The following is a 144179-nucleotide window of genomic DNA, read 5'->3' as shown; positions in this document are numbered from 1 at the left end:
GGCTGAAATGATGATGATGACGATGATGATGTAGATAATGAAAATGATTAAAAAATTCAAAAAATACTAATGATACGACAAGTTCATCCAGTGTCTAAGTAGCTCAGTGGGAAGAGAGGTCGCCCGGCAAGCGGAAGGTCGTTGGTTTGAGTCCCGCCTTGGGCAGTTCGATTTTTTCAAGTTTATTTTAAAAATACTTATGATTTTTTTTTATTTCCTGAAGAGAAGAGTCGTATTTTGGACAACAATATTTAGTTTTTCAATTTCAAACATGCTTTAGAACCTCAAAACTTATTTTACAAGGAACTCTATTAACCCCACGACCGGTTGGCCGTATTTTGTTCAACTTATAATGGAAAAACTAACTCTGAGTTCCTTCGGTCATTACTTCTTGTCGATACCGCGTCCGATAGCATTTGTTTTGTTTACGGCTTATTTGCTAGCTGTACTAACTAGAGTTTTTGTGTAGTTCTGTTAAAGTCCGCGATAAAAGGAGAATCCTCGTTAATTTGCAACCTTTTCGATTGTGTTTTGTTTTGGCTCTATAAACTGGAAGTTTTTTTTTTGTTTTCGACTTTTTTGCTGGCCGTACTCACCAGAGTATTCCGGAGAATCCCCATTAATTGGTAATATTTGGCGTTTCTTTTTTGTTTTTTATTGGTAACTACTTTGGTCCTTTTATATGGAAGCTTTTTTTATATTCGACTGTTTTGCTGGCTGTACTAACCAGAATCCATACAACCGAATACAAATACCAGAAAGGCAAAATTATATTCTCGGTCATTTTGCTGAATCCATAACGCAGTCCAATAATTCCGAAAGATCTTAATTAAACCGTTAAGCCATAAGGCTAGTATGGGCAGGGTTCCATTATAGCATGAGTTACGACCAACGCCTCCCGAATCGATACCCGTTTACCCTGGATTTTTAGGTCAGTGTGGAAACGTATGGAATGTTACTCAGATTGTAGGATTTGTTTGGGAAAATTTAGGAAAGGTTATACACGCCCGTATTCACAAACGATGCTTGCTTAAGTGAAGCAGCAAATAGAACGCACAGCGTTGAATAGAGCTCTGTGATTGGTTCGTGTATTACCCTGTGCGTCCACGCGCACTTAAGACCTCATAGTAATGTTTGTGACTACGGGCGACATACTCCTAATTATGCGAAGAGTGGAGCAGGCTTAATGCATTGTCCACATGGAATTAATTTAATTTCAAGTGGATTTTTTCAAACTACGAGGTAAGAAACCAATTTTATCATTTTTGAGTTTCGAGTCATTTGGGCTTATACCAGGGATGCACGAGTTACTAGGAGCAGGGGCCACTCGAGCAGATGATAAAAGCCAGCCACAGAAAATAAAAACAACTGAATACAGATTTCGTTCGTTCGTCCGTTCGTTCGTTCGTTCGTTTCAGCTGAAAGACGTCCACTGCTGGACAAAGGCCTAACCAAGGATTTCCTCAAAGACAGGTCCTCCCACCTCCTGCGACCCTCACCAGATCGTCAGTCCACCTAGTGGGAGGCCTGCCCACGCTACGTCTTCCGGCTCGTGGTCGCCACTCAAGCACATTCCTGCCCAAACAGCCATCAGTTCTGCGAGCTGTGTGCCGCGCCCATTGCCACTTGATTTTAGCGGTTCTGTGGGCTATGTCAATCACTCTGGTTCTCCTACGAATCTCCTCATTTCTGAATAAAGATTTAGATTGTTTTAATTTCGCTATTTTTATTAGGCCGTTGCAGCGCTGGCGGGCCGCACTTACTGTTCTGGAGCCGCAATTTCTGCATCCATGAGTTATACGTTTTTTTTTAATTTTTGTTGTAAAATACTAACAAATCGTCAAAGAGTTGAGAAGAATAATAATTTACTAAATAAACGTACTTTGTGTTACATAAATCTACTTAACTAGGTATATCTACCGTTGTCAACCTACATACATAATGTATACATACGAGTCTCATACATAAACATGTTAACGCAGGATATTTGACCTATCGAATAGGTACTTAGGCGAATTACCTTCTTGCCGCCGTCCTTTCTTCATTTTTGCACGGTATTGCGCTGATAGGGTTGCCATTTGATTGTATAAAGAAAATAAATAAATAACATTTTGTAATGGTCAGTTTTCCAGCGGTATGGAATCAAAAATGAGGAGATCCATAAAAGAAGCAAAGAAACCGACATGGGCTATGTCGGTTACCTTGCTTCTTTGCTTTGCAGAATTGTCAAAATCATATGGAAGTGACCAGGACACATAGCTCGTAGGACTCCTCAACTGACACGGCCGTAGGCCATTGGGACAGAAAAGTTCTCGAGTGGCGACTACGTGCTGGAAAACGTAATGTAGGCGGGCCTAACATTCAGAAAACCGACGATTTGGTCGTTCACGGGAAACACCTGAATGCGATCAGGGTAGATAAGAACCGGGCGTTATGGAAATCCTTGAGAAGGGCCTTTGTTCAGCAGTGAACGTACTTTGGCTTAGATTGATGTACTCCTAGCATTATGTTGTGAGTAGTGTGAGGTAGGGAATAAAGATAAATGACATTTAAAAGCTTCTTGATAGCAACTTTTAACTTTTTTGAGATTTGATGATTTGTTAGAAAAAAAATAAACAAATTATTGACATTGACTGTGACAACCCTACAGTCTCAAACGAGCCGTTCAATAGAATAGAGAGGAAAGTGAAACAGCCCAATATATTAAGCGACCGGGGGTTTGTATAAAACAAGACATAATGTAATTAGGTGGGCTTATGCCGAAACCTTCTACGAATTCTATTAATTCGTAAATAAATGAAGCACTGAGTGAATAAAATATTAACGCCCGTATTCACAAACATTACTATGGTCTCACAGTGCGCGTGGACGCACAGGGTGACACATGAACCAATCACAGAGCTCTATTCAACGCTGTGCGTTCGATTTGCTGTTTCACTTAAGCAGGTATCGTTTGTGAATACAGGCGTGTGCATCAACAATAATATTCTTCTGTCTTCATGTGGCCTCTCTCTCGTTCTCGTGTGGTCTTCATTTTGGCTTAAACGAACGAAGATAAAAAACTAGTACCAATACAAGTATGGCGAAGTATTTAAAGTGCATCCACGTACGTAGAATTTCATATCCGGCGTGGAAATTCGGGAGCACCCGTGTGGTGTTGAAACGTTTTCATAAAATAGCTGCATTTCTGTATACGGCTAATTAGAATTTTTGGACTAACTTCTAGGTGTTATTTAATTGTTGTGATTTTATAGACGTTCTTAATAATTATACTCGGATAAATGTGTATAGTTAACAAACACAAAGGTTATTCCTACAGTTTGATCGATAAAAAATTCTAATAAATCCAATTTTCCGGTAACATAATTACAAAGATTTATTATTCTGAGCTTTCAATTCTGTCATTTTATTAATATTTAAAGCTGGCTGAAAATATTTTATATTACGAGTATAAGAAAATTACTTTTTAGATATTGGGTGCGAGGTCAAGAAAGATGTTTTCACGAAGCTCACTACTATTTCCTACGTCATGCTTTACCCTTGAACCAAGAGGATCGCTAAATGAAAACCTGGGTAGTAACAAGGAGCAGAATAACAGTTCCTCGATATTACACAATCATCATCACAGCACAGAAATTGGAAAACTTCTTTTTATACCAGTTGCAGTCTAAGAGTGTTTAGCTTAGCTCACAGAGCTAACACAGTTTCCCATATTATTAGTCTTTGTTTAGGCTGAGTTTCACCACCTAACTTCGACCGTAACTTTGACGATGACCGATGTTTTTTGTACTATGGAGTTTGACACATTTTTGACGTTTGTCAAAGTTAAAGTAAAATGGTGTAACTCAGCCTTAGTTTGCACTCGAATTCATACGCAACTATGGAAAACCGCGTCAGCTATGAGAGCTAAACTACATAGCTTAGATCTTGCTCTGCAAACGGCAAAATAGTTTGACGAGAACATTGCATCTCCATTAGGTTTCCATTAGGATTTTATGACCTAAGGACAGAACCTTAAAAAAACAATTCGATTCGGTTCGATTAAGGTATATAAGATGCCTTTGGCGAATCATAGTCATAAAATCAAGGTCGTGACCTCAGATGTGACCTAAACAATCACGTACTAGAAGAAAACAGAAGAAAAAGCTCAACTCAACTGGCTCGTGACCAAACCACACATCAACTCATCGCTCCAACAGTAAATAACAAGCAAACGTCCTGAAAAACGACCAAAACTAAGCCCCAAAACAATTAAACCCAACAAAACAACGAGAAAACGTACAAAAGAATCAGAAATCAGGTTTTATCGGGATCATTTCACCTGCACGGTACTTAGGAGGAATCCGATACGATGGCCGACATTTGTCTTCTTAATGGCTGTTCTTACTAACCTTTTGCCTTAGAAAAATAACTTGTTTTATACGCCCGTGATTTCGGGAAGGCCCTTTTTTATTTTGCGGGTACGAATCAGTGAACCGCTGTAATCAACGTCGCGGATCGAGAATTTTGCTTGAACAAATAAAGCGGTGACAGAAAGATGTACTTATTCTTCCTATTCGTTACGCTCTTGGCAGAGCGGTCGTGGTCACTTTGAGGCGTTGTTCACATCGGTTGTAGAGGTGGATACAACTCTCCGCACGATCTCCCGCCATCTCTCTCTGTTGGCACACTGTCTGGTGCAGTCACATACGCTGTCTCGTATGTGACTTGCCGATTTCACTTGGTCGGTCCAGCACATTGGTGACCTTCCACGCCACGAAAGATGTACGTTTGATTGGATCCAGTTTGGATTGGGCAGAATAGTTCTCGAGTGGCGACCACGGGCCGGAAGACGTAGCGTGGGAAAACCTCCCACTAGGTGGACCGACGATCTGGTGACAGTCGCGGGAGGAACTCGTCATGGAAATCCTTGGGAGATGCCTTTGACCAGCAGCGGACGTCATTTGGCTGAAACCACGACAACGACAGATTGGATCCGTTTTTGACCTATTATTTCAAGTGTTCTAAATGGTCTATTTATGTATCTATATTATAAATATCCTAGAAGGTAAGTACATATAACGTTATGTGCACACAAATAAATAAGCAAGGTAAAAAAATTACAAAATATACGTTTCGTATTGATGCGTTCTGCCCGTGCGGGTACGAGCAAGGAACGCAAACCGCAACGCTGACAGATTGCCTTGTCACGACCGCTAACAGTCGATTGTTTTGCCCGGACCGCAGACCGTTGCCCTGATCGAGAATGTTGTTTATACATCTTGCGGGCTGCGTTCACTTTGTCCTGGCCGTAGACACAGGACACATACAAAGTGGCAAATCCTTAAGACTAAGTATCAGTTTACCACACAATAAAATCACAAACAGCTACCAGCATTCAGCAAACGTTAAACGATACGGTTGAAATTGCTATAAAGTCTTACGTAAGTGAATAACTGCATACGAATGCCGTGTAAATTCTGTGTACAAACTTTGACAGTTGGAAAACTGCAGTAGCTGAATTATGGCCCACAGGGGCCGTATATTACGCTTAGGCCGAGCCTGTTTCGCTAAGGAGATTTGGGCCTTATACAACCAATGTACGGTAACTTGTGAACTGAGGTGTTTATTTGCATCCAGTGTAGACTTTTAGGATAAAGTCATAAGCTTGGATGCGAAATGGGCTTAAAATGGGAAAAGAATAACGTTTTACTTTTACTTGACTTGAGTTGATTTATAAAGTGGATAAATGAAAAGATCTTAGGCTGGGTTGCACCATCTTATTTTAACTTTTACAAACGTCAAAAATCTGTTAAACTCCATACAAAAAGCTCCGGTTATCGTTATAGTTACAGTCAAAGTTAGGTGGTGCAACTCAGCCTAAGACTCCAAAGTTAAGCTGGATTTATATTTGTTTGACGTACTTATTGTGTCTAGACGCATCAGAACGGAATCAGAGCCTCTGAAGTCAACGATTTATAGCTAAAGGAGCTAAAAATCAATCACATCATAAATTTTTCGAAAAAAAAAATACTGTTAATTTTTTTTTAAAATACATGACTAAGGCTGGGTTGCACCATCTTACTTTAACTTTGACAAACGTCAAAAATCTGTCAAACTTCATACAAAAAGCACCGGTTATCGTCAAAGTTAGGTGGTGCAAATCAGCCTAAGATTTTTTTGTATTTTTAAATACTGTTGTCCTAGCACCCGATTCCAGCTTGACGTTGACTTCTAGGACACCCTGTATATTTTTATGTTCCTACTACTCTCTATGTACAGACCAAGAGTTTAGCTTAGCTTACATAACTGACACATTTTTCCAGTGGTTGCATAATTATTAACAAACACAACAGGATAGTTCATAATATCTAAGTTTTCCCCTATTTAAGGGGTCGCCCTCGCGCATTTGATACAGTATTTTATTTTCTATACGGATCAATTCCATGCGGGCGAAGTGGCGGGCAAAAGCTAGTTTTAAGAAGAAATACCTTGATTAGGCTATTGAAAACTCTTACATTCAACTTGCCTAGAGTTTGTTGGTTTGTATGATGCAACTTGTATGATTATTGATTACCCGTTCAGAAAATGCAGCAATTTTAAATTCAGTACGTTACACTCCGCGAGTCGGTGCAAACTACAAAAATTCTCCCAATACCCGCTCTGCTGATGTCGGATCAAATAATAGTGAGTATTAGGGCGAAAAATATCACGTCAAATATATTTGTGCCGGTCCGGCCCGCGTTGCAGCGATACCGGGTGGTGTAAGTGTTGAGAAATGGGTTAGGAAATAGGATTACATACATTTTGAGAGTTCTAACTTGGACAGCAGTGCTAGTCTTAAATCAGCAACTTTGTAGATGACGTCATGCTTTTTGGTGTAACGCCACAATTTTTAGACAAGAAGAATATATTATTTTCAGCTCATAAACCATGATTAGAAGCGGGCTTTAGCTATTGAAAGGAGACCAAAGTCTCACATGTTGTAATAGCTTATTTTGGTTTTACTGCAGTTTAGTACTCTATACACCAAGACCGCCGTCAGCCTGAATATAACAAGCTGGCTTCTTGGAACTACATTTTAATCCCATTTTGTAACTGTCTTTGTAATCATCATCATCATCATCATCATCATCATCATCATCTTCATCATTTCAGCCACATGCCGTCCACTGCTGAACATAGCCTCCTTCACCAAATGAATTCCACATCGCCTAGTTCGCAGCGGCCTGCATCCAGCGCCTTTATGAAGTCGTGACCTCCACTCCAGAACCCCCTGTTGCTGGTCTCAAAATGGGATTTGTTTCCCATATTAAATCCAGTAACAAAATCTAGCAATACTTCTGCTTTTGGCTTCGTAATGGGATTTTTCCCCATATTTAATCAGTCCCCAAAATATAGCTAAAAAGTGGTCCAAAGGGCCCAAAGTTGCCTTCCGCTCGTCGCACACGCACAACCACATTACAGATTCCTCTCACACACAAGTTCGATACAGAAAATTGAGTTGCACACTCAAAGCCGCCGGGTAAAATATTTCTCGGCCACTCCTGGAGGGCACAAATTATAAATGAGCACAAGTTTCTGGGGTTGAAAACGTTAAAGTCAATGATAAGGGGAGGATTGGTAGAATCATCTTGTTTATGTCACGCATTATACTCGAACATAACACCGTAAAATTGCGAATTCCGTCAGATTATAATCTGACGTAGTTAGATTACAATGTACAAGTAACCCAACCCAACACGTTACACTGTTAGTTTACAATCTCACGTGATAATTTATTTATATACTGACGGGGTTCACAATTTCACGGTGACACATATTATACCTTAGGTACATCTAAATCAGTTCAATGGCGTGAAAAGGAATTTATTTATAAGTATGGAAAAGACCTAATTGATTCGTGATTTTTTTTATTTTTGTTTGTAATAATGATTTTATCAGTGACATTTTTTTCACTCTTAATTAGACTGGAAATACAGCAGTTAATATTTCCATCTATAATTATTTTACATACAATAGAGCTCAAAAATTGGTGAAAATAACTAAGATGGCTGAATGAAAAACAACTTTCCACAAACCGAAACCGCACAGTATTTATACACAACGTTGAAGAATTCCCGACAGCATAAGTCTACGTATGTCAGAGATATTTGAAGAATGTAAGTTATGTCTGCAATCCAGTTGGTACTACATTTTTCATTTCATCTAGAGCCACGGTGCAAGTCCGAGCATGAAGGTACAAAAATGTATAAAATTCTAGGCTTCTAGCTTTTGCCCATGACTTCGCCCGCGTGAAATTTTTTCAGTCACAGAAAAACTTTATCGCGCGAGGTTCTGTGTCAAAAACTGGGATAAAAACTATGCTATGTCTTTTCACGGGACTCAAACTATCACTATGACAAACATCAAAATCGGTTCAGTGGTTTAGGCGTGAAAGTGTGACAGACAGAATTACTTGCACATTTATAATATTATTAGTAGGAATTTCCACAAATTCTTGTATTCTGTAACTTGATACTGTGGGGAGTAAATAAAATACTTCGCTGAATTTAAAGATTACGTTTCTCTCAATTGGAATTTATTTTCATTTGCTGTTATTTCATGATTTATCTGAAGCTCAGTGTTGGTTGTTATTTTTATTTTTGAAGCTGGCAATTCGTGTTTCAGACTCTTAAATAGATTTTTACTGTTATAGGCATTCTTTGGTAAAAAAAGCACTGCATAGTAACATATTTGCGTAGCATTTTTATACTAACGAGAACATAAATTATTTATATTGAAATTGGAAGAGAACTAAACATATTTTTTTCTCTCATTTTAATTGTTTTGTTGATCAAAAGTAATTAAAAGTTTAAAACACATCAGCGAAGTTTTGATATTTAAACAATTTGTTTTAAACAATTTTTTTGTTCGGTCCAGTATGTAATTAACACTTTTTCTTTACGATGAAGCCTAGACTGTAAACTGTTTGTATACCTATTACAAATAAATAAATTTGATAAAATTAAATATGTAATACAATTATTATTTGAAATTATGATTACAATGATTGAATTCGTCATAAAACCATCCCATAACACAATTATGGTACAAATTTAACCCTCAAATTCGGCCCCTCGTTCAAATGGTCCGTGCGAAAATCTAATATTCCATTTTCTTATAAAATATAGCGTCCGCTAGACAAATACTGTAGCTACAATTTGTTAATTAAATTCAACGCTTCGTCTGTCCAGCGAAAAGTAACTCTAACAATTACGTACAGAGTACACTTTTCTTTGTTCACCGTGACATAAATGATCCCCTCAAGTTAGACTAAGGCAATCACAAGGAATTAGGGGACGCTGTGACAAGCTAGCTCATAAATTGATAGGAGGAAAACGTGTTTGTTAAGAGATATCATTATACTTTACTTGATACTGCAGATAAATGGGGCTAAAAATAATTGATGCAGAAATAGCAGTTCTTGTTTTTATTTTCGACAACATCAGGTTATACATTTTTGTCGTCCCGGTGGTGGTAGGGCTAGCTATATTTGGGACGTGTATTTAAATGCCCTGGAAATTTGAATTTAAGTTGCAAAATAGGACTCATTACAACTATACAAGATAACTATTCTATAACGTGTTTTAGCTTAAAGTGCTGTGTTTTTCTATGTGCCTAGTGATCCTCACAATAGGAAATAAACAGTGAGGTGAAGTCAAAGTTTATTCCAATGCTTCTGCACTTTTTCACAAAAAACTATGCATAATATAAAATATAAATTATAAACAAATTACTGCTATCAAAAACCTTGAAATACTTTGTACATTTTCTATGTATTGATGCTATTATAATACGCTTTTAATGTGTTCGCTTCAAGTACTGATTATTATCACATTGTAATTGTAGTGATAATCACGTAGCACGCACAGGGTTAAAGTTTTGTTCGGTACCAAATGTTTTGTCCAAACAATACGCACGCATTATTTTGCAATTACGTAAACAGTAATATACGAATGTGAAAGTTGATGTAGTTTTTTGTTGACACGTAACTTCGATTTGACAAATTTACACGAGCGCTTTCACATTTAGGCGGGACAGACGCGCTGCTGAAAATTTCATACTATGTGACAGCGAATATATGCCTTCACATTATAAAAACGCCGCTGCCGCGCTGCTATCGCTTCTAACGTCCTAATATGAAATCGCTCTTGAAAATTATAGACTTCTTATAGGTCGATAGTTTGGTCGGGCTGTTAATCAGTATGAACATTAAGGAAGTACGCACATTACACCGATTTGGTATCAGCTGATTCCTTATATAAATTGCAAGCTGTGCAAACTATAGGCCGACTAAAAACTATTCCCACATCTCGTTCACATCGCTGCAACTCCTGTGTAGCTCGGATATCTACAGCTTGACCGCCAATGAAGGTCAAGTTTGTCAGTATCCAAGGATATAATATTACGTAGCTGAGCCGATCTTGGGGGGGGAATTGCCTATACTCGCCACGCTTGGCAGGCGGGTTGGCGAGCGCAGTTTTTTTAAGGTTTCGCACGTAGACGCTGCTGCCCATCTCGTGCTACAGGATTTAGTCGCCTCTTACGACACGCCTCCTGTTGGCGGTGGGGAATGGTATTCTTTACGGCCGTCCCCACAGGCACCTTTGGGGGAGGCCTATGTTCAGCAGTGGGCGTCCTATGGCTGAAATGATGAGCCGAACCTACTATTCCTACCTCGTGTATGCTACGAGCTTCCATCTCAACTCGGCCAGTTGACGGGAGCCCCAATTATTGAGATAAATCGCACCTATGGGGCCGCACTGACGGGCTATTTGCCTAGAGGATACCTAGTGGATTCCTCTTTGTTTTATTGTTTCCAAGAATAGCTTTTACCTTTAGAATGATGCACGTGTAAGGTATTTGTTGGGTGGAAAATGTAAAACTTTTTTTACCCACAACGGGAATGAACTTTACCTGATTAATATTGATGATTGAGCCAAGAACGAAGCGAGGTTCACCAGGAACCCTCAACCATATACGAACTGGAACTTACCTCCAAACTGCCGAAACAATAATGCTAACATTGTTGTTATGGCGACCGAGTTGGATAAAATGGTGGCAGCTAACCAGGCGGACTTAGAACAAGCTGTGATACCTAACCAAACCGAGCTGAAGATTTTCTCTCAAGGACCTCTGGGTTTAAAACTGATAATAATGTCACTAATCTGTAGACTCTTATTAGGTACTTGTAGGAGAAACAAATAATGTTTTGCCTTTCATTATAACGATACCTTTTGCTTTACCTGTATTTATCATAATTTTATTTCAAAGTCCCATTGCTTAATTTATCAGAGTAGGTAAATAGAATATTTCATCCCAAATTATCCTGATGATTTAAAGTTGTCAATGAGCCTACGAGTACATTAATGAACGGACGAAAGCACATCAATCTAAACACTGTAGCATTTTATTTAACAGTAATAAGTGCTATTTTCCAACAAAAATGTCAAGTCTTATGTGCACTCGATTCATATTTCCTGTGATGCTGTTTGTGAAATATTTATATCGAAAAATGTTTGCAAGAATTTCGGCCTCCCAACGCACCCAACTCTAATTAACTTTTAAAAATAAACCCCCATAATTACATTTCAAATCGTCGACTAGGGAGGGAGTAATCCACGGAATCCTTAAGATAAAAATTTCTAAAAGGAAAAGCAAAAGAAAAATTTCACGATTCTGGTAAAAGTTACAAAAGGCAGCGAGTTTTGATGTGCTGAAAGAATACGGTTATCTTGTTTATTTTTTGCAATAAATATTTTTCTTATAAAGCAACAGGGTCTGGACACAATCTCACTCAAAATGTACTCTCACGAAACCGTATCATTATCAAAAATACATGTTTGTAAAGCTTCCAAGTAACGCCCACTTCGAGTGGCGACCACAAGCTGGAAGACGTAGCGTGGTGGGCAGGCCTCCTACTAGGTGGAACGACGATCTAGTAATTGTCGCGGAGAGCCTGGATGCGGGCAACGCAGGACCGTTCATTGTGGAAAACCTTGGGGGAGGCCTTTGTCCAGCAGTGGACGTCATTTCACCGTTCTGTCTCCGGTCATCATAATATCCTTGAGTATTTTTTTACTATTGGCTAGAATGGCTTTGACAACAAATTAATGTCAATCTGTCAAAAGGTCTGGTGAAGATCGCGCATCGGGATGCGGGCAGCGCAGGACCGGTCGTTGTAAAAATCCTTGGGGACGCCTTTGTCCAGTAATTTATTTATTTATTTATTTACTAATGGACGTTATTTGGCTAAAACGAACAAACCATGCAAAAATCCTTCGTTAAATTCGTTACGCACCTGAAAACTGTTCCAGTATCTCAAGTACAGTCTTGACATGACTAGCGGGTGAGTCCTCAAGTACGCATATTTGGAATTCAGACGACACGGAGAGCTAAACAAACAAGCAAACGTTAAGCAATTAAGGCCTGAATGCCGTGGGTAAAAGGTGCATATTTTATGAGCACCAGCTGTCGTATTTATTTCTGTGTCAGTTTGTTCCCCAACTCGATGAAAAAGTAAAAAGTCAAACAGTGAACTTTGGAGTTTTTAGACGATAAAATCTCAATGTATTTTTAGTTTTCTTTTTCAGTCTATTAATGTTAATGTAAACTTCAGAACTCAATTATTCAAATAATTTACTTAAGATGTTTTATGTAAGGTAAATAGAATTAAAAAAGCTTGTGTTATTATGGATTGTAGATAGCTTAGTACTAGTATACCTACCTAGGTATGTTCTACTCTTAGTTAATGATAATGATGAAATAACGCAGTGGCTAGGAACCCAGTGACTAAGCTAGATGTCACTCTTAGATATTTTCTTGTAATCAGGGTGGCGAGACTTACAGCACCTATTTTAATACAGTCCGATATTTTTATTTTACTAATATTTGTTAGGATCAAAAAATAAGCATAATCTGCTTGTATTACTTTACGCGTTAAAAGTGTTAAAATTTGTTCTCTGATGCCCACGGTACAAGCTTTAAACTCAATATGGGTCAATTTCCCAAACACATTTTTTGAGCGGCGTAGCTGAAAATCATATGTTTTTTATGACATAGAACTTTGATTTTTTTTTAAACGAAAATATACAGAGGTTCCATTTTGAGGACAACATTATTAATGAGTATTTTCTTTTACAAATTCGACAAAAAATAATTGAACTAAGCGTTTCTAATTTTGGTGCAGTGTCCACATCCTTAATTTCTTACAATATGTATTTTTTTAGCTGAAGATCAAAACAGAACTTAGGGAAAAAGTATATTTTTGGATTATACAATCTATCTATTATCTAAGATTACCAAATTAAGCAAGTTTCCCAAATAACTGTGATTAAGTCACGTCCTTAAGTTTTGTCCGCGAAAAATTTATGATTTTGGTGTCAATAATGAAATAGCTCGTCAGTTTCTTTAAAGATCAAACAGGATTTAAACACTCCCATCATTCGTTAGGTTTAGTACCGCCCCCGCGAGCAGTGACGGCAGACGGGTGCAAGACCTCTGCGTCTTCCCGCCAAAAAAGTAAATGTGTTGTTTTTTTTTAAACGGACAACAATTCTGCAATTTTGGTGTCTTTTTGTATAAGATTTCTAAGCTATTCTTTTTAGTTGAATTCCTCGTATAATGTAAAGGAACTGTTTTCATACCATGTGTTAAAATGTTATTGTTATATTTAAAACAGATTTCATATAATTTAGCTTTTTCAACGAGAATCTAATTTTGGTGAGTCAATTTTGGTGTTTTTGGTGGTGCACCAAAGCATTTTTAACCGACTTAACTCCGTCAATTGTGAACCGATTTTCAAAATTCTTTTTTTGTTCTATAGGGTACACTTATGTGGTGGTCCCATTGTCACCAAGTCAGGATCTAATGATGGGATCCTAGGGAAATCGAGAGTAAACCTCAAATTTTGTAGGAATGCAGTACGTTTTCTAAAGTTATTCAAGTAGTCATCATCTAATGTTGATGAGATGATGATGGAAGGTAAAACTCCTTAACGCTTAGGAGTTGGAGGATAATTCTTTAAATATTTTAGGTAGGTATGTACATACAGTTGTATTATTTCAGGTATTTAAGATGAGCTGATGACGAAAGGTCAAACAACATAAGTTAGGAGTTAGATGATACTCAATACTCATTTGTTGATACATACATTGACACATGATACATTGATACTTTTTAGTTGCCGATATTTAAAGTAGGGAGCCTGTATTTTGCTAGGAAGATTATTTACACTTGGATTGTAATTAAGACTATAATTTTCCATTACAAAATGGATAATTATAGTCTTAATCACATTAAACATAGGTACTGTCCCTCTTCAGTGACAATAACAAGGACTAATCAACTAAAAAGAATGAAAAAAAATAATTTTAACAAAAAAATTAAAACCGACGCCAAAAATCACTTAAAAGTAGAAAATAAGTACGTCGTTATTTATTTATTAGGACAATATACCATGATTAATATTTTTGGAGTCGGTGCTGGTAAATTTAAAACCATTTCTTGAGCTTGGCACTAAGATATGACCGACTGATAGCATATTTTCTAATTTTGGTGCTTTAATATAAATTTTGGTGTTCTCTTAATTTTGGTGTAAGGAAAATCTAAAAAACTACTGGACAAAATTTAATGTCTTAATCATTTTAGAAACAGTATAAGTTTCCAATAAATTTGATCTATAATAATTAAAGAATAAAAATACACAAATAACAATTTCCACCAAAATTAGGCAAAAATATGCACTTGTTGAAATTCACCCATATCTTAAAATGGCCAAGAATAAACCAATCTAAATAAATTCTACTCCAATTTCACAGCGAGTTCACCTTGCACCATTTACAAACAAAAGCATCTGTCGAAAGGAAAACGATCCGCACTTCTCAGATTGCTTGAGATGTCGTTAAGTCTGGGTCAGACTACGTTCCATCTACGTTCCATTTACATTCCAGTGAAATCGTCCAATGAAAATGTAATTATTAAAAATTATACCCTTAATCGTCGTGGTCCAATGTCAGACGTTATTGACATAGCCGTTCGGTAAAGTCTGAAAATGTTTTAATTTAAAGATTAGGATTTGCTTTCGATAATTTATTGAATTTTATAGATAGGTAACTAGAATCTTTCGTTGGCTAGAGGTGAATGAAATGAAAAGTTAGGCATGATATAAATTTTGTAGAATTAAATCTTAAGAGAAAATGCTTTAATTGAAAACAATTCCGAGTATTGTATACCTAAATAATAAGATTTTAAAATGTTTTGAGTACCTATTTGTATTCATTGCGTATTTTAATTTTCATAGCTATTCCAAGTAATAAAAAGGTCGTTGAAGCACAACCAAATCAAGATTGAAGATTAAAACCTCGCCCATAAAATCTATACAAAAGAAATTCCAGGCATCGCTCTCATGCCGTTTGGTAAATTCCATGAAAGATTGCATTCCCGAAAAATGCATTGGAACACCTCTGCTGGGGCGATACAATAGTTTAGTACATTCCCCCCGATTCCACGAAAGGGGCGATGGCAATACTTAAAATACGAGTACAGAATTCCACCCACAAATTGCGTTCCGCGCGTTCCAGCGATGTTCGGACATGATTTATAATTTGGGGCCTTTTTTGTGCAATTTTCTGGGACTGGACCTTTTAGGTAAATGGAGGTTCTAGAATCCTAATGACGAGTTCTGAACACTCGGGTAATGTCTAACAGCCGATCGCGTCATTAGTCTATAGTACTTGGGTATCAGCCAACTCAAAACGAGTAGGCCCAAATATTTAGTTACATAGGTCCAGCATATTAAGCTTTACACTGTGGGATCTTCATCATTTCAGCCATAGGACGTCCACTGCTGAAATTGGGCTTGATTGATTTCCACAATGGCCGGTTGGTAGGCGTCTTCCTGCTACCTTTATGAGGTCGTCGGTTCATGTCCTACGTTGCGCTTTCCAGTACGTGGCCTGATGGCCTCCACTCCAGAACCGTTCTCCAATCGGCCGTCAGTTCTGCGTACTATGTGCCCTGCCCATTGCCACTTCAGCTTGCTAACCCGTTGAGCTGTGGGATTTTATGTAGTGGACCTATTACTATATTGCAACAGAAATGTACAGTCTGATGTGAAGTCGACTGAACAAAATGGCAGTAAATTATACTCAGTTAAAGCGCGGTTACTACGAGTATAATATTTAGGTACAGCTTTGGTCATTGTTTTCATTACTGAGAGTTCTCATGGTTTTAGTAGTAAGATTAAATTGAAACATGCATAACATTCCTTTGAAAGGTTGATGCTATGATTAGAAATAACCTTAATAATGCTTGTTTTTGAGATTATTTTTGATTAAACTTTTAAGTTATACAAAACATCACAAAAGTACATGCTATGATTTACTGAAATCCATAAGGGTGAAGCTGCGGTTAGAAGGTAGTGAATATAAGCCACACACAAAACTTACAAATACAACAAAAGTTTTTGTATTTTACGTAACCAAATTATTAATAATAGTTTTTGGTAGGGACTCTTCTACCAACACCCTGAGGGCCAAAGCACACGATGCGTTGCGGCGCCGCACCGCATAGATTTCGCCGTATCGTGCCACGCGACACCGCACCACTCGTGTGCCCGCCACAGACATATTTCTATGTAAGACGAAGCAGCGCCACCGCTTCGGCGTCGCACCACCACCGCAACGCATCGTGTGCCGGGTTGCACCATCATCTTACTTTAACTTTGACTAACGTCAAAAATCTGTCAAACTCCGTACAAAAAACACCGGTCATCGTTATAGTTACGGTCAAAGTTACGTGGTGCAACTCAGCCTAACGCCCGTATTCACGATGCTTGCTTAAGTGAATCAGCAAATCGAACGCACAGCGCTCTATTCAAGAGCTCTGTGATTGGTTCGTTTGTCGCCCTGTCAGTGCGTCCACGCGCACTGTGAGACCTCATAATCATGTTTGTGAATACGGCCGTTAATCTCTTAAAGCTTTATGATGAAACAAGGAGTTAACTGGTTGTACTTCTCAGCCTATGCCGTTATTAGCTGGACAAGTCCTGACAAGACTTAATGATGGCCATACGTTTCGAGAACTTGGGCCAGAACCGTTCACATAAATTCAGTTTCAGTGATAAGAAATTTGTGACGGTATTTGTCCTGAACTTTACGGATTTGAAAGTTTTGGGATGAGCTTACAAGTTCTTTCGGATTTGTTTTTTACTTGGTGACTACCCGGATAAGGTAAGAGATAGTCTAATTGAGTATGTCTTTAGGCATAGGGAAATAGTTTTCATATTATAGGTAGGTACCTATAGCGCCTAAGGTACGGGAACTTTGCGGGCGGGATTTTTGTCAGACGTCAGCGAGACTTCAAATTTGCTTCAAAGTATACTCTGCACGTCATAAAATATGTCAATGTCACCCCTCCCGTGCCGCATATCTTAGGACTGACTGAGTTAAACGCAAAACCTATAAAATTGTTCTTACTTTTAACTGTATGCATTTTCCAGAACCCAAGACAGGATTAGTAGGTACAAACCACGGTCCCTCAATCACAGTAGAATCAGGTTCCACAGGCTTGGTGTACACAAAATATAGATAAATAACTTCGGTCTTCTGTAGAATGCTTTCGTTCTCGATTGTATCCGCAAGCTAATCATCATCATCATTAAATTATTCAGTCTCTATTGCAGGAGCACGGCTCTCTCTGATTTAACAGAGGCAAATGGTGGCTTTAGCCTATATCTCCACTTTGGCCAGACGGGTGGTAAGCTAATAAATCTTGTGTTACGAGTGGGCTCACAATTGTTCACCACAGTTCGATCTCGATTTTGCCGGCCCGACACCGATGCCATTAGGGCAGACACTGCGTTAAGCGGACGCCCGCGCGGTTTCATACGAAAGTCCCCCGTGCGGTTTCATACGAAAGTCCCCCGCGCGGGTGCCCGCGACGGGGGACTTTGTATGAAACCGCGCCGGTGCCCGCTTAACGCAGTTTTGGGCCTTGGGCTATTTTCGCAATCGAGCTTATTACGGGTTAGCGGAATTAAGGCTGCGTTTTCACCAGAGATGTGCGAGGATCCGTAGCGAGGGATGTGTGTGCAAAGAACCAATAGAATCGCTTCATTTACCTCGCCTCGGTCAGCACAGCTCTGGTGGAAACGGCTCAGTGGAGTTAGATTTTTGCTCATACAAAACAATCCATAGACGGAGTTTGTTGGAAGTGGCAACGCATCCTCGCACCAGATACTAATGCGCATTTTCACAGCACCGCTACACATCCTCGTACGATACATTTTCCCCGCACAGCTTTGGTGGGAACCCCCACACATTTTCACAGCACAGCTAGACATCCTCGCACGACACATTTCTCTCGCACATCTCTAGTGGAAACGCAGGCTAATATTCTTTAAAAACGTGCAGCTTTCATAACGAGAGCCCTTTGCATCTACTCCGATTATGCCCCGTTGTCTAATAGCTTGAAACAGGCCTCTAAGTGGCGCGACCACATTTTATTTACGGGTCATGAGCCAAACGTGAACCCCATTTTTCTCGTGAGGGGTTCGCGTAATCGGGGGTTCAAGAAACGACTCTACCCTGTTGTGAACATAAATGTTAATGTTAATAACGTTACACAACTCAGTGAAGCGGTCTGGATAGTTCAAGGTACGGTTAATAATAAAAGGTCTTCTTTACGATTAATAAATTAAAAAGGTATCATCCTTTATAATACTATTAAAATTTAAATTCACTTTTCTTCGTAATTATTGGACTTTCGTTAATTTAAGGCCTTACTCTGAAAAATATTTAATCGTTAAAGCATCTGATGCCTGACATTCTTATATCTTTTAGAAAATGAGGTTGATTTTAGCCTGCTATGTCTTCATTGAACTGCCATAGAGTGATAATCTGGGAAACAAGGACTAAAAAGAAATTAATCAGTAAGTAGGTACAGAATGACAAAATGTTGCGAGCCAAAGACAGTCATCAATAGTTCATTATTTATTTAATGTTATCCCATAAAGATGCTGCACAAGAAATCCTGGTTGAAATCTATACTAGTCTATACTAATATATATTATACATGCGAAAGTAACTCTGTCTGTTTGTCTTGCTTTCACGCCTAAACCACTCAACCAATTTTGATGAAATTTGGCATAGAGATAGTTTGAGTCCCGGGAAAGGACATAGAATAGTTTTTATCCCGGTTTTTGAAACAGAGACGCGCGCGTTAAAGTTTTTCTGTGACAGACAAAATTCCACGCGGGCGAAGCCGCGGGCGGAAAGCTAGTCTACTATAAAGTTAAACTTCTGACCACTAAACCATGACTGTATTTGGCGAATGTAAAAGTATTAACATTAATAACTTCTGTTATACCATGTACCTAAGGGAGAAAATAAAAAAGTTTTTATTATTATTATTCATCAAAGGTAAAGGTATAAGGAAACTCTGGAAAAAAAATTTTTTGGTATCGAATTAAAGATGAAAGAGCCTTAACACCGATTAACATTGTTCCTTTTATCCATAATATTTTGTTGTTATTATAATAATCCTCTTGTAATAAATATTTGATCCGTCAATAAAAACATCGAAACTGCTCTTGGCTTTGAATATTATTAACGAACGAACTTTCATCCTTAAGTAAAACAATATTACATTTTTGGGCCAAAACAAAGTCGAAAACTGCCAATTTCTCAGAACGTGAAGAACAGAAGTAAGTTCTTAAACAAGCATTTATGTTTTAACTTGCCAGAAATAACAATAAATCTTTGTAAAAGTAGTCTTTGTATTTTTAGTAACACAATGATGATTATTTTAAATTCAAAGAAATACATTTAAGACCTTGCACAAGAACGAAGCCTTAGTTTGTATAAAAAGTAATTTGTCTGTTATAAATACTAAAAATATTACTTTGGAATTGAAAGTTTGTTTTGTATTATATTCTCATAACTTTTCTACGTGATTTTTATTCAAAGCAATAAATTCAAAAGTTATAGGTACGTTCGAAGACCTCAAAATATCAAAATAAATTGAAACATCAAAATCTCATTACTGAGAGTCAGTGTATCAAAAAGAATTTCTCCCTGGAAATACTCCCCTAAAATATGGTCTTGCGTCATACCTAATTTATCAGATTACCCCAAACTCGGGGAACATTATAGTTTTTTAGCCACGTCCAAGCGCTTATCTTGGCTTCTTATTGAAACTAAAGTAGCCCCTGGGGTTTGCCGCAATGAAAAATGGCGCTGGTGGATGCGAAACGAAAATTGCGTAGAAGCATTTTGCAAAGCATCAAATTTTGGGGCAGCCCCTAATTGTACGCAACATTAGAGCATCAATTCTCAAATCCTATAAGTCAAAGTCTAAGGAATAAAAATTTATTTGTCTAGACATTTCAATTGTACTTCAAATCTTCAAACATTTAGAGGAAAAAAGCGAAATAAAGGACTGATAAAATACGTAAATTGTTGCCCTTATGGGGGGCCTTTACCTACCCTTTTTGCTCTACCAGCACTTTGAGACAAATATTTTGGAAACTGTTGAGAAAAACCGCCGCAACAAACACCCTATTCTTTAAAAGGAGAGCTAAGAGAGTCTTGCTAAGTCCTGTTATTCCATCAGTAGTCTTCAGATGTACTTGGATACGCTGGTTTCATGACGCTGTAGCATTACCAAATAGTCAGTCAACAGCAATAACATACAAACTCAATAAGGTGATACAAAATTGGGTGGTTTTTAAGTTTCAGCTGATTCCACGCTTTCTCCATTGGCCCTACCCAAAGTGAAGGTATGGATTATAGCAGGGATTAAGGTGGGTACGTTAGTGAGAAGGCTTAGCTTAGAACGGACTGTTAGTGGATGTTTCATTATGGGTATCTGAAAACGTTTAAGAAAGTCGAATCTATATCGAAAGTATCGATTAGGCAGGTAGGTTAGATACCTGAAAGCTTGAAAGTCATCATCATCATCTCAGCCATTGGACGTCTACTGCTGAACATAGGCCTCCCCCAATGCTTTCCATGTTGCCCGGTTGGTAGCGGCCTGCGTCCAGCTACGCTGCTACTTTTATGATGTCAGCGGTCCACCTATTGAAATTTTGATAAAGCAATGACAATTAAACCGCAATAAAAGAATACTAAAGTGAAAAACGGAAGGCAAGTCAAATGATGCCTCAGGTAAATTATACAGAAAAAAAAATTGAAAATCAATTGTTTTATACAGCGACACAAAACTAAAGTAATAACCCGATGACGATTAGTCAATAGTCTTCTTTAATCTAATGCTTCTGCTTCTTCTCCACACTGGCCCATTTATTGACCCGAAGCAGTGCAGTGGTACGGTTGATACAGGGACGTGTAAAAGTGATTTTTAAAAGCGTACTAGCAAGTTAAGCGTACTAGCGAGTTTTTTAATGTACACTTGAATTCGAAACTTAACATAGCTGGTTATCATAGCTGGTTTACCAACCACTGAATTCCAAAAACAAACCTATATTCAAATTTATTCGTAGTTACCCCACTTTATCGCAAGTGTGGGTGGGTGTTAATAATTTTATACCCTATACACTTGATCGGTGCGCCATAACACACGATTTATGTTTCTACCCCCGAGAAAGGTGTCCATTAAATCGTTCAACCATATCTATCGGCTTTGGAGAAAATATTGCTAGAATTTTTATGTTATTTTGATTTTGCTGGCCGGTCAGTCAAATCTTGTATTTTTTCAAACAACTAAAACTATCCAATTAACTTGCGAATCGAATCCAGTGGATTTATCAATCCAATGAAGCAGAGAGGTAATCTATACTTACTAATATTAAATGCGAAAGTAAATCTGTCTGTCTGTCTCTCTTTCACGCCTAAGCCACTGAACCGATTTTGATGAAATTTAGCAAAGAGATAGTTTGAGTCCCGTGAAAAGACATAGGATAGTTTTTATCCCGGTTTTTGAAACAGGGACGCGCGCGATAAAGTTTTTCTGTGACAGGCAAAATTCCATGCGGGCGAAGCCGCGGGCGGAAAGCTAATTTTCAATACATAAAATTCTGGTGTGACATTGTTTGTAACAAAACTCCTCCGAAAAGGCTTGACCAATTATGATGTGTTTTTCTATAGGTCTGAGAATAGGACAAACAATTTTAATGCCACCAGCACAGAATAAGTAATAGTACAGGTACAGAAGGATTACTCCGCAAGACGATTTAAATAAATGCGAGTCGTGCTACGACGCGATACAGTGGAATTCAGCTCGCACAGCACTACGTACCTACAATTTTATTCACCTACAAGTTTTGTCTCTTTCTATCGCGTGCCTCTGAACTTTTCTTACGCTGTTAGGGTTGCTGTCTAGTGAAAAAATATTAAACTACTTATTTGTAATGAGGTACGTATGTAGGTAAGTATGCATTCATTATCTTTGGGAGAGGCCTTTGTCCAGCAGTGACGCATTCTGAGCAGTAGTCATAGTAGGTTAGGTTCCTATACTATCCTAGTAATTATTGATTACCCACTTGGCCAACATACCTTTCAGCATCTTTGGGAAGCGAAAAAAAAGATGAATCCGGTAGATTACTTTTCGAATTTAAACACCCGAACGCCGCACAATATTTCTTTCTCTTTATGTCCATTTTTAAATAATACTTCGATCATAGAATTATAATCATACTACAACGCACGCCAGCGTCCTGACGAGCGCGCGCGTGACACTCGACTGATATAATACCCGCCGGCGGGGCGCTTCGCTGTAGGTAATTATCGGATGTACCGCGCGGAGTGAGCCAGGCCTGCCACCAGGTGATAAAGGATTTTCACACGTATGAAGTCGAAAACTATATTATAAATAATTTTTGTTAACTAGCTCTACCTACTCGTTAACAATAACTTTATTTATAATTAGCTTTCCGTCCGCGGCTTCGCCCGCGTTGAATTTTGTCTGTCACAGAAAACCTTTATCGCGCGCGTCCCTGTTTCAAAAACCGGGATAAAAACTATCCTATGTCCTTTCTCGGGACTCAAATTATCTCTATGCCAAACATCAAAATCAGTTCAGTGGCTTAGGCGTGAAAGCAAGACAGACTGACAAACATACAGACTTTCGCATTCTTAATATTAGTATAGATTCCTGCTTTTTTACTTTCTATTTTATGCTATAAAAATTGAAAATCTTTATACCGTGTGTTTTTCTCCAAGTTCCTAATTAGTCAACATTTTTTCATAAAACCTTGGAAAAAGGTAGCTTATTTTAATTAATAAACATAATATTAGAGAGGGCTCAGTATCCGTACCGCAAAACAATGTAAAAAATTACCTCAAACGTACCTCAGGAAAGGAAATTAAATTAATTAAAATACGAGTAGACCACCAGTTTAATTGGTGAGAATCGCTTCAGAAACAGCCTGGGGGTGTAGCTAAGTGAGAACAGCCATCTGTAGCCAAACAAAAGTATGAAAGTAAGGCTTGGTTCAGAAACGTGCGAAAACCGCACGGTTTCTGAGAGGCTCTCATTGGCGGAGCACTGAAGCGGTAATTGTGGTCATGGTTTGATGCAAAATGTACGAGAACTGTCCAGCAACCGCGCGATTATTGCTGTGTTGAAACCAGGCCTAAATGTACCGATACATTGAAAAAGTGAATGATTTCCTAACATTCAAACTCATGTCAATTTCAATAATTTGGCCTCGACGCCAGAATTTCACTTTCGTAAAGTATCGTCACCTTAACAGCCGCTTGCTTTATACAGGGTGTTAGGTAAATGGGTATATGAGCCGACACTAGCCCATGTTAACATGGACATATAAATGGTATGGTGAAGTCAGTTTGATAAATCATCATTTTATTTTTTTTAATTTTCATACAAAATAAATTTTATAAAATCCGATTTATATGAAAATTCAAATAATTAAAATTAAGATATCAATTTTCTGACTTCACCATACCATTTATATGCCCATGTTAACATGGACTAGTGTCGGCTCATATACCCATTTACCTAACATCCTGTATGCTTTAAATAATAGTACCTACCTACTTACTTTAAAACAAATCGATCTTTTTTAACGTTTTCCATAACCCCGTTATTCCTATTTTGGGTTACCTACGTGAGTGCGACATCGACGTTACATCGAATTTTGTTTCTTCGAAAACCTTTCTGCGAAGTTACAAAATTATAGATGAAATAAGATTATAAATACATTAAATTTTATTTACTTATTAATATTTAACAGTTAGGTACATCTTTGATTAAATAACATAAGAATAGAAACATAAATGTAAATAAATTATAAAATTAATATAACACTATAATGCCTACCTAATTGATTTGCATTTTTATAATGATACCTACTACTCATACTCACTCGTTCATTAAAAATTATGTAACATAATGTCGCAGTAAAATCGTTCGCAGTAAAGTTTTTCGATGTAACATAACATCGCAGTAACAAGGCATCGATATAACAAGGCGTCGCAGTATAGTAACTTCGCAGAAAGGTTTTCGAAGAAACAAACTTCGATGTAACGTTTGTCGCACTCAAGTAGGTAACCCCCCAGGATGGGAGGCAAATTATAGTGACCTGCTTTATCTTGCTGAGCTGTGCCAGGGTCCCAGCGGGATTTCTTCTCTAAACACGGCGTAAATTTTTTATGTTGAATTGAGATAATTGGTTTTGGTTTCAGTTTCAACGTGTTACACAATTAGATTTGCTTCGTTTGATCCATTGTAAGGGTTACCGTTCAATTTTACATTGAATATTCAATTTAATTGAAAGCGCCAATCTACTTTTCAGATCGTCGCCTTTTTAAGATAACTTTCAGATTTGATTAATGCGTGGTAATAAATTAATACTGAAAAGATTAAACAGTTTCATAAAACTGTGATTATTAAGAAGAGGCGAATTGACTAATTCTATTACATATCAATTTAATATAGGCGGCGATACACATGCCAGTAACTGGACTTGTATAGTTCCTTGCATCTGCATATTGCACTGTCATTATGTATGCAACCAGGCATGCCTGTATCAAGTTTTATTTTCGACAAGCGAAAAGATCGCTTGTCATTTTTTTTTGTTTTTCCTTTTTTTTAGTTGGAAATATGTAGAGGTATAACAACAGGATACACAATTTACAAGTAAGTGTACCTATACACACCGGTTACTTGCATATGCCGTTATGCATGCAAGCTACTTTTCCTTCTTACTGGCGTGTGTATCATCACCTTAACATCATTAGGACCTTAATTAAGCAATAGATACGTACTACCGCACAAATATGACAGCAGCAAGTTGGAAACTAATTACAGAATGGTTATGTTGACATGACAACTAATTAGCAGTAATATTGTAGTAAATAGATATACGATACACGTGCGGGCAGCCATAGTACGAGTATTATGTATACAACAATGATATTATATAAAAACAAAAGCAGATATGTTATAAGCGCTCGCGCTGTGAATACTCAAATACGTCCCAATTGGGACGTCTTGTGTTTAGTCTTCGTGTGGCCTGCGTCGTGCGCAATCGCGTGCGTACCACACCGTAAGTTCCTGTGTTCTTACCAAAATAAATAAAAAATGCCATCGTGTGTGTTTTGAAAGTGTACCAATTATGACTCTAAAGTAAACAAAATACAAGGGATCTCTTACCACATGTGATTATGCAAAATTATTTAGTATTTATATTTTCAATTATTTATGCAAACAATCAAGACGCCATGCGCCATGTTCAAGTTAAGAAAGAGAAAGCGATCTTGTTTTGACGTTAGAGCGATAAGGATGCGTGCGCTGCGGACATAGATCAGTTAGTGCAGAATCGTTAAAACTATAGCTATCTCTTTCATTTGCGTGCTATTTCGTATCTTTTGTTTCACTTATCAGTTACATTTGTCAATGTGTGCAATTTGGAATAGCTCGGCACGGATTAAAATCGTAATTTCTATGAACGTAACATATCTATAGTTCTATAATATCATTGGTATACAATGATTTTTTTACCTACAAAGAGGAAGCTCTTGGCCTGCATCTCACCTGATGGAAAGTGATGATCAGGCCGAAAGTGAAAGCCAGCCTCACCTGGAATCCTCGAGAACAGAGGAACTGGTCTTACCTCTTACCGTCGGAACACAAATGTTCGACTGTATGTTTTTCTTTTTATGCTACCGCAGAATCCTATAATAAACCAAATTCAAAAAGAATATTAAAAGTAAATAATATACAAATTACTAATAATCCCGCTAACCCCCGTTGCACGCTAAATATGCTTCTGTTACGATTGGGCTCCCCACCATAATAGTCGAACAGCGCCGGTGGGGATCGAACCCGCGTTCCCATAGCGAGTTTGCTAGTCCGTCCTTCACCGTTCGGCTGTCGCCGAAGCGAAAATTTGGAGGAAACTTATTATCATACAAAATGGTCGTGTATTTGAGAATTTCATCCCCTTACTACCTACATCTTCACATTATTAAAACAACAGAAGTAATTAACCATTCCTACTAAATACCTACTAAGATGTTCCGAGAATTTCGGTAATAAAATGGTTCCTAAACTCTCTGTTTAAATTACTGTTCAAATACCCGTTGATTGGTGAAACTATGATTAACTAACTATATTTAAATTATAGAGGGTTTTATATAAAACCCATTTATAAACCCAGCTGTGGTTGCGGGTTTATAATTCCGTAGTAATTTTAGTATGATAACCATGGACCAATTTTATACCTGCTTAGAGTGATGTCCGACGGATTAGCAAGCTGAAGTGGCAACGGAAGGGCACATAGTACGCAGAACTGACAACTGATGGGGCAACAATGTTCTGGAGTGGAGGCCACGAAAACCGCAGCGTGGGATGTCCACCCACATGGTGGACTGATGACTTTGTAAAGGTAGTAGAAAGGCGCTGGATGCAGGCCGCTACCAACTAGGTGTTGTGAAAGTCATTTGTGGAGGCCGATGTTCAGTAGTGGACGTCCTATGGCTGAAATGAAGATGATGATAAAGTGACCGACATAAAGCTTAGTATTACAATACATTTGTGTCCTTGTATGTTTTTGTATATGTTTATCTGTTACGAGCTATATTTATTTAGGGGCTGTAGTTGCTCAAGACCTTCCTGGAAATCAAATCTAGACTTTCAAGGTCGACAGCTAATTTACTATCCATTAAACTTAAGAACGTTTTCCACTAAAGCGGAGACGAGGCGAGCGGAGAAGAGATATACACTCGCGAGCAAAACTATGGAATCACTTACATGAAGTTGTTTCCACGCGATCTTGTGTACTAACGAACTTGTTAGTAACAAAAAAAGTAGCATCATTTTAAAGATTAAACTTTTACCTTTTAATTGATACCAAATTCATTTAAATCACACCGGTATTTAAAAAGATATCCCGGCTGATGTGAAGAAGTAAGGAAAAAGACATGTATCAACTGTTTGATACGTCGCGAGTTGCGGCCTACTTACCCCCTATAAAAACACGTGTTTTCGGATTTTTGCTTTCACACGTTGATCCATACACATCTCCGCTTTTATTGACACTTTACCTAGGATTCTACACCTACAGAAGCAGCACAAATCGTTGCACTATTGCAAGAAGGGCTCAGCCAGCGGGCTGTCGCACGTCAGCTCCACATAAGCCAGTCCTGGGTTTCGAAAGTTTTAAGACGCTTTCGAGAGACTGGTGGCTTTATCCCGAGACCAAGTTCTGAACAGCGCCGGTGCACATCGCAGAGGGATGACCGTTTTTTCATGTCAACCTCTCTATGAAATCATCATTTGAGTGGTATCGACGTCCAGCAAGAGCTCAGAAATGTTCGTAGGATAGCTGTTAGCGTGTGGACAGATCGTCTAAGATATAAGCAATAGAATTTGACTCCAAAAAGGCCTGCCACAAGCTCGAAACTGACGGCAGGTCACCGACAAGCACGCTTTCAATTAACTCGCATTTATTTTGATGGGTAGGCAAGTAATGGAGGCGAGTTTTGTTCTCCGATGAATGCAGACTGTGTTTGCAGTGCAGCAGTTGAAGAGGTCGGGTCTATAGGCAGCCTGGGGAGCGATTTGTGCAGTGCTGGTTCGCTGAAACAGTGGCTTATGGGGGTGGCTTGCTCGACTTCCCATCGAGATGTGTACGAGCAAATTGAAAGCGTGCTTATCGGTGACCTGCCGTCAGTTTCGAGCCTGTGGCAGGCCTTTTTGGAGTCAAATTCTATTGCTTATATCTTAGACGAACCGTCCACACGCTAACAGCTATCCTACGAACATTTCTGAGCTCTTGCTGGACGTCGATACCAGTCAAATGACGATTTCATAGAGAGGTTGACATGAAAAAACGGTCATCCTTCTGCGATGTGCACTGGCGCTGTTCAGAACTTGGTCTCGGGATAAAGCCACTAGTCTCCCGAAAGCGTCTTAAAACTTTCGAAACCCAGGACTGGCTTATGTGGACCTGACATGCGACAGCCCGCTGTCTGAGCCCTTCTTGCAATAGTGCAAGGATTTGTGCTGCTTCTGAAGGTGTAGAATCCCAGGTAAAGTGTCAAAAGAAGCTGAGATGTGTATGAATCAACGTGTGAAAGCAAAAATCCGAAAACACGTGCTTTTATAGGGGTAAATGGGCCGCAACTCGCGACGTATCAAACAGTTGATACATGTCTTTTTCCTTACTTCTTCACATTAGCCGCGATATCTTTTTAAATACTGGTGTGATTTAAATGAATTTGGTATCAATTTAAAGGTAAAAGTTTAATCTTTAAAATGGTGCCACGTTTTTTGTTACTAACAAATTCGTTAGTACACTAGATCGCGTGGAAACAACTTCATGTAAGTGATTCCATAGTTTTGCTCGCGAGTGTAGTTAAATTAGTAATTAATAGAAGTTCCTTATTTAGACGTCTCGTCCCCAATCAGCTTCAGTAAAGTGGACAAAAAATGAAAAAATGTGTGGTATATCCACAAAAAGTCTTACATGTCCATCGACAATGTTAACAGCACTTGCTGTGTATTGGCAGTTGAATTCTTAATTCAGAAGAAGATAAGAAGATGCCAGTTCCTCTGTGGTTGAGGATTCCGGGTGAATCTCATTATTCATGAGATGAAGGCAAAGAGATTCCCTGTTTTTCGTTCGTTCGTTTCAGCCAGATGACGTCCACTGGACGGACAAAGGCCTCCCCCAAGGATTTCCATAACGACGGGTCCTGCGCTGCCCGCATCCAGGCTCTTCCCCGCGACCTTCTCTGTTGTAAATAAAACAAATACGTCGCACTGAGCGGGACGATGATGACGAATGGAAAGACTATACATGAAAAAGACAACTAGCCTCCGCACATCTCCGCTCCGCTCCGATTCGGTGGAAAACAGACCTTAAAGTGTGTTTGTATGAGTGAGTTTTCATCAAAACACGTTTAATTATCGCAACATACTCGTAATTAAGTCGCTTCAGACTATCCAATTCCAAGAAACAATATAGTTTGATCCGCTAACGTTTCTCTAGGGAACTGCCAGACGGAGTCCAGACATTACGTATCATTTATTCAATGCACTTTACTTCATCTTGGATTATGGTGATGTCTGGTGTTTTGTGGATGACGCGATTTGTAAGTAAAGTCACTTTATTTATGTATTTATTAAAAACATATTCTTATATTTAAGAGGGAATTAAAGGCAAACTTACTGCCATTTAATACCTTAGTGTTTTTTGAGGGATATCTCAAGTTCCTACTTTCATTATGAATGTGGAGTGGAATGGAATCCCGGTTTGTTGTATACTTATCATCATTGATATTTCGTCATCAGAACAAGTACCCAAAATAAAATCCATCTGTGACAGATTGAAATTCATGCGTACGAAGTTGCAAGTACAAGCAGGTACAAACCATAGAAGTTAGTTCAAATTGAATTTCTATACTTTTGCAAATACATTTTTCGTGATACCACACTACAGATTCATCGAAGAAAATGTACATAGAAAATATAAACTAGAAACAAATTTTCAACTGCAGCACCGAAACATTATTATCATAGATAGCACAATATCGAAGTTGTAGCCTGAACGTGGAAGGAATTCTGCGGACATTTAAATGTAAGAATCCAGGCAATGTGGAATGTGGAATATTTAAATTATTTCTCGCTGCAGTACTCGTATGCTAAGCGGCACATTATGCGAGATTGGTTAATATTTCAACACATTATCGGAGTATAATGGATCCGTTTTTGCATATCTTTAACGGTGTGGACGTTCTTTTGTTTTGGATTACTCATTCTTTTGGTATTAGCTGAATCATTTTTCAATCAATTATCTTTCGCAATCTCATTTTTATCATCTTCACACATTCAAACCAGTTGATTTCTTAGCAAAAGCTGAACTCCCTGCAGACTACAGATTTTTAGTCGGCTGATAGTTTGACCGGGCTGTTAATCACTATGAACATAGATAGAAGTAAGTACGTACATTACACCGATTTGGTATCGGCCGATTCCTCATACCAATTGGAAGCCAACTAAACTATCGCTCTACTAGCAGTTTGTGGAGAGTCCTTAATACAATTTTTCAGCTTACTTACCTTTTGAATAATTATCATCATCATAATCTCAGCACGTCCACTGCTGAACATGGGCCTCCCAATGATATTAAACCAACATTCAAAAATCTATAGATACCTACTAACAAAGTCAATAGAACTTCATATCCAGCTTGAAGAAAATTACAAAAACAATTTAAAATTTGTGACGCCACGACGACATTAATTCTGCCGTAGTAAATTTGAAAAGTGTATAAATCAACCGCACTCACCACCTGTCGGTGGGTCTTTTATTAAAAAAGTTATTCCTCACTTTAATTCAGGGTATTTGACCTGCAAAGAATTAATTCCAGAAGTGTGTCAAGTTGTCGGTCACGATGATTAATTTCATGCCATACGGTCCATAAGTTTTGCGTCTTTCAAATTAAAACGAAAATCTGACAATAAGCGAGAAGTTTTGTACAAAATTTTGTCGAAGCCCTAGGGTTCAGATTAGTTCTTTTGTATTGTAACTCCTGATTCTAGGGAGATAATGTAAAGACTATGCTCAGAAGAAGTTTGATCTAGCTAGACACGGTAGCGTGTCAAGCCAAGTTCACGCAACAGAACTGGTGACCATTAGATTATACAGCGACCAGTGCAGAGCAGAATCAATCCTTAAAGTTTGATACGCCACATTTGCACATCAAATAAACGTTTATAGTTAGCAAAGCACAACCTTTTTAGAGATGACAATGATTGTTTGAAATTAATTGAATGGAAAAATAGAATCGTACTGCTCGTACATAATTCTTCTGGTTCCTTATCTAATGATGAAATAACCATAGGGTCAGATTTTATGAGAACTGATACTACTTATGTTGAACCTCTGAAATGTGGAATATCGACTATCACTACTTGAGAAAATCTCTGATCACTACTATTTCTGACTGAAGGTTTTTCTTTAACATACATTCAATATTTATAACACATCAGATCCAGCCTTCAAGGAAAGCGCCCCATGAATCTTACATAAGGCTCACATAAACTTCATGAAAAAAATATAAACTTTTATTCCTCAGCGCTCGGACCGTTATAAATTATTATTTACTGCGGAACCGAAAAGCCCGATATCCCTGTAAAATACTTTGCAACTTGGCTGTAATAGTACACCCGCTGAAGTTTGGGGTTTATTATGCCATTTTAGCCCGTTTTAGCTTGGCTTTCTCTAAGGAAAATAATGCAGCGATAGACGGGTATTCTTTATTGGTTACTCTCTCTATGTATGTATATTTTACGTTTTTATTGTGCAAACCTCCAAGCAAATACACCTAGGCTGAGTTGCACCACCTAATTTTGACCGTAACTATGACGATAACCGGTGTTTTTTGTATGGATTTTGACAGATTTTTGACATTTGTCAAAGTTAAAATAAGATGGTGCAACCCACTCCTAGAGTGACTAGTAACTTTAACAAACGTCAAAAAAGTGTCAAACTAATACACATTATTTTGTAGTCTCTTCGAAACTGTTAATTGAAGGAGCTACTAATACTTCATACAATTACTTGATAGGTGTTTAAGTAATCAAATGTTTATCTTATTTATACGTAGAACAAGCGAAACTCCGAACTACGTCTGGAAATTAGTTACAAACCCTTGATTCCGCGTCCACTGACCTTGTCTATTACAACAAAGCTTACACAGTAAATAAATGACAAGTTTAGTAAGATAACTCTGTACAAATGTTTGTAACTAGTTTTTCGATATCTTGTAATAGTTTAGAAATGATCGAGTGAGATCATTATCGTTTCCACCCTGTATTACAAAGGCTTATAGAAGACTTCATGATCCACCATAGGCGTCTGACATGGCACAATCAGACTAACAGCTTTACGTGCTTACCGAAACACGGGTTTTTTAATTTTTCGTAGAATCAGGTTAATTCAAAGTCCTTTCCAAACTGAAGCGGCAAATATCCGAAATGAATTTATCCAGAATAATAATTGTACAACTTCGCTTTTTTGGACCCCTTTTTTATCTCTTCAGAAATTGAATTTTGAAAAATCCTTTCTTAGCGGATACATTCTTCATAATAACTAGCCATTTGCATGCTTTTATGCGTAATTCAGTGATTGTATTGATAGATCAGTCAGTCAATAACAGTTACCTTTTACACGCAGATTTCTTCAAACGGAAAAAAGGATTGCTGTTAGTTCTCTTATGAAGCTTATGCAAAATGAAACTTTAATTTATTACTGTTACAGCTAATTATTGACTGTGCCCGCAAACTGAGCGGTAGTGGCCCAGTTCCATTGATTTGCCCAAACTGATTACAATACAAAAGCTATCCGGTCGTTCGATTCGTGATTCCGGGCGCGGGTCGATTTACACGAGGAATGTCGGATATCATTATTGGCTGGAACCTTTAGGATCAAAATACGAGCTATGAACTTTCAAGAAGAGAGCATAGGTCATCATCATCATCATTTCAGCCAAAGGACATCCACTGCTGAACATAGGCCTCCCCCAATTATTTCCATAATCGTAGGTACCTACTTGTGAGTAGGTTACTTAGTAAAGTTACAAGTCCGTCATCGGCCTTTAAGATGTGTCAACTTTCGAATAATCTTTAGTACTACGCAAGCAATGTAAACTGTTTAAATTTTTGACATCATAGGTATACATAGCAAGATCCTGGCTACACAGGAGTTGCAGTGGTGGGAACGAGAGGTGGGAATAGTCCCATATACATAGCAAATAAACAACGAAAATCCTGCTTACTCAGATTAAAAACAGACTAAGTACTGCAGCTAGATAGGAATCGCCCCTTACGATGACTGGCTGGAAACTAGCATTCTTTCAACAACTTCAAGTAGTTAGAAAACAGGTAATCGGTGCTTGTTTTTTGGTATTTTTCATCTGGTAAGGTTTTATCTATCCCAAATAAACAGCGAAAATCCTGCTTACTCGAGCTAAAAACAGACTAGTCTGATAGGAATCGCCCCTTACGATGACTGGCTGAAAACTTTAATCCCGCGCTGATCTCGCCATGACTGCGCAGCTGGCTACGGCATTATTTATATACCTCGTTGGGTTGAGGAATCACCATTAGTGGGAATATTTGAATGTACTGACCGTTTAATGGAATAGAGACTGTTTATCAGATTTAGCTTTAAAGTACGGTTCTTTTACATAAAATTTACCCCTGAACCATTCAGACTTGAAATCCTACGGCAACCTATATTTATAGTGTCATCATCATTTCAGCCATAGGACGTCCACCGCTGAACCTAGGCCTCCCCTAATGCTTTCCACGTTGATCGATTGGTAGCGGCCTGCGTCTAGCGCCTCCCTGCTACCTTTACGATGTCGTCTGTCCACCTTGTAGATGGAGGTCCCACGCTGCGTTTTCCGTTGCAAAATTTTAAGCAGCTAAGTAAAATAGTGTATGATGTACTAATCTATATCTATAAAAGCGAAAGGTCACTGACTGACTCACTCACTCATCACGAATTCTCGGAATCTACAAGTGCTAGGAGTCTCAAATTTTGCATGGAACCTTTTAGAACGTAGGTCTGTGCTCACTATTTTGCAAAATTCAACCACTAAAGGGGTAAAACGGGATCCACGCGTACGAAGTCGCGGGCGGCCGCTAGTATAATATTAAAGCGTAAGTAACATATATGTCTGTAGCCTGAACCGATTGAATTTATTAGAGATACTTTGAAGGTAAAACATTAATAGTTTTATCCCGGTTTATGGAAAACACGGACGTGATAAATTATTTTTAGACAGATCAAAATTAACGTGATCAAAGCTGCGGCTAAAAACTAATAAAAAATAATTGAAATACTGAAAATATACACATGTTCTACAAATTTTAGTTTATAATTAACTTTGAATGCGTTAGCTCAGAAGCTTTAAGTTTAATACTTTCAAGGACTAGAGCTTAGTATTTATTTACTTTAATTTTAACATAAAATCTTTACTCATTTAGGGACAAAAAGGTATTGAAAGACCAAAGTATTATTCAACATAATATACAATACCCAAAATTCTCGACCATTCCTAAACTTGCGATCCTACAATATACATACCTCACGGGAATCCACTTCTTTACAAAATTCACACCAAAAGTATCGTATATTTCCTCAACTAAAGTCAATACGGCATTCGATCAAGCCCTAGAATGACCGCAAGAAAGTCAGGAAACTGTACTTCTAGTGATCGATTGCTTCTCTAGGAGTTTCTTATTTATTGAGGTTCTATTCTAAGCAGCTAAGTAAAATAGCATAGGCACTTGTTGAGAAGAAATAATTATGATTCAGGGTGTTTTAATATCGTGTGGATTTCATCACGAACGCGGAATTGTCTCACATGCGTGACACCCGCAAGTGAAATTTTCATACAAGTAGGTATTTAATAAATAAAGACACCATTAAATAGGTCCAGTAGTTTCGAAACCTATTCAATACAAACAAACAATGAAATCTTTCCTCTTTATAATATTAGTGTAGATATCGAAACGGAAAAGGGACGACTTGCAGTGAGTGGACATTATCAGTTATCTTTAAAATAAAAATCGAAGACTCGTCTTAAAACATACAATAGTGATCTATCAACGCACAGCAAACATTTTTTTCATACTAAACTGATACTAAAAAGAAGTCTCGAAAGAGTAAAAATATTATTCAATTTTGTTTCTTTTTGTTCGTATAGTAAACACGAGAGATTTATGAAGAACATTTCAGTAAATACTGAATTTTGTGGTCTGATTCATATTAATATAATAATATTTTGAGCTGTTTATTATATTAATGTTAGAGATTATTCTCTTTGTACAAATATATTGTGGGTTGTCGACCCAGGTGGCAGAATTGTCAGGTGTTTACATGAGTGTGAACGTTGAACTTATAAGCCCTGTGTGCTTACTATGAGTTTACGTTAGGTGTGCTCGCCCAGCGAGATGTATGAAGATTTTAGTTCTTGAAAGTAGCCGCTAGGGGCGCTATACAATCTGTCATACATTTAATGTCATTTTATTTTAAGAGCACACTTAACGTAAACTCATGGTAAGCATACTGAAAAATAAAGGTCACAATAAAAGTCTGAAAAATCAGAAGCACGAAATTGTGTTATGGTAACCATTTTGGTTGTTGGATATAAATGCCGCTGTATAGCCGGTCACTATTATCTGCCAGATAACAAAAAAGAATAAATCAAAAGTATCAGTAATAGATGAAGCCGATGGCATACCAAACTAAGCACTGTGACGTCTTCGTTATCATCATCATTATTTCAGCCACAGGACGTCCACTGCTGGACAAAGGCTTCCCTAAGGATTTCCACAACGACCGGTCCTCCGCCGCCTGCATCCAGCACCTCCCGCGACCTCACCAGATCGTCGGTCCACCTAGTGTGGGGGGCCTGCCCGCACTACGTCTTCCAGCCCATCGTCGCCACTGGAGAGTTATTAGACCTTCTTACTTTGTAACTGATGAACAGTATAAGTTAAAATCAGTTAAAATGTAGACCGGTTAGACTTAGAAAAACGCTTAGCACAGGCCCAAGTTTAATTAACTATTCTAGACGGTGCAAGAAGCGCTGGGAGTTAGATTAATGTGGTGACTTCGCAGGAGTGAAGCACAGCACGTTGAAAGCAGCCAGCACAGTCACAGTATTGGCTCTCTAACTTCGTTCGTTTCAGCCAAATGACGTCCACTGCTGGACAAAGGCCTCCCCTAAAAATTTCCACAACGACCGGTCCTGTGCCGCCCGCTTTTTCATCAGATCGTCGGTCCACCTTTGTACCACCTTTATGTAACTTACTAGAGGCAAATGGTTTGGTCTCCACCACCCACACTGACTTGTTGGGGAGACCTGAGGTTCTCATACATCGCCTTCAGTCGCCTCTTATGACCTCCACGGGAAGCGTGGTATTGATAACATAAACCTAACTGGTGATCGAGTAAACTTATTTCTATAAGATAACTAGCTTACCCGGCGAACTTTGTTCCGCCTTAATGGCAATAAATAAGCAGACTTTTTTTTATTTCGAACGGGATAAAAAGTATCCTATGTCCTTCTCCTGGCTCTAAACTACCTCCCTGACAATTTTCAGCTAATTCGGTTCAGCCGTTCTTGAGTTATAAGTGGAGTAACTAACACGACTTTCTTTTATATATATATATAGATATTCTATTTTAGTAGCTTTGAATTTAGTACTCACAGTTGTCAATTGAAGCGGGAACTTAACTTATGACATCATAATCTTCCTTGTCATACAAAATACATGGGAGAGTAATGTTTGACAGAAAATTTACCTGTCTGCCAGTATGGTCTAATTTTAATCTGTGTAGAAATAATTACTACACGAAGAAACGACGATTAGTGCTTCTTTATTTTTCTTCTCTCTCTCTGATTCGTTATTCATCCCTTTGATCAAATTTATACACATTAATTTGGCATAATCGGTATTGAATCCCGGATTTATCATGGATGGCTGCTCTCTTCAACCTATGGCTTTAGAGCTAGAGTGAAAAATACACACATGTACTCCCATGTTTGTTGTGTTTGTACATTGATGAAGAGTTCCAATGGGTATCTTATCGACGTTTAAATAACTTTACGCTGCAGTCAGGTGCTTGTACGGCCATTTTGTTTTTAATCACGTTCCGTAGCTGGGGAAACATTCCAAGAGATATAAGGTTCCACTTTAACTCTGTTTAGTTAAATTTGCTGAGAAAGTTTGTTTAAATTAAAACTTGTGAGCAATATACAAGATGTAGTAGGCAACGTAACTTCCAACCAGTCAGAAAATTATTTTAATCTATCAATTTTATTTAACTACTCAACCTGAAGTTCTTCGTATGATAAAGCAATTTTTCGTTTCAGTTAGACGAAAGAAATGAGGCGAAAGTAATTTTTGATCCTATATTATTACCCGTTATTTTAGACTACCCGTTATTTTGAGTGTTTTATAGATCACTCATAGCATGTTATTCGAGCCATAAACAAAAACAGTAAAATGAGCAGAACGGTAAATGTATACATCAATCGCTTAACTGCTCGTAAAGTTGTATACACGCTGTCTATAAAGCGCTTATAGCTTTAAAATATCCGGACCGGACCAGTGCGAACCGGTTCACATTCAAATTACGATATTGTGCTTTAAATTGCTGTCGCCATTTTGGAAATGTCATCATCCACAGCTCGTAATCGTAACTCTACTGATCACAAAGACTTTTGTCTTTTTGCGATGGCTCTATTAAATGTCGTTGTTTAACTACCCCCCATTTGTTAGGCAGTTTGTTCTAAATTAGACTTCACTAAACTGAAATTAAGGTAACAAATTGTTGTGTCCGATTCTATCAATTTAAGAAATGCTTGTTTAAGATTAATACTAGTAATTTGGTATAATAATGACAAACGAGAAATGTCCAACTAAATAAAAATCTGTTGAGCTATCTTCGAGAATAACGCCCGTATTCACAAACGATGCTTGCTTAAGTGAAGCAGCAAATCGAACGCACAGCGTTGAATAGCGCTCTGTGATTGGTTCGTGTGTCACCCTGTGCGTCCACTGGATTGTATTTCTTTCAATTGAAAAGTTGGTCGCGTAAACATAAATCTAAAACGACGGTAGTTACTCATGTTTTAATTTGTTCCGTTACGCTCTCAAAAAGTTGCAACTCCGCTAAAATTACCATCGCCATATTTAAATTTAGCACACTTTTTATTGGGCCACTAATTTTTATAGCACCTTTAAATCATGTCCTCGCGTGTTTTTACCGAACGAAAACAGTAGGGTAGTGGTGAAAATAAACAAGTGTTGCCAGTGTAAACAGCGACTCGCTGTCGTGTGTTTTTAAGCCAAATGTAACAGAATTGGGAACGGTTTTGTGAAAAGAAATCATTGTCGCTAAGTTTTTTACTCGGAGTGTTGCTGAATTTTTGAAGAGGATGAAAAATAGCGAACTGGAGACGTATTTTAAAGCATTTGAACTATTCGCGCACAAATCTGGTTCAATGGAAAAGGAATTCGTGTTAAACTTGAAGTTTTGCATACGAATTCGATACATTTATACGAAACGACTGTTTATGAGTTGGCATGTCGTATTTTTGATTTTGTTACATTTTTTAAATATTTATTTTTACTTCACAAAATAATCATGAGACTGCATTTTTTTAGGCTTTCAGTTACCTAGAACAGGGTTTACCAAACTATGGGTCGCGACCCAGTGGTGGGTCGCGAGCGAACAGTGAGTGGGCCCTGCCTGTAGAACACACCACCCTACCGATCCAACCGTTGGGCAGCGGGCGAAATGTCCTATGGGTCGCGAGATTGGGAACTTGTATTAGATGAGTCGTAGCCCAGACAACTTTGGGAACCACTGACCTAGAACTATCTAAAGTCCGCATCAATTTTGGTAAACAGAAAACGTTTCAACTTAGTTTTAAGCTGAAACGTGATTTAACATTAGAAAAAGAATTATCTACTCACTTAATTTTAAAAAGGTCATATTTTTTCGTACTCTTGCAACAAACCATGTTGAATATAAACTAAGTTTATAAAATAACTATGTATTTCTTAGTAGAATCGTGCGAATATAGGTACTATATTCCGCTGATATATCGGAAATCTTTAGCGGAATACACGAGTTCATTATGAAAGTTAGTAACTTGCAGACTTGCTGTTTTCTGAGATCGGCTTCAACGTATGCGTTTCCGTTTACGACAAGTTGATTTGCACCACTTTTAGCATTTAATAATTATTTTAACTTAATATTTGATGGATTCTGACTGCCTTTTCAACATAAATTTTTGTTTATAGTCAAAACTTTTGAGGCTAATGTGTAAAACAAATTAATAATTTAAGTTATCCGTGTTTAATAAATTTAAGCTGAATGAGTTCAAACAATTTAAAAATTAATCAAACTTAATCCCAGTTCCTCAAAAAAGGTTGTGTCCCGAGTACCAAGTCATAAGCACTACTTGCTTATCTAGTTGCGTGGCCTACTTCTTCTCCAAACCAAGAAAACAAAATTAATGTCTTTAAAAAAATACCAAACTAACTTAATCCCACTTCACTCCAACACTCACATCCACACAACATTGCGATGGGCATCACTGTTGCGACAGGATAACACTGCTTAGTTCACTTTTTGTTTTCTTGTAATATTTGTGCTATTTCTGTCTTTTTTTCGTATACGTTCTTTGTCCTTAACTAAGTGATGTTCATCGTAATAAATGTTTTTTTCTTTCTTTCTTTCTTTCCACTTCCTCAAAAAATGGTGTGTCCCAAGTGCCAAGTGGAACACATCATCCGCGGCTGCGGCTAAAGTTCCACAGTCTTTAGCACTACTGCTTACTTAGTTGCGTGGGCTACTTCTTTTGCCAAACCAGAGTAAATACAAATGAGTAGGTCATCTTCATAGAAACGCCCGAGCGCGGTTTGAATGTGAGCGCGCCAATACGTATGCGGCGCGCACGCACACACTGACAAAATTTAGCGTTGATTAGCGGTGAGTTGCCCAGAATTTTTAGATTAGATTAGATGACCTACTCATTTGTATTTACTCTGGCCAAACCAAGAAAACAAATTTCTTTAAAAAATTACTTCCACCAAAAATGGTGTGTCCCAAGTACCAAGTGGAACACACCACCCGCGGCTGCGGCTAAAGTTCCAGAGTCGTTAGCACTACTGCTTATCTACTTGTAGTTGCGTGGCCTACTTCTTTGTTTGGAGTTTGCCTTAATGGGTGGCTATTTAATTAATTAATCATGATAATTAACTTACCGCTTTTTGAGATACCTATGAACATAAGGAAGTTGATTAAGCTTTAAATTTTCATTAGTTATAAAAAGTTAAAAATAAATGTCGAGTATTTTTTGATAAGTTAACTGACGGACTTATTCAAACTCTTGCCTTTTTACCCAGGTCCATTTAACACTATTTAACTATTATAGCAACGTGAGACGTCCGCTTACAAGACGGATGGACGATCTCATAAAGAAGGCGCTGGATGCCGCTAATAACTGGCCAATCTGTAAATCATTGGTGGAGGCCTATGTTCAGCAGTGGATGTATTAAGGCTGAGATGATGATGAAGATGACCTACCTACATAAGAAGATTACAGAACAAGCATGAAAACATTACGTGTGCAATTACGGATCACACAAATAAATAAAAATTTTCGTTTCCAAGGAATTGAACCCACAATTTTTAGATTAAATGGGTTAAATTCTGAAGAAATCGGGAGAGAAAATAAGATTTATTCAGCCCAATAACTAACGCACACTCATATTCTGGCAAAGGCGATAGGTTTGCGGAAACGCCGAAGAAATCCCGTATTTTCCTTGCTAAACTCATTTCCTACAGTCCTGTTTGTTGATTGTCATATAAACAGTTCGCTTTGAAGTCTTGTGTCGTAGGATACACGGCAGACGAATATTTATATTGGATTCCACGAGGTAGATAGAAAAACGGTATCTAAAATACGTTAATAAGTATACAAATGAAGTTTTTTTTTACTCGTATGTATCGTGGACTGGACAAAGGCCCCCTAGGATTTAAATAACTGTTCTGCCAGGTACTTCCCGCAATCTTCAGCAGATCGTCGGTCTACTTAGTGGGAGACCTGCCCACGTTACGTCTTCCGGTCCGTGGTCGCCACTCGAGAACTTTTCTGCCCTACCGGCCATCAGCTCTGCGAGCTATTGATTACCACATGATTTTAGCTTTGGTTTTCCTGCGGGTCTCCTCGTTTCTTTCTGGTCCGACCACGCAGAGAAATTCCGAGAATAACACGCTCCACTGCCCTTTGGATGACGTTAAGCCTTCTTATAAGCGACCACGTCTAAGATCCGTTCGAAATATTACTTGTTAGGTATTGAACTCTATCTACCAGTTCAAAGGTCCAAAACAGAATGTTCAATTATCCGTTACAGAACCCTAACTTAGTGAACCAACTCACGGTTGACCGAATAGAGAGACAAGTTCTGTTTGCCCTAGTGGGAGGGCCACTTCTTTTGTGAAATCGTTTTATTTGGATACCTTTTATGTTGTAAACGCGTACAAACGTAAGTAGTTTTGGAAGGACTAAGTTTTTTGTAAGGTAGACATTCATTCAGAAATCTTGAGCTGTTTATTTTATCCCGTAATTTTACCTTTAAGGGTGGATTCGACCAAACAAGAGTAAATAATATTAATCTCAGAATAAATTTTGTTATTTTGACAAATATTTTCCACACTGAAACTGTCTGGTCGAATCGGGCCTAATACCTTTAGTTCACATTGGGTACTAGTTAAATTATTTTTTTAAGGTCATACAATGTTGACTTTGACGTGCTACTCGAATTTGTAGGTCCTTTTCGTATAAGATGACACTTATACTTATTTATTTTGTCCATTACACTAAAAAAGCATTATATGAGCCCATCGATTGTCTAAAATTGTCCAAAGATAATTGTCCAAAGATTGATGGGATTCTTGGTAGTCAATTTACAAAACGTTACCTAGAAAGTCTGAATTTCTTGTAACTCTGAAAAACCTATGTTAAAACCTTGACATACACACATTTTGGACCTACTTCATTAACACCATCTTTTAAAATAAAACTCCTCTTAAACCCAGTTAATAATAATTCCCTGACTGAACCGCACGTGGCAAGATTACTGCATAAATTATTCTCAAATGGACAGCATATTAGACTATAAAACTCTTAAATTGGGGCTTAAAAGAACTGAATATTTATAGATTCAAAGTAAAAGCCTAATTTGCACGGTATTAATCCGGGTGAGATTAAAGAATCCATTAAATTTCGATTACGTTCCGTTTTATTTCGCTCGGAAGAGATTTTGAAAGTCACAAAAGTTAATTTTGAGATGGTCGGGCTGTGGACAGGCTACACGATGCGGTTGTTTTGCATGGTAGACCGACAATCTGGTGAAGGTCTTGGGAAATACCTGGATAACTAATCGTGAAACTCCTTGTGGGGAAGGACAGCTGTGGACAATATGTGGCTTAAATAATGATGATTTGTTCCTAGTCTATTTGGACCTTACAACCTTAATTGCTACCTTATTATCCCAAAAAATTGGAGTAGTGTCACGCACTTTTGTAAGTATGTATTTTTTATCTGACTATTTAACTTTAAGAGATAACCTAATTTTTCCGAGACTAATGCCCGTTTCACCAGCAATCCCTAATTTTTAAGTGACCCATATGAAAACAAAATTCCTATTATGTGTTACCATTAGGGGTCACTTAAAAATTAGGGATTAATGCTGAAAACGGGCATGACACTAGCGTTTCTTGGCGCCTACTTTGCGGAACACTGCTTTATAGGGCACGTTAATCCGTTGATCCGATTAAGCCACAGTAGACATTCATCAAGTCTGAAGCCAGTTGTGTTGTTGTTGTGATGTCAACCACTTTTTTTTTATTCACAACGAGGTAGCTCTTGGCCTGTATCTCGCCTGACGATCAGGCCGAAGGTGGAAGCGAGCTTCACCCGGAATCCTCAACCACGGAGCAACTGGCTTTCTTACCTTTAACTGCTGGAACACAACAATGCTGTTAACATTGTTGTTATGTCGACAGACTTAGGTAAGATGGTGGTAGCTAGCCAGGCGGACTTAGAACAAGCCCTACCACCAACCAAACCGAACAGAAAAATCTGCCCCCACTAGGAATCGAACCCGGGACCTCTGCGTCTGAAGCAGGTGGTCTTACCACTGGACCATAGAGGCGGTTGAATAGAAGAACACTATAGAAGAAGAAAAATATGTGTATGATGACTATAGGATATTTGCTGAAGGTCGTCGCATTGCGTCAAAGGTCACGGGAAGCACCTGGAAGCGGGAAGCGTAGAACCGATCGTTATGGAAATCCTTGGGAAAGGCCTTTGTCTGTTATTGGACTTCATTTGGCTGAAATGAACATAAGTCGCATCGCACAGTATAAACCGACCCTTGTCGGCCGTTTGGTGTAGTGGTTCAGAACGGACTACTATGCCGAGAGGTCCCCGATTCGATTCCCTGCCGGGCAGAAATTGAAATGATGAATTTTATTTCTGTGACGGGTCTAGGTGTTTTCTATGTATAATATGTATTTAAGGCCCAGTTTTTTGATTCATAGTTAAAATAACAAATTGTTAAATTTTGCTACTAATGGTTAAATATTAACAAAATGTTAACTAATAGTTTAAAAATGTACTAAAAGTCAAGCTAACCATTGTTCGAAAAACATTTTTTTCTGATATTTAACCACTTGTCATTTGACATCTGTCAAATTTGACCATTGGTTATTTTAACTACTAATCAAAAAACCGGGCCTAAGTATGTTTATATCCGTTGTCTAGTACCCATAGTACAAGCTTTGCTTAGTTTGGGGCTAGCAATGCAGCGTAAAATGTCCAATGATATTTATTTATATTTATATTATTCATTTAAAAGCTGTTAACGCGGACAGTGAGAACGACTACGCCTAGTGACCGAAATCGCTTTTAAAATTTCCCTAAACAAATTGTGGTGATGCGGTTTGCGCTTTGTATCCCGAAGTTAGTCGCGGTTTCGGATCCCGCAGGGAGCAATTATTATGTGATGAGCATGATCATTTGTTACCGAATCATGGAGGTTTTATTGTATTTAAGTTTAGTACCGTGTAATCTACTGTAGTGACCATGGTCACCCCATAAAGTGGACACAATAGCAGTGATTCAAATCGTTTGAATTGAATCACTGGACCACTGTAAAACTAAGAGGGCACGAAAGTTGAAAATCTCTTAGGCTGGGTTGCACCATCTTACTTTAACTTTGACAAACGTCAAAAGTCTGTCAAACTCCATACAAAAAACACCGGTTATCGTTATAGTTACTGTTGAAGTTAGGTGGTGCAACTCAGCCTTACTCTGTCTGTCACACTTTCACGTCTAAACCACTGAATCGATTTTGATGAAATTGTTGACAGCACATCAGACTATACGTTATTTTTGTTGAAAAATAGGACTTATTACAACTACATTAGATTTATCATAGTGTTAAGCTTGATGTGCCGTTGTATACTTACGCCCGTATTCACAAACGATGCTTACTTAATTGAGCCAGCAAATCGAACGCACAGTGTTGAATAGAGCTCTGTGATTGGTTCGTGTGTGACCCTGTGCGTCCACGCGCACTGTGAGACCTCATAGTAATGTTTGTGAATACGGGCGTACTTATCAAGTTTTCACAGGAACTCACTGCACCTCTCACTCAATTCGTCGAACTAAAAGCACTAGAGTTAGACAACTAACTCTACGGTCCAAAGTTTAACCTTAAAGTGTTGTTAGGATTGTATCGATAATTTGCTATTTTTATCGATACAATCGATTCTGGAGTTGATCTTAGACTTTGATCGGATCGAGAACTTTTGTTGTTCTTCTGTTACGTTATTTTTTATTTGTAGCTATGGCTATATTAAGCTTTGGAACTGTTTAGGGTAATGATAGCTGCTATGATTATTACTCGTAGATTTTGTTTTAGTACCTACATAAACAGCTATAAATAATGGTTTATTCGTCACTAAAAGTCTTCTATTGCATCATCACATCGGGGACCTGGACCGTCTTTACATATTTCACACTAAAAATGGAGATAATTTGCTCTTTCCCAAATGCCAAATGGTAGTACTAGTGATTTTATATTTAGCTGTTCTTCATATTCTTCAATATATTCCACTACAAAAACAACTGCTAAAACCTTTTTTCTATCGATTTCCCTTGATTTCGTTATCGATATTGATATCACAACGAGATGTGACACGTCACTATGATACTACAAAGAGGAACGATAACACAAAATCACTCTTTCCTCGCTTCTTTCACAGAAGGTTTAATGGAATTTCGTCCAAAGTGCGGTGTGTTTCGGGTGACAGAATACTTCTTATACAACACCAACGAGGTGAACATTTCTCAATTGCAGAAAAAACTACTTTTTTAACATTATACATGGTGTCGCTTTAAGTAGGTATGGATCGAAACAGAGGACTGATTCAAGCTCAAATGCAACTTTCCTACAGAAACAATTTGTAAGATTTCAACTTCCCTTTCTTGGGAAAAGTTATTAAATTTAGACAACAGTCTAATCAGTCTTCTGTCTTTGATTTTGACCTACCCAAAGCCATACTCTGGGCTTGTATAAAGTAACCCATCATAAGGCGGTCGTAGCAATATGTAAGATATTGCTTATACTTTAAAAAAGTTATAGCTTACGGTGACTCTCCTTAAGCTTCTAACTCTTGTCAAAGCTTAAAATGTTTTGCAGTTCCACAGATTTCCTGTTCGGTTGGATCCCCATTTGGTTAAGTTAGGGCTTGTTCTTAGCCCACCTGTCTAGCACGGTCTTACCAAAAATCTGTCGCCATAACAACAATGTTAACAGAATTGTTGTCTGTTCACCATTACTGTCTCGTAGTTTCCAAATGGATAAACCAATTTTGATATCAATTTGTTTCAATTACCATGAAACCCGTTATCTTTTTTTATTCATAACATGTCAATCGTTATAATAACAATTTACATAGATATCAAAAGTTTTCCTTACCGTACAGGTTCATTGAATTTTCCTGGTATCGAGTATATTGAATTCCACAAATTCCATTCGTGGAAATACACGTGTATGTTATCAAGAAAGGTCATTTATTCGTATTTTTTGCAATGCTGGCATTCAGAGACCATTTTGGTAAGGTCAAGTGAACATTTAAAAAAAAATAACTGGCATCTTATAAAAAACTACTGTTAATACAACAACAGCAGAAAAATACGAAAGCAAAGAAAGCGTATGTTCACTCAATAACGATGGCGTTAGTTTTTACCTGGCAAGAGTTAAAAATAAAGAAAATTAACTCTTCATACATAATTTAATAATTTATTTTTTATTTATTTATTTTAATTACACAGGTATAAAACCTTACCTTGATGATGACTACAACAGGCATCTTAGAAAAAAAATTACTTTTAAGAGTAAAAAAGTGAAAACAAAAGACAACGTGTATGTTCACTCAAGAACAATGGCTCGGTTCGTATTCACTCGTGTACCGCCAAGAGTCTAATTCACTAAGCGACAAGATTCTCTGGTGCCCTTTGATCCCGGTTCTTAGTTCAGTCGATTAGTTTGAAGGATGCTGCCGTCGCCCCTGCGTAAGGCCAAGGACACACTTTTGAAAAGGAACAAGACTTGTTCTTTAACTATAGGTAACTCAGTCAGTGCTTTAGGTATGGAAGCGGCACAGGAGGGTTATTTTGTGACGGCGAAACGTCAGCGAGATTTCAGATTTGTGAACGTAGGTGCTCACTAAGACGGGATTTTGCAAAATTCAACCCCTAAGGAGGTACAACGGGATCCACGCGTACGAAGTCGCGGGCGGCCGCTAGTACTTATAAAGAAAGTTTGTGAGGAAGGATGTATGTTTGTTACCGTTCTATGCAAAAACGACTAAATGAATTTGGATGAAAATTTACAGTAAGTATTATTGTTCATACGCCTAATAACTTAAAGGCTGTAATTTATAACGATTTGGGACAAACTAAATTTCACGTGAGCAAAATCTCGGGTAAAAGCTAGTATACAGGATGTAATTTTGTAATACCATCTGGAGGGAGAGTACTTCTTAATTCTGTAGATACAAAACATTTTTGAAAAGAAGAGAAAGAGAATTGCATTCAATGATTACCGATTTTTTTTTACAAATTCACCACCATAAATGGTTGCAGTGGTTATTAATATGTTATTGTTTCACTGTAGGTTTTCCGAACAAAATAAAATAACGGGAGAAATTGTATCTTACAGTCAAGAGCACTACAGTCTTTGCGTGAAAGAGTAACAAATATCCATCTAAAAAAAGTAAAGAACATTATTTTTCAAGTGTGCCCTCAGCCCTACGTCTGAGGTAAAATATGTGTTTGATCTCAGTTTTCTAGACGATTTGGTTGAGTGACACACTTGGGTTTGTGAATTCATATTATGTGTTACGTTTGCCAATTTAGTAGAATTTCTGAAGATTTTTCTGAGTCCAAATGTAAGTATTTGATGAGTAAGTTACAGACAAAATATCATACAGGCATACGCGAAATTATACGGGTTAAAAAATCTGACCTTAAACAAACAGTTTGAAAGTAAAAGATAATCAAAAGTATTATTTTAGTCCTCTTCGTGAAGTTTTATTACTTCCACTTATCGATGTAGTTACTCATGTTAAGTATGTTTTACTGTATTGTGTATTTTATAGCATTATCATGATTAAAACTTTTGCGCCACTACTTAGGGTTTGTTCCTACAGAGACATTCCGATATTAGCAGAAACTGTTTTTTGCAGGATCCCGTTTATTAGTATACATGTTTAAATAACGTTCACACAAATATCTCGTTCTAAGTGTCCTGCAAAAAGTCCTGTCCTGTCGGAACCTGCAAAACTGGATTTGAAAAGAAAAAGGTCCTAACGGTACACACTTTTGCTGCTTACATAATACATCTATTTCATTGAGATCTTGTCTCTATAACCTAAGTTGTTTCAAGCCACACGATGACAGAATAAAATATCATTTTACACGGAAAAATGAAGTCCTTTGTAACATTAAAGTAAGAACACAAAATGTAAGACACATCCTTCACACGCGAGCATTCTTCCCTCTTTGACTTTGAAGAGCTCTCTAATTCATGAGATCCCACTTCCCTTGGTATTAAAACAAAAAACTTTAATATAAGATTAGCTCCTGCCAGAGATTTTGCTTGTGTGGATTCACATCACAATTTCATAGGTTTTATCAGATACTTTCAAGAAGCTTTCTTTTTCAAAAATTAAAAATTGCTTTCTTCAGCTATTTGCAAGAAGGTTAAGATGTTTCAGAGATTAGCTGGAATAAACGCATGTACAGAATAATGTTCTTATTTTTTATACCTTAAACAGGGTGTCACGCAAAGAACGTGCCAAACTTAAAGAGATGCCAAACCAAAAAAGATTTTTGGGAAAAGTATCATAATTTTCGATTTTTTTCATGTTTTTTTTATTCCACAATTTTGAGCCTTTTTGCTGTGCACAAATGAGCAGATATATCTTTAATTCTTCTTCTTAAAAAAATATTTGCTCATTTATACACAGAGCAACAAGAGATAAGTAGGCTCAAAATTACGGATTTATAAAAAACATGAAAAATATCTCTGAAATGGTGACACTTTTTACCAAAGCATTTTTTTGTGCAGATTGTCATCAGTTAGTCTAATAGCTCCTAACTTTGGCCCCCTCTTTACGGGACACCCTCTATGTGTGCTTCATTATTTAAGTATTTAGTTAAAAGCTTTGCCAATAGACTCTTCAATTTTGAAGTTTAGATACACCAAATTTATCTACGAAAATTACTATCGCGAACCTATCTAATTTTATGCAAAGGTTTATTCTACCGTTATACTCTTGCCTAGAAACTACAATATACCTTCAAAATATACCCCAAACTTTGTAAAAAATGTACCCTCTAAAACGTTATTTTATTGCAGAATTGTTTATCTTAAACAATGAGATAGCTTCGACTATCCTCCAAATTCCAATGATGATAAATGTTCAAACCCAACTCCTTTTTTCAACGATTTTCGGCCTTCATCAATCAATATCGAAAGTTTTATTTTACTTTCGTATCGACGACAAAAGTGCCAAGTTTTTATCGGGAGGGCAAAATATACAAAATTCTAAGCGCTAAGGGAATGGAAAATTAGTCGTACAAAAATAACTCGTATAAAAATTCTAATAATAGTCTAGCTTATACTAATATTGTTCTAGTTATTGTACTATATTCATTTGATATTCAAAGATACGGACGCTTTTTCGTACTTTTGGACTCAAATATTTCGGCTCAGTCTCTGGAATAAATTCCAATTAGGACAAAAAATTCAAGGATCACTTGTCTTTATGTAAATTGAGAAGTTTCTGTTGGCTATTTGTACACTAAACAAAGTCTCAGTGAATAAAAAAGTCTGAAAATAACATGTACACTTTTTGAAAGTATACCTTGTAAAATGTGTCAATTTTGATAGGAATTTTTACCTGCCTACATTTGTGACATACCTCCTAATTCCTAAATCGTTTTTTAATGTGCTCTTTGAAACGATTGCAAAATTAAGAGCCATTTTACATTTTCGTGCAAATTTCTAAGATTTTGGAAGCATGAATTACTATCTTAAGCAACACCCAGAGATTATTTAATTACTGTGAAAGATAGTTCAATCCTTTTTGTTGACCAATAATGTAACGGATTTACTAAAACTCTTTTGATTAATTCTCAGTGCCCCATCTCCCACAACCATTTTACGGAAAAATTGCCGCAGACTCAATTTCAAAGTCCTGTATCTATTATTTATGCTCGTATAATAAGCTTAAAAATATATAGAAATCATCGGACATATATTCTTGTAGTCCAATAATCAAACGGATTCTTGAATTTCATTACCATTATTGAGTAAAATCTAAAAATATTTTGTCAAATTTTTAAGATTTACGTCACATTTTGATCGTGATTTTTGGTTTTAATACACAGCAATAACAGCAATAAAAGTATCCCAAAATAAAGAATATTCATTGGAGAATTGATTTCCACAGTTATTGTTTAAATATTAGTAACTACTTTGTCAAAATATTGATGTGAATATCAGTATAAATTACAATGCGGAAGCCGACATCGATTAGTACGGCGCGAGCGCCCGTCAAGGCAGGACCTGTGTCATTTTTCCCGCCATGACGTTTACGTGTGTTCGTGTCATGAAGCGGAGATTTATACGGCGACCAAATACTTTTGATACTATGCCGGGAGGTCCGTTTTGAGTCGGCCGTTTGGTGGTTCAAAACGGACTAATATGCCGAGAGGTCCCGGGTTTGATTCCCGGCCGAGCAGAAATTGAAATGATGAAATTTAATTTCTTTGACGGGACTGGGAGTAACTATGTATTTATGTATGAATTTAATTTAATAAATAAATTATAAAAAAGGTTGTAAGTACATAGTATATCCATTAAGCTAGCACCCTTAACACAAGCATATCTATTAGTTGCTTATTTTGGGACTAGATGGCATTGTGAAATTGTCCAAAGATTTGTTTATTTATTTATCCGCTTTGAGTTTTGTTTCGTGAAGAAGAAAAATAACCGTTTTGTTTCGAGAGGGAAGTTTTGTTGTTAAATCAATAGTAATAAAAGAGGAAAGATTTGATTATTTGTTTGTTTGAAGGCAATAGGCTCCGAAAAGAAATTCTTTCACTAAATGTTTCCTATGTTGGCTATAAAATATTTTTAAAAACTTTACTCCAAAATCTTCGATAATTGGTCGTTTAATAAATAAATTAGATAACATATTAATATTTTTTTATTGTTTCCAGTACGATTTCAGTACTAGTTTTTAGAAATTATTTTATGCATAATTTATTAACTTCTAAAATATATTCCCTATTGATAGATGACGTGTTTCGTATTTGGTTAAAAAGGTGTAGAATGTTATTTTGAAGATAACTTGCTTCCATAGAGATATAGAAAGATGCTAAGTAATGCGCTGAGTTCGAAACTCAGTGTCAAAGAAATCAAAATGTGTGCTCATTATCCACTGCGGTATCAGTATTTAACGTTCGAATAATCTTTAGTAGTATGCAAGCAATGTAAACTGTTTACATTATAACGTCGCTGCTGTCATCATTGCTTTCACAAGCAATATGTTCTGTTTTTGGGCATATTGTTGCGACACCGGCTCCGCCCCCTTATCACATCTCCCTTTAGTTTCTGTGATCTGTGCTTGCTTCGAAGTTGATATCAATTAAATATTCCTTAGTGCTTTTGATTTAAATACGGGGGTACGTACGTAGCGGGAGTAGACTTAAGGGAAATCTATGCTTCTCCGACGGCCAGTTGTAAGTTGTATGCTCCAGAGTATGTGCACACAATAGCCTGGTGATTTTAGCACCCGAAGGAAATGTTTCAATTTTGTTGTAGAAAGATATCATAATTTTGTAAGTATTCAGATATTTAAACATACCTAATAATTTGTAGGTTTTATATTAAAAAATATTATCATATAACAAAATTAATAATTTCTTAGAATAATTTAATTTTATTAGAACCAGTTTCCACTTCTTCGCGGAAAAAGTCGCGGGCAAAAAGCTAGTATGAAATATGTAGTATTGCCCGCGGCTTTACTCGCGTGAAATTTAGTTTGCTACAGATCGTCATAAATATATTGTTATTCTGGTCGACGCCAGGGATGGATGAGCGTCGCTGTCGCTGGCGACAGGGTCTTCTGGTTAAGGGTTCATGACGTAGTTCTCAGGCAAAATGAAATCCACTCATAGAAATTAATAAACTTAGTGTATTCACGAGAATAATTACACACAGCACTAGAGTCGTATCGGAACTGAGTGAACCAACGGTCTTGCGATAGGAACGTCCGACCCGAGTGATAGTTGAACACAAACTGCCTAGTACTGCTGTACTGTACTGTAAAGCTTCATAAAAATTTGTTCAGTAGTTTTTGCGTGAACGAGTAACAAACATCGAAACATCCATACAAACTTTCGTATTTATAATATTAGTAAGACTAGTAAGAAGAAAGATAGTAAGATGAATTTATTTTAGTTATTTGTTAAATAATAATAATATTTATTTATTGATTAGCTCTGTCTGATAATGGATCTGGAGGAGTTGGAATGGCCACCTCCATTGCAACTCCATAACCAAACAATAGAACCCTATGGAGTTTGGGCTTGTGTAATTCGCCTTGACGAATACTTCGTCTAGGTAAATGATATCCAGGGTCCGATGATGGACCTGGATGATAGCTGCAAGGGGGCAGATTTTTTTCACTATGTGACTGTCTTTATTTTGTACTTAATATAATATATTTTACATATTATACCTATTCGTGTTTCATTATTAATCGAAATAAGTATAAAAATCTTTAAAAGACTAAATAAACTCTATTAAAATTTTAAATTAATTTATCATGTTTTAATACCTTATTCTACCTTAAAATTAATAACTTATATCAAGTCTTAATACGGTCACGGCTCAAGATTTTTTTGTCCATTTCGGCGTTCTTTTTACTCTTTTGTCGTTGCATTGACAGTTTGTAGCTAAATTCGCGCGGAATATTTTTGTGAAATGGCTCTTAACGCCCGTATTCACAAACATTACTATGAGGTCTCACAGTGCGCGGGACGCACAAGGTGACAAACAAACTAGCTCTATTCAATGCTGAGCGATTTGCTGCTTCACTTAAGCAAGCATCGTTTGTGAATACGGGCGTAAAATCACAAAGTATCTTTGTCTTCAGGGGTTAGTCGTAAAGATATTAATTTGTTGACTGAAGTCAATGTCGTACGCCCGTATTCACAAACGATTCTTGCTTAAGTGAAGCAGCAAATCGAACGCACAGCCTTGAATAGAGCTCTGTGATTGGTTCGTGTATCACCCTGTGCATCCACGCGCACTGTGAGACCTATAATAATGTTTGTGAATACGGGTGTTTGTCTTCGGGGGCTACTTAGTCGTAAAATTATTTGCTGACTGAAGTCAATGATCTGACAACTAGTAGGTAAACCACACATACCCACGTGATGTATGATAGCAAATGAGCAGTTCAGAGCACGAAAGCTGATAGTCTACGCTCGCCCTGTGTTTTGTGACGGTCTGCTCTCTACAATTTGCCTCCGCCCCGACACAGACTATTGTGCTCAACGTTCCACTGCATAGAAGTGTATTTAGTGATGTTTGGATATTTTATCGATATCGACTAACGAGATTAATTGCACTACATTTCTTTTAAATATTGGGTTTCTCGAAATGTTCGTAGTGTGCAATTTAGATGCTGTTGTTTCAATATAATGTCAATCTTTATCATGATAATTTCAGCCACAAGACGTCTACTGCTGAACTACGGCCACCCTCAATTATTTTCAGATTGGCTGGTTGGAAGCGGCCTATATCCAGCAGCGTCCTGCAACCTCTAAAAAGTCATCTTTCCACCTTGTGAGTGGACGTCCCACTCTATGCCAGTCAACATCATCATCATCATCATCATTTTAGCCATAGGACGTCTTCTGCTAAACATAAGCTGGTTGGAAACGGCCCATATTTAGCGGCTTCCTATACAGGGTGTTCCAAAAAGCAGTGTCAAGCCGAAGCCCAGAGGTAGATCATCATAGAGTATAGGGTAATTTTTCCACCTTGTGGATGGATGTCCTGCGCTGCGACGGTACGTGGCTTTCATTCCAGAACTTTTCTGCCCTATCACCCAGTTTTATCTGGGCACATGCCTACTGCCACATTGTCGTACTAAATTATGTCGATACAAAATGCAGAAAGTGATGTGACATCACTAGCAAAGTCGCAACTCGCGTGCCAGGCGACACCTTAATGGCGCGCCACTTCGCTCATTTTCCACTGTGACCGCGTTATTTTATCTCCGTGTCAAGCATCCTCCGCCATTGTTTTTATTTTTATTTTATTGTACTGTTCGGAATGCTAAAACTATTACAGTTGCGTTGCATAAAATAAGTATTGTTACTATTTATTTTACCCGAACACTAAAGGTCAGTAGAGAAGGTCGAACACTTTTTATCCACAACGAGTAAGCTCTAGGCCTGCATCTCACCTGATGGAAAATGATGATCAAGCTGAAGGTGTAAGGGAGCTTCACCCTGAATTCTTAACTATGGAGGAACTGGCTATCTTACCTTCAACTGCCGGAACACAACAATCCTGCGATTAGTATCATAGGTTACTAAAGTAACCTTTTTTTTTTAGGGTTTACCCTAGACACTTTGGCTCAAAAAAAAAGTATTGAGCAAACTTTATGGCAACCAACTAAAAACAGTCAGTAACACTATAAACATTGGCCTGTCAAACTATGCCATTTATCAGAACTTCTATGAAGATGTGGCAAATTAAATCCTTTTTTGTTCAGAGCCAAAGTTGTCCGCTATCTAACCCACAAATGCGGCACGTCATACTTGGTCTATTTGTAGTGTTTCAATTTTCTTCCAAGCTTAAAACTGCACACAAATACCTCCACACCGCCACGCTAAATGCAGGCACCAGTTTATATCGCAGGAACAAAATTACTCCGGGAAGTTCGTGGAACTGCGGGAACGAGTGAATTGCCTCACCTATGTTGCTTTATTTAATTCAATTTGGCTAATATTGTTTTAAATTTAAATTTTAAAACGGGATTTTGGTTTGCGCAGAGTGTAATACTTTATTTGGGTCTCAGTTGTTTATTGCCAATTGAATTATACTGTTGAACCAAATTTGTTGAATTTTAGTAGCTATCTCCACCAAAATTCAACAAAATTTGGTTCCTAGAGCATTTTACTATTAAACAAGAGGAATGGATATAAAAACCTGGTATACCGTAATTTTGTAAAACGAAAGAGAAGCTAAAGCACGAAGCACACTGTCTTCTCAACCCGGAAACGGATCAATATTCTTTTTATGAAACTGCGTACTGCAAAGCACACTTATTCGCACCGTAACGTAAACGCCTCGATACGGTCGCGGTGTTAATCCCTTTCCGGGTTGATAAGTGTGCTATGACCTTAATTCGAAGTAGGTAAGATTGTATTACAGAGTTGTTTGATCATGGCGTACGCGAGATAAAATTGATATTCTCTGATAAATATGAATCTACGCGAGCAAAGCCGTGGCCAAACGCTAGCAATACATTTTTTTCATTTTGAAAGAATGAAAAAAATGTTTCTTACTAAAGAAAGGTATAAAGTTAAAAATTACTTTGTAATTAGTTTCATAAAGCCTAAATTCAATTGAACATTTATCCGTCTTCATTTGCCCTAATTTAATTACAGTTATAACTCACGACGATTCAATTAGCAGTCATGACAATGTGTCTTCATAACAAAGTGTTCAGATTGACAAATTAACAATTACTAGGTCCCATTAGTCGTACATGATGTTAATTAATAATGTGAAACCTAGTCTCAGCCTTACTCGTATCAAAATTGCTTACTTAACTAATTGTCACTTTATGAAATACCTAAGTATTGTCGACAGCGAATTGTTGCGAAGTCACTTTTATTACAACTACTTAAGATACATGTTTTATTTTATATCTGTCGTATGTGCTTACTTGTGTGGTATTTCAGACGCCTTAGTATGACATGTCTGACACCAACCCTCCTAGACAAAGTAACATTCATGACAGATTTAAAATCGAGATCGATTCACTACGTCTTTTTTATTTCACTATGCTGCAAAAGTAAATAAAAGTAGCCCTAGCTAAAGCATAGATAGCAAGGCTAGGGCATACGGTGCGTATAGATTTTTATTATAAGACATGAGTTCACAATTCTGGTATCTCAAATGGGTCAATAGGTCAATGCCTTGAAAAACTATTGCAAATCAATAGAAGTATTGCATGAGTCGATGAACATAGGTCGTCCACCCACAAGGTGGACAGATGACCTTATAAAGGCAGCAAGAAGGCGCTGGGTGCAGGCCGCTAACAACCGGCCATCATGGAATTCTTTGGGGGAGGCCTATATTAAGCAATGGACGTCCTATGGCTGAAATAATGATGATGATGATTGCAAGAGTCATGTATAAGACAAAGATTTTGTCTGACTTGTGCCAACAAAGGAAAAATTAATAAGATTAGTCCAATCATTTCAACTTACCTAATTTGGCCATAATGATCAGGAAGGCCCATAACAATTGATGGGGATAAATAAAGCCGTTAGCCCACCCTTAGGAATGTGGAAGAGTCGATAGACGATATCGATAATGAGCTTTAAAATGTGAGTTTATTCATTAATCATATTTTTTCCCCAAGCAATCCTAGGATAACAATACTTCGCTTGTTTTTTAAATCAGCCCCTGCCACTACTCCTAACCTCATCTTGAGGCTTTCGTTCTATCGAATTACCTTATTCATATGAACTTTGTTGTAGGAAATTGAATGATAACTGCGTTTATAAACCAAATAAACACATTACCACTCTTTTGCATCACGCAGTCGGGTAAAAAAATTAAATGTCTATATATGAGTTAAAAGCCATTGGAAATGTACTTACGCCAAACGTGCAATTAAAAATAATTTGAACATGTTAAAAATATTCATAATCACGAGAAGAGTGTAAGTAGTATGTATGTATGTAGTAAACAAATTCCAACGTAATCGTTCATAGACATGTTGTGTGTCGATAACATTGCTATTAAATTATCGACAACTTCTAGCTAGCACATCACTAACAGTAATAAGATTAGAACCAATAGAATGCGATCGTTACAATTAAGAAAATCGATGCAGTAATCTGAGTTGATCTCTTTTCTCCCCAGAAATTAAATTTAGAACCCCGAATTTGGCGTCCACTTTGTTACGGAATGGACTAACTTTACCCTAAAGGTTTAGGTAACTGGAGAACTGGAGTAGGTGCAGGTACCTTAGTAAACTTAAAGCTTATTTACAACAGAATATTGCAAAATTCCCACGGGAACGGGAGTTAGCGGGAAAATCCTTTTGTATGAAAAATCTAAACCGCTTAAGTTAGACACTTGAAATTGGGCATGCAGGTACCTTAGTAAACTCAAAGCTTAGTTACAACAGGATATTGCAAAATTCACACGGAAAAGGGAGTTTACTGCTGTTATTATGGTCTTAATTTCAGTCAATAAATAAATAAGTGTACTTGAATCCTACCTACATTAAAATTTAGGCGGAGTTACACCATCTGACTTTGACCGTAACTATAACGATAACCGCTGGTTTTTGTATGAAGTTTGACAGATTTTTGACGTTTGTCAAAGTTAAAGTAAGGTGCACCCAGCCTTAGACTTTTGGGTACCCAGAAGACATAATCTAGTCTCAAACCAAGGACAGCTTACTTATTTTGGAATCAATATTACGTAATGGCCCAATTGAAATTTTTTAACGTTTAAAATGTTTTAAGTTTCAAAGTCAAAAGATTTATATCTAAGATTCAAATTCAAAATTCCAAGTGAAAATTTTGGGGAGGTTGGGTTGGGGCTCAGGAGTGGACGTCCTCTGACTGACATTTAGTGCCTTTTACAAATCACAATCGAGAACACATTTAGACTATACATTTTAGTTTAAGTTTCTTTTTCTTAAAGGTTTTAAACCTTTGTTTGTCACCTGTCATCCGCTTTGCAATGGAGGGAAGTCGAACCTTAATTTCGAACTCCTCCTATGTTCTTCTGATTAATTTCGTTGCGGGTCCAATGACAGTTTAACTTTCCCCCGGGACAAACTTGACCTTCATTGGTTGGGTTTTTGTGGCGGTCAAGCTGTAGATCCTGGCTACACAGGAGTTGCAGTGGTGGGAACGAGAGGTGGGAATAGTCCCGTATACATTTTAGTTGAAAAATCACTCTTCTTCCAACTACCTAATATTACGCAGTGCTTACTTTATGTCATTGTAATAACAAGTACCTAAGAGGCAAAATGATGCTTATAATTTATACTGTAAGGCCCATTGGACCATTCACAGTCGATGCAAATCTCGTAAGCGTATCTCCGGCCACTAATGTTCCTTATGAATATTGATCCGATGTGAGGAACATAAAGGACATTGATAGCAGTAAGGTCATTGTCTTATCCCAATCCCAACTAATATTATAAATGCGAAAGTAACTCTGTCTGTCTGTCTGTCTGTCTGTCTGTCTGTCTGTTACGCTTTCCCGCTTAAACCTCGCAACCGATTTTGATGAAATTTGGCATAGAGATAGTTTGAGTCCCGGGAAAGAACATAGGATAGTTTTTATCCCGGTTTTTGAAACAGGGACGCGCGCGATAAAGTTTTTCTGTGACAGACAAAAATTCCACGCGGGCGAAGCCGCGGGCGGAAAGCTAGTATCTTATAATAATGCTGGTTACAAACTAAAGGTCCATATCGCTTATTGCATATCGCCTTTTGCTAGCTGCTTGAGCGACCATTCAACCGCGAGGCGAGGCGTTCACGTACGTTGTTCAAGCTGCAAACTATACACATTTTGATAAAATTTGTCGCAGGCTAGGTTATCCACTCTTCCCGTGAATGTCTTTAAAGGTAACCTAGGGTATTTAGGGAGAAATAATGCAAATATCAGGCCTCACCTTATTAGTATGTTAGCCACGTTTCTACAATCAAGTCATAGGCGTTGGCATACAGGTATTCAAGAAACGTGAGATATAATTGTGCTCTAATTGAACTTTTCGATATAAATAAAGCAGACAGAAGAATTTAGTCATTAAACTACTTATACTAGAGCCAACAGCCAATTTTACTATTAATTCATCTATACCTAAGGAGTACTTTGTAAAAAACCGTAATTAGTATTTTCGTGGTAAAAAAATCCTCCCTTTATTATCAAGAACAAAACAAAAGAATAAAAAATTTAAAAGCAATATTGTGGTTCAATGATTCCAAACCCAAAAAAAATTTAGGCGTTTGTATTTACTTAACGGAAAAAAGAATGATGGTATTCTTTACCTACCTTTAAATTAGGGATCCACAATTCTTAAGACACCAATAAACAAGGACTAAGCAAAACAATTAGCGGCGGACGACAGCACTAATGCGCTTAGCATTCCGAATAAACCGAGACTTAAAGTATTTCCCACGCAATTACTATGCAAAGACATTCGCAAAAAATACGGGAAGGCCGAGATTTACTTCTAGATGGGAATTCCGTAGGGAAAAATTAAGTAGGTAAGTTCATTTAACGAATCGCGAGTTTCGTCCGTATTCACAAACATTACTATGAGATCTCGCAGTGCGCATGAACGCACAGGGTGACATATGAACCAATCACAGAGGTCTATTCAACGCTGTGCATTCGATTTGCTGCTTCACTTAAGCAAGCATCGTTTGTGGATACGGGCGTTTATATCGTCAGACACGATAAAATCTATTCGACGATTTTAGAGGACAAATGATTGAATAGATATTATAAAAAGGCTTCTCGGGCAAAAATGATAACAATATTTAATATCTCGATAAAACTTTGTCGTGGCGCACATTGTAGTTCTCTAATGCCCATTTTCACCATCAATCCCTAATTTTAAGTGATCCCTATGGTACAACATAACAGGAATTTTATTTTCTTGGGGGTCACTTAAAAAGTCTCAACTGCAAGACAACAAAGATGCAATTTGAGGATTTGGGACAACACTCCTCACCCTGGCCAAATATGTTGGGAGAACCTGATGTGATTACCTATATTTTGTCCCTTAACACTGGGCTCTTACGACCGATAGCACTCCAACAAAAATAACTACGTAGCTAGCTGGACTTAAGACGCATCGAACAAGCCTTAAAATGTCCATAGAAAAGTGTTTTTAAGTTTTGAGTTATGACCGATTTTAGTTATTAACTAGCGGCCGCCCGCAATTCGTACGCGTGGATCCCGTCTTTCCTCCTCCTGGAGTTTCGTAAAATCCTTTCTTAGCGAATGCCTACGCTACGTCATAACATCTACCTGCATACCAAATTTCAGCCCGATCCGTCCAGTGGTTTGGGCTGTGCGTTGATAGATCACTATGTCAGTCAGTCAGTCAGTCAGTCAGTCACCTTTGAGTTATAATATTTAGATTTCATTATTTTAAAAATGGACTCTTATACACTTGTTTATAACTAGGGATGGGTCTTAGGCTTATCTACCTTTGGTATCAGTGTAACATGCTAATTTTGGTTCCTGCTAATCTCTCTAGTTAAACTCCCTTTCCACGTTAGAAGAGTTAACACTTCCAATTTCCATCCAACTACGGAACCCTAAAGAAAGTCGGCGCGGAGCAAACTCCGCGAAGTTACCTGAATAAAGGATAAGATGCAACTCCGATATGAAATTTAAATGAGCCTTGTTCGGGCACTCTAATTTCTACCAACATCCTTTGGAAGTTCCACACTCCACTGTCCCGGAATTAATTCTTGGCTGAATGATGAATTTAAAACGGATTTAAATGTGCTGTCAATAGAACTCAATTTGACTTGGCCTGTCTTTTCTTTCATGTTCTTAGTCCTTAGTTTTCTTTTAATATCTTTGTACAATGAGGGTCTCCTTAATTGCGCTCACCACTTGGCGCTACTGGCGAGTGATAGGACCTTACTCGACAGTTCGTTCGTTTCAGCCAAATGACGTCCACTGCTGGACTTCCCCCAAGGATTTCCATAACGACCGGTTTTGCGCTGCCCGCATCCAGGTTCTTCCCGCGACTTTCACTAGATCGTCGGTCCAGCTAGTGGGAGGCCTGGCCAGTACGACAGTAACGTATTACAAAAATGCGTTAGTCCTCCTATTGCCTTACACTCATCAGTTGGCGCTACTGTCTTAGCCACAAGCAAGTGACAGGACCTTACTCCCCAGTGGCGCCAACTAGTGAGCCCATTAACGAAACTGTCACTTAAATAGGCCAATAATCGCAACATCACACACTTGTTAGCACATATTGGAAATAAAAGATACCATAAAGTTAAAGTTAAGCCATCTATAGCCACGTTGAAAGGCCATATTATTAGAGCCAAAATACATTTTTAAAAGTACTTTTATACAGCCTACTAGCAAAAATAAAATTACCTTTTATAAGAGTTTTTTTTAACTCAATGGCGCTGACGTCCGAATTTGACCCTAAATATTTTTTTACCTACTTTAAAATCACTATCATCACTCAGCTGCATCCACTCGGAATGCAACCCCAACAAGGGTGAGTTTAAACACAGAACTTAATCCCAGCTGGACCATATTTGGCGATTGACTCCACCGCTTGCAAATGTACGAGTACTCAGCAAGTGCTTTGGAATTGAAATTCTCAATTTCATGCTCATCCTAAGGCTTTCAAACGGTGACTGGGGAATCCAAGCCCGTTAATAGGTGGTGTTCAATTACACGCGCTGTACAGGTACTATTTGTAAGCTAAGTTTGTGGTGCAAGTTGGGAGATAGAAGCTGTTTCAAACAACTTATATATGAGGTCTAAATATAGGGTCATGAGTTGAATACTAGACGTGGTGATGAAAGGAAATTATAAAAAAAAATAAAACCGACTCCAAAAAACCTATACTAAAAAGTAGAAAAATAATTACTAATTACCTACTTATTTATTAGGACGAATTATTAATATTTATGTAGGTATACCATGATTGATACTTCTGGAGTCGGTGCCAAGATTATGAAACATGTAAAGTTTGCCTGCACCGACTCCAAAAGTATCAATCATGGTATACCTACATAAATATTAATAATTCGTCCTAATAAATAAGTAGGTAATTAGTAATTATTTTTCTACTTTTTAGTATAGGTTTTTTGGAGTCGGTTTTATTTTTTTTTATAAAATTTAACTTATTTCTTGCTTTTTAGTTATCTAATTATTACCTTGATGTTACCACTGAAGGTAGGCAGTACATTGAGACCATATTCTTAATGTATATTATAAAAAAGTTCATCCCCAATTTTCCACCCTTGGGGGTGAAATATTTTCTTCAAATTCGCATGAAACCACCCTTTTGATAATACCTATTCAACAAAATAGTAATCGTTCTAATTGGTTTATAATCGGCGGAGATATTGCGTATAAAAAAGTTCATACCCAATTTTCCACCCTTGGGGGTTGTTTTTTTTATTATTAAATTTAAATGGGACCACCCTTGAGGTATTACCTATACGCTAAAAAAAGATTTGTTCAAATCGGTTCATAATTGGCGGAGTTTTCGCGTAACAAACATAGAAAAAAAAAAAAAAAAAAAAAAAAAAAAAAAAAAAAAACATACGGGTCGAATTGAGAACCTCCTCCTTTTTTTGAAGTCGGTTGAAATTGAGCTTGACACTACCGGAAAGAAAATCTTACCTATTGCATAATTTACACAACGCCCACGAAATTCAAATCAAATTAGCTCTACTCTGTCTGAAAATCTTTCTACTACATCTGTTTGAAAATCTTTCCTAGTCAATGACGTATAAATTTGATTTTTATAGGTACCCATTATAAAGTATCATAGCCCCTAATACAGTTTTGGCCGATTTAAATATGTTAACACAAAACTTTGAAAAAGCCGGTTTAGATTTAAATTTTTCAAAATGTGAATTGTTTGTACCCGACTCCTGCCCTAATTCAGATAGGGTCATTTCGAATTTTAATTTCATAGCTCCCAATATTAAAATTATTAAAAGAGATTCCCTTCGCCTCCTTGGGTCTCCTATATTGGAGGAAGCGTTTGCTTCTTTCACAGACGAAAAATTACAGAGCTTTGAAAATGTTTCGGACCGTTTACTTAAAATTAACACACACATGGCGTGCACAATTATTCGATTTTGTCTTTTTGTCCCTAAATTCACATATTGCATTCGTTCTTCACAGTTTTGGAAATACCCTAGCTTAACTGCCAAATTAGATAACTCTATAAAACAAATTATTTCCTCCGTTTTAAATATTCCTTTAGATGATCGATCATGGACCCAAGCCTCTCTACCTATTAGGTTTGGAGGTTTGGGTATTCGCAAAATTTCCAGTGTTGCTCTACCGGCTTTTTTGTCTTCGGCTCATAGCACCAGTGGATTGGTTTCAAAAATACTGAGTAAGTGTTCTGACTCAACTACCATCCACCTAGCCGAAGGCATTAGCGCTTGGAGGCAGTTAAGCTCTGAAAATTTGCCGTTGTCTCTCATCTCACAAAGGCAGTGGGACGAGCCGCTCTGCAGACTTGTACGGAATAACTTATTAAACACGTCTTCCAGTTCTGCAGATCGAGCTCGTCTTCTGGCTGTAGCCGAGTGGGAATCAGGTCTTTGGCTTCACTCCCTACCTTCTCCTCATATTGGCACACTTTTGGATAATACCACTTTTAATTTAGCAGTCTCGCTCCGTTTGGGGGCACCATGCATTGTCCCCCATCGCTGTCCCTGCGGTGACATGGTTGACTCCCTTGGTCATCACGGACTGTCATGCAGCAGAAGTGCCGGGAGATTTTCCCGTCATGCCAGCCTCAATGACATCATACGCAGGTCTCTTTCTAGCGCTTCCGTACCGGCCATTCTTGAACCAAATGGCCTGGTTCGAAGTGATGGTAAGAGACCTGATGGCATGACTTTGGTTCCATGGAAGGTGGGACGGCCACTAGTGTGGGATGCAACCTGCGTAGACACACTGGCACCGTCTCATCTTCCGCAAACCTCGTCTGGGGCTGGTACTGCCGCTGCATCAGCGGAATCCCTCAAGCGACGCAAATATGTAGGTCTTAGTAGTACCTACATGTTTGAGCCATTTGGGGTCGAGACGCTAGGTCCGTGGGGACCAAGTGCTCATCGCCTGTACAGGGAATTAGCCAAGCGGCTGATTGACTGTACAGGTGATAGAAGAGCTGGCGCATTTCTTGGCCAACGAATCAGTTTGGCCATTCAGCGCGGAAATGCAACCAGCATTCTGGGCACCATGTCGCGTTGTTTGGACAGCGATTTGGGACATATTTTTTATTTGTAAATATTTAATTTTAGTCTATGTAGGTTAATTATTTGTATTATTCTTAATCTCTTAATTCTATACTTTTAATAAACTTAATTTGCATATTATTCAGATACTTTACTCAAGTATGAAACATAACTTAAGCTATTGGCTCCGTGCACGATTACAGCGCCAACTAGCGTCCACAACTTTGTGGGTTCTGTCACATTGACATTTAGGTCGTATATTTGTGAAAAAATATCGAAATGAAAAAATAACAAATATTTTCAACTAATAAATTGTTGTGATACCACGATTTGGGTGGAAAAAAGGTTTTGAAATCATTTTGGTCATTCAAATCAAATGAGGTAAGTCCAAAAAGTGTGTTTAATTTTGATTGTGTCAGGGTTTGTTTACTTCATTTATAGTTGTAGTTTTACAGTAAAACAAAAAGAAAAAGCTACTTTAACGGTTTCATTATATAACAGTAAATATATTTAAATGTTTCTGTATCGCTAGTAATAAATCAAATATCGTTTTCAGATCGAAATGAGTATCGTTTTGAAGACCGGGTTTGTGAGAGTTACAATATCAAATTCCAACCACAAACCGTATTTAAAGGAAAGTTGTTGGTATTGGCTGGACAAGTCCGAGATGTAGAAGAATTAAGAACAAAACAAGGGCAGAGTTCAATAATTCACGCTCTCATCATAAGGCAAACATCTGTGCACAACAACTACTGTGACTCATTTTTGTACTACCACGTTGTATAGTTTAGTTATTTCCAAATTGTAAACGGCTATTAAAACAGCCCTATCGAAATACAGTCCACTCTTTTATTTAAGTTCCCAGTAGGACCCTTTTCATGCGATTAATTAATGATATTAAAATGTATTATGTAGAATCGCTTTGCCATTGACAGATACATCTGATGACAGAGCTTACATTATTTCTACTTTTGACCACCATGAGCGCTGCGATAGATTATGTCCCCCCCACCTATAGTCTATCCAATATAGCTTGATTAGAATGACAGCTGTCATCAAAAATAACGACATAACTTTGTAGTAGCGATCAATGAGAGCAAAATATTGGCGGACAAGAAATAATTCACGTCTGACCTACAAACAATATTTTCGACGACAGTGCTTCCAATAAAAATGATAATTTCGTGTAAATGCAGCGTTAAATTACACCAATAAGTAGTAATTCGAAATTATAAAAATCAAGCTAGAGTATTAACGACGTCTCTACAAGGTTATCTCGAGTTACAAAAATGTTAGTGTTGGGACATATCGACAAATAAATGTCATATTAAATTAAAACTATTTTTTTAACATATTTAACAATTTTTTTTTCTTACTCATTTTTTAACATATTTAAGTCAAGTTATGCGTTTTTCTAAATGTTCACTATTAAAAACCAAAAAACATTTCATTCATAAATAATCAAACATCGGAAATCAATCACCGGTAATTTTTTGGGTATTCATAGCACCGTTGCTCTAGAAGAGATGCCCACCGCCCTCTAGCGAGAGGAAAAAACCACTGAAGAACACTGATGATAATGACTACGACTTAGGTTGTACACCATTGACATGAATTTTAAATTTTACTGTCTTTAAATTTAAATCATAATTGTCATTTTTATGAATAAAGATATATGAAGAAAAATTGGGTGCATTTTTTCATATCATTTTTTCGAAAACTTATCGATACATCTATGTGAACCGTACGAAACATACCCATCACTAGTCACATTCGTTTGACAGCCGTCATTCTAATCAAGCTATATTGGATAGACTATAGTACTTCGCACCCAGCGAATAAATTAAAATTAATGTGAATATTATGATTGTTCCAAGTACTACAATTTAAAAGTCAGATTTTAGTTTTGAAGATGTTTTTTTTTATGTGACAGGAGGCAAACGAGCAGACTGATCACCCTGATGGTAAGTGATTACCGTCGCCCATAGACACCCGCAGTCCCAGGGGCGTTATAGGTGGGTTGCTGGCCTTTTAGGTGAAGATACGCTCTCTTCTTGAAATGAAAATATATCGTATAACGCCCTTTAATTTTTGTGCTAAATAACTGTGTTATTAAATATTTTACACCAATCATAAGCCAGTTATCTTGCGCCACACCCACCGTCCAGCTTCCATTAGGCGAGTGTAGCATTGTTCATGAAAATAACAAGTTTGCATTGAAACAGCTCGCATTGTTCCAACTGTACCCCATATGGGAAAAAATGACAATTAATCACGAATATGCGGAACCAACCATTTGTTCGGAATAAAAGATACGAAGTAGGGCGATGTAGTTTCAGGATATGTCTGCTCTAGTCTAGAGTTAAGAGAAAGCTCGTTTTTATGTTACAAATGTTTTATCTCGCGGGATTAAGTTTTTAAACTCTGGTTTTATTTGTAACAAAACACTAGGTACATTTTAATGCAGCCGGTTGTGTGTGTGAATTTCCTACATTCTCTTTTTCGTGCATGGTTAGTCAAATAATTCGTCGCTTGCCTCTCTAACTGACGTAACTGACATTTTGCAAAATTTTCAGGCGATTAGACAGATCGATTCGTCTTGAAAAATTGATTATGATGGTGTAGATAACTCAGTTTCGAAAAAAATGTCAGATACGTCAGTTAGAGAGGCAAGCGACGAATTATGAAACTATGAAAGGTCGAAGTTATTTTTACTCCGTCTGTTTGAAAAGATTGTGAGATTGGTGAATTCTAGATGAATTTTGGTAAAGACATAAGTCAGACCTCGGAAAAGGTACAGTAGCTACTTTTTGTCGCGAAAACTTGAGGGGGTGAAACGGGGGATGAAAGTTAAGAAGATATGTAATCACGATTAAAGATTTAGCTATTCATAAAAGGTACTCGTACTATGCTCTGTGTATACCTTACAAAACAGGAAAAGAGAAAACAAATAAAAAAGGTTCAATTCAGGTTGTCACAGAAATACCGATTTATTTCAAACTTGTCTAATATGTAAATGATTTTCCAAAATTGAAAAAAGATGAGATGAGTCCAAAGTTTATTGCGATAATACGAACAAAGTCGCGGTATAAAGCTAGTATCCAACAAAGCAGCGACATAACACATTCCCCAGCCACACTGGAGTGGCAGTTGGTTCCCGCAGACAGCTTCTGCATCCGAGCTGATTGGTATTCGGCGACGCATTAGCGGATTCAGGTCGTCATCACAATTAGGAGTAGGTAAGCGTGGACCAAAGCAAGCGGATTATACCCACATCCTCGCTTGATTGAAATGCAGAATGTCACCGAAAGAGTGACTTATTTGACACTTATCTTTTATGTAACGGATTTTCTAAAATTCACCCCCCAAGGGGATGAGACGGGTTCAAAGTTTGCGATAATGCGAACAAAGTCGCGGGCAAAAGCAGCCACATAACACGTAGTACCAAACAAAGTGGCCACATAACACATTCCCCAGCCGCACCGGAGTGGCAGTTGGCTCCCGCAGACAGCTGCTGCATCCCAGCTGATTGGTATTCCACGCATTAGCGGATTCAGGCCGTCGTCACAATTAGGACGGAAGCGCGGACAGAGTGCCTCATTAATAATGCAGTCGGTCAAAACAAGCGGATTACAATAACACAGACATTACTGTTTGGATTTCAATCTAATGACTTCATTAAACTTTGAACCCCGTTTCATCCTCTTAAGGGGTGAACTCTAAAAAATCCTTTATTAACGCCGTAAAGGGGTTACAGCTGTGTGTTGGTAGATCATCAGTCAATAACAGTTGCATTTTATCAGTACAAAATATCTAATCTATTGTATGAATAAAAATGAATTGCTGTTCGTTAGTCTGATTAAAACTCAAGAACGGCTGGGCCGATTGAGCTGATTTTGGTTTTAAAATGTTTGTCGTAGTCCAGGGTAGGTCTAAACGGTGAGCAAATAAGGAAAAATTGCGATGGCTTATTTATTGCCTTTAAGGCGGAACAGAGTTCGCCTGGTCAGCTAGTACTTAAATAAAAATAGTTTAATGTAAAATCACTGTACCATCCATTCTGTCCATTCGACATAATTACGTACATTAGGAACCTCATTTGGTCATTCCCGTGCCTGCAACCGAAATTAGCACAAATTAAACTGCACTGAGATAAAATAAATTGCAGTGAACGAGTGGCCTTTTCCCCAAAATTTAGTTAGCTGTTTAGTCAACACTCCAATTAAATAGTGAATTTGCAGCCATGCATAAACCTCTAGAGCGTTTTCCTGTAGTAGGTACTCGTAGTAACTACAACTCGTATTTGTGTACTACAACTAGTATTAAATCTAGCTGTTCCCGCGACTTCACGCGTTAAAATAGTTTGATCAATATTACCCGTTTTTGCAACATTTTTCTTTAGTGCTCCGCCCCTATTGGCTGTACGGTGATCTATTTATAAACGCGAAAGGTCACTTATTGACTGACTGACTGACTCACTCATCACGAAATCTCAGAAACTACAAGTGCTAGGAGTCTCGAATTTTGCATTAGGATTCCTTTTAGAACGTAAGTGCTCACTAAGAACGGATTTCGGACGTCGCCCGCATCCAGGCATCTCCCGCGACCTTCACCAGATCGTCGGACAAACTAGTGGGGGGCCTGCCCACACTATGTCTTCCAGTCCGTGGTTGCCACTCGAGAACTTTTCTGCCCCCTCGGCCGGCAATCAGCTCTGCGAGCTGTGTGCTAAGCTAAATATTTACCCACTTACTAATAAAACTTACACGCTCGTTGTCCGATACTTATATTGAATGTATTCACAAACATTTACTAGTGTAAAATAAATAATCATAGCGAGTGGACGTATCGTTTCTTACATCCCTGCCTTCATACAAATTTGAACCATAACTCAATAGACATAATGGTCCTTCGAGCCGGATTAGTTGAAGGAAGGGAGCCGCATTCCTAATTAGATAACGCCGGACCTTTTTTGCATCTATTGAATAGTTGTTTACGTATTCGTGAACTTATGTGAATAACATTATAACTGACGTGTTGCGGTGATAATTACATCAATTAATAGTGAAAAATGTCTCTTCCGACTCCGGAACAAAGTAAGATCTTATCTACATTGGAAGATTTGGCGAAAATGTTACAAAAAGCCCAAATAAACATCAAGAAATGTCCTAAACAAAGACTAACAGAAGGTTACATAAAATCAAGATTAAAGTCTATTGGAGATGACTGGATAGCATTCAAGCAAGCACATAGCAATCTTACAAGGTGTACACCGCGCGAACAACGGACAGATTTTCCATATTTCCATAATGAAGAATATTTTGAAATTGAGGAATTGTATATCAACATACGGGCGGATTTAATGGATATTTTGGCTGGAATAGAAGGTCAACGACGTTCCGTCAAAGCAGTAAACTTTTCAACATCTACTCAAGACAGTCAACAGCCGTTCGCAAAGTTACCAAGAATACAATTGCCTACATTCTCCGGGAAATATGAAGACTGGCCAACATATCAAGATTTATTCGAAGCACTTGTTCACAACACGTCATTAAGCGATGTACAAAAACTACATTATTTGAAAACAAGCGTATCTGGGGAAGCTGAAATGTTATTACGTAACATACAAATAACCGGAAGAAACTATACACAGGCATGGAATATTCTCAAAGAGAGGTTTGGAAATAAAAGAATAATAGTTAATTCGATTTTGAAGAGGTTGTTCGCTCAGAAGAAAGTTATTAGTCAGTCGGCAAGCCAAATGAAAACATTACTTGACACTACTGCGGAATGTATTACAAGTTTGAATAACTTCAAAATAAAAACAGATTCTTGGGATCCAGTAATAGTATTTCTGGTGGGGCAGAAATTGGATACAGAGTCGTTAAAGGAATGGGAACAACAAGTTCACAAGGATAACTTCGATGAACTGCCTACCTGGGCTGAAATGAAGAAATTTCTTGAGTTGAAATTCCGAACCTTAGAACTAGTTGCTCCAATTACATCAAATAGTACTAGAGAGAGGTCTACAAATCAAAAATCATTCCACATTGCGTCTGAAGATAATGAAATTGATGAAATTCAGTCTGCACATTCGAGTATCAATTCAAAACAAACTTGTTCGTACTGCAATGAAGTTGGTCACTACATCTATAGTTGTAAAGAATTTGTGAAGCAACCTGTGGACAAGAGACACGAATTCGCTAAGAAGAGAAACTTGTGTTTTAACTGCCTCATTCCAAACCACAGTGTATATAAATGTAGACAAAAAACATCGTGCCGAGTCTGCCAAAGAAGACACCATTCGCTTTTACACCAAACAAAGAACACAAATCAAGAAGAAAGCTCACAACCAGAACAGAATATCACAACTGCACATTTCTCCAATGAACAACCCGGTCACAAAGTATTATTAGCAACAGCACAAGTCGAGGTCTCAGGGAACGATGGTAATACACACCTGCTTCGTGCTTTAATCGATCAAGGGTCAGAGGCTTCATTCGTTTCTGCAAGAGTAGTTGAACTGTTAGGCCTGAAACGGACTAATATCAACGGTGTGGTCTCTGGAGTAGGAGAAAATACAAAGGTACCGATCAAACACTTAGTCGACCTGTCAGTCAAGTCGCAATACAATGATAAGGAAATTATACAAGTGAAGGCCTACGTTTTGAAGAAAATATCTACATGTCTTCCCTCGAGAAACATTAAGGCTGACTGGAAAGAGCTCCAAACGTTACAACTGGCTGACCCTGCCTATCACACGCCTGGTAAAATCGACCTATTACTCGGCGCTGACATCTTTTGTAAGATAATTGAAGAAGGGCTTGTGAGGATGCCAGATGGGATAGTTGCTCAAAAGACAAGTTTGGGGTGGATTCTCTCGGGTCAAAAGGACAAAGAAAACAACAGTCACAATTTGATTTCACTACATGTAACAAGTATGGTGGCTGAAGATAATGATTTACTAAGAAAGTTCTGGGAAATAGAAACTGATTTGTACAAAAAGAAGAAACTACTGACAAAAGAAGAAGAGAGATGTGAAGACATATACAAACAAACAACTAGAAGAGAAAACACTGGAAGATACATAGTACACTTACCTCTGAAACAAAGTATTGAAGAAACAGTAAGACTATGTGGAGATACAAAACAACAAGCAATAAATAGATTTAGAAGCTTAGAAAGAAAATTTGAAAACAACAAACAATTTAAGGAAGATTACAAGAAGGTAATTCAAGAATACAAAGAAATGGGTCACATGAAGAAGTCTAACAAGAAAGATGACAAACACGCTATTTATTTGCCTCATCATGCTATAGTACGTGAAGACAAAGAGACAAGTAAGGTACGAGTAGTATACGATGCGTCTGCGAAAGGTACAAATAATCACTCTTTAAATGATACCATGATGGTAGGACCCGTTTTACAACCTGATTTAAGAAGCCTTATTATCTCCTGGCGCACACACAAGATATGTGTTGTGGGAGACATTGAGAAAATGTACAGAATGATAAATATGACAGATGAACACACGAGCTTGCAACGCATTATTTGGCGAAATGAACCTGAAAAAGAACTTGAATGTTATGACCTAACAACAGTAACTTTTGGCACCGCAGCAGCTCCATACTTGGCTGTGAGAACCTTAAATCAACTTGCTGAAGATGAAGCACAGACATTTCCCGACACTGCACCTGTAATAAAAAACTCGTTTTATATGGACGATCTCATGACCGGAAATGACAATATTGAAGCAACAATAAAAATGTGTGAAGAAATAAGAACTATACTTAAAGGAGGAGGATTTAACATGCAAAAGTGGTCAAGCAACTCTGAAGAAGTTTTGAAATATTTACAAGAAGGAGAAAGTAGTACAAAGGATAAAATAGAAATAAAACTTGACAAAATTATAAAAATTCTTGGTTTGACTTGGGATAGAAAAGATGATACATTCAAATTTACCGTAAACTTACCTGAGATGAGATATCCTATAACAAAGAGATCTATTCTCTCTGATGTGGCTCGTCTATTCGACCCATTTGGATGGTTGTCACCAGTCGTGGTCACTGCTAAAGTTCTAATCCAGAAGTTGTGGCTGTGTAGTCTGGGCTGGGACGACGAATTACCATTGGAGTTGAGGGAAGAATGGATTGCATACAGACAAGAGCTAATACATTTGCAAAGCATTGAAATACCAAGATGGTTAAAAACTACAACAAAAAATCGATAACAAATACAACTACACGGCTTTGCAGATGCATCCACTCAAGCGTACGCTGCTGTTACTTACCTTCGAGTTGTAGAAGATGACGAAGTACACGTGATGATGATTGCGTCTCGAACTAAGGTTGCACCTCTGAAGCAAATCTCTGTCCCTAAACTGGAGCTTTGTGCTGCTGCGTTACTTGCTGAACTCATTGAAGATCTGATGGAAATCCTAAAGATAGACAAAGACCAAATCTTCGTATGGACCGATTCAATGGTTGTATTGGCATGGCTACAGTCTCAACCGAGTCGCTGGCGAACCTTCGTAGCCAATAGAGTGGCAGATGTTATCCGTATCTTAGACAATAGCCAATGGCGTCACGTTCAGTCTGCTGATAACCCTGCTGACTTCGCTACAAGAGGCGTTAAAGCATGCAATCTAGCAGCTCTAGAGAGTTGGTGGACTGGACCTAGATGGCTAAAGGAAGAAACATTGGAGTTACAAAGATACAGTATTCCACAAACAGACTTAGAAGCAAAACATTCATTTCACAATACAATCACGGAGGAACCAATTTGGGAGAGATTTTCGACAATGTCAAGAATGAAGAGAGTACTGGCATACTGCAGAAGAATCCTGAAAGAAAAAGAAACAATAAAAAGAGAGAAACATCTAACAACAAATGAAATGGAAAGAGTAGAAGAAGAATGCATAAAATATTATCAAAATTTAGTCTATGGAAAGGAAATTGAAGAATTGAAAAAGGAAGGAAGAGTCAAGAAACGAAGTTCTCTAATCACGCTTGCGCCTTTCTTAGATGAGAAGGGATTGATAAGAGTGGGAGGAAGGCTACATAATGCTTCTATGGCTGAAAATACTAAACACCCTATCATTATACCAAACAACCAACATATTACTAAATTATTGATACATGAAGCTCACATCAAAACACTTCATGGCGGCATTCAACTGATGATGACATTCTTAAGAAGCAAATACTGGGTGAGTGGTCTAAAATCAGCTGTAAGAAAATGCATACGTACCTGTAAAACCTGTATTGTTGACAAAGCCAAAGGAAAAAATCAATTCATGGGTCAATTACCAGCAGTAAGGGTTAACCCACATCGAGCATTCTCAAACAGCGGAGTCGATTACGCTGGCCCAGTATTGATCAGAACATCTAAGGGTCGTGGACACCATGCTACAAAGGGCTACATCTGCTTATTTGTGTGTATGGCCACACGGGCTATCCACCTCGAAGCTGTGACAGATCTTACCTCTCAAGCATTTGTGGCGGCGTTTCGAAGATTTGTAGCTCGCAGAGGTCAATGCTTGCACTTGTGGAGTGACAACGGCACAAACTTTGTGGGCGCTGCCAAAGAGTTAAAAGAACCTTTCCAGAAGGGAAAGGATAATTTGGCAGCAGAAGTAGCAGAACTCTTAGCCAATGATGGAACAACATGGCATTTCATACCACCAAAAATGCCAACATGTGGAGGTTTATGGGAGGCTGGAGTTCAGTCAGCGAAAAGACACCTGATTAGAGTTAACAAGGACACCAAATTGACTTTCGAAGAGATGACTACGCTATTAACACAGATTGAGGCGTGCCTTAATTCAAGACCGCTTTACCCAATTGATAATACCTCAGAAACACCGCTGACCCCAGGGCATTTTCTCGTTGGTGAGCCTCTGATAAGTGTCCCTGACCTAAATTATGAGTACAAAAACATTTGTTTATTATCCAGGTGGCAAATGGTACAAAAGATGACACAAGAATTTTGGCGTCGCTGGAAAACCGAATATCTCAACACATTGCAACAAAGATATAAATGGCAAGCAGCTATTTCAACGCCAAAGGTGGGAGATATGGTGGTAATCAAAGACGAAGACACACCCCCAACAAAGTGGTTACTTGGCAGAATCAAGAAAGTACACCCTGGAGCAGACAACCTTGTAAGAGTGGTCACAGTACAGTGCAAGGGTAACCATGAGTTAAAAAGACCAATATCAAAACTTATACCACTACCTGTTGAGAGTTTGAATTGATTCATGGTGGGCGGTGCACAGTGGTGTTGTGTGTGTTGCATTGTAGTGTGATTAAAGTTATTTTTTTTTGTTGAGCGAAAATTAATTACATATTTATAGAAGTGCATAGTGAATTTAATTTAAAGTGAATAACAGTGATCAGTGAGTGTCATTTGTGTGAATTTACTGGTGTTACTTTTTGGAAATTTGTAAGTTACAGTCCATTGCATGATTCATTGTTAAATTTTACTGAAAAACTGTTGTTTTTGGTGGGCGGTATGTCCGATACTTATATTGAATGTATTCACAAACATTTACTAGTGTAAAATAAATAATCATAGCGAGTGGACGTATCGTTTCTTACATCCCTGCCTTCATACAAATTTGAACCATAACTCAATAGACACTCGTTGATCAGTGTTTTAAAGTGACGTTTAGTATGGAAATGTCATTTTAAAACAGTGTTCAACAACTGTGTAACTTTTTATTAGTAAAGGGGTTAATGTTTATTATTTAATGTGCATCTTATTCATAAAGGTTACTAAACCTTTGTTTGTCACATGTTATCTGCTTTGCAACGGAGGGAAGTCGAACCTTAACTTTGAACTCCTCCTATGGTCTTCTGATTAATTTCTTTGCGGGTCCAATGACAGTTTAACTTTCCCCCGAGACAAACTTGACCTTCACTGGTTGGGTTTTTATTGGTGGTCAAGCTGTAGATCCTGGCTACACAGGAGTTGCAGTGGTGAGAAAGAGAGGTGGGAATAGTCCCGTAAGGTTAATATTTGTTTGTTACACACTATCTACGAGTATATCCGATTTACGTCATTCGATATAATCTAAGGTCGATAAGGTTTGACCTGCGTTAAAGTTAGAACGCGACGAGCTCTCGTCCTGTAGTCTAGAGTCTATATAGACTAAGAGGCTATAATTTTAGCTTGTTATGCTCCCACTTGGCGCGGCTACTAATTTCGCTTCGATCGTGCGAGTTGGTCCGTAATACGAAGCGACGCTTAAAACTCGAACTTAAAACTCGATTCAAGCTCAGCACAGATTTTACACTTAATATTAAAAATTTAACAGATATTGTGCTTAGATTGACTTTATTAAAATCTCTGGTTGAGATTTTTGGAATACGGTTTTTTGAAAGATAGTGACCAAGTTTCTTACTGTTTTTTCCAGCAGTGTCTTATTATTGCCCTAACTGTGGTAGGGTCACTTACAAAAGCTTCGCTTTGCAATGGATGGAAGTTGAACCTTAACTTCGAACTCCTCCTATGTTCTTTTGATTAATTTCATTACGGGTCCAGTGACAGTTAACTTTCCCCCGGGACAAACGTGACCTTCACTGGTTGGGTTTTTATTGGCGGTCAAGCTGTAGATCCTGGCTACGCAGGAGTTGCAGTGGTGGGAATAGTTTCGTTACAAAAGCTTATTATAAAATATGAAACTATTTGAATCTTATACATTGGTCCTTAATTATCTATATTCAATAGCACCTATAACTATTTCATCTAATAAAGAAATAGTCGCAACTCTAGGACTTTTTACTGATGATAAAATTCTACCCTTTTCATACTTTCTCTGGATAAAGTTGAATTTAGCCATTACAATTTTAAACCGTACTGCAATAACCATACATTTTACATGTAAACCATGAAGATTCCAAGCCAGACAAGCATCTGGGGGCACGGCAGTGCCCCCACCAAGTCGAGCAAAAAAGCGGCACGGCCGTACCATCCTTTTCTCGAAGCAATTCAGGCCATTTTCGACCCCCTGTAACTTCGTTGTGGATAAAACTAGAAGACTGAATTTTCAGTAACCATGCAGGCATTGTAAAGACACGGTATATTTCAAATTTCATTCAATTTGAACCAGTAGTTTAAGAATTATAACGGGTCAAAGTTTCTTAATTTTGTCACTCACTGACTCACCGATCATCAAAACTCTAAGGCACTTCTAGCAGACCTAGAAGCTTCAAATTTGGAATATAAGTAGTGTTTGGTGTATGAATCAAGGAAAAACTAAAATATTTGGGGGCACGGTAGTGCAACCGCCAAGTCGAGTAAAATTTTTCAATTTCGGTCCAGTTTTCTAGATACATAACTGCTGTCTACAAAATACAAAATGAAAACACGTGTAAATTAAATTATTTAGTGCGATGGCCAAGTCAATAATTTATGTAAAACGTTAAAGATTTCCTGGCCTGGACTTGGTATTACATGGATTTCACAACTTTTTACCGTAGAACAACTGAGTTGCGAGACTTGGTTTTTTTGACAAGTATTGTTTTTGATGGGATTAATATGACACGAGATCATTTCCTTACACCAGCGAATGTATATAAAATGTTTTACAACATCTCGCTTTACAAGCACTAAAGTTGTAGTGACAAGTAAAAATGTGAGATCGCATTTCAGTGGATATTCCCGTTGCTGACAGTGCATTTGATATCCAAGCCGTATTTCTGTCCGAGAACATTATTTATGGAAGTGGATGAAGAAATTGGACGGTTTTGTAGTAAGATCCAGGCGATTGACAGTCATCATCACAGTAAAACAAAAAAACTTGAATAAAAATGTCCTTTCCCGGGACTCAAATTATCTCTTTAACTTTCATCAAAATCGCTTCAGTGGTTTAGGCGTGAAAGAGTAATAGACAGACAGAGTTACTTTCGCATTTATAATTTGAGTCTTAATAGAGATTAATAGAGAGAAGGGAAGTAGAGGCTATGAGAGATTAGCACCCGGGCTACTCAACCTTCACTGGTTGGGTTTCATTGGCTGTAGATCCTGGCTATACAGGAGTTGCAGTGGTGGGACAGTCTGGTGGGATAAGTCCCGTAGTAGAGAGATGTACGCCCGTATTCACAAACATTACTATGAAGTCTTACAGTGCGCGTGGACGCACAGGGTGACACACGAACCAATCACAGATAGTCCAGTCAATGAATGCCTTAACGACGGTGTAGAGAGAAATCCGTGGAACACAATTTCTGACCTCGGGACTTTATTTAGCCTAGTTAGGTGGTGAACATAGCAAAAGTCCCCGCCCTTAGCCCTTGAGCCGGCGGGGAGAGGGGGGTTTAAAGGTACCACTTTTCGGTTTTTCGCTTAATCCTCGGAAACTATGCGTCCTAGTGACATGACTACTATGAACCAAAAAAAGCTTATTCAATTTGCTACAGATGAGATAAACAAGTTTTTCTATAAATTGTATAGTTTTCGCGGCATCTGCTCTAGAAGGTCTGTAATATTGGAAATTTTATTGTTGTCTTACATGTTCCTTTCAGGAGAAAATCGACTAAATCAACATTGAGCAAACACTATAGACATGCGGGAGCATGTTAAGCCTAGTTCCATGGAGGGGACTGCACCGTGCGTATATTTACTCGAACCAATTAGAGCCACTTTTGACTCCTCATCATTCAAAAACTACTGTGCATTAACACTTCAAATTTGGCTCATGTATTGAGACTTGCAAGATGTACATCAGCTTCAAATTTCATAAATATACCTCAAACGGTTATTTAGGTATTGACGTTCAAAAATCGATATTTGGAGCACTACTATCTATCTATCACATGTGAAATGTTAAAATTTACTGGTTTTTTATTTGTTCCTTTGTATCTACATAACTACCTTTCTGGATGCCAAATTTGAACTTTCGAGGTCATCTGGAAGTGGTTAGAATTTGGTCTATAGGTCAGACATGTAGATTTTTGGACGTCAATATCTAAAGAACCGTTTGAGGCAGATTTATGAAATTTGAAACTGATGTATATCTTGTAAGTCTCAACACATGAGCCAAATTTGAAGTGTTAATGCACAGTAGTTTTTGAGTGATGAGGACTCAAAAGTGGCTCAAAGTGATTCGTCTAAATATACGCACGGTGTAGTCCCCTCGCTGGAACTAGGCTTAACATGCTCCCGCATGTCTAGAATGATTGCTCAATGTTGATTTAGTCGATTTTCTCCTGATGGGAACATGTAAGACAAAAATAAAATTTCCAATATTACAGACCTTCTAGAGCAGATGCCGCGAAAACTATACAATTTATAGAAAAACTTGTTTATCTCATCTGTAGCAAATTGAATATGCTTTTTTTGGTTCAAAGTAGTCATGTCACTAGGACGCATAGTTTCCGAGGATTAAGCGAACAACCGAAAAGTGGCACCTTTAAACCCCCCTCTCCCCGCCGGCTCAAGGGCTAAGGGCGGGGACTTTTGCTATGTTCACCTCCTAACTAGTCTAAATAAAGTCCTGAAGTCAGAAATTGTGTTCTACAGTTTTCCATCTATAATGCTTTATTGACTGGACTAAGAGCTCTATTCAACGTTGTGCGTTCGATTTGCTGCTTCACTAAACCAAGCATTTTTTGTGAATACGGGCATTAGTATACATCAATATTTTGTATCTAATTCATTCGACATTAACGAGAATACTCAGAAATAAAATAAACTAATACAATCCTTACAAGTTCACTATTCTGTTGGATATACTTTATGATACGAATCTCAATATTTTCAATATCAGCTCTTATTTATAGGTGACAACTTTGAATTGAGACTTTGTATTTTATTGTTCTTGAGTCTCTTGAAATTTGAATTGAAAAAGTTTTTATTCGTTTTGTTGTTATTACTTTTTCGTTTTGATGCCTGTTTTATAGCAATCCAATGTACACATGATAATACGCTATTAAAACTGTTTATGTTCTTTAAAAGCAGTTTAAGAGTCGTTTTACGAAGATACTCAAAATTCGATCCAATCTCAGCATGTATAAAGTGTTTTATTGATTGAATTTTAAATTAACTGTTACTTATCACAAAAAATAATGAAAAATGGTTGAATTTAAATTTAATTTTGAGCGTTGGGCCTAGAAGTTCCTTTTTTAAATGGAAGCTTGACCTTTTACAATCTTAATCTTTTACAGCGCTATCGAAGCGATAAGTCGATAATAAGTTTGTCGTAATTCATCAAAAAGATTTTATCACGGCGCGAACCCAGCCCGTGTCAATACGCCAGGTGAAGTTACGAACTCAAATATCAATAATCACTATCTCTTTTATCAATAAACCATAGTTCGAAGCACGAACAATTACTGTTTAATGAAATTAATGCAAGAGAGTTCTGTCAGTTACAGAAGGCGATACATCAAAGTAAATAATGTAGCATCTTATTTAGTTTATAATAGATGCTATTTTTCAACAACAATGTAAAGTAATTTGCTGTCATATTGTACAGTCAGCGTCAAATATTTCGTGATAACCAAAGTGACCAAAAAATTACAACTCAACCTTATTCCAATTGTAACAAAGTCGTTGTAGAAAATAAAATGGGATTCGGCTAACATGGTGTTACAAACTATTTTACGCTGACTGTACAGACTTTAGGTAAATTTTTGTTGCAAAATCGCATCTATTGCAAATGAATAAGGCACTGTGTTTAGATCGATGTGCTGTCCGTAAATCTGGTAGAGTTCAACTCCACGCTATCGGAGCCAAGCCATATTTTCACGATCATTCACATTCGCAGTCGTGACTCTTCATATTCATCGCCTATTTCGATTCCTAAAGCTCTGTTCACATATAATTTTCTGCATTATTAGTTCACTAGTGGTCGCCCGCGACTTCTTACGCGTGGACCTTGTTTTACCCCCGTTAGATATCATGTTGATAGATGGCGTTTTACGGCACGAATATTTACGAATGTCAAAAACAGTAGTTTGTCCAGCGCTGGTTAAAATCTATTAACCAATGACTTATTTATTTATTGAAATGTCACATATCATCTTAAATTATAGCCTATCTGGGTTATAAACAATAATACTGTAAAGTTTCAACAAAATCCGTTCAGTAGTTTTTGCGTGAAAGAGTAACAAACATCCAGACATCCAGACATCATGACATCCAGACATCCAAACTTTCGCCTTTATAATATTAGTAGGATTAAAGAGATACTTACTTACTCCCTATAGAACTGATAATCCCAATTAATACGGCACGAACAGTTAGCTATTTGACCTGAGTATCACAAACAAATGATTTGATTTGATAAGTATGTCGATAAGAGCTATGTCGAAAACCGTCTTACGGTTTTATCGCTAGCAAACAATCTTTTCCAGACAGTTCGGCACATAAATTGAAGTACACGAATTTTCAGCTCGGATTAATGCTCAGCTATAAATGTCAAATTAAATAGGTCAGACATTTAATATTAGTTATTATTTATTAGCAAACTCAATTGACATAAATATTTCTGTAATAGCACAGAATAATAATATAAACTGTAATAGTTCGAAGACAAACTTGCATTTACCTACCAACTAAAAGATTTTTTAATCGATATTGTGTTTATAGATCCTTATTCCATAGTGATCGCGCCCCAATCATAACTCGGCTAGTGTAACCCGCAACAACCCGTAATCTAGCTATCATGAATATTCACACACACACGTAAGCGATGCGTTTGGGATACGACGTGTCCACAAGATGCTTTAAGCTTCTGAGCTGTGGAAACGGAGTGACGTGAACGCGACGCGAGTGTGAAATTGCTTGGCGTGACGGGAGTGCGACGAGAATGAGACGTGACCGCAACGTGACAGTCATGTGAGTAGGTATGACTGAGTGTGACTAAAAGCACGAGACGACCGTAACCAGCATAGTGCAACATGAACACGACTGGAGAGTAACGTGGCCACAACGTGAGTGTGATGTGATTGCCATGTGATTTATGTTCTCTTAATGCAATTTGACGTTGTCAACATAGGCTAAGCTCACGGTTTACAGAAAGTTTAGATTGGTATGGACTTATTTTTGCTCTTCTTAATACCTCCTGGGAGCCAGGACTCACACCAGTCAAACTCAACTAGTAAAGGCTAAGACAATCCCAAAGGAAACTTTTTTTGTGCATTGTGCTGACTAAAATCATGATGGGCCTTGCCATAAAAAACTTAAACGCGCGTTGAACACTACTTTGAACTGAAATACCAAATGTGGTAAAGAGGGATCATTTTCAGCTCAGTAACTCCTCAAGAGGTGTTCTCACCCCATCATCAACTTTATCACCTTTTCAGCCATTAGGACGTCCACTGCTGAACATAGACGTCCTCCAATGATTTCCATAACGATCAGTTGGTAGCAGCTTGCACCCACTCCTTCCAGCTACCTTTATGAGCACTTTAACTCAACCCATCATACTTATTTTATTGCCTACTTTAACAAAAACACCTGACCAAATAATACCTATTTCCCAACCATAAGGTAAGTTTAAAATTGTCCTAAACCTTTTAATACGCAGTACTTTCGCGCCAATAAATACGGTGGACCTCATAAAGATGATATACACACCCACATTACGGTCGACCACATGTGGCCTCTTGTTATATGCCGGATTATATTAGACCTTTGTATTTGGTCAAATTTTGTACGTGTAGGTGATATAAAGGTGATTATCAACGGGAATATACAGGTATTTTTGGGGAAAGTAGAAACAAAAACGTAGAACCTTCGTGTTTTGTGGGTAGAGAATTAGGCAGTCTCGACTCTTTCGGGAAACGTCATAATGTTTGATTAGATAAAACATTTTCATAAATCATAATAATTTTCTTAAAATACCTACGATGTGTTTTTGGAGGGTAAATTAGGTCATTGCTCTGATGTCAGTTTGTCTCCAGAAACACACAAAAATAACGTAATGGCTAGTTTTTAAAGTTGCATACGCCAATAAAATTAACTAGATAACCCGGTACACCCGGTTATTAAAGGATTTTTTAACTGTATTTCTAGCAATTGTTCATTATTTTTTCACCGTTTAACCTTCCCTGGACTACAACAAACATTAGCCAAAATCAGCTACTTCATCCCAGACTTTCTCGAGTTTTACCGAGACTAACAAAAAACAACTATTTTTAACAGTTCAGTTAACCAATTAACCATTATTTTACGTGTCAACTTTGCCCGTACTAAACCAAAATATTATCATGCATTGTTACTAATGAATCTGATAGCTTAATCTCATTGAACGCCCGATTTTAATTAGTGCAGTTGTTTCAACGCGAAATCCGTTAAAATTCAATTGGAATTAAAACTGTAAACGATAGGATGATAGCCGATGTAATTTCCTAGTTATTTTGTTAATTATTTACTGTGTTCATTGAATAGTCAAAATTGCTCGGCGTTTAATAATGGGGTCAATTTGCAATCGATGTAATTCGACCTCTATAGAACCATTTTAATTAATGGTTATGTGGTTCTATCTCGTTCACATTTATGGTTTTCTGTAAAATTGCCTTATTGAATCAAGAATTCAAAGAAAACTCACAATACTTGTATGTTTTTAAAGCGACTAATATGTTAAGGTTCCAAAATGTTCCACTCGGCATGGGGCACACTGAAAACCAGCGTCGTGGCCTTCCCAACCGTGGGCCACGGCATATGCTGAGTGGAGTCCCATTGCGATGGGCATCGCTGTTGTAACAGGGTGGCACTGCTCAGTTCATTTTTTATTTCCTTACAATATTTATGTGCTATTTCTGTCTTTTTTCCGTATACTTTCTTTGTTCTCTAAGTGATGTTCATCGTAATAAATATTTTTTTCTTTCTTTCCTTCTATAACGTTGCAGATAGAGACAATATTAAGCTAGGTATGTAAAAACGTATAAAAAGTAGATAGGGAATTAATAAGCTACAAAATTCGTGGCCAAACTATTTATACGCTAACAGAATAATTCTAATCCTATTTTAACCATTACCATATTATAAAGCTTCAGTATTCTAAAATCACACCCCAGGTGCAAAACAAAAGTATCAAGAATCTTATTCCACATACGTTCCGGTCTCAACTACTGCATTAAGTATAAAAAATTCAAAACCAAGTCACATGCACGCTCATAAGCGGGACAATGCGCATCACTCACTCTATACGGCGTCAGTTGACATTTAATTTAAGTTTTTGTCTTTCAGTTATATAGACCACTAAGTAAAGAGACTCTACAATGCTAAAATCTATAAAAAAAACTTGTAAATGTAAGTAAAATAAATTTCAAACTGCATAGAGCTGATACATTAACACTGGGCGCACACAGCAGGTAATACAGCTTGTACTCAAAAACCGAAATACAAATTTTAAATCTCTATTTACTACGGACACTATTTTTAAATCTCTATTTGATCAAAACAACAAACGAGTTGAAAAGCGTATCAAAAAGTAGGAAATATTACAATAATAATACGAGTTTGTGCCTTTCTGATGCGGAAAAAATGAATATTGTAACGTTTTTAGTGTCGTGAAAATGAAGCAGACTTTATATTGTTGTTTAAAAGATCTCTTAGATTTTAAATAATATAATTTCGTTTCATTTAAATAGGTTTTAGGTTTGGATTATACTTTCGTTTGTAGCATACAGCAAGTTATTTGTCTGTAAACTGAAATGAGACAGCTGAAGTTAACTTGAAAAAACTATGGCGCTACACCGGAGAGTCTCGGTTTGAGGGCATTTAGAACGTCAAATACAACTGTGTTGTTTAGCTACTTCGTTTATACAGGGTGTTCAAGGTTACGATTAAATCTTAAATCAAACACTGATATTAAACTGAAGATAATGGAAGAATCTATGATAAAAGACTGGCCAGCGTGGGGAGTGTAAACCACTCCTCCATTTGCCTCTGGTAAATTAGAGTGGGGTATCCAACTGCAGTGAAAGAAGACGCCAGATTACGTATGTTCTTAAAATTTGATGATTGACGATGATGATTGTACAGTCACTCTTCAATAACTTGAATACAAAAGACTATAATGTTAGTAAGTTTATTCAATGTAGTCGACAAGTACATAAAATGACTCAGTGTTTAGCTTTTTTAGTACACTTGTGGCTTTTATTGAAGTTCTATTCTATTCTTCACCTGCCCAAGTAAATTTCACATTGCATCAGGTAATTGGTATCGTCAAATACCACAAAGCGAATGCATCCCGATGGAGCATCAAAATTTCGGTCTACGAATTCGCAGGTCCGTTAGAGCAACGTTTCCGAAGAGTACATAAGCGGCACATCTAGTTAAACACGGTAGCCTTATGTTCTAAGTAATAGAGACGATTTTGCAGCAAAAATGTATAGTCAGATGTGCGGTCGTCTGGTACATTTGCAAATGGAGACAATGTAAAGTGGTTTCGCGACGATACCGGGAGTCCGTACTATGTTTTTTCGATTAGGAGTTAGGTTGACGATGGGGCGAGAATTTTGTGAAACAATCGAGTACAGTGACGATTGAAAGAAGTATAGTTGTAGATTTCTTTTTCAAGCCATATTGTATTGTAAATTTTCATATTTTCTTGATGTTGTTTTGCGTCGCTGAATAAAACACTTCATTTTCATTTTAATAGACAATGTGATAATCATGACAGTTGTCATAACAAAATTACTTCGCTCCGGCGTTTCTTGTATTGTATGTTGCTCGCTTTCGAAATTAAAATTATGACAAAGGTTATTATATCTATTTCTAGGACATCAGCCTGCGTACTTACCTGTTCTCTTCTCTTCTTTTCTTATTTTCTACGGGCTCTTTCATATTAAGATGTTTTGAGCCGGACTAAAGTTGTCGTAATTCATGCCCTCTAAAATTGTACTGCCCATCGAGCAGGTATTTCGATCAGTGTGCTTACCATGAGTTTACGTTAGGTGTGCTCGCTAGAAAGTACTTTAAAAAATCTATGATAATTTTAGTACTTGAAGTAGCTGCTAGGGGCGCTGTACAATCTGTCATACATTTAATGTCATTTTTTTACGCAGTCGCTAGCGGGCACACGTAACGTAAACTCATGGTAAGCACACAGAACCAATAGTAAGGTAGTATCATGCCCGTCTCCCTGCGGCCCTAACGTAGTTTCCCCGTAATGTCCTTTCAGAGTCGTGCCACTTTTGATGCTATTGTTTCTCACTTATGTCGTTTATGGTGGACCCAAAATAGATTACACTGCATTTGCTTGTTCAATATGCTCTTGAAAGTAGAACTATAGAAGTAGGACGATAAAAGTTTGTTTTATACGGACAATAATTAGGACTATTCACACCTCTTATTCCCACAGGAGTTAAAGTGTAGCCTTAATGCTTAACCTTTAACCGACGAGGTGCGGTCTCACAGACCGCTCCGGTTTTTGAAATTTCTGGATTGCAATGTTCTACTTACTCCCGTGTCCCGAGCGTCTCAGTACCTTCGAGTTTAGTTGCCCAAATGCCATTACAGGTAGTGGTTACATCGACGAGGGCAGTTTTAATAAGATAATTCGATTTAAAGTTCAACAGCGGTCTGTGGGACCGCACGTCGCAGACTACGTGACATTTTTGTACCATACTGAAACTGGCGTTTTTGTTTTAGACGACTAATTTTTCGTAAAAATGATGGATCCTGGGCCACCACAACCTAGGAAAAGACATTTCCTAATGATATATTGATATTTGAACATAATATTATGTAAAAGATGGTAGTCTGTAAAAAATACCGCGAAACGGGTGGTAAAGCAAACAGTGATATGTATTCTAAGCTCTGACATGCCAAATCAGCCTGATGTCATTGCACCAGCTGCAAAAAAGACGTACATTTTATTCCATCTAAATTGAAAACGAAATTATCTTACAGGTGTTACCTATGCATTCCGAAAATGCTTGGCATGCAGTAAAAAAAATGTCCTGATTTTGCCTGATGTTTACCCTACGTCAATTTTTTTTGTGCATGTGATGTACGTATTATTTATTTTTATTTTATTCATTATGTTTACTATATTTAGGAAGGAGTATGGTTTTTCTTGCTTTGATTAAAATTTACAAGTTATATAGGTATTATTGAGTTCTAGTGTTATTTCAATGAAATTAAGGGTTTAAAAGTTTTACCCATATTTAAATAAAAAATATACATTGATTCCTCGCAAATTATACGTATGTTTATTTGTAATACTATTATGTTCTCAAAAAATATAAAACCAATATACTTTTATACAAAAAAATATTACTTTTTGAGTAAACAGTATAGCGGTCCCACAGACCGCACGTCGCAGACGGCGTGACAAAAAAATCACGTCGTCGGTTAAAGGTTAATAATATAGAAGATTGCAAAATGAGCCCACCACTGTATAGCGTGTGTAGCTTGCTTAACCCATCAAACTCCGGTCGTATAAGATCGCGTAATAATTGATTTCTATTGTGTATCGATTCGCAAGGCTTGAAGGGTTTACAGAAGATCGCATGACTAATACGCTAACACGTGTCTAAATGGAATCCAAATAGTGTAAAGAGATAATAAATCTAAAAGAAAACAGAAAGAATGAAAGTCTACTGCTTCGTTACCCACAAGTTAAACATCATTCTTATTGCACCACTAGTAGACTCTATTGCAGTAATTATGACTACCATTCATCCTGCTGGAATCACAGCCTCAGTTCGTGACTAGTATCCCCAGATCCGTAATAAAGTTTTATGAATAAAACAATTCAAAATTCAATAAAAAGCAAGACATTCAGCGTCCCGATCATGACCTTTAGGCTGTGTCCTCGGAGGTCTAAAAACATCTCACCAAAAGCAGGACATCTGGCTACTCTATCCATGAGAGTCTCACAGTTCACACGGTCACATAGGTACACGTCCGCCGAAGCGGAATTCTTCGACCAATTAGGCCAGTACAGCTCCCGTCGAGCAAGAAATTTGGAAGACGATATTGCAATGATATGATCATTAAAGATGATGGATGTAAAGATGTGTGTAGCCCATGCATCAGTTGTAATCGGCAAGTTTTTCGTAGCAAAATTGATAAGAAAAGTCAATATAAAATTATTTACTCTAAGAAAGCCAGCGAACGGTAAAAACATACCGCAAAAGTTGGTAAGTAAGTATTAGACTGCCTAGGCGTAAATAACCGACTTTTAGTCGGCCGATAGTTGGGTCGGGCTGTTTGTATGGAATGTATCTTTGAAAGTGCGCACATTGTTTATATTTATATTTTATATTTTTATAAAAACACCGGTTACTGTTACTTATAGCTACGGTTAAAGTAAGGTGGTGCAACTCAGCCCAAGTAATACTTAAGAACAGATAACTTTCACCGATGCAATGCTAAAAGCAAGTTAATGTAATTTACCATATTTACACAAAATTGACGGCGGTAACCGTGTATACTTTTCGACTTTATTTGTCAATCCTACTAATATTATAAATGCGAAAGTTTGGATGTCTGGATGTCTGTCTGTCTGTCTGTCTTGCTTTCATACCTAAACCTCTGAACCGATTTTGATGAAATTTGGAATAGAGATATTTTGAGTCCCGAGAAAGGACATAAGATATTTTTTATCCCGGTTTTTGAAACAAGGACGCGCGCGATAAAGGATTTCTGTGACAGACAAAATTAAAGAAGCCGCGGGTGGAAAGCTAGTTTACCATATTTATACATAATTTACAAATTTTACCAAATATTTCATAAACAAACCACACCATACGCCAACAGCGTAATTGCAAAATTAATGTAAAATTACAACGGAACGAGTTTAAGCGATAACGAAACAAATATAATGCCGTTAAATATTCATACGAGTGTTGATTAATTTGGCTTACACAAATAACAATGGAAATAATGTGGACTACAATCATAACGAGTAAAGGTCATAGCAGACTTATCAATTCGGAAAGGGATCAACACCGTGTCGCCTTTCGCGAGCTGTCATCGCTTTTCGCGCGCTGTCAACCTCGAGGCGAGACGTTTATGGTGTGGATAGTGTGCGTTGCAGTATGGAGTTTCATACAAAGAATACTGACCGCCTCGAGTTGATACGGTTACGATCCCTTTCCGGGTTGATAAGTGTGCTATGACCTTTAACCTGCAATTGACGTTTATAGTGCGAAACGCAATGATAGTCGTAATAAATGTACAACATTTTAATCTGTTTTAAGTTAATGTAAACAAGGTGATTCGCACGCGTAATTTATTTAAAAAATAAATAAAGCAACTGGAAGTAAATAAAATTATTTGTTTTGCATAAATAATAATTTACTACACTTCCTAACGATAACATCATTTAGATCATAAGTATGCTTACATAGAGTAAGATGAGCCACAAATAAAAAAGTTATTAAGTAATTTTTAAGTGACTCCTATGGACACAAAATTACTGTTATGTGTTACCATAAGGGTCACTTAAAAATTAGGGATTAATGCTGAAAACGGGAATTACTTACCCACATTAATCAAGAATACCATTTGAAACCTACTTCGTTCAATAATGTACTGACGACAGCACCTTAAGCTAAACACAGTCCTTATATCGCAGTATTAGGGTTTAGTTTGCAATAAATAACAGTCTGATGTGAAGTCGACTGTAAAAACTTATTCTTTTCAGTTTTCATTGAAGAGACTAATAAAAAATTATTTAAAACGCGGGTATTACGAAATAACGTCTGACCTACATTTGATTTTGAGTAATCATGTAACGAGTTACAAGTATTCTTTATAATTCTTTATAAAGAGTATAAAAGATTTTGCCAGGTTTTGTATTGATGATACAAAAAAGTTTGCTAAGGTGCCAGGTATAGTCTGCCCCAAAAAATTGCGGATCTTGTCAGGTTCTCACCGTGTGGGTTGTTACATCAGCGATGTCATCCCTTGTGTCAAACTTAATGAACTGTCATAGGCGTCTGAATTGACTCAACCACACTCAATGTGTCCTACGAAGAAGGAAAGGAAGGCAAATGTTTATTTGGTACTGTAACACCTAAAACATAACATAAAGTAAAATACTAGTATAAATTAATGAAGCATGAAAGCATAATTATTATAAATATTTATTCAGACAATTAGGTTGATTCAAGCGTGGAATGTTCTACTGATAAAAATACTTATCCTTTGGGCATTTTACACTGCGTCGCTAGCCCCAAACTAAGCAATGCTTGTACTAATAGGTACTTATTTATGTTTTTCAAGATTCTAATATTTTATTTCATTTGACGTGGACAGGGTCAGGAATATTTTTTGTTGCAAAATAACACTTAATTGAACTGCATAGGATTCTACAGTGTTCTGTCCTCTGTACACCAAATTATTCTAACTGACTGTATCCAAATTGACACGGATCATTACAAAATGATTGCATTGTCAAACAAAATTCTAATTTATTTATACGAGCTATTCTAATAGTGTTAAGTTACAAAATTTACAATTCAATGCAGTATTACCAATTTTTACACGACTGAAACTGAACAAACTACATTGTAAATAAATATTAAGAGTACATATTTGAAGGTTGGCAGCATTGATTTCTAAACTAACTGTATTCCGAGCTCACTGGACTGTGAAAATGTGTTTTAGAAAATATTTTCCTGTATTACTGTTCGTCTATTGGTACCTTTTTTTATTTAAACATCTTTTATTATAATTTACACCCGTATTCACCGATGCTTGCTTAAGTGAAGCGGCAAATCGAACGCACAGCGTTGAATAGAGCTCTGTGATTGGTTCGTGTGTGACCATGTGCGTCTACGTGCACTGTGAGACCTCATAGTAATGTTTGTGAATACGGGAGCATGTCAAATTTGTGAGAATGAGAAGGTAACGATATGATAAAGGGCATTTTTTATTCCAAATATAACAAAGTGTTATTGAACTCATTTGCTTCTACGTTTGTTTTCTTTCTGGTTTAATTTAGATCTTTTTTCAGACATACTGCTCTGGCTTATAGAAATAATGCAAAAATATCAGGAAAAGTGATATCTCCAAGTGAATACAGACAATTTTGTTGTGTCATCACGTAGGGTGCTGCACTAAAATTCCTCAGTTTACACAGGTTTAGACGCCCAATAGTCTAGTTTAATATAGATAGGTGCAGCCTCATGGTTTTGTGAAACAAAACTAACTTTCTACCAAGAAAAGGTTCTTTAATAGCTTAAGTAGGTACGAGCAAGTGCCAGTTTACTCATAGACAGACACACGCCCGTATTAGCAAACATTACACGAACCAATCACAGAGTCAAATTCAACGCTGTGCATCCGATTTGCTGCTTCACTGAAGCAAGCATCGTTTGTGAATACGGGCGACAGTCCCAGAACAGTAAACAGAATAAAAGTACCTACTATAACAGTTCGTTTCAGCCAAATGACGTCCACTGCTGGACAAAGGCCTCCCCCAAGGTTTTCCACAATGAACGGTCCTGCGCTGCCCGCATCCAGGCTCTTCCCGCGACCTTTACCAGATCGTCGGTCCACCTAGTAGGAGGCCTGCCCACGCTACGTCTTCCAGCCCGTGGTCGCCACTCGAGAACTTTCCTGCCCCAACGGCCATCGTCTCTACGAGCTACTATAACAGTGCTGTGCTGCTGTATTCTGTTACTTAAAGTGGTAAATGTAACCATTAGTCGACCAACAATGCTTACAAGTCTGCCAGTAACGATCTAGTCGTGAACAGCAGGGCATAGAGCAAAGGTAATCGATGACTGCTCTACTAAACGGCACTTAGTCGATTCGATCGAATCGAGTCGGTAATCGATGCTGTGTAAGCTGTTCTCGATGTGTGTTTAGAATCAATTGTAGAGCAGACTTTGAGAGGTGATTTAGTAACATCGATATTGTATTGGGTACTATTAAATGTTGAAACTTACTGTGGGTACTTTTCTTTTAAGGGTTCCGTTTTGGACCGAATTTGTCAGAACCGGAATAGAGTCAATCGCAATGTTTATATTGCTGCTTTATTAAAAAAAACTAAAAGATATAATATTAATATCAAGAGGCAGAGAGACATACAAGATATATTTCTCTTGGCGTTTTCGTTTTTCATTAATTTTCTCGCAGTTTTTTTTGTACCATGTTGAAACCATTGTGTAAGTGGTTTATCAATGTTAACAATGGTGTAAAGTTTAATGAAATCCCGTCCAGATGCTTTTACGAGAAGATATTATAAACCGTCCATTCTTGAAAATGTTTTACATTTAACGTTGGTAACATAATATGTATAAATAAAATATGTGTTAATATTATCACTGTTAGTTCGGCAGCTTATAAAACCCAATTAAGATAGCGCGAGGAAGTTGTTATATCAACGTAATTTCATTAACATTGCATAATTGTTAAGTTACGAAGGGGTCGGTTTGTAGATAAACTAATTACTATGATGGCTATCTCGGCTAAGTTACGACACAGTGGAGCAGGTAAAATTGCAGTAAAATATACAATACATTATTATACAAAATACTTTCCTAACCAAACCTTTTCAGTACAAGACAATAATCAATTTAGCAACGTAACAGATACTGAGCACGATATAAATCGGATATACTTGTTAAGGGCGCTCTGTAGCCACTAGCAACACTTGCATTCGCAATTTAACCGCATTTCAGTGTGAGAGACCGTCGCAGGCGCACAATGCGCTCTGATCTATAGAATAAACTGCACAGTGATCGATATGGCTTCGCAGTGGGTGCCGCCGAATATAGCGCCAATATGCCACGAGCAGTTGGCGCCGTTGACCCAGTGTTCCCAAACTGGATTCATGTTCTTGACATTGCTTACACAATTGTTCGGGAATTCCATAGACAATATCCCAACGAACCCGTACCCGAAACCGTTTCGTGATGAGTATTCAGTGAGTGATTTTGTGCCTCAGTTGTCGTCACCTTTGACTAGTTCCGGATTTTCAGCACCAACACCAGGATCACCCCTTTTGACATTGGGCCCAACAATCGGGCATGTAAAACCTCAACCTGTGGATGACTCGCCAAGCTTGGGACCAATATTGGCCGACTCGCATGTGAATCATAAGATGCGTTTCCACAGTTTCGGCCCAAAAGGCAGTCACGGGTTCGCGGAATCTTCGTTCTTCTTGAAACCGGACCAGGAGGAATTTGGGGGTGATTTCTTTGCCCGTTCTTCGAAGTCTCGGCCGATTTTCGAGTACAGTTTTGGGAGGAAAGGGGATTATTTTGATGCGGAACCTGCTGATTCTAAGAAGGTTACTGTGGAGGCTGAAGGGACTACTGAGAAAACTGTTGGGAAGGAAAAAGTTAAGAGTAAAAGGAGGAATAAAAGAAGAGCCCCTGAAGTGTATGACTTTATCATAGTTGGAGCTGGATCTGCTGGATGTGTTATAGCCAATCGCCTTTCCGAAGTCAAGAAGTGGAAGGTAAGCTTTGAAAATAGCTTCTATTAGCCCTAATTTTGATGATAGTGCTTAATTATTCAGTCAATAACCTTTGAAGTATGTATAACTCGTAATGTAAAGTTTTGATTTAAATCCATCCAGTATTTCTTAGGTGTGAAGGATTCACATAGGTACATCATACATTCTCACGAACTTTTGCATTTAGTGATTACAGTACATAACACATTACATAACAGATAACAAACCAATAAGCTTTGTTTTTGGCGTGTCATTGTAACCACGACACTACTGTAAATAATATCCAATTATAATTTATCATTATAGTTAATCTAAATAAATCAACCAATTGCATAATTATTATTTTTACGCTACTAATTATACAAAATTGTTTCCGTATGCATAACTATTCACTACTTAATACTTATTTTACATAATTTATTTATATAAACCATCAAATTAATAACTTGTAATTAGCGCGAAACAACACGCAGAAAGAAAACAAATTCGCATAATAAATTATTAAAAATTGATTATGTATTAATTAGTAATCTTTAATAGGCGTAAGACGGCAGAGTAAGCCGTGTGGTGACGGCAGAGTAGAATACATTTGTCACCAACCCCTACTCTTCCCGCGGGTGTCGTAAGAGGCGACTTAGGGACTACACATCAAACAGAGAATGGGCAGCAGCGCTCTCTGAAAAACATCAATCTTTTAAACTGCGATCTCCAACCCGCCTGCCTAGCGTGGAGATTATGGCAAAACCCTCCACTATAGTGGAGGAGGCTCATAGTCCAGCAGTGGACTGTAAAGGGCTGATGATGATGATGATGAATAGGCGTAAACTGACAAACTGTAAAAATACAATACGTAGAATAAAACAAAAGAATAGAATAGTGTTTATTTAGGCCTGATTCGACCAAACTTTTATCCGAGAATATCTCCTGGTATAACTGACACATTGACAGTTTCAGTATGGGAAATATGTCAAAACTGACGATTTATTCTGAGATTAATACATATTTACTCTCGTTTGGTCTAATCCACCCGTAGTCCAGTTAAGACAATAATATAAATACAGTTTAAACCTAATATAATTTATTGGCATATATTGACAATGTGTAATACCTAAGTTCTTTTTTATTATAATTTACCAATATTCATGTACAACGATTATTATTTTGTCTTGTTAGCTTTTGTTGTGTTCTTGATACTTTCAAACTCAAAAACATACGAGACTTCATTAAAAGTTTCCATCGTGGGATTTTTGTAAAACAAAAGACACAATGCAGACGTCATTTCCATCGAAAAACATACAATATTATTTGTTCATACTAAAAGAGCTGATTAAATTTTATTTATTTTATTGAAGTACAGTTTCACAGGAATGGTTTGCGAGCACTTTAGCACTCAATTATGTATCTACTGAAAATTAAAAGAATCAACAGTATAAATTTTTGTTTGTTCAGAATTCTATTATTATTACCTTACTTATTTTATTCAATCACCACCGTTTTACCATTTTATCCGCCTAAATTATGTAAAATCAATTTTGTGATTCTTTTATTAGACTGTTTCATACATTATTATCTATCTAATGCTGATTTATGTCAGATACTCCTTCACGTGAAAACTATTGCAATCATTTCATGAAACTAAATACATAGCTCATAAATTATCTACACTAAGAAATACACGGGAAAAATCTCTACTAAAAAGTGAATCAACAATATTAAAAGAGCTTATCTCAATTCTTAAAATACCAACGGAATGTTGAAAGGAAAACATAAATAGCTATTGGCCAAATCTATTTCACATTAGACCCGAGTGCTGTACTCCGTTCACCGCAATGGGTTCACAAAAACTTAAACCACGTGAAACGGCACATAATAAAGTAAAATACAGTAGCCTCTTCCGGATGTTTATTTAGAATAATTATAGGTATGATATTTTATGTCAAATTGTTAAACTCGAAATCTCTGGTGGAAATTGAACCTACGACTATTCGCTTGCCAGGTTGCTCTAACCACTAAGCTAAGGGTAAACCGGTCACCCGTACCCTTTTGGTTAGGAATGCCAACGTTTAATTCATACAACCCCAAAACCTTAAGGTAAAGTAAAGAAGCATCTTTTAATCAAGTTCGCATCATCTTAGATCACCATTGCTCACTGCATGTTGAAGAGCCAATCCATATAAAAGTTTTTGAAAGCGAAACGCGTATCAATTACTTTATTATAGGCTGAAATGGAATTTGGCCCCATTTGAAAGAAGAGAAGAAAGAAATAAATTTGGCCCCATTTGCTATAACAATAAGGTCTACAGTGTTCCTAGAATTGTGTGAATGCCCTAGGTCATAAGAGCCATAGCACACGATGCGTGCGACGCCTCACAGCAAAGATTTTACCTCGTGTGCCCGCCACAGATATTTCTATGTAAGACGACGCAGCGACACCGCTCCGGCGTCTCACCGCGCCGCTACGAATCGTGTGCCTTGGCTCTAAGGTTACTTAACGTTTTTCATTCACTGTGCCAATGCGCCAACAATATGCTGTGTAGTAACATTATTGTCTTTATAGGCTGAGAATTGACAGGAAAAACTAACAATAGATCAAAGAACGACCGAATGTGAAACACGTTTTTACTGTCGTGTGAATTTAAAAGAATAATAATTGCAAAAAAATGAAAAATCGTTTATTCAGAGTGTTAACAAAAGTGATTTAAAAATGAATGTTCTGATTGGAAATAATATCAATGTTTTTGTCAGTTTACATTTCACCTACAAAAATAATGTACAATAAATACTGATTCTACAATGGCCGCCACCAACCGGCCATTGTAGAAATCATTGGAGGAACATAGGTTCAGCAGTAGTTCTATGGCTGAAATGATGATGATGATGAAGTGCTGATGATAAGCTTGAGGATGTATGCTCTTTCACGCAAAAACGACTGTCTAAACAATGAAACTTTACAGTATTATTGTTTGTTTGCAACATATCATTATTACAACCACATACATAATTATTATTATTATTATGATGTGCATTGAGAATATTGAATAATACTTTGTTACGACAAAGATGCTAAAAATCTCACGCCATTCTCTCACGAGATTGAACCCAGCACGCATAAGCATCGTATTAATGTGCTACAGTAAGAATAGATGCAGTAGGCTCATCATCATCAGGTTATTTTGTCTCTATTGCAGGAGCACAACCCTCTAATAAAATCAAATTAATCTGTAATGTACTATTTTAATAGTCTTATCTACAAAGTCTTCGGCCATTTTCGGCCAAAAAATGGACATTCGGCCATACTTTCAATTTCGGCCATAAATCAGCCGAGGCTTCGGCCAAGCCTAATATCAGAAATACGTGATTAAAATGGTGATGTATAACGGATATCTTCGGAGTAAATCGGATGCAACATTTTACTTAATCATATTGTTTATAAGATTATTTATTTATTTATTTTTGGGAAACAGACAGTTACAATATAATTTAACTTAGTTTAAACAATTTGAAAGTGCATAGAAAATTACGGATATTCGATCGAAAATAAAATGAAATTTGACAGTTGAAGGACAGATTTGGAGAGGGATTGCTTATAGCAACCCGGCCTAAATCATTTTCATTTTCGTCTGAAAATGAAACTGAAGCCGAAGCTTCGTTTTCGTATTCGGCTGAAAATTCATTTTCGGTCGGACACTATTTATTTTATTGCAAAATCATACTTATTACAATGTGAGCACAGCTGATTTTCTCATGAGACTACCGTAACTATTATTTTAGTGCATTACGCAATATATCACACCATTGTTTAATAGATGAGGTGAATCTTATAGTGCAATTACCTGAATTATGTATACTTTCTATGTCATTTCTAAATTCGCAATTATTCTATACCGCCTACTTTATTCTCAGTTTGGCCCTAAGGTTGACTGGCAGAAAATGCCGAATGGCATTAAGTCCGCCTTATGTACACCGTTCTATGTGCATATAAGTTTTAAATAAAAATAAATAAATAAATAGAGAACATGGAAACGAGAGGACGTTATGGGGTGTATGGAAATGCATTATCAACCTGAAACTACGTTACATTTTTTTACGTAACAATACTAGTAGTAAATCACTATTAATTTCATAAAACGCAAATGACTAGGCAAATGTGTATAATCTAGTGGAATTCAAATACTATAAACGATAAATCCTACAAGTACCGAGGAAAAAAATAAACCAAAAATTTCAAAATGTGGAAAACGCGTGGACTCTGCTCCATCATTCGCTTTTTTACACAATTATTAAGAAAGAAAAAAACACCAGTAAATTATACCAATGAATTTTATTCATTACTTACCTATGCAATTGGTTTTTAAACAACAACTTAAAAAAGTAATGCCCGTCTTCACCTTCAATGCCTAATTTTAAAGTGAGCCCTATGAAAACTTAGGGATTGATGCTGAAACTGTTTGTTCATTTGTATCCCTGAACTTTTATAATACAAAACATCACGTTACTTCCAAATGGAAGTTATCTTTAAGAACTTAATTAAAAATCTCGAAAATATATTACCGCTCCCATTAATGGACCTGCCCTAATGTATTATGCTCTAATTACTCAAATCCTAATTAAGTGTATTAATTAAGCGATAACTGTTATCGCAATTAAACTCAATTAGGTATAATAATGGAGGTGGATGAAGTACCTAAGTTTAGCAGGAACATGCAGATTAGGAATAAAATTATGTATGTATGCAATTATGCAGTATTGTAAGCAGTGGGACAGAAAAACTGGTTTTCTCTCCGACTCCTTCCGTCTCCAGGCCATAAGGCTCTGGAATTCTCTGCCTGAAGTTATCAGGCAAGCCTCTAGCAAGTTTTCGTTCAAAAAATCTGTCCATAACCACTTTCTCCAAATGTTATCATCTTCATGAATGGTTTCTGTTTTAACTTATCATCATCCATCATTATATCTATCATCTTAGTATGTATTTATTTATTATATATTTTATATTATTATTTATGTATATTAGGGTGGTCCTTATTCCTACGAAAAAAAATTTTTTTCTTATATTTTGCGGGGCACCACGTAATTTGAATATATACCATATGAAAGTCTTTCATTATTATTTTTTTTAATTTTTAAAAGACATTTAGGGGTCGCTACCAAGGTTTGAATTTTAAGTAAAAACACGAAATCTTTATTTGTTAGATTCATTTATTTTTAGCCGAAGCCAAGTAAAAATTACAAAATTATTGCTGTTGCTATGAACTAAGATATTATGTACAATGTACATATTTGAATCAATTATTTTTAAGATATAAGAGTTTACTTGTTAGTATCTCGACGCGTCGGTACCATGGTCGGTACAGAAGAGGGGTTGAGGGGAGAAGGGGACAAGAAGCGATTGTCTATTCTATCTATGCGATGTTCATTTGCACCTAAAATGTGATATAAACACTTAAATAAAACATTTATGAAACCATGATGTAAGATCTTCAAAGCTTTTTGTAAATATTTTGACAGCTGGTAGCGACCTCTAAATCTTAACCAAAAAAAAAAACAAAAAAAGCTAATTTCATATTTAGAGGTATATAATCGAATGAGAAAGTGCCCCGGGGAGAATTCAAAAGTCGAAAAATAAGGACCACCCTAATGTATATTTATATGTAGCATATTTGTTTTGCCGTCGCTTTGTTTTATTTAATTTTTTTTTTTTTATACCGCCTAACTAATTTTTCTGCATAACCCAAAGGTAAACTGGATGACAATGCCTTATGGCATTAAGTTCGCCTAATGTTAATATTTTTGGCATTGAAGTATAAATAAATAAAATAAATAAAAATACTCGAGCGGCAACCACGTGCCTGAAGACGTAGCGTGGGCAGGCCTCCTACTAGGTGGACCGACGATCTGGTGAAGGTCACGGGAAGAACCTGGATGGCAGCGCAGGACCGGTCGTTATGGAAAGCCTTGGGGGAGGCCTTTGTCCAGCAGTGGACGTCATTTGGCTGAAACGAAAGAAAGCTTAATCATCATCATCAGGTGAAACACGAAAGTCTCCACGGCAGAAGCATGACCTCTAATTTACTTGAGGCAAATGGAGGATTTGACTTAAACTCCCCACGGTACTGGCCAAACGGGTTTGGTTTAGAAGCCACATACTGAAAAATCTAGTGACCGGCAGAAAGCGGGACCAAAACCATAATTATTATCATCGACCGTTGGACTATTGTGATTAACTCTCCCAACACAAATCTTATTTCGTATTTTTTTATAATTGAATTAGTAACTAACCTTTTGTGAAATAACAACTTCTCCATTTCGGGATCTATAGAACTCGTTCGTGTGAAAGTTTATATAACACGTACGAGATACCTACTGCTAAACGGTTTCCTGTAAAAAGCAGTTCCTGTCTCCGAGGGAACAAACTCTTAGACAGTACATAAATAGTAGACATCAGCATCTTACCTATTATCCAAGAAAAATTTTAAACAAGGAGTAGGTATTTGCTTCAAATATCGAGGGCTGTTCAATCAAAGGTCACCGAAGGGCGTAGTTGAGAAATCGTTCGGCTCTGATTCAACCACTAGATTAACCTTGACTAGTGAGGGGGACAAAGATATGTTGTCGCCGAAAATTGAGCCTGTATAATTTTTTTCGGCCAAACCGCTGTACGATTTCTGAAAGAAACAAAATGTTTGTGAATGCCATATTATAAGAAGATGTGGTTGTGATATACTTGAACATGCAGTACGTACCATTTACCTCACATTATTTATTATTATGAAAAGAACATCAATGCGTTTTTATAGTCAACATGAATAATTACTGTTTCTCCCAAAACTAAGCATGACTTTCTGGATAAAAACTAGGTATCATAATATTATTTCCAGTGTTTGAAACGGTCTCAGCTCTTTTCATTAAAATCAATTCAGCATATCAAGTATAAAAACATAACAGAGGCAAAGTTACTTTCGCATTGCCAATGAAAGTCTATTTACTATTTACCAAAAGTGCGTTTATGTTTTAATTATTGCTGCTAATTAATCTTCCAAAATTAACGTGTTGCCACATCCTCACACACAGACCGTACACCGCAAATTGTGGCTTCACATTGATCGTATTTGTGGCTGCGTTTATAAATAATTTATTTATTTGTTTAACTTTTGGTATCGACTGTTTGGTATTGGGGCCGAAAGGTCACAACACTACCTGTCTGCCACAGAAAAAGGGTTAGAGACGCAGTAATTAATTTTAGACTACATACCTTTTAACATAGGTACGACAGCATGTCAGACTATTTTTTTTACAAAATAACACTGCAAGCACATAAGATGCTATAATGTTCAGCTTGATAATAAATGACCTTGTCTGTACCAAGATAGGCTTGTTAAAACCTCCTTTGGATGAGAGCTAGCATTTAGATGACTACATAAGCCATGTGGTTGTACTAAATGTATGGAAGCTGGAAACATTGAACTTTCGGATAGATCCAGTTTATTCTGTAAACTATCATTGATACCGTTTGATAGAGCTCGTGAAGCACTTTCAGGATAATTATCCAGTTTTTTGACATCCTGTATAGGATAAGAAATCATCGAGTGAGATTATTATCTTTGCCGCCCTGTATATGCTTGTGAGAAAAACCTTGATTTGGTGTCAAAATGTTATTTTTAATATGATAGTCCCATACAAATTACTTCACTTCGCACTAAGCGTTTCGATAACTCTTTTATAATGCGAACAGCTAGAGACTGGAATTCGCTGCCTGCTGCTGTCTTTACCGAATATTTATAATCCGGGCCTTTTCAAGGCGAGAGTGAATAAGGCAGATTCACACTTACAGGGCAGATTTATGTACCATCCTAGAATGCATCTCACTTAACACCAGGTGCGATTGCGGTCAAACGCCTACCTTGTTATGCATAAAAAATAATTGTGTGATTGTATGGCTGACATTGATGTCCTCTTACCGACATATTGAAAATTAATTATTGACCAAATTATTTCCTTGTAGGCCTGTTATTGCATTTCTATCCCAATGCCAATTAAAATGTTTGTATAGGCCTAGCTTTTGTATGAAGGTAACAATTTTTTTTTGTTAGTTTAATAGTTGATTTGGCCTTTTACAACTTTTACGGAACACGGATACATTACATTGCTCAAGGACTGATTTTGAATTTATCAGATTTTTAATTGATAATTTTTTAGTTCAAAATTGTTTAATCTATCAAAAATAATATAATTTAAATCCACTTTTTTAATACTTTAAGATCGATCCGTCCCTGGTTTGAATTTTTTAATAGTTTTTCTTTCAGTGACTGGGCCCACTCTAATATTCTAGAGTAGATTTTTGTTGATTTGGAGATTGGCCCGTGGACCAAGCTAAAAGTGGGCCGAGTCACTGGAAGACTCAATCATGTACGAACGATAGCAAGCAAAATACAGTGGCGTCTTCGTTCGTTCGTTCGTTTCAGCCAAATGACGTCCACTGCTGGACAAAGGCCTCCTCCAAGGTTTTCCACAATGCACGGTCCTGCGCTGCCCGCATCCAGGCTCTTCCCGCGACCTTTACCAGATCGTCGGTCCACCTAGTAGGAGGCCTGCCCACGCTACGTCTTCCAGCCCGTGGCGTCTTATCTGGTCGTAATACAGGCTATTTTGCAACAAAAAAAATGTAGTCTGAGTCTGTACCTAAGAAACAATCACCCAGACAAAACAAGAGATTAAAAAACACATGCTACTTTATTAAGTACGTTTGAAACTAAACACACAAAGGCAGAGACAAAACTGCAAACAAGTTACAAACTTTAATGAGACGGAGTCTGAAGGTATAATAGAAATAAAAAACAGTAGCACCACTCCTTTGAAGCACTGAAATACAAATTGTATATGAATGTATACGATCTATGTACCTACAACCCTATCAAGCTAATGCGCGCTAATGCGACTCTCCCTCGCAGTAAAATAATAATATACAAATTGTATAGGAATGTAAACGATCTATGTACAACCCTAGCGGGTTCAAGAACTAAAATTTTCATAATATACTTTTTTAACGCGCTCACTAGTGAGGACGTTTGGTGTAAACTCACACCAAGCCCTCAGAGTGTTGATGTGACGTCATGGCCCAGGTGCGCACCTGGAGGCCGTGACGTCACATCAACTCATCAGTCAACTAGATTGGGTTGTAATGTACTCCAATGCGACTCCGAGTCAAAGGTTTTAAACATTGTGTTGCATCTCTAACTACCTTTTTTTAAACTTTAAAAAATTGGTTGCCCGAATTGCCTTAGGTCAATGGCTAGCGCAGTCACCCGGTAAGCGAAAGGTCATGGGTTGAAATCCCACTTGAGGTAACATTTTTTTTTAAGTTTAAAAAATTCATAAGACCTTTTCTGAAACATAGAGCGTGAAATGAATCTCATGATTGATACAATTTCAATATTTAGAGCGAACGAAGGCCGAATCTGTTCTTAATTTCATTCTTTTAGAATAAAATTCTATAATTTATGACACTATACTACTACTAGATCTTTCTATACCCGTCATGTACTATTATAAGAACGTTGCCAAAGTGCCATCTTAAAGTAGAATGCTTATAACTTGATATGGAATGGCCCTACTGCCTCCACATATCAAAGGCTCCAAAGTTTTATAAGCAAAAAATATAACAGCCATGGTTTGGAGAAAAAAAACTATTATTCTCACTAGAGGTATCGTTTACTAGGATTGTCTTTAAATGACTGTGTCCTTACAAAACTTTGGAACAGACGGGTTGGGGAATTAAATATTCTAGAAGAGCTATGTTTACATCACTTTTAAGAATACCTAGTGAATTTTACTGGCGAATTACAGAATATTGGACAACTGGGTATTAGAAGTCACATAAAAAGAAATTTAAACTAGAATAACAAACATCATTCTCGCTAATGAGCACTTTCACCTACATTGCTACAATAGTATCTCACATCTGCACAAAATATACTCGCAAGCCTAATACTTACTTTAGTAAGTCAGTAAGATGTTAATCGACCACGGCACTCATAAATATAAAAGTTCAGATAGGTTAAGGCTGGGTTGCACCATCTTATTTTAACTTTGACAAACGTAAAAAACCTGTAAAACTCCATACAAAAAGCACCGGTTATCGTTAAAGTTGAGGATTCCGTCAACTGGGACCGCATTAACTGGGACCGCGGTCCCAGTCGCCGGATGCGTAAAAATTAAATAATTTTCTTCCGGCGACTGGGACCACTCATGGATTTTAGTACTGTACCAATTTTGGATTGAATAATATTTTCTTTTAAGTTATCTATGAGTGGTCCCAGTCGCCGGAAGAAAATTATTTTTTTTATGGATCCGGCGACTGGGACCGCGGTCCTAGTTAATTGCGGTCCCAGTCGCCGGAAGCCTCTAAAGTTACGGTCAAAGTAAGGTGGTGCAACCTTAGATGATAAAAAACATTATTTTATTTTTATAGATGGTTAAAAGGATTTTTTTAATACTAATAAAAATATCAGCAAAATTGTCGTGCCGCTTCCATAGAGCGCCAACTCGAAAATATCGTAAAACTAAAACAATGAGACTCGAAGTCCCAAAGCGAAAAAGTTTCACAATCGCAGCCTGTAGCAGTGTCTCGTGTCTCGTATCTTGAGTTGTCTCGTAAAATAGATGGCTTAATTGGAATTAATATTGCTGCTAATTATTGATGTGGAAAGACATTGTTTTGTGTGAAGTTAGATGGTCTTTTTTGTTTCTCGAATTTAATCGCTTTGTTTTATTGGAACAATAAAATTTATTGCCAACTGGTATTTTGAAGATGCTCATTATTGGATTAACATTTTACAAAAATCATTGAGAAATATGTTTTATATTAGAATAAAAAAATAAATAAAGACCAAAATATTAATATCGTTTTCTTTTGCCATCATAGAATAGAAGGATGACCTTTGCCCAGAGGCAAATGGAGGATTTGGCCTACCTACACTCACGTTTGGTCAGTCGGATTTTTAAATAATTTAACTAATTTAAAAAGAAGCACCTATTTTTTTCTATAAGGACACCTCTATAAAACTAATTAAGACTGACGACTTAAAAAAGACTACTTTGTAACATCACCACAAGATAGACCGATCAGTTTAATAACCCAAAGAATAAAGGTCAATGTCATTTCTGCCGTACCTAATAGCTTTTTTCCTATTTTTACGTTTTGTTGTGTCCATGACTTTATTTTCTTGATCGGCATTGCGTTTCATAACCTGACATGCAAGGTCATTGTCGATTGTTAATTTCTCTCAAATGAGAGCAAAAAAGTGTGGTGTACAGTCGATGGCAAATATTTGTTGCAAAATCACACTTATCATGTAGACAAAAGATACCACAGTGTTTAGCTAGAGTGTACACACATGCGGTGACTGAGTTTTGTCTTCTTCTTATTTTGTTTATTGCCAGTTCTGGGATGACTGCTTTTGTCAAGACGCGTGTTGCATTTGTCATTTTGGGAGATCTGCCAGCACCAATTTTTACTTGTTAACCTGTATCTTAGATTTTTTTTAAATTACTATTATCTCACTTGTTATATTAAAAATAAAGATAATTTTAAATTTTCACATCACACTGCGAATTTACATTGCAAGATAACACCTAAGTATTCAAAACAAAAATCCTGTAGGTAGCTAATCAAATCAAATAAAAAATACTTGTTCAGTTTTTACCAGTATTTTACCACTTACCTACAACTCGAATCTCAACTTTTTGAACCTTACACAAGCAAATAGATTTTTGTTTTTGATTAAGGTTGGTTTTTGCCATAATTTTGCAATATTTGAGTTTCCATTAACATTCAAATTGAAGTTGATTGTTTACATAAATGAAATTTCGGTCAAAATCAATTAGCATAACAAATGTTAATTAAGCTTTGTTTTCGTGATTACATTTTATTTTTAGGAAATTGCCTTGCAAACATTTTTTGCAAAGTGGGGTAACTCAAAATTTCAGGAAATTCTAAATATTGACTTTTAATTTTCACGGTGATTGGAAAATAAGTATCGATATTTACGCGTCCATTGCAAAAGCAATAAATTATTAAGAACAATCATCATTTAGCCATAGGACGTCCACTGCTGAACATAGGCCTCCCCTAATGCTTTCCACGTTGATCGATTGGTAGCGGCCTGCATCCAGCAAGAAGAACAATCACTGGACGATAATTAGGATGGAAATTTTCCAAACGAAATGATAATGAGGCTTCTTAAGAATTCCTCGCAATTATAAACACGATTTATTGAGGAAAATTACTGTTACTCTTAAATAGAAGTCTTCTAGCAACCTGGCCTACTTTTAGCTTGGTCCACGTGGCAAGTTGCTGGATTGAATACATATTTAAATGTTTTTTCTTTCGACAACTGGGCCCAATCTATGTATGATTCTAGAGTAGTTTTGTTGATTCAGTATTTAATTTATTAATAAAACATTAAAGGTCCTCGCCACTATTGACTCTATTCTGATTCGTCTGCTACAACACTAGTTTTGATAGTTCAAAGACCCAATCAAACTTGCCGAGCGATGAGTTTGTTTAAATTCAAAGAGTTACGCCTCTGATAGTTTATTTCCTTTACTTTAATCTTTGCGTCTCTCTTTGAAAATAACTTTTCATTGCAACGTTTATGAAAGTGACTTTCTTTATTTGTGATTAATTTAACGTTTTATAAGTAACTAGCGGCCGCCCGCGACTTCGTACGCGTGGATCCCATTTTACCCCCTTAGGGGTGGAGTTTCGTAAAATCCTTTCTTAACGAATGTCTACGTCATAACATCTACCTGCATGCCAAATTCCAGAAATCTCATAATCAAATTTCAGATTTCAAAAATTTGTCAAACCATACAAAATACGCCGGTTATTGTTATAGTTACGGTCAAAGGTGGTGCAACTCAGCCCTTAGACTCAGTTGCACCTAACCACCAACCAAAGTAGCCAAGAAGTTCACAACGCATTAAGATGCGAACTTTATGGCTACTTTGGTTATCACGAACTATTTGACATTAACTGTACCAGACAAAAGGCAATTAAGTTTTATAAAAAATAAAAATAATATTTTCATTCTGCCCCCAGATCCTACTCCTGGAGGCAGGCCCGGAAGAACCAGACATCACCAGCGTCCCAGCACTAGCCCCAGCGTTGGGCAGCTCCAGCATCGACTGGATGTACCGGACCCAGCCTGAGGAGTTGACCTGCCGAGCCCAGAGGGGCCAGACCTGTGCTTGGTTTAGGTAAAATTAAATAAATGAGCATACACAACGTGACCTAGGTATAGAATCCAAGGCTGAAACAAGACATTTACACCCGAATTCACAAAGGATGCTTTAATAATTTTCCCCCGGGACAAACTTGACCTTAATAATTAGTTGGGTTTTTATGGCGGTCAAACTGTAGATCCTGGCTACACAGGAGTTGCAGCGGTGGGAACGAGAAGTGGAAATAGATCCGTTAAACGATGCTTGCTTAATAAAGCAGCAAATCGTACGCACAGCATTGAATAGAGCTCTGTGATTGGGTCTTGTGTGACCCTGTGCGTCCACGCGCACTGTGAGACCTCATAGTAATGTTTGTGAATACGGGCATTAGTGATAGAAATTAATGTGAAAAAAGTGTTTTGAAAAAGTTTAGGCCATCATTTGGTCAAAGAACAAGAAGAAGAATACAAAATACATTATTTTATTTTATTTAAATATGGCTATGAACTATCTACTCATGACATAATTATTTAACTTCGTTATCGATTTACTACGTTGACATAGTTTTAATTTCCTGGTTTCTACTTCGTTTAATCCTTCAAGCTCCGCGTATCTAGACACAATAGATAAAATCAATTGTTATGACATTAATTAATGCCGTCTGGGACTCAATCGGTTAATACGCTAAGGCTGCTGGGTTGCACCATCTTACTTTCACTTTGAAAAACGTCAAAAATCTGTTAAACTCCATACAAAAAACACATCAAAGTTACGGTCAAAGTTAGATGGTGCAACTTAGCCTAAGCTCATTTTTTGTAACCTTGATTCCACAGAGCCTATTACACATTTTGCTTCGTTCCATAACTTAACTAAAGAGGAGTTTATTACCCTGACATTTTATTGTTACAATGTCTAAGAGCACAGGAATCAAACCTAGAGTTTATTGTGTTGAATTTGCCAATAATGAGAGCCCAGTGCTTGGTGTAGTTACAATTGCAGTCGTTGTGAATAGGACAAACAAACCAATTGTGTATCATCTATTGAATGCACGGAATGCCCCAGGGAGCTAACTCCCCAAGCCCAGGGGGAACGAAATTGAGCTTAGTAACGGTCGCATAGAGCTAAAGTTCTAACAACGGCTAAATAAAAAAATAACTGTTCAGAAGGCAAAAATATTTAGAACTTTACCATACATTCATCATCATCATCATCATCATTTCAGCCACACGACGTCCACTGCTTCTCCCAATGACTTCCACATTGCACGGTTTATAGCGGCCTGCATCCAGCGCCTTTCTGCTACCTTTATCAGGTCGTCGGTCCACCTTGTGAGTCGACTATACATTAGTACTGCTTTATTCTGTTACTGGTGATCAATTTGTGTCCTGGATGAATAAAACAAAGGAAAATTATTATTCTGACCTAAAACCGAAGGAATAAATTAAAATATTTGGGTTTTCAAGGAAAGTGGCTTAATTAATATTTATCACTTGTTTAATTGGCTTCATTTGATAACGAATCCATATTTGATTTCGTTTGAGTTTGAAATTTTCGTTTGTGATTCAAGAATCGGCGGAGATGAAATTTCAGAAGTTAATTGATAAATTTTCATTTCTCTTTATTAGAAATATAAGTATCGTTTGCATCAAATTCGACGAAACTTCGTTTTATTAATAGACTGGTTTGTATAAAAAGATTCTTTGAATCTTTCAATAATAACAAGTTTATTCTAACAGAACTAACATACCTATTTGATATCGATATCCATTATTCATTTTAAACATCATAATTTATTATTTTTCTTACTTGGTTTTTGGAGCTAAGATGAATGGTATTGTATAAATTCTTTTAGTAAATTTTGTTATTGCATAATTTATAATGTGGTTTTGGAGACATCAACTCCTTTTCAATACCTTTCTTCTTCTCTTAACAATGTTTTTTTTTTCTATGTGGCTCATTTTCGTAAATAACCTTTTTAATGTTGGTTATTTAAAATTCGTAACATGTTAATGTTGCAGTGGTCGAGTAATGGGAGGTTCGAGTGCCATTAATTACTTAGTTTACATGAGAGGTAATAAAAGAGATTACGATGATTGGGCTGCTTTAGGAAACTATGGTTGGAGCTACCAAGAAGTAAATAAAACTTCAAACACAATTTAATACTAAAATAAAATAATTTTAATAAACTTGACTGCTTTATTTCAGGTTTTACCATACTTTATCAAATCAGAAAACAACAGAAATAAGGATGATGTAGACGAATATTATCATGGCTATGAAGGGCCAATGACGGTGGAAAAATTTAAATATACAGACCCAAATGTAGTCATGCTTGCAAACGCTTTTGAAGAAAGCGGGCTGCCGATAATCGATGTCAATGGAGAAGACCAAATTGGAGCTATGATTGTCCAAGCAACTGCTAGAAATGGAATCAGAATGTCTACCAATGCTGCTTTTATTAGACCTGTTAGAAACAAAAGACTAAATCTTCGTATCAGAACAAATGCTCAAGTTACCAAAGTTTTAATAAATCCTACCAAAAAGATCGCTTATGGCGTTAGATACTTCAGAAATGGCAGATGGTACAGAGCTCACGCAAGCAAAGAAGTTATTCTGAGTGCTGGTGCCTTGAACTCTCCAAAAATATTAATGCTATCCGGCATAGGGCCTAGAAGACAGCTGAGAGCTTTAGGAATAAAAGTATTGAAGAACTTGAAAGTAGGATACAATCTTCATGACCATGCTACGACAAACGCTATGTTGATGAGTCTAACGAATAAAACGTCAACGCAAATAAGTGCCATAAACATTATAAGAGAAGTCAAAAGGTATTATTCTTCAAAAAATAAAGATGGGCCGCTGTCAGCGACTGGTCCTTTGTACGTAACAGCCTTTGTGAGAACACCGTTTGCTGATGAAGATGAAACAGTACCAGATATACAGTTCCACTTCGATGGGAGACATTTGAGAGAGTTTTATTCTGATCCTACCACATATCTCTCAACGAGCATATTCCCTTTTTCGTATTATGACAGCATTAATGTAAGGCCAATACTCCTGCTGCCTCAGAGTCGTGGATTTCTTACACTGAACACGACTCACCCTGTCTTTGGTCAGCCATTGATTTACCCAAGATTTTTCACAGACCAAAGGGATGTGGACACTCTAGTAGCTGCTTTGAAAATGGTAGTTGAATTGGAGAATACTCGTGCGTTCAAAGAAAATGGAGTGGAGTTTGTAAGATGTCCCGTAGAAGCTTGCCAGGCCTTCCAATGGGGAACTGATGAATATTTTTTCTGCTTACTCACGCGTTATACTGGAACTATATTCCATCCATCTGGAACGTGTAAAATGGGACCTGAATCAGACAAACGCGCAGTAGTTGATCCAAGGCTAAAAGTGTATGGAATAAGACATTTGAGAGTAGCAGACGCTTCTATAATGCCAAATATAGTTCGTGGTAATACAAATGCACCAGTCATAATGATTGGTGAAAAAGTTTCTGACATGGTCAAAGAAGATTGGTCTCATTACAGTTAAGGACATAAGAAAAAATATTTAAATAAAAGTTCAAAGTAGCTAGATAAGGTGTAAATAAACTACCTCTTAAGAAGTAAAACTGTGATTTTATTTATTTTACATCTATTTTAATTTTGAAAAATTTCGTAGAACTTCTCCATTTTCGTAAAGTTGGTAAGTCAATGAAATAATTTACAAGTAATGTGAGTTCCTTTTTGTAGATTGTGATTTTGTGTTTAATATAGAACAGCACTTATTGTAGCACCTATCTCATACTTTAAGAGATTTCAATAAACAATAGCTGATAGTTATAAATGTATGTATTAGTAGTATCAGTATTGGAATAGTATTGTGTTTTTATTTGTTTGTTGTAGCTCGTAGTTAGTAGTTTTGTGATTTAACTTCTAGAAATTAGTAATTTCACCACCTGTCCTTAATATTACCAGTAGTTTTGATAGAATAATAGTATGCATTAGTAGGACTATGTGTTGGTCGTGTACTACACTAACTTCATCTAGTAGATAATATTTGATAGTTGTATGTGTACTCTTAGTTTTTGTCCTCTAATACTTTAAAAAATGTGGTCTGAGAATATATTTTTAATTTCGTCTGTCAATTTCGTTTCAAAAATCATATTCTTAGATCACATTTATGCGGGAAATGCTTGAACATGGTAATTCTTAATTTCAGGGGGAGAACCATGGGTGGATCTAGCGCTATAAACTACATGGTGTACATAAGAGGCAACAAGAGAGATTATGACGGATGGGCCGAGCTTGGCAACCATGGCTGGAGCTATCGTGAGGTATTTACCTAGGCTAAATATAAGATATTGAATATACCCCGTTTTTAGACATCGTCAACTCAAATAATGAATATTTTATTGTCAGGTACTCCCCTTCTTCAAGAAAGCTGAAAACAACCGAGACGTTGAAGCAAAAAACAAATTCTACCACTCGGTCGGAGGACCACTCAACGTAGAGAGATTTTCTTACGTCGACGTAAACACAATGATGCTTGTGCAAGCTTTCAAAGAAACTGGCTTGCCCATTACCGACTTAAATGCAGAAGAACAGATCGGTGTAGACATCATCCAGTCTACTTCTATAAATGGTCGTAGACATTCTACGAATGTCGCTTATATTAGACCAGTACGTCACAAAAGACCCAATCTGCATATTGTAACTAATGCTTATGCAACTAGAATTTTAATAGATGGTTATACAAAAGCTGCGTATGGTGTAGAATACGTCAAAGATGGTCATAGGTATATCGTTCAAGCTAAAAAGGAGGTTATATCAAGTGGCGGTACGATCAATTCACCGAAATTACTTATGTTGTCAGGTATAGGACCGGCAACGCATTTGGCTAGTTTACACATACCAGTGATAGCAGATTTAAATGTAGGAAATAATCTTCAGGACCATGTAACCACAGACGCACTTATTGTTGGGTTGTCGAACAAAACCTCAACAATGGTTAGCCCGGATCAATTGTATAAGGAACTATACAATTATCATGCGCAATACCCTCATAAAACTGGTCCCCTGTCAAGTACTACTACTCTAACCGCAACTGCTTTTATAAAAACAAAGTTTTCTCCAGAAAACGCACCAGATATCCAATTCCATTTCGATGCGAGAAACGTAAGAGAATTTTACTCTGATCCAACAACCTCTATTGCTTCAAATATATTCCCATTGTCATTCTACGACGGTCTAGCAGCCAGACCTTTATTGTTGACTCCCAAAAGCAGAGGTTTTCTTATGCTCAATCAGTCTGATCCTATATTTGGTCCACCACTGATATATCCCAGATTCTTCACAGTCAAAGAAGATTTGGACGTGTTAGTAGCAGGTATGCAATATGCGATTAGTTTAGAAGAAACTGACGCATTTAAGCTAAGTGGGGCTGGTTTTGTGAAGATTCCAGTGCAAGCTTGTGTAGGATACCCATGGGGTTCATACGATTATTTGGTATGCCTCTTGATGCAATATACATCGACGATATACCATCCCGTTGGTACGTGCAAAATGGGACCCAAATGGGACAAAGATGCTGTGGTAGATCCCAGGTTGAGAGTTTATGGGGTTAAAAACTTGAGGGTAGTTGATGCGTCAATAATGCCTAATATAGTTAGAGGCAACACAAACGCTCCAACGATCATGATCGCGGAAAAAGCATCGGATATGATTAAGGAAGATTGGTTATTTCATTCGTTCTTTTAATATAAATAGTTTAGGATTATTGTAAGTGTATTTAAATGTGTTATTAATAATGTTCAGTATAAGATGTAAATAGTGTTTGAACAAAATAACATGACTTATTATTGTGTTTCTTCTTAATTTGATTTATTGATTTATATAACAATTATAATATTTATTTAAGCCCACAGTGTTCATTTTGTAAGCCATACCAAATATAAATATATTTTTTGTAAATTTTGTATAAGTTTTGTACAAATCGAGCAAAATATTACTATATTTTTTTACTTACATTATTTTGTTTTATTTGTGAATAAATTTTTTAGCATACATTACAAAAATATTTTGGAAACTGAATAAAGACGAAAAGTTTATAATGCCAGGTAAGTACTTTTTTGTTTTCAGTTTCTTTTTTTAGGCGCTGCTATTTCTTTTATACGATACACGCCCATGAGGTATCATGAGGTACGCTTTAAAAAAAAGTTTACCTCAAACTGCTGACGTATTAATAAAACACCAAGTTTCATAAACTGAGCAAATTCAAAAGAACGCAATACAATCCACATCAGCAGGACGACTCTATAGCTTATTCTGCGCTGTTCCTAGCCAATCAATTTAAAACCTTATAACTTTATGGTAGAATCTTAATTCCTTCATCGATTTAGCTAACGGCTTCCTAATCCAGTCAAACTAAAGCGAACTTTAACACGTTTTGGTACAGTAGATATTGGTTTGGCAAAATGCAATGTAATTGATTCTTTAAAGTAGTATGTAACCACCTTATCCCCTAGTGTGGCACTATAGATTCCTGCTTTAACACCGAATGGCGATTTAGCTGAGCAGTCATACGGAATTAATACTTAAAATCGTTCTGGATGTTTTTGAGGTTTTTTAATCCATAAAGTAAAGGTGGGATTTGTGATAAAATCTTGTCGATGGTTTTAGACGACAAACGTATGGCCTTACCGCGTAAAATCGATAAAATGGCGTGTCTACAAAGCGTCTTGACTTTGTAAATGAGGTCTCGCCTTTGAATCCCACTGGGGGCAAATTATTGTGATGAGGACGAATTGTCATAATTTCATAGGTACCTACCTACGTGGTCTTTTTTGCACTTTTAATTAATCAAGTGTGGTTAACCGCGTTAGTACAAATTTTTGGACTGATATTATTATGATATAATAAATTGTATTATCTGTATCGGAATGTTTTTCATAACGTTATCCACAATTATTATTATTCATGTCAGTTAATATGACAAAAATAGATATCAGCAGTACAATTATGGTTATTAAAATGGCGTATTGAATACAAAACAGATTAATCAAATTTCGTTTCGTTATTCTGGTAACACACGTATTCGAATTAATTAAATCAGATAAAACTAATTGCGCTTAATATTATGTAGGTACCACAGTAATAAATTATGGTAAGTGGATTACTATTATAACGTTTATTTTTAAATTGTTATAGTCACACGTTGGCTCCAACGTTGGTTCCAACACTACATATCCAATGTGTGCATCTAGAAAATAGTATTGGCACCAACATTGGGACAAACAATTTTCTAGAGTTGTACGAGAAGCGTTGGAGCCAACATTGGGGCCAACGTGTGGAGCCTGCATTAGGCCTAAGTTCTGCTGTTTGACGTCCAACGTAAATAAAACAAAACACAATCGATGCATTTATGAACAAATATTTTGAATTCGCCCCCGAGAAAACAAATGACTGCTCAAATTCCAAAATCAAATTTCTCCTAAAACGTGCGTATTTCATTTGTTTAATGAAGTACGAGTACTTATTAGAATAAACCCTAGCTGTCTCTCTCACTCGCGCTTGTGTATTTTAAATCGAGTGAAAAAGTCAGATAGAGCCGAAATCGTTTCGAAAGGAACTTTGAACTCGACGGTAAGTTCAGAATAAATAAGGAGTTTTACAACTTCGCGAATTTAAGATTATAGCCAAAGCGGTTCGAATAAGAAACTCGAATAACAATAATTTTCCCAAAGTAAGGGGTGCATTCGACGAAATTGAGTGGAAAGGATAGTTAGTTTTAATTGAAAACGTGTATGCCAAACTGCAACTGTAAGAAATGTGGATGGCATGGCATGTTATTTTCGTATGTTTCTGGAACTAAATGTATATTTTTTAATATCTCAAAAAAAAAAACAAAGTCCTGTCCAAAGATTTGCACAATGGTCCTGCGGCCCGCATCCAGATGCTTCCCGCGACCTTCACTTCATCATGGGTCAAAATGTTATTCTTTTACAAAAAAATATCCAAATATTATGTACCGACTAAAAGTCCATAAGATTTTTTTTTTGATTTGATTTATTACTTACCTACACTTTTTATTATTATTACAGACTTTAATTGCCAACAGTTTTTACAGTTTTAATATTACCATTAGTGTCGTCGTGTAATTGTGACCCAAAGGCCTGCAGCTGCATTAATTTTTCCCTTGATTTTGCTTTTGGTTATCATAGTGGGTCTGCTATTTGTTTCATCTCATCATTAAATAATTAAAATCTGATTAATAAAAATATCATTGATAATGAATAAATAAATCATAAACACAATTAAAGAGTAACGGCGTCTTCAAAACCAACTTGTTTTGCCAATGCCATTTCATTACGCCTAACTTATTTCATTCCATTAATTTTGTAACACTTAAAACCTCAGGAGGGCAGATTCCATAACAATGGAGTGAAAAGTCGGGCCTCTGGAGAGGTGTTAATGGAGTCCCAACACTCCCAGCACGGGGACAATTCGAAGTTGGTCTTATAAATTGGATATTGTTATTGAAGGGTTTCGAAGTTTCAGGTAAAAGATGGCAGGTTTTTGGAACTTCGCGAAGAAATGGACATTTTAGGTAGAATTTCGTTTAAAGTTCGTTTAATAGGGTGGATATACCCGTCTATTTTCGTGTTCAATGCAGGCGTTTAATAAAAATCCTTGGCGTTTAAATTTTAAAGAAACTTGCTATTTTTTTTTCACTAAACCAATCATTATTTTAGCCAATTACAATCCAATGCTCTAAAGCCTCCATTTTAACATTTTTGGAACCCAAAGATGGTTCTTTGCGAAGCAAAATATGATCGATCAATTGAGATGAGAAAGTGGATGATGTTGTGGTCAATCGATCGATCATAATTTTGCTTAAAGAATTTTATAAAGAAAAGTATTTTAAGTCGCTAGTGAATTTCAGTCTAGGTCTCAAGCGACTGGATGATAATGATTGACGTAAATTAAATTTTACTCGTTACTTTTTCAAGTGCCTTTTTCTGTATCGTTTTAAAGACCTTCTGTAATACATTTAGTTTCTTCTGCAGGGAGACGGCTCTCTTTAAAATATGATCATCGAGGCAAAAGTAGGATCTTTTAAATTCCCCACACACTGGTCAGAGTCTCCTCACGCTGACTGGAGTTCTCATCATAATCATCATCATTTCAGCCACAGGACGTTCACTGCTGAACATAGGCCCACCCAATGATTTCCACATCGCCCGGTTGGTAGCGACCTGCATCCAGCGCCTTCCTGCTACCTGTATGAGATCGTCGAATACATCGATATTTCTCTCCCAATTTTAAAGTAGGCTACATAGTTAGTTACCTATTACTATTGACTACCAAGAGGCCAAAATACGTGCCATCTGCGTGATACCTAATTAGCAATTTTAATACGATGAAATTAATAATACAGGATTGTTTTCATTCCAGAAACAGTTGTCATTTAAACATACATTCGAGAAACAAACGGCTTTTAAACAGCTCCATTGCGAAACTGACTTGTAAGTAGCATTAAATGAATCTATTTAGTCCAACCGCGTTTACAGGCTGAGCGTTTAATAAAACGCTGAAGTTAAAAAAAAGGTTATTTTTCAAACGGTGGTCAAAATTCAACGAGTCATAATGAAATTAAGTCATCATCATCATCATTTCAGCCATAGGATGTTCACTGCTGAACATAGGTCTCCCTCAATACTTTCCATGTTGATCGATTGGTAGCGGCCTGCGGCCGATGGGGCAGCAAGGTTCTGGAGCCTCCATGGCAGCGTACCGGAAAGCGCAGCGTGGGACATCCATCCACAAGGTGGACCGACGACATCATAAAGCAAGGACGCGTTGGACGTAAAATTTTAATGCCGGTTAGTTGATTATGAACAGTGAATATTTTTTTCTCAATATTAATTTTGACTGAGGTGTAAAGTAAGGGAGTGTAGAGTTAAATAGATCAGAAGGTCAAATGGTAGAGAATGCATTAAGTTCACCATTTGTCCTGCAATGTTTTGTGCGAAAAAGTTTAAAAAAATGCCTACTTAGACTGGTACTGGCATAATAGCATGACATAGCGTGCTAAAAAACGCGCAGTCTGTACTGCCCAAAGTATAAACTGTATAAAAGCGGCATTGTGTTTTAATTGTTTGTTTGTTCCGTCTATTTGTACTGAGCCGGAGTCGGGATTATTTCGCGGTTTGGCGATCATTTGCTTAATAACAATTAACTGGGGTTAAAGTTAAGGGAGTTGGAGCAAATAAGAGTGAGCGTTATTTAACCCTTCATTCGACGGAATTTTTTTTTAGTTAAATTTATAAAACAGTTACTGATTTCGTTTCTTAGCTTGTATAGGACCCCAGAAAAAATACCCAAAAAAATCTAACTATTTCAGTTTCCTGAAAAACCTATGTCCAGTATACTGGACATTGCCAAGTTCATAAGAAAGTGACGCTCTCCAACTATGTCCAGTATACTTCCCGTTGTCGAAGAGACAGAAAAAAGAAACAAGTGGTTCCGTAATAAAATATTAATTATTATCATCATAATTTTAGCTTTAAGACGTCCACTAATGAACATTGTCCTCCCCCAGTGATTATCAGGTTGGCAAGTGGGCTAACAACCGGCCAATCTGATAGTCCTCCTGTATTCTGCGCCTTCCTGCTACCTTTATGGGTCCATCTGTCCACCTTGTGAGTGGACCTCCCACGCAGCGGTTGTCGGTACGTTGCCTCCATACTAGAACCTTGCTGTAGCAATCAGCCATCAGTTCTGCGTGATGTGCGCCCTGCCCATTGCCACTTCAACATGCTAATCCATAATGCTATATCAGTGATTTTAGTTCTTTTACGGATCTCCTCATTAGATGTCGCACAAAAACACCAAGCACAGCCCTCTCCATGTCATGCTGTGATATAGAGAGGGCTTATTGTGAGAAGTAACCTTTCAGTAGGTACCTTTATGTGATTACTGGGAACACACTTGGACCTGTTGCGGATTTCTTCTCCTGCACTTGGACCGCCATCAAGGTGGCGTTTTGTGCAAGCACTTCAGCACCAAGGGTCAATACGGAAGCCCTCTGGAAAGACTACAGCACTGCTCAAGCTTCAATCAAATCGAAAGCCTCCTCATAGTCCACGTACGCCAAGCGTTATGGCAAGTAATACTCTTTGGTCTTCTGTATAACCCTGCCGCAGTGTATGGATGTGGTTTATGGTTACAAAGACTTCTCGGACACCGGCATGTAATAACCCTCGCATAAAAACTTGTAGATATGGCTCGGAAGCGTGATGGGACTATAATTCTTCAGTAAGGTGTTATCCCCTTTCTTGAATATGGGTACCACCACGCTTCTGTTCCATGCCTCTGGCATTATTCCCTCGAGTAAGACAGAGTTAAAGATTTAGCTGTCTATATTCATGCGCTCTATGCAAGAACTGATGGAAAAGCAGCGTGAGAAGAACAATTGTCTGATGAAAACCAGTATCTATATGAAAAGGAGTAGTGATAGGCGGCACCAATGCTACTAAGGCTTGTTTTTTAGAGTTGAAACTCTGAAAAACGGTACATAGTGAGGCAGAAAACATTTTATGTGTGGATCCCTAAAATATTATTATCAAAAACCACAAAAGTTAATTTTCTAACAATTTGGCAACGGGAAGAATACTGGACATAGTATTTAGCAGTTACTTTACTATTAATTCGACGACGGGAAGTATACTGGACATGCAAGTTATAGGTGTCGTAAAACGAAAACAAAACTCTGTATGACAGTAAATACATTGTAAGTAGCTTCGCAGGTATCCTATCTATAGTTTTTAATAATTTTACAAGAGTATTAAGCCGTAAAATAATGAATAAAATGCAATTTACCGAGAGCCCGCACAGCGGGCCCTTCCTCCCCGTCATATTATTGGAGATTGCTCGCGTCTCATCGATATTGGTGCCTTGCTGATTTTTGATAGCATAGTTAAATAGTTCAGGGAGCAAATAAACACCTTGAGTTCAAGATATACGGTCAATTTTTTTACGGAGATTTATTTTCGTTCAATGGGAAGTATATCGCACGTCGTCGAATTAAGGGTTAAAAAGGTTTAATCGATTCTTGTAAATATCTGGGATGGCTATTTATTAATGAAATTCCCAAATTCATGCAAAAGGCTGAAAGACAAGCCTTTTCCTTTGAAAGGCAAAAGGCAACTATAAGCTTTAATGTATGGCATGACATCATATAAATACACATAATATTATGCCATAAATTAGTGTGTTGAGAAATAGGTAGAAGGGCTTGAAACCTTATAGTTAGAATGAATTACAATATGTTTATTTCGTATACAGGAAGAAACAAAAAAAATTATAAGTAACGTAAATTTTGAGAAATTGTAATAGTTTGATATTATGGTCGACTGTAAAACCAGTTTTTAATGAACGTGGGGAAAGATAAAATTGGTATAGTGTTAAAAATTATGATTAACTACTAAAGACAATCAGTGGAATCTGTAATCCCATGACAATACAATATTAACGAGTTTTTGCCAATAAAACTAAGGGATCCAGATCCTCAACTTGTCACATATTACAGTTGATTAGTTAGACTATATTTTACTCGTACCTACATTACTTTAAGCAAAAAAGTGCTCTCTGTCTAGAAACACTACGCTCAGTTATTAAAACCTATTGATAAGTTCGTTCGTTCGTTCGTTTCAGCCGAAAGACGTCCACTGCTGGACAAAGGCCTCCCCCAAGGATTTCCACAAAGACCGGTCCTGCGCCGCTTGCATCCAGGTACTTCCCGCGACCTTCACCAGATCGTCGGTCCACCTGGTGGGAGGCCTGCCCACGCTACGTCTTCCAGCAGCTGATAAGTAAAATAAAACAAAACAAAAATTATTAAAGCTCAGTTTCATCTCAGTTGATGTATTTGATATCCATGTGGCTTGTTAAATTAGATTATTATTGTCTACTAATTGGTCTACTATTATTACTATTACTGATTTGCATGCTATATTTAAATGGCTAAGTAGGAAAAGGTCTTATTATTCACAATAACATCACCACTGTGTACATACCCTATTTAAAGCAAATAAAGATATTTGTATTTGATTTAAAACCTCTTTATAAAAAAAAAAGAAAAATCGCTCTAAAAAGAGTAGATCAACTAAAAACACCAGTCGCATTTTTCTCGATTCCCGCCACATTCTCTAATAAAGCAGTAAATCTGAACGTCTTGACATCTAACGAGATAAAACAAAACACGGTGCACTAGTGCGCTCTTCTTCTAATTGTGTGCTCTTGTTAAAGTTTAACAAGGAACTAAAGTCGCAAGAGTTGTGGAAGGGGCAAGGAGTTTTAGATAACATAGGATATGACAGAAGAAAGAAAAGAAAAAGAAATAATGAAAGTCTTAATTGTTTAGTACCCTATGAATAGGGACTAAAACTAGGAAGAAAAATAGGAAAAAAAGAACAAGAAATTAATAAAAATACAACTTAAAATTACAAAAGGTAGAGGCTACTTTTAATCATTTTTGAGAATTACCGCATTTAGTAACTGTATGCTACTACTGTGACCACTGCACTGTCTACTAATAATTATCGTTTTCATAGGTTTTAGCATTGGCAACAAACTATTCTGCATCGAGTTTAGACTAATTTGGTATCATAGTACTCTAAGGCTGAGTTGCACCACCTAACTTTAACCGTAACTATAACGATAACCGGTGTTTTTTGTATGGAGTTTGACAGAATTTTGACGTTTGTCAAAGTTAAAGTAAGATGGTTCAACCCAGCCTAAGTGATATAGTGGGGATATCGCATCTTGAGGACATGAATTTCTTCTACATTAGTTTTTGTAATCAAATGAGCTATGTAAGAGTGCTATTGACAATCTTGTTCGTCATAAATTTTACGCTCTGTCGTTTCCAGCATTTTTTTAAACTAGTACATCTGTGGCAGTTCTATTCACTGATTTATGTTTTCCTACTGTCGCGTGGGCAGTCCGAGAGGGAACAACGGCTATGTCGACTTAGGTTATCTAGGTATGTGCTAGATAGCAGTAAAAATTGGCAACCTTGCACGGAAAAATGGCTTTGACACTGTCCACTGTCTAAAGGAAAGAATAAGGTCTATTATGGTGATTTTCATAGAGATGCCAACTAATGCGCTGAGTTCGAAACTCAGTGTCGCATTAGAAATTCACACACTTATACACAAAGTCATCAAAATAGGTGCTCATTATCCACTGCGGTTTCAGTACTTAACGTTCGAATAATCTTTAGTACTACGCAAGCAATGTAAACTGTTTACATTTTGACGTCTCTGCTGTCATCATTGCTTTCACGAGCAATGTGTTCTGTTTTTGGGCATATTGCTACGACACCGGCTCCACCCCCTTGTCACATCTCCCTTTGGTTTCTGTGATCTGTGGCGATTTTAGTACATAATTGGCAGATAGAACACACCTTTGGTTGTCACCTGTCAACCGCTTTGTAATGGAGGGAATTCGAACCTTCACTTCGAACTCGATCAATTTCGTTGCGGGTCCAATGACAGTTTAACAAGAAAGAGGAAAAAATTTAGAAGGCCTTCTTATCGCTATAAAGTGATCTATTCCAGACAACCTAGATAAATGACAATATTTCCGAATCCTACAAGACGTTAAATTGGCCAAAGAATCATAAATAGACTAACGATCATAAATAAACTTAACATCTCTGACTTCAAATAGTGTTTTCAATACAACTTAAGCCTTATCTGTGGCTGAGAAAATATTTCTGAAATTTAAAAAGTGTAGCAAACCATTCTACATTAAAATTTACAATTTACAACCTTACTGTCGAAACGTACAACTTGCTGCTGCTGCGGCTTGCCGATATTTATCTTAAACTTCAATTAACTATTTCTTGTTAGAACCGAACTATCAAGGACAGTCTAAATATTCATGAGAGTGTTGCAATTAAACTTATCTTACTTTCTAAGTTCTAGGTTCAAGATTGAAGCCATATTTCCATACTGTCTGTCTGTTACCTCTTCACGTTTAATCCACTAAATGGTTTTCGATAAAAGGCATAGAGATAGTTTGAGTCCCGACAAAGAACATAGAATAGTTTTTATCCCAAAAATCATCCTAATAGGTGAGAAGGGGTGAGGCGGAAGTTTGTATCGAGATTATCGGGAATCAATAACTGCTGAACCGATTTAGATGAAAGGTAACCGCTTCTGTGGTCTAGTGGTAATACCACCTGCTAACCGCCTCTGTGGTCTAGTGGTAAGACCAGCTGCTAACCGCCTCTGTGGTCTAGTGGTAAGACCACCTGCTTGCTTCAGAAGCAAAGGTCCCGGGTTCGATTCCAAGTGGGGGCAGATTTTTCTGTTGGGTTTGGTTGATGGTAGGGCTTGTTCTAAGTCCGCCTGGCTAGCTACCACCATCTTACCTAAGTCTGTCGCCATAACAACAATGTTAACAGCATTGATAAGACATAGGATAGTTTTATCCCGTTTTTTTGCACAAATGTTTTTTTATGATACACAAAAATTAACGTGGGTGAAACCGCAGGCAAAAGCTAACAGCAGTAAATATCCGCCTTTCAACAAACCGTATTTGGGTCAGTACTATGGCAATGTCCTAAATTCTAGCGCTAGACTGTGACATTTTGCCTTTCACAATCATGGCTAGTCACGTTCGGCATAATGCTATCGTATCTTATATATTATATCTGCATAATAGTTTCGTATTCAAACCAGCCTATGATAGGAAGAACATAGCTAAATATTGAGTGCTAATAATCGTCATCACCATCACCAGGTCATATACTACAAGTGCACGACCTTTTATACTCCTAATTCATATTTTACACTATATTGTTGCTTCAAATGATCAACATTGTCCTTACTACCGCATGATCAGACGCGGGGAGGAAGACGGTGGGTGGAAGTATGCATCGTGCGGTCCACACAGCTTATGACCGCAGTCTATGGAGGAACACAATACGTGGTCGCGATCCTAATGAGGAGCGACAGTGAGGGACCGAGGAACAATAAGTTCGCAGCGTTACACCCTGTATGCAAAAAACACTCACATCTAAACAGGGGCAAGTACACCCACAAATATTGCAGCCTCTGTAAGCGAAGTAAAACAAGAAAGTTTCCTACAAACACCAACGAAATAATATCTCAGGCTGAATCATCTGAAGGCGCTAGATCTGAGGCCACGAAAAGGGCGAGCGAGAAACTAAAAAATAAAATGCTTCATAATTTAGCTGTCGCAAATGAAATACGGATTGGTTTTTAGACGTGTAGGTACCAATTTCAAAGAAAGAAAGTTTTTTTTTTGTTTTAAATACATATTGTCAATTTTTCAAGCGATGGACCACATAATAAAGTAAAACTTAATAAAAAAGACTCGTACTCATAAAAAATATGTTATCTTTATAATAAAGTAAATTGTACAAAGTATTCTGATTTCTGATGTTACTGACTTAGACTAAAGATTTTTCATTTTGTCTAGTAAGAAATATTATAATGTAGACAAACCAAATTTTTCATTATAAAAAATCAATTAAAAGTCTTCTTTTAATGAACTTTAAACTGCCTACTACCATAAAATAGGAGCAGAAAGCAATCAACATACAAAGAGCGCTCGGGCAATGCTCACGGACGCGATATCGCGCTAAGTGTCGCAAACCAGTCTAAACCAGTGCGAGCGCAAATGCCACCCGCTTGAGATTATACTAAATGAAGTACATACAGGTGATTGTCTTCTGTTACTATCCATTTTGTACTACCACTGAACCTCGGTAGGTACATAATAAATAAATAAATATCCTTGGACATTTACACTGGGACTAACGGCCCAAAATAAGCAAAGCTTGCACTATGGGTAGGTACTAGACAACGGATATAAACATGCTTAAATACTTTTTTTACATATTATACATAGAAAACACCCAGACCCGTCACAGAAATTAAAAATCATTTCAATTTCTGCCCGACCGGGAATCGAACCCGGGACCTCTCGGCATAGTGGTCCGTTCTGAACCACTACACCAAACGAGCGAGTATCTAGATACTCGCTCGTTTTATGGCCCTCCCGAAGACCCATCTGCCGTTGCTACACCCCCATTATCTGACTCCATAAACCGCCGAGACGCAAACAATCTGTAGAACTCCCCTGTCTCCGCTTTAAACTCAGCACCGGCCTATAAAGGTCTCTATACCGGGTGTAAGACAAAGATTCCCATTAAAACATTAAATACTTTCAGCCCCATTTCAAATCATCATTTGCAAATAACCAAAAAAAGCAATGATAAATAAATATGCCACCAATTTTTCATGAATTTTGAATTATCATCATCATTATCATTTCAGCCACAGGACGTCCACTGCTGAACATAGATAGGCCTCCCCCAATAATTTCGATGTTGCCCGGTTTTTAGCGGCCTGCATCCAGCGCCTTTGGTAGCCAATGTTATTTAGTAGGTAATGAAAATGCCTTTAAATATTAACAGTCTTTAATATTGAAAAACAAAAAACGTACATTGGGCCGGATTTTACCTACATTTAAATCTTTTTTTTTAATAATAATAATAATTTTGTATTCGTACAAAACATGGTTTGCGACAGTTTGTACTAACGTGTATTAGCAAATAGCAACAATCTTAAAACAGATAAAATTATATCAGCTATAACTGGCACAGTAATTTAATAACATCACCCTTATAACAATGAATGTAATTCGATTTTCGTCACAAAATTAATAATAAAATACCTAATTCGTACTTCGCTACACAGACAAGAGCTCTCCAATAGCTGGTCCTCTTTTTACTATGCCATAGACTTTAAACTTCATCAAACAGTCGTAAATAAGCTGAAGTTCGAATCACCGCTGAACGCTTAAGCCGGCTCTAGGTTTTAATGGCTGTACAAGATTAAGAGCATATAAAAGTCGGATAGTAATTGTTATGCGGAAAATACAGGGTTAAGTACTTGGAAAAACAATGAGATTTACATTTTAAAAGGAACTGTTTTGGGTTTTATTTATATTAAGTACCTAACAGAAAATAGGCATTAATGAAAAGATTGAAATATGTAATTGTAAAATATGGCTTATTTTTTAAGAACACAAAAGTTTTACACCCAATTTTACGACAGTGAAAGACTTCGTTTGTCACAAATTCAAGGCTACAAATAAATAAGAGTTAGGTACTTTGATTGAGTTATAAAAACTAAAACACTGTTTTAATTACTTGACTATTTTGTCTCTTTGGACGTTTGGAAATCGACATAAAAAGTAAGTGACAAAAAGGGACAACTAAAATATTACCTCCAGTTGTATCACATTTTAAGGAAACTCTCTAACGTTATAATAAGCACTATGTGTGTAGTAGAGCCATAAGAATAAAAAGACAACACTATTAACACTTGAAGTCGATTCAATATAGATAATTATAACATTTCCTTGTTTTCATTCAGGCAACGCATTATCGGGCAACATGAAGGCCAATCAAAAATGAGGTTAATGTAACAACAACCAGTCATTGTTTAATTAATTAATTATCTTGTAAGAAATAAGGTTTAAGGTCTCAACTCAGCTTAAAACTTACAACAAAAACCTCATTTACCGTTTTCATATTTCCGGATTAAACCTGTTTTGAGACAAATAAATACGGTCTTTGTGGAAATCCTTGGGGGAGGCCTTTGTCCAGGAGTGGACGTCTTTCGGCTGAAACGAACGAACGAAATACTTTCTATTCTATTCTACTCTATTAGGGACGAATTGGGCCTTAACTGGTTTAGTTTTTATTGGTGGTCTAGCTAGGAATACAAAGGAGCTGCAGCGGTGGGAATGAGAGGTGGGAATAGCTACACAGAAAGCGAGATATAGATCGTTTCATCCACGAAGACGAGCCCCACCATTATTCCGCTAATGTTTGAGTGTTATCGGTACACTAGTCCAGTCATTTAAGCTTAAATTAGGTAAGAATCTCGGAATTCGAGATACCCAGCTATAAGTCTGTAAATACTTGTATATTGACACCCTAAAAGTTGTCTCAAAACCTACATATGGTAGGGTGTCAAGCAACTATTAAATTTTAAGGTCAAAGGTCACAAAAATCGGTTTTTTGCGCTTTTTTTTTTTAAATATCTCATTTCCTATGGGTTTTTTGCTATTTGTATTTATTATCAATATTGTAGAATACAAAATTCTCTACAAATTTTGTTCAAAAATTTTTTTAATACGGTGAACCGTTTTTGAGATAGAGGGCGGCCGCTAGTACTTATAATAAATCTGTAGAGAGGTCAATTCTGTACATGAAATATATTTTCAAAATAACTATCAGGGGGTGATTAGTGATCGATACTGATGCCAAAAATGCAATCAGTAAAATTTTTGTCTGTCTGTCTGTCCGTCTGTATGTTCTTTATAGAAACAAAAACTACTCGACGGATTTTAACGAAACTTGGTACAATTATTCTTCATACTCCTGGGCAGGTTATAGTATACTTAGGAATTCCCACGGGAACAGGAATTAGCGGGAAAATCCTTTTGTATGAAAAATCTAAACGCTTAACGGAAGTTAGACGCTTGAAATTTGGCATGTAGGTACCTTAGTAAAAGTAAACAACAAGGAATTCCCGAAATTCCCACGGGAATTAGCGGGAAAATCCTTTTGTATGAAAAATCTAAACCGCTTAAGTTGACCTGAAGTGATGCAGTGACCGCGCGCTCTCCGCCCTCTATCTCGAAAACGGTTCACCGTATAAAAAAATTTTTAAACAAAATTTGTAGAGAATTTAGTATTCTACAATATTGATAATAAATACAAATAGCAAAAAACCCATAGGAAATAAGATATTTCTAAAAAAAGCGCAAAAAAACGATTTTTGTGACCGTTGACCTTGAAATTTAATAGTTGCTTACACCCTACCATATGTAGGTTTTGAGACAACTTTTAGGGTGTCAATATACACGTATTTACAGACTTACAGCTGGGTATCTCGAATTCCGAGGTGAACTTACTATAATGACTGGACTACACGCTAAATCATCCATGAGTGTACACGCACACTACAATAATGACGCTCGGATTGCTCGGATCAAACTCCCCGCACCCCGCGCTTCCCTCGACCAAAAATTAGTGAAGTAAAGGATCTATACCAGCATAAGCGGCAGGGTAGATCAGCCACCTACAAAGGTGGACACTGGACAGATCACCTTTTAAAGGTTGCAGGAAGGCATTGGATGCAGGCCGCTTCCAACCAACCAATCTGGAAATCATTGGGGGAGGCCAATGTTGAGTTCAGCAATGGATGTCCTGTGGATGAAATTTAATGATAATAATGATGAATAGATACTATTGATTTTCAAAAATTTTAACATTAAAATATCGATTTTTCGTGTGATCAGAGTGACATTTACGCAATGTGACTCTAGAAACGTCAAAATAGAGGGACGCGCGGACGTTTCCGCGCGCTTTTATGTAAAGTGAAATTGTATTTAAAAATGACGCAATACATACAATAATGTGCAAGTTAAGTTTAATATTTACGTGTTGAGTGCTTTCTATTTAACTGCCAGTTTTTCCTTGATTACGTTCACTTGCGAGTAGGGTATTGTCACTTCTTTGTGACAAAGATAGTGGCGGCAACTGATTCACTCGACCATAGACTCTACTAAATAGAAATCAAATACTTTTTGTTTAACTGCCAGATAGGGACCAATGACAGTCCTAAATTTCATAAAAATATCGCTCTTTCTGTTTGAACTTCCAGCTAACTTTCAAGGAATATTACATTAATCATTATCAATGACTTGACAATCTCAAGTGCCAATGGAGTATATTTATGGCGAAATAACGATGATGTTAGGGTTTACAACGTACTAAAACTGGAAGTGCCACCATCAGTCTTTTAGTAGCCCTTTGGTACTAAGGATCGAGGACATTATGAGCTTGTGGAAGTACATACATCGCTAGCGCAAATTGATTTCGGCAATTTTCTATAAGTATTATGTACTTACTTCTTTGTGATCTCTACATAGTTTGCAAAATGCCACCCACGCATTTGTTGTCAAAAATGTAACTTACATAAATTCCATTAAGATGCCCATTTGGAACAAATGCAAAATTAATTTGAATAGTATTATTATAGCACATGATTTCGAGTGACAATTATGAAATGATTAACGTGACCCAAATCTTTGAGTAGGATGGAAAACGCTTTTCGTTTGAAAAAAAAAGTAAGTAAAAAATTTAAAAATTTTCCATAACATAAAATGTAAATCAACTCAAACACCAATATTCTGCAAAAACACTTTTATTAATATTTAGCTACATTACCTACACAATCTCACCATCGTAATAATTATTATAGCTCAATTTTCTATAGTGAAATCATATTTATTAATAATTGAAATGATACTTTACTCTTTTACAATATTACCAATTTAAAATAAAAATCACTTATAAAAATAATAATTGTACTTTGTTTTTTAAAAAATAATAATAGCTTTCAGCAAGACAAGGTGAGTGTTACTAGCTCGACGCTTCGACAAGGAAAGATCGAGTGGCCGCTCGTTGTTCGAATGACGTCTCGGTGTCGCCCTCTAGCGGCGGCAAATTGTACTTCCGGGCGGAAACGACTGTGGCGACAACATCCGGCCGTCCTGCATACGTGGTCGTCCTCGGACATCGTATTGGTCTAATGTGGAAGCTGTAAACAAATAATAATGTTATTTTTATATTTAAGATAGTTCAGAATATCACTTTATCCTTATGCGCCTGCAAGATTCATGTTTTAATAATAGTTTGAACTAAATGACTTTAACTGTCACTTAGTCTTGTATCACCATTACATCTTAAAAACGGCTTTCACTTTGGATTCCCGTTTGAAGACAACACACTTGCAAGCTCATAAGTGTAAAGACATATTAATAAGAAAATAGAGACCAACAAATATCACAGCAACACAAAAGTTCTTAGTATTTGTAGGTATAATGGCTTGAACTATTTGATACTGTTTAAGCATAGTCATCAACATAGTTTTGTATCACCATTATATGTATAACCAACGACAGCTTTCACTAGGGATTCCCATCAATTGGTGCAAAAACTCTAAGAACTTTTCGTTGAAGCTGACACATTAGGCCCACATAACTCGAAATGAATTATTTACTTTATACAAGCTAACGTCTCTAATAAAGATAAATAATAAATGTTTAACTTACATGTGTTTCAATGAGTACCTGATTACTGGACAACATCCGGTGCAACTTCCTCCTCGCCCTCATCCGAAATGCGTATCCAAAACTTCATATTCTCTGCGCAGGTTACGCCATCATAACGTTTTGTACTCCGCTCCGCTCCTCTCATATCGGATACTTTATAACGGTCATGCCCTAGGACTTCTGTTATTTGGAAAGGTCCTTTAAACAATGGCATTAACTTTGTGCTGTGACCGTCATTTGAGTGACTTGGTATTTTAATCACAACCAAGTCTCCAATATTATAATTAGTAGCCAATTTCCTTTTAGAGTCGAAAGCTGCTTTTTGTGCTTGAGCAGCTCTTTTAATGTTTTGATCTACTTTGTCACGCAAGGCTGTCACGTCAACCGATTTTTCTGTATTATCCTCATCAGCAATTCTATCATTCATCATCCGAATTCTGTATCCAAAAAATACTTCACTAGGTACTGCTGCAGTACTTTTGTTTATTGTACTGTTTATACCTTGTTGTATTTGGGTTACATGTTGATCCCATTTATTGTTATTTGCATCTGCGCTAAGACTCCGTAACGCATCTAAAATGGTTCGATTATATCGTTCGACTTGACCGTTCGAACGTGGTACGGCTGTGGCAATAATATGACGTCGAATATTATGATCATTACAATAACCAGTAAATAATTTTGATGTAAAAGCGCTTCCGGCATCACAAATCAGTCTTTTAGGGTTCCCGAATATTTTGAAAATCTTATTTAATTCGTTGATAACTATTTTGCTTTTGGTATTTTTGACAGCGACAATAAACACAAATTTAGTAAAAGAATCTACTATTACCAAAAGATAAGCATTATTTTGTGTTGTTTCAACAAAAGGGCCTAAATGGTCAAGGTGTAAAGTGTGGAAAGGTCTAGCATATTTTGGAATTGGATGTAACAGTCCCGGTTTTTTTCCACTTATAGCCTTGTAGTAAATACAGTTTAAACAGTTTTTAATGTACTTTGTAACAATTTTCTTGAGTCGAGGAAACCAGTACTGTGCTTTGATTCTCTCAACAGTCTTATCAACTGCAAAATGCCCAATGTCATCATGATTGGCTCTTATGACATGCCATATACACTGTTTAGGTACAACCCAACGTCTTCCGTATTGAGTCCTACGATAAACCTTATTGCCTAATAAATCATACTCATTGAATATTTTTTTATTAGACTCGGCCTCGCCTGATAATAGTATATCTCGAATACAGCAAATGTTAGGATCCTGTAACTGGACTGATAAGAGCCAATCACTTTCTGTAATAGACAGAACTGACAAGGAGTGCTCAGTTTGTACGGGGTTCCGACTCAAGGCGTCCACATGTTTCATTTGTGTACCAGCCCTATGAACTATCTCAAATGTAAATTCCTGAGTTTGTAAGACCCACCTGCTAATCCGAGGTATGATTTCTTTTTTGTTTAAAGTATGACGAACAGCATTGCAATCGGTTACAATTCTAAATTGATTTCCTAGTAAATAATGTCTGAATTTCTGTAATCCCACTACAATCGCTAAAAGCTCTAATTCAAAAGAATGATAGTTCTTTTCTTCATTAGTAGTTTGTCGGCTATAAAAGTAAATAGGTTTTTCCCCGTTGGAAGTGGTTTGGACTAAAATACATCCTATTCCATCGCGACTAGCGTCTGTATAGAGAGTGATAGGTAAATTAGGGTCAAAAATATTTAAAACGGCATCATCAATTAAGGCCTTTTTAAGATCTTCTACTGCCTGTGTTTGTTGAGGACCCCATTGCCAGGTTACATTCTTCTTTAACAAATTAGTTAAGGGCTTGCACATTACAGCACAGTTTTTTATGAATTTTCTGAAATAATTAATGAGTCCCAGAAATTGTCTAAGTTGGTGAATTGTTTTGGGGGTAGGATAATCTTTAATAGCTTTCAATTTACGTGAACTTGGTCGAACACCTTCATCTGAAATGTCGTACCCCAAAAATGTTACTTCCTTTTGGAAGAACGAACATTTTTCCAAGTTGATGGTCAGACCATTTTTTTGGAATATATCTAGAACAGTCTCTAAACAAGCTACATTTTGTTCAAATGTTTCAGTGGCTATTAGCAAGTCGTCCATATAACATATAACCCTCCCAAAACGCATATTTCCTAACACTGTATCCATTAGTCTTTGAAAGACTGAAGGTCCATTGCTCAGCCCGAAGGGCATTCTAATATACTCAAAATGACCATCGGGCGTAATAAAGGCTGTTTTAGGTATTGTTTCAGGATTTACAGCAATTTGGTGATATCCGCTTTTTAAATCGAGGGATGTAAAATATTTACACCCTCGTAACCGGTCAATGAGATCCTCAATCAATGGCATGGGGTATTTTTCCTTAACAGTAATTTTGTTTAGCTGCCTATAATCTACGCATAATCTTTTATCACCTGATGCTTTATCTACAAGGAGTGCAGGGCTAGCATAAGCAGAATTACTGTTTTGAATGATACCATTTTTTAGTAAGTCATCCGTGATGTTCCTCATAACTGAGCGCTCAGATTCAGACATTCTGTAAGGTCTTTGAAAGACTGGTTTATTAGACGTGAGTTCAAGGTTTAACTCAACACAGTCAGTTTTTCCTAATGTTGATAAATCATGAGAAATACATTGAGGGTATTTGGCAAAAGTTTTATTCAACACTGATGCATGTTCTTTCGAATTGTCGTTAAATTTTAAAACGTTAACATTTAAAACTTTTAGGCATTCTACTGGTTGAAAAGTTAAAGAATCACCCACACGTATGTACATAATACTTCTGTCCTCAGTAAAGTTCCGCCCTATGAGTATGTCACAGCCCGCTAATTTGTCGATAATATAAAGGGTGACAATTAATTCAACAGTGTCGACCTTCAAGGTAACGGCTACAGCTTTAGAAACAGTCACGTTCGACTCACATGTAAAACCTACTAAACTGATAGGCGCATTCAAAGAAAATGGTTTCAAATCATATTGTTTCACTAATTTATCTGTGATGAGTGAGCAATCACTTCCCATGTCGAAAAACGCGTTACTTTTGTAATCATTCAACATAATATCTTTGAAAAATTTCTGCTTAGTCTCTGACTCAGCGATCATCTTTACTTCAAGTTTAGTCTCCAATTTAGGCTTTGTTTTTAAACGACAAATTGTTTCTACATGCCCTAATTTATTACAAAAAGTGCATTGTACGTTACTGTTCAACTTACAGGTGGTTTTTTTATGCCCTACCTCCCCACAACGATAGCATGTTATATTTATATCGCGTTGTGAAGTCGTGGGATTATTCATAAAAGAGTCACTTTTATTATTGCCACTAAACTTTCGATCTGAACTTAAGGTCTCATTAGGTAGCGAACGAGTGCTTTGTTTATTAGACATGCTCGGTTTTTGAAATTGAGTCTTGTCTTTTTCAGGTTGCACATAAACTTTGCCATGTAAAAATGATGCTAACTCATCACAATATCGAAAAGTACCTGCCTGCGCAGCTGTGCTAATATTAGGGTCCCCGATTGACCCTACAATGACCGAAATAATATCCTGCTCACGAAACTCTAATTGCAATCTATCAATCTTTGCCTTTTGTTGAAAATAAAACTCGTAAAGGGACTGATCAGGAAGCGGTTTTGCATCTACTAACTGTTTTAGCAAAGTAAACATATCACGTTTAATTTGGAATGTATCCGACAATTTATTACGCCATTGTCGCCACCTCCATGTCGTCCACTGGGTCTCATTTTTTTGTAACGAATCAAGCCAAGTTTTAGCCGTATTACGCAGCTTTTGCAGAGCTTGGTACTGAATCATATTATCTGACCACCCAAATGCTCTGGCGTTTGCTTCAACTACATTTATCCACATATCAATATTATCAACTAATGGATCGAATTCCGGAATTACTGATGATAATAATGCACTTTGACTTACGGTTGGCGATCCTCTGCGACGTCTTTTATGCTTTTTATGCCGTTTATGACTTTTATCCGTGTCATAGTTTTTACTTGCGGAATCCACCGATGAGATCGATGTGCTGGAGTCGGAAGATGTGTCTCTTCGAGATTTCCTTTTACTTTTCTTGCGATGGCGTGGCATTTTGGCACGGCTCCGTACCACTTCTGATGTAAATCAACTCAAACACCAATATTCTGCAAAAACACTTTTATTAATATTTAGCTACATTACCTACACAATCTCACCATCGTAATAATTATTATAGCTCAATTTTCTATAGTGAAATCATATTTATTAATAATTGAAATGATACTTTACTCTTTTACAATATTACCAATTTAAAATAAAAATCACTTATAAAAATAATAATTGTACTTTGTTTTTTAAAAAATAATAATAGCTTTCAGCAAGACAAGGTGAGTGTTACTAGCTCGACGCTTCGACAAGGAAAGATCGAGTGGCCGCTCGTTGTTCGAATGACGTCTCGGTGTCGCCCTCTAGCGGCGGCAAATTGTACTTCCGGGCGGAAACGACTGTGGCGACAACAAAAAATACTAACTTTTTTTTACTTGAATCACCGTACAAATACTTATACTACTGTATTACTGCTAACAAATGGTAGGTACTTACTCGCAGACAGAGGCATCGCTCAAAAAAATATTAACCTTGTGCCGCCAGACTCTTGGAATTTTAATTTATTTCTAAAAAACCAATAATACAATAGAAACAGTGTCGTGTTAAAAATTAATAAATTAATGTAGTTTAATTAAAAGAGGTAAGTAATTTCATTAACGGAATGAAATAATTAACAACATTTACCGGAGCTATAAATTTTGCAAACGGTAATAAATTATAGGTTATGTACTATATCGCAACAAATTGCATAGTATTCGCGTGTCTGCTTAGCAACCGTGAAAATACTTAAAAATTAACTTATTACTTATCTATACTTGACTGTTTTTTGGTAAGAAAACAATTAATTCTAATTTCAAAACAAAAACTTAATTAAACTTCCAATGAAATAAAAAACTAAGTAGCTTTGCAAAACTAAAAGTGTGTCTGTGGGGTGAGGATACTGGCAGCATTTCCTCTCTGGATAGCAATGCTTGCCTATGTGCAAGAAAATAGTCAGCCACATTTTCCAAATGTTTTATTATTTTTAGTCCCTATGGTCGAGTACGAATACCTAAGATTATTTTGTCGAATTATAATGCAGATGCGCGGATCGCATCGACTAAGTACATCTACAAATGTTAGTGAGATGAAAATGAACATTTAATTTTGATGTCGTGTTGTTCCGGAAACGTAGAAATACCCTTTTCTCTTCCTCTGGTATTTATAAAAGATGACTAAGTGAATCACGATGTGAACATCAGATCTCCCAAACCGCTCTGGTCAACCAACAGGTAAAAAGTATAGGCACACTAAATCCATTTGCCTCGGGTAAAGTAGAGAGTCGTGCTCCTGCAGTGCAGACTAAATGGCCTGATGATGCGACGAAGCACTGAAAATACCTACTTTAATTAAAAACAAAATAAGTACAAACAGATGACGATCATGCTCACATAATGTAGTTGTAATGTGCGGGTTTCTCAACCTCCGATTTCTTAACAAAGAACTACAAAATCGAACACCAACAAATCTAAGCGCAAGTATCGTAACCACAATCGCTTACCAACTAACAATTCTAAGCACCAACACTCTGACACAATTCCAATCTCTATTTTTAACGCTATCAAGGTAGTTGTCCTAGATAAATGCTCGAACCTGAGTCTTATATCACTATCGAACTACGCTTCGCGACATTTCTCCTGGGAACAGCTGGAATAGAACGAGCAGATCAACTTGTTTATGTATTAGAGACCTTAGTTCGATCATAGTAAAGGTAAAGCGTGGCTTGTAAAGTTTATGGGCTAGGAAACATCTCTGACCATGACCATAACATATTATTTCAAATTATACTAAGACTCTGAATGTCTAAGGTCATAGAGTACAGCTAACTCTAAATGGGTAGATATGTGGTAACTCTAAAAGTTTTATTATATGCATAACAAGGTAAGTATTTGACCACAATCGCACCTGATGTTAAGTGGGATGCAGTCTAGGATGGTACATATCTGCCCTGTAAGTGCCTATTCACTCTCGCCTTGGCAGCAGCAGGCAACGAATTCCAGTCCCCAGCTGTTCGCATTATAAAAGAGTCATCGAAACGCTTAATGCGAGCTGGTGGAATGTCAACAATATAGGGATGGTACGCTAACCTGCGTCTGGTTCCCCGATCATGGATAGGGGGCTGGTGGAATTAATTCTCCGAAGTGTAGAAAACCGATAGGGATGCTACCTTACGGCGATGGTCAAGTTTCTGGAGCGCCGCTTCAACAAGGGCGGGGCTGTCGATAAGTCTTCTGGCACGCCTTTCCGCCGAATAGAAAGAAGCCAAATGTTTCTTGGCAGAGCCGTCCCAGAGGTGGCAGCAGTATTCCATGCAAGGTCGGATCTGTGCTTTATAAAGCTGCAGCCTTTGCTTCTTGGAGAAGTACTGCCTTGCCCTCGAGAGGATACCAAGTTTTTTGGCAGCAGTTTTCGATATGGATTCGATGTACTCACCAAAGTGATGAGTACCTATTGCCGAAATAAATATCTTTGGTTTGTTTCAACCAAAAGATGATGACATTTCAACGAACTTGCTAAAAAATGTCTGCCTCACTAATTTTCCACAACGACCAGTCCTGGATTGCTGCCAGTCAAAAGCTTTTCCACATTGTTCGTTTAACTGGTGGGAAACCTACCTGCACGTCTTCCATTGCATCGTAGCCACTCGAATATTTAATAAAAAAACATAATAAACAAAGATAATGCACTCTTCATCATCATCATTTCAGCTACTAACCGCCTCTGTGGTCTAGTGGTAAGACCATCTGCTTCAGACGCAGAGGTCCCGGGTTCGATTCCCAGTGGGGGCAGATTTCTCTGTTCGGTTTGGTTGGTGGTAGGGCTTGTTCCAAGTCCGCCTGGCTAGCTACCACCATCTTACCTAAGTCTGTCGCCATAACAGCAGTGTTAACAGCATTGTTGTGTTCCGGCAATTAGAGGTAAGATAGCCAGTTCCTCCGTGGTTGAGGATTCCGGGTGAAGCTCGCTTCCACCTTCGGCCTGATCGTCACTTACCATCAGGTGACATACAGGCCAAGAGCTTCCTCGTTGTGGATAAAAAAAAAAAAAAAAGCTACCGGACGTCCATTGCTGAACATAGGCCTCCCCCAATGATTTCACATCGCCTGGTCGGTATCAGCCTGCATCCAGCGCCTTCCTGCTACCTTTATGAAGGCGTCGATCCACCTTGTGGGTGGACTTCTCCCGCTGCACACTTCATCATCATCAACATCATCATTTCAGCCATAGGACGTCCACTGCTGAACATAGGCCTCCCCCAATACTTTCCATGTTGATCGATTGGTAGCAGCCTGCGTCCAGCGCTGTACACTTGCTTAATTAAAACTTTACTTTTAACTGGCTGTATTTACCACCCTATCCCGTAACAACAAAGCACACTATTACAAGTTTATGTAAGGCGAATGGGATTGCATGTCTGCCGGAATTGCTATCTACAATGCAATGAAGCTATTATTAGCTGGAATCAGCTGAATTTAAGCTGCCCTATTGTTTGACGCGACAATTGAATAGGGGCTCAATTTCTATTAGCTTGAGAACGTAAATGCTTGGCACTAATTCTGGCATAATGAAAGTGGGTAGACAAGGCCCATAACTCACTATTGCTCTAATTAAAACTTTCAAGTGCAAACCTTGTAGAAGTAATAGGACTCAGATTTTAGCTGCTTCATAAGACAAGTGTGTCTTTCAATTTGACATAATCTATACTATCTATACTAATATTATAAATGCGAAAGTAACTCTGTCTGTCTGTCTGTCTTGCTTTCACGCCTAAACCATTGGCATAGAGATAGTTTGGGTCCCGGGAAAGAACATAGGATAGTTTTTATCCCGGTTTTTGAAATAGGGACGCGCGCGATAAAGTTTTTCTGTGACAGAAAAAATTCCACGCGGGCGAAGCCGCGGGCGGAAAGCTAATTATATCTTCTTATATCTATAAAAGCGAAAGGATTGACTGACTCACTCATTATGGAATCTCAGAAACTACAAGTGCTAGGAGTCTCTTTTCCATGGGGGTTCATTTAGAACGTAGGTGCTCACTAAGAACGGATTTTAAGAAATTCCACCCCTAAGGGGGTAAGACGGGATCCACGCGTACGAAGTCGTGGGCGGCCACCAGTAGGTACCTTATATCCATTGTTCCTGCAATACAAATAAATCTCTTTGAAAGCGTATCTCACAGATATTGAATTAAACATTAATTAGTGTATTAGTATTTAGCTTTGAAGACTCATGTCAAACAATTTTTTCTTTCCACGAACTTTCCCTTATTGAAACGTTGGATACGCCCGAAATATAGCACTCAGTTAATAAAATTTACCTCACAGGATGGTCAAACCATCCAAAAGTCAAAGAAGCTGGACTATGTGGTCTTAATCAATGCGTGTACTTAATTCAAGCAGAATAACAACTTCAAAGTCTGTCATTTGGTTGCAGCTATCCTACTAATATTTCAATTTATTTGACACCAAACAGTGCTGTATTATCTAAAATACAGGGTGGTTTATATGATAATAATATTCGTGTCACGTAATAGAAGCCACGCTTGTATTGCATCTCAAAATTGCTTATTAAAGCACGTTCTTTGACATCAATATAATATGCGGTATAGAATTAATATGGATATTAAACAACAATCATAAATTAAAATTATGTACAGCTCTCCCGTTTGACATTGGGGGATGCGAAAATCATTGGGCATGTGGAAATCATTGGGGTAGGTCAATGATCAGCAGTGGACTTCCTGTGGCTATAACGATGATGATGACAGCTAGCCGAAAAGTTCTCAAGTGGCGACCACGGGCCGGCAGACGTAGTGTGGGCAAATGCTATCGATGCGATAAATTACTCATCATCATCATCATTTCAGCCACAGGACGTCCACTGCTGAACATAGGCCTCCCCCAATGACTTCCACATCGCACGGTTGGTAGCGGCCTGCCTCCAGCGCCTTCTTGCTACCTTAATCAGGTTGTCGGTCCACCTTGTGGGTGGACGTCCAACGCTGCGCTTTCCGGTACGTGGCCTCCATTCCAGAACCTTGCTGCCCTATCGGCCGTCAGTTCTGCGCCCTGTGTGCCCTGCCCATTACCACTTCTGCTTGCTAATCTGTATTGCATTAATTGAAACCTATTATGTTGCATATTTTTTTTAACCGGAATCTCTGCATCTACTTTAACTGTGCAATGTGTTGGGAAAATTGAATGCAATTGTCGTTAAACAGGTCAAATCCCATACCGGTGGTACTGTGCTCGCAAGTGTTTGGTATCTGATTGGAAATACTTCGGTAAGAGCGATACAATGTACTCTGTAGGTACAGTCAGCGTCAAATAGTTCATGACACCTAGGTAGTTAAAAAAAGTCACGACTTTGTTACAATTGGAATAAGGTTGTGTTATCAACTTTTTTACATTTTCGGGTGTCATCACAAACTATAAAAACGCAACTATGCAGTCATTGGCGTTAGCCTTGCGTTTTCCTGAGACAATAGAGCCAAGCTTGTTAATTAGTTAATTTTGAGTTTCTTACACCTACTGTTAGGTTTCACAAATAAACAATACAGTAGAATCTCGATTATCCGGACTTCGATTATCCGGATATCCGATTATCCGGACTCATTCTTCACAGTTTCTAATTACCGATTTAGGGTCTGGACCCATAAAAACGGAAGGCGCCGCCACCGTAACACGGTATGGAGTTCGTCTTAGTTCATTGTTAAAAGAAATGTATTCATCCAATAGTCTTGAAATTTTTGATGTATTGAAAACCCTTTCTATTGTAAAAAGTTAATTATTGTTTGTTTTACTTTGAAATCGATTATCCGGATTTTCGATTATCCGGAACACCCCTGGTTTTAATTGATCCGGATAATCGGGATTCTATTGTATTTATTTAGATTTTTTTTTTGGTTACTTTTGCGAAAACATTTCCAAATGCTGATTGAAAACAGCCAAGGAAGAATCGGATTCGTACACGAACGTTTCCATAAAACCATTTGAAATGGGGAAATCTTTAAGTTTCATATAATTTTCTGTAAAATTTCATACATATTACTTTGATAGACAAACGTGGAGCCTTAGTACGAAATAGGGTTACCCTTTGGTTACGGAACCCAATATAAAGTCACAGATAAATAGTACTTGATAAAGGCACGTTAATGAATGAGAAAGTTAAAACGTATTGCTTTATTCGCGGTTTTGCCGAACATAAAAAGTACGAATGCCAGCACAAGCTAAATACAGTGGCATCTTATCTCATTGTAATACAGGCTATTTTGCTACAAAAATGTATAGTCTGATGTGCTGTTGACTATACATTCGCGGTTTTACCATTGTACAGTCTAGGTCATCGGTTTTCGACCGCATTCAAGGTCTCTTACACAATGACACCGAAATTAGACGTCAACTTTTATTGTAGGGCACATCAAGTTTTACAACGCAGTACCTTATGCCGTTGCATTAGAGTTTAATTCGCAACAAAAGTATACAGTTTAAGCTGTATATCAAATCCAAGGCCAAAAAACATACATTGACAAAAAGTCGAGCGATCACGCAATCGATAAAGTAATAATGAACGATTAATACGATTGTGCGTGACTGAGTATTGTCACGATACTAGAGACTGTACTGATTAAATTAATTGGTCTGTCCTTCGATGAAAACAATAATAATAATTACTAGAAAAAATGTCGTACTGGAATTGGTAGGGTAGCAACAAAACTCACTGGACAACAACAAACTCAAATCTTTTAAATCTGTATAGATGTAATAAAGTGCTCATAATATAGATAAGTAGAGTGAATCCCATTAATATAATAATACTTTTAAGTTTCATTAGAATCCATTCAGTATTTTGGGTGATAAAGTAACAAATATCCATCAATGCTCACAAACTTTCACTTTTATAGGTTATAATATTAGTTGGGATTACACTAGCCGTACCCGCGACTTCTTACGCGTGACAATCATTCCGTATTTGCAAAATTTTTCATTAATGCTCTGCTACTAATAGCACAGAATAATAATAAGTACTACGTACAGAAGTTTTACTTCGCAAAGGTATTTAAAAAAAATTATGCTCAATGTCATTAACAATATGGTGTAATTTAGCCTGTCTCAAGAGTCAAGCACCATTTTGTTGACAAACGTCAGTGATCGGCACTGCGCCGAAGCTATAGGGCTGACTTCGGTAAAATGATGTGACGTGAGGTGCCAAACTGCGGAAAATGGGGGAGGAAATGCATGAATTATCATGCATAATATTAACTACCTATTTACCTCTCAGTGTCAGGCAACTTAAAAAAGTACGTGTAACTTAATTCTGTGTTTTTATTATTATTTAGGCAGTTAAATACTGCACAGTATTTAGTACACCATTTTCTTTATTTTCTTCCATCATACACAAGAATACGCGTGCGTGAGTCAATGTTCGCTCGTATGTGAAGCCTTGTCGAATAGTATCCTGTAGGTGGGCCATCGTGCGTGTTTTGTTTTTGATGTAAACTCGCGGAGATGAACAGGCCTGCTAATAGCAGCGTGAGGGTATACCTAAAGCCTTTCTTGATAATGGGCTCAACACAAAAATAAATTTTACAAATCATTATTAGTTCCTAAGATTAGCGCGTTCAAATACACAAAGAAATTCTTCAGCTATTCAGTCACAGAATTTTCCCGATTCATCCAACAGAATGCAACTCAAAAATGTCAACAGCGTGTTGCCCCTATCGACATTTTTGTGTTACATTCTACTATCGCACAAATCCATTGAGGCAGTATATTCCGACGTTTCAAACGCGTTTCAAAGGCTCAATCTTGTTTCGCGCATTACTCACAGGAGCGCTTAGGTACAAGGTTTATAGTTTCACCACTAGAGGGCGCTACAGCAACACGTTGCATTCACTGGTCGCGGCATTGATCGATGCTCTCGATTCAAATCGAATTTCGCATGCCGATATCAATCGAGACTGAAAGAATGAATGCAGCGGGCGATAAATAATGCACCTGAATTTCGTTGCTATTCTATAGGAGTTTGTTGCTATTGCTACATTTGTAATAAATAGATAAGCAAATCCGAATCAGAACCGAATTACCGAACTGAACCGAAAGAATGAAGAAAAGAAAAGAAGAAATGAGGAGATCTGCAGGAAAACCAAAACGTAGGTAATTAAGATTAACTTAGCTTTTAATCATTGTTACAATAACCAGTAGAATAGTCAGTAAAAATAATTTAGTTAGTTCTTTCCTCTTTCAGGTGTAGTCTCAATTGTAAAAATTGATAACTTAAAATCATTGCTATCCATAATACATTACAGTTTATTATTCTCTACACAAAATGGCGCATGCTCTCACGCCAGGTCTTTGTCATCAGTTACGCCTGATGACGATCAGGCGACGATGAGGTAATGATTTATAGAGCGTGTCTAATTGGTATTGCATAATGTGACTCGTCATTATAAACCTAATTGCTGAGAACACGTTGTAGGTTAATACTTAATTTGTTAATTAAACTCAATAATTTGTACCTGATAATAAATACAGGGTGTCTAAAAACAATGGACCTATCGATAAATTATGGTCTATCAATTATAAAATTTTGACCAGGCAAAAATATCACGGTTTTCGAGACTTTTAAGTTTTTAGAGTAGGCGCACACCGTTGATTTTTAGTTGGCCGATAGTTGTGCCCGATTTCAAATTGTATGAAGAATCGGCCAAATCGAATCGGCGTAGTGTGCGCACTCCCATACATGCCCATACTGATCAACAGCCCGACTAAACTATCGGCCGACGAAAAATCAACGGCGAGCGCCTACTGTTATGTATTTTTAGAAAAATGTCACCTGCGATTGCGATGCACGATTACGAATTATTTTCCTTTTCTTCCTTTTTTAAATACTTTGGAATTAGGTTGTTTAGTTTCATGAGAAAAACTAATCACAGATGGCAATTTTCCAAAAATTAAAATTTTTACTAAGCTCAAAATCTCGATAAAGTGATATTGAGGAGGCCTGTCGATAGTTGTAAGGTTATCCATTGTGTTTGGGACATCCTGAATATTAAAATAAGTATTTATCGTATTACTAATACCTACACTTTTGAATTAGGTACATTACCATTTACCCGCGAGGTCGCCTGAGTATTTTTTTCTCAAACATGTGTGCGCATCCGACTCGTAGGGTGTCTCGCGAGATGTTTTATATTTTCATTTTTCAGCCTAATGACGTCCGTACCAAGGATTTCCACGACGACCGGTCTTGCGCTGTCCGTATCCAGGGTACTTCAACAAATCGTCGGATCACCGAGTGGAAAATCTACCTACACTACGATTTCCGATCCGTGGTCGCCACTCAAGAATTTTTATATAAATATGAAATACTAGCGGCTGCCCGCGACTTCGTACGCGTGGATCCCGTTTTACCCCCTTATGGGGTGGAGTTTCGTAAAATCCTTTCTTAGCGGATGCCTACGTCATAACATCTACCTACCTGCATGCCAAATTTCAGCCCGATCCGTCCAGTGGTTTGGGCTATGCGTTGATAGATCACTAATATGTCAGTCAGTCAGTCAGTCATTCACCTTTGAGTTATATTATTTAGATTAGATTAGATGTGCCCCGCTCACTGTCATTTAAGTTTGGAAATTCTGCCTATACAATTTAATTTTAAACTACACAAGTTGGAAATATATTATGTTTCTGTTTATGTATGCAACAATGCTGAAATATCACATAACCATTCAAAATACCGCAAACGATACGATACGATCAATCGATGAGTCGAGCTGTAAAATCGGTAGTGCAATTAAATCGATTAGTCGTGCGTCCCGATTGTGGTGAAAAGTAATGGATCGACTACACGATGAAGCGATAAGATTATTTCATTTCTTTTTTCGCTTTATCAAGTTTTTTTTACAAAATTGTGTTTTTCAGGGGTTACTTAGCTTGATGTGATGTACACACGGCCACACTGTTAACTACCCATTTCCGTTTTTGCTCTCATCATCATCAACAGCCCTTTACAATCCACTGGTGGACTATGAGCCTCCTCCACTATAGTGGAGGGTTTTGCCATAATCCCCACGCTTGGCAGGCGGGTTGGAGATCGTACGGCGATCGTAGTTAACACTATTGCCGATAGTACATAAATTTACTATAAGTTTGGCCTTAGTGGTTTGTCTGTGATGGGACAGTGTGTTAGTGTCACCCAAACTATCTCAAAGTTGCGATGAGTCACAATAATCACCACGGAACGGAAAACGTAATGTAGCCAGCCATCTTACTCGGTGGACCGACGATTCAGAGAAGGTCATGGAAAACAACTAGATGAAGGCAGTACAAGACCAGTCGTTGTGGAAATTCATGGGAGAGGCCTTTGTCCAGCAGTGGACGTCCTTTGAAACTAACAAATCTTATTATAATAAAATAATAATATTTTTCGGTGTAGTGTCAATAATGTGTCAGTAGGCAGCGGTCTTTTTGATAGCAGAGCGATATAAATATTCAAAACAATGTTAACAGCATTGTAGTTGTGTTCCGGCAGTTAGAGGTAAGATAGCGAGTTCCTCTATGGTTGAGGATTCCGGGTGAAGCTCGCTTCCACCTTCGGCCTGATCGTTACTTACCATCAGGTGAGATACAAGCCAAGAGCTTCCTCGTTGTGGATAAAAAAATACGCTTCAGCTTATGACTTGTGTGAATAAACGTTTGGTTCTCGAGTATATTCACCCGTTCGGGTTCGCTCAACGATATCGTCGCAAATAAATTAAACTAAATTTAGATTGCTATTGAAATTGAGATATTGAATGAAGAAATAATAAAGTTTGATTAACAAATAAATAGTCTTTAATTAAAATAATTGTACGATAGAAGTACGAGTAAAATTAAATTAATTTGTATTTCAGAGAAACAATAAACAATCGAGTTATACGAACATAAATACTAAGAATTTCCTAGAATAATAATAATATGTAAGAACATTACATAAAATATTGTTGTTCATTTTCAATTTTGTATAACCTTTTAATCCTAGGTATTTCATTTTATGCTCAATTGGCGATTAAAAAGATCAGTAAATCTTAAAATAGGAAAGTTTTTTTTGTTTTATGCGCGTCAATATGTTGTACTCTATTAAATGGTTGTGACTTATTATTGCCCATTTGTATTGACTTGTATTTACAAACGATGCTTGCTTAAGTGAAGCAGCAAATCGAACGCACAGCGTTGAATAGAGCTCTGTGATTGGTTCGTGTGGGATGTTTGTAAATACGGGCGTTATTGCCCAGTTAGACTATTATTCATCATCATTACCATCATCAGGTCAGGTCTGCAGGAGAACGGCAAATGGAAGCTTTGGCTTACACTTACCACGCTGGTCTGACGGGTTGAGGAGAGTGATTCATGTTATGTACGAATATTTCATAGTCATTATCATTATTTCAGCCATAGGACGTCCACTGCTGAACATAGGCCTCCTCCAATGATTTTCGTAATGACCGGTTGGTAGCGGCCTGCATCGAGCACCTTCCTGCTACCTTTATGAGATCGTCGGTCCACCTTATGCATATGCAAGCGCAGCATGTTATAAAGATCTACAATGTTTTCTACTCATTTACCAACTTTCTTATTAACATTTCAACACTTTGCAATGAAGGGAATTCGAACCTTAACTTCGAACTCCTCCTATGTTCTTCTGATTAAATTCGTTGCGGGTTCAATGACGTTTAACTTTCCCTCGGAACAAACTTGACCTTCACTGGTTGGGTTTTTATTGGCGGTCAAGCTGTAGATCCTGGCTACACAGGAGTTGCAGCGGTGGAAACGAGAGGAGGGAATAGTCCATATCGCCAAACCCAAGTATTCCGTTATTGGTACGTTCCATCAATAGAAAAGTAGTTCATTCTCACTCCACGTTTCACAACATCACTCACTTATCCAACGTAATTGCTAAAGTTCAAAGCGAATAATCGCTACTAGATAGCACTCCCCTTAAGGGTGCTCTACGAAAAACGCCCCATCGCATTACCATACGAATGAGTAGAGCACGTAGAAAAAACCAATTCTCTTTGTACTGTCAACAGCACATCACACATACAATTTTGTTGCAAAATAGCTTCTATCACAAGTACATAAGATATCCCAAAGTATAGCGAGTCTGTACAGTCTGGGAATTAAGGGAGAGTGCGATTGATTTGGTACTAGTATAGTACGAGGTCTGAAATAAGGTTACGAATATTGGATTAAGAAAAAGGCCTCGTAATTAGTAGCCTTTGTTCGTATTTGGACG

At 37.3% G+C, this 144179-nt stretch overlaps 2 protein-coding genes and 1 long non-coding RNA gene across 3 annotated transcripts; all 3 read left to right on the top strand.

The window, feature by feature from the left end:
* Positions 1–64125: 64125 nt before the first annotated feature.
* LOC135083152 (uncharacterized) lies at positions 64126–64779 on the top strand. Its single transcript, XR_010259546.1, has 2 exons — positions 64126–64321; positions 64497–64779. It is a non-coding gene; the product is annotated as an uncharacterized LOC135083152 (long non-coding RNA).
* Positions 64780–91531: 26752 nt separating this feature from the next.
* LOC135083271 (glucose dehydrogenase [FAD, quinone]-like) lies at positions 91532–111461 on the top strand. The gene is made up of 4 exons (XM_063978012.1): positions 91532–92318; positions 105412–105569; positions 109743–109857; positions 109943–111461. The coding sequence occupies exons 1-4, from the start codon at positions 91602–91604 to the stop codon at positions 111278–111280; spliced, it is 2328 nt and encodes a 775-aa protein (XP_063834082.1). The 5' UTR covers positions 91532–91601; the 3' UTR covers positions 111281–111461.
* Positions 106442–109073, top strand: LOC135083165 (glucose dehydrogenase [FAD, quinone]-like). The gene is made up of 3 exons (XM_063977900.1): positions 106442–106563; positions 107552–107666; positions 107739–109073. Exons 1-3 carry the CDS (start codon positions 106442–106444, stop codon positions 109071–109073), a joined length of 1572 nt encoding a protein of 523 aa, XP_063833970.1.
* Positions 111462–144179: the final 32718 nt, after the last annotated feature.

This window comes from Ostrinia nubilalis, chromosome 23, assembly GCF_963855985.1.
Source record: "Ostrinia nubilalis chromosome 23, ilOstNubi1.1, whole genome shotgun sequence".
In the NCBI taxonomy this organism is placed as follows: Eukaryota; Metazoa; Arthropoda; class Insecta; order Lepidoptera; family Crambidae; genus Ostrinia; species Ostrinia nubilalis.
This window is presented reverse-complemented; position numbering and strand designations above follow the sequence as displayed.

Bases quoted from the DNA above. Each gene is read 5' to 3' on its own strand.
- LOC135083165 (XM_063977900.1), top strand. From the start codon at position 106,442: ATGTCTAAGAGCACAGGAATCAAACCTAGAGTTTATTGTGTTGAATTT. The intron at 106,564-107,551 runs GTATCATCTATT...TTAATGTTGCAG, and splicing joins AGGACAAACAAACCAATTGT to TGGTCGAGTAATGGGAGGTT. The intron at 107,667-107,738 runs GTAAATAAAACT...GCTTTATTTCAG, and splicing joins ATGGTTGGAGCTACCAAGAA to GTTTTACCATACTTTATCAA.
- LOC135083271 (XM_063978012.1), top strand. From the start codon at position 91,602: ATGGCTTCGCAGTGGGTGCCGCCGAATATAGCGCCAATATGCCACGAG. The intron at 105,570-109,742 runs GTAAAATTAAAT...TCTTAATTTCAG, and splicing joins CAGACCTGTGCTTGGTTTAG to GGGGAGAACCATGGGTGGAT. The intron at 109,858-109,942 runs GTATTTACCTAG...TTTTATTGTCAG, and splicing joins ATGGCTGGAGCTATCGTGAG to GTACTCCCCTTCTTCAAGAA.